The sequence below is a fragment of the Mastigoproctus giganteus genome, chromosome 1 (assembly GCF_048544385.1).
Source record: "Mastigoproctus giganteus isolate SK-2022 chromosome 1, ASM4854438v1, whole genome shotgun sequence".
Classification (NCBI taxonomy): Eukaryota; Metazoa; Arthropoda; class Arachnida; order Uropygi; family Thelyphonidae; genus Mastigoproctus; species Mastigoproctus giganteus.
Window position 1 is genome coordinate 2853242 of NC_143575.1, and position 136635 is coordinate 2989876.

General features: G+C 37.1%; 1 protein-coding gene across 1 annotated transcript; it reads right to left on the minus strand.

The window, feature by feature from the left end:
• Positions 1-9634: 9634 nt before the first annotated feature.
• On the minus strand, positions 9635-100720 carry LOC150090495 (pyroglutamyl-peptidase 1). Its single transcript, XM_090378186.1, has 5 exons — positions 100559-100720; positions 85836-85880; positions 62342-62508; positions 40602-40834; positions 9635-9812 (listed from the first exon to the last, which is right to left on the minus strand). The coding sequence occupies exons 1-5, from the start codon at positions 100638-100640 to the stop codon at positions 9635-9637; spliced, it is 705 nt and encodes a 234-aa protein (XP_090234312.1). The 5' UTR covers positions 100641-100720.
• Positions 100721-136635: the final 35915 nt, after the last annotated feature.

The window sequence follows — 136635 nt, forward strand, 5'->3', positions numbered from 1 at the left end:
TATATAAACTCTAGAAGGAAGGGGATGAATCAGATTGGTCCATTTGATATTGATGGGTCAACTGTTGATGACCCTGCTCAGGTAGCTAACAAACTAAATGAATATTTTGCATCGACATTCACACATGAGGAGTTATTCAGCGAGGGGAATGCCAGAGGTGTATTCAACTCTAGCAGTAAGCTACAGAATCTTGAAATAACTGGGAGTAAAGTGGAGGAGAAACTGTTGAAGATAAACACAAGAAAGGCACCTGGGGTGGATGGGATCTATCCAGTTATATTAAAGGAGGCAGCAAAGGAAGTAAGCCAACCCTTAGCCATAATTATGAGAGCTTCCTTGGACTCAGGGGAGGTACCCATAGACTGGAAATGTGCAAATGTGACCCCAATTCACAAAGGAGGATCAAAGGCTGACACAAGTAATTATAGACCTGTGAGCTTAACTTCTGTTCCAGGAAACTTAATGGAGGCACTGGTTAAAGAAGCACTGCAGGATCATTTAGACAAGACTTCAGTTATAGCTCGGACACAGCATGGTTTTGTTAAGGGGAAGTCTTGCCTGACCAATTTGATTGGATATTATGATGCAGTCACAAAAGAACTGGATGCAGGGAATAGCTTTGATATTATATACTTGGATCTTAGAAAGGCTTTTGATACTGTTGCACATGGAAGACTCCTACACAAATTGGAGCAGTGTGACATTGGAGGCAAATTGCTGCTATGGATAAAGGGGTGGTTGAGGGGGAGAAGACAGAGAGTGGTAATCAATGGACACTGCTCATCGTGGACTAATGTTATTAGTGGAGTCCCTCAGGGCTCAGTGTTGGGTCCATTATTGTTTTCTGTATTTATAAATGATATTGATGATGGTATATCAAGCTTAATGTCCAAGTTTGCAGACGATACAAAGGTTGGCAGGGTTGTCAAGGACACTACTGACACTATGCTGCTGCAACAGGATCTGGAAAGGTTGAGCAGATGGGCTGAGAGGCGGCAAATGAAGTTTTACATTGACAAATGTAAAGTACTACACATGGGAAACAGCAACCCCAGAGCAACGTATCAACTCTGTGGTACTACACTGACAGTGGTAGAGAATGAAAGGGACTTGGGGGTGGTTGGGCAGGCAGATATGAAGTTCTCTGAGCAGTGCAGACGGGCTGCAAGAGTAGCTCATGGAGTATTGTCAATGATATACAGGAATTTTTCCAGCAGGGATAAGGAGGTGATTATTCTCTTGTATAAGGCAATGGTCAGGCCACACCTAGAGTACTGTATACAGGTCTGGAGGCCTCATTTCAAGAAGGATGTAGAGCTGCTGGAACGAGTACAGAGAAGGGCAACAAGATTAGTGAATGGAACAAAGGGGTGCTCTTATGAAGAAAGGCTTAAGTTTTGCAAATTACAGTGTCTGGAGACTAGGCACCAGCGAGGTGATCTGATAGAGGTGTATAAAGCCTTGAATGGTTTGAGCATACTGAATGCTGATGAGATTCTTCCTCTAGCTCAGAATAATCACCTGAGAGGGCATAAATTCAAATTGAGGAAAGACAGATGTAGGATAGATGTGAGGAAATTTGCCCTTAGCCAGCGGGTGGTTGGTTGGTGGAACAGACTTCCATCCCTTGTAGTGGAGGTTGATAGCCTAAATAAGTTTAAGGCTCAGCTGGACAGGTATTTTGAACGAACAGAGGGGTGAAGTGGAAGTGGTTTTTTTTTTTTTTTTGGCTGATGCTGCATAAGCTTGCTTTCTTGCATCAAATGTCTCTACTAATGCTAATGCTAACAATTTTAAAGTAATAATTTTAAGCAATAATTTGACTTTTAAGTTAAAACAGTATTGTTAACAAAAATCAGGCACAAAAACTAGAGCAACCCCTCCCCCCATTAAACTGGTCCATCTGATGCAGTGTCCATTTATAACCACTCTTTTTCTTCAACAAGTTAACCATCTGCTGATTAACTTGTCTGCTGGAATGGGCACAGAGAAGGGCAATGAAATTGGTGAAGAGAATGAAAGGGTGATCTCACCAAGAAAGGCTTCAGTTTTGCAAATTGCAACATCTGGAGACTAAGAACCTGCAATGTAATCTGATTGAGGTGTTTAAGGCTTTAAATGGATTGAGCAAGCTCAATGCTGATGGCATTCTTCCTCTCACTCAGACTACTTACATGAGTGGGCATAAATTCAAACTGAGGAAGGATAGTTGCAGGATAAATGTTCAGAAGTTACCCTTCAGCCAGCAGGTGGCTAATTGTTGGAACAAATTTCCATCTGTTTTTGTGGAAATGGGTATTTTAAATAAATTCAAGGAAGAACTAGACAAAGTATTGGAAAGGATAGACAGGTGATGTGGGAGTTTTTTTTTTTCTTGGCTGGTTTATAAGCTTGCTTTCTTGCATCATATGCCACTAATACTACTACTAATAATAACAACAATAATGATAATGACTATTACCATTAATCGTATTTTAGTCATGTGAAGTGGAACATGTTAAATTCAAACATGTATATACTACTGTACTTCTGCATCAACCACTCAGCTACATCAGGTCCTAACAGTAACCTAAATTCCTTAGTTCACAGAAGTTAAGCATCGATTACTGGCAACATCATCACTGCATATTAGTTTTCAGTATTTGTAGAATTCACCTCCAAAATCATCTTGAAATGGACTATAGAATACAGGTTTCATTTCAATTTGCCTGAGTAATCTAATTCATCACATTTAATTTATTTTTAATCAACTAATATCTGTTACCTATGACAACAAAAATGTGCACCAATGTTAGTGTTGAAATTTATAGTATTTGTACCATGAAGTTATTGAAGATAATAAAATAAGGTATATTATTTTACTTCCTTATATACAAATACAGTATATAACAATTTTTTTCACACACTGCAACCACCTATAAAGCACTGAAGAAGATAAACTCAATTCAGCAGACTGCTATGAGCATCTTGAAAAAATATGTGCAGTAACAATGAATCATTCGATGAATGTACATTCTTCAGCCAAAGAAATGCTCTGTAGCAATGAAGAAGACCCTCTCACAACTAGAACTACACTAAGAGAATTAGGTAAAATGTGATGCCCATTCCTACTTTTATGCTAATGGAAATGAGCATTATAATGAAAGTTCATTTTTGTCACACCTTGATCCCTTCACTCAGGAAATTAGAGGCCACTTCATAGGCCATAAAAAATTAACAGCTAAGGTGCAGAAGAAACCTTTCACCAATAAATTCAATGATGTCGCTTCTGGAGAAAAAACAAATATTAATATGCACATGGGAATGGTTCCAAACTCAGTAATTTCAAGGAAAAGTTTTAAATGTGGTATAATGAGTAGGACTCATTAAGTGACAACAATAAACCAAACCAATTGATATTCTCCAACAGAATTCACTCCAGTTTTGACCTCAAAGCTTTTAAAGGCTGTTTTCTATCTAGAAATGGTTAAAAAAAACAAGAGAACTCAACGTGGAACTCATATCATGATTCACTAAAACAACAAGAAATAAAAACTTTGTTTTGTGAACTATACTGAACTCTAGGAGAGAGATTATAGCTGACAGCTAATAATAATCACTTGCCTGATATCTCATAGATTTTTCCCATATGGACAAGTCTATTTTCAATTATATGCACTGATTTAAAATTAATTTGTCCATATGTGGTACATACACTATATGTTTTAATATCTTGGTTTTGTTTTGTATGCAAGTATTCACAAAATTACCATAGCATTATGTGATTTTTCCATAAAATGTCATTTTTTTTATACAATCATAATTTGGCTACTGCAGATGAGATGGTTCTACTTTCTCCATTGTGAAGAATTCTTTGAAAATATTAAAAATTATTAGTATATTATATTAATACTACTATTAGTATTGGCAAATGATGCAAGGAAGTAAACTTATAGTGCATCAGCCAATAATAAATAAATAAATAAAAACCAAAAAATCAATCAATAAATAAAAATAATGAAATGCAAAAATTAAAAAAATAAACAAAAAAAATGAAAGACATCTAGCAATGGAATGTTTGCTTTTTGTCATTTCATTTTGGTCAAATATAATACAAAATATAATACAAATATAATATAATATAATACAGAGGTAAAGGGAAGGGTTTTTGCTTTCGTAAAGGCGACTATGATGGTCTGAGACAGTATTTAAATTCTATACAGTGGGACCAACTGATGATGTTACCAACAGCAAATTCAAAATGGGAAGCATTCAAGGAACTAATCTTGGAAGCTACCAGGCTTTACATACCAACCAAGAAATATTGTTCAAGGTTCAGGCCTAAATGGTTGTCAGATGAACTAATGAGACATATGGCAGAGAAGAAAAATGCATGGGATACATACAAATTAATGGGTGACGTGGAAGCCTATGATAGATATAAGTTGGTCTGTAACCAAGTCACAAAGGAGATTAGGCAGGCAAAGGCAGATTATGAGAAATCCTTGGCAAAGGATGCAAAGAAAAACAGAAAAGAGTTCTTTACCTATTTAAACTCAAGAAGGAAAGGGATGAATCAGATTGGTCCACTGGATGTTGATGGTTCAACAGTTGAGGATCCAGCTCAGGTGGCTAACAATCTAAACGAGTATTTTGCATCTACATTCACACATGAGGAGTTATTCAGGAAGGGGAATGTCGTAGGTGAAGTAAACATTGGCAGTGAGCTAGATGATTTTCTAATAACTGAGAGGAAAGTGGAGGAGAAATTGTTGAGGATAAACATAAAAAAGGCACCCGGGGTGGATGGGATCTATCCAGTTATATTAAAGGAGGCAGCAAAGGAAGTAAGCAAACCCCTAGCCATAATTATGAGAGCTTCATTGGACTCAGGGGAGGTACCCATGGACTGGAGATGTGCAAATGTAACCCCAATTCACAAAGGAGGATCAAAGGCTGACACAAGTAATTATAGACCTGTTAGTTTAACTTCGGTTCCAGGAAAATTAATGGAGGCACTGGTTAAAGAAGCACTGCAGGATCATCTGGACAAGAATTCAGTTATAGCTCAGACACAGCATGGGCTTGTTAAGGGCAGGTCTTGTCTGACCAATTTGATTGGATACTATGATGTAGTCACAAAAGAACTGGATGCAGGGAATAACTTTGATATTATATATTTGGATCTTAGAAAGGCTTTTGATACTGTTGCGCATGGAAGACTGCTGCACAAATTGGAGAAGTGTGGCATTCGAGGCAAATTGCTGCTATGGATAAAGGGATGGTTGAGTGGCAGAAGACAGAGAGTGGTAATCAATGGACACTGCTCAACGTGGACTAATGTTATTAGTGGAGTTCCTCAGGGTTCAGTGTTGGGTCCATTGTTGTTTTCTGTATTTATAAATGATATTGATGATGGTGTATCAGGCTTAATGTCCAAGTTTGCAGACGATACAAAGGTTGGCAGGGTTGTTAAGGACACTACTGATACTATGCTGCTGCAACAGGATCTGGAAAGGTTGAGCAGATGGGCTGAGAGGTGGCAAATGAAGTTTAACATTGACAAATGTAAAGTACTACATATGGGAAACAGTAACCCCAGATCAACGTATCAACTCTGTGGTACTACGCTGACAGTGGTAGAGAATGAAAAGGACCTGGGGGTAATTGTGCAGGCAGATATGAAGTTCTCTGAGCAGTGCAGACGAGCTGCAAGAGTAGCTCATGGTGTCTTGTCAATGATATACAGGAATTTTTCTAGCAGGGACAGGGATGTGATTATTCCCTTGTATAAGGCATTGGTCAGGCCACACCTTGAGTACTGTATACAGGTCTGGAGGCCTCATTTCAAGAAGAATGTAGAGCTGCTGGAACGAGTACAGAGAAGGGCAACAAGATTAGTGAATGGAACAAAGGGTTGCTCTTACGAAGAAAGGCTTAAGTTTTGCAAATTACAGAGCCTGGAGACTAGACATCGCCGAGGTGATCTGATAGAGGTGTACAAGGCTTTGAATGGCTTGAGCATGCTCAATGCCGATGGGATTCTTCCTCTTGCTCAGAATAATCACCTGAGAGGGCATAAATTCAAATTGAGGAAGGACGGATGTCGGATAGATGTGCGGAAATTCGCCTTTAGCCAGCGGGCAGTTGGTTTGTGGAATAGACTTCCATCGCTTGTTGTTGAAGTTGATAGCCTAAACAAATTTAAGGCTCAGCTGGACAGGTATTTCGAACGAATTGAGGGGTGAAATGGGAGTAGTGGTTGTTTTTTTTTTTTTTTTTTTTGGCTGATGCTGAATAAGCTTGCTTTCTTGCATCATATGCATCTACTAATGCTAATGCTAATGCTAACAACAATAATGTATTTTAGCTTTTCTTATGAGTTGGTATTGTAATTACTTTTATGTTATGTAATGAAACACCAGAAATTTCTCTTAGCAAATCATGTTCTGGATGAACAAATATTCCCAATTTACTGTATAATACTAGTTCCAAAGCTAATCATGATGATGATGATTTTAGTGTGACTAGACAATAGTAAATGTTGACTTTTCATTTAGACTGTGAACAGAAGTTTCAAATTCGTTTAAAATTCAAATTTCAATTTGTTTCAAACAAATTGGACCTGACTTTTGACTGGCAGTCATCTTGGTTCCTAAGAGAGCAGCTTGAAATACTTTCGGAGAGGAAGTAAAAGAACACCCTATGAGGATGTGCTTCTTTCCCCTTCAAGAGTAATTTAAACTCCAGAGCAAAGTTTCTGTTATCACTCCCACTTCCTTCAACTCATGCACAGTAATACTACTACTAATAATAACCAGTACCACTATTAATACTAACACTAGGTGGTAGATGACTCTCATCAACTGGTGCAATTCCACTACTTTGCTTGAAGGGATGAAACCCATGTTTAATCTCCAGAGCAAATTTTCCGTAATCCCCTCCCACTCCCTCCCCATATCCACATATGGTACTAAGTACTAAAGGTTTTGATATCTTTCATGTTTGTGGTTTTCAAAAAAATAAATAAATAAATCAGTAAACAAATGAGTTACAAACAACTGAGGCTTCAATCAAATGGTTACTGTCTGGTTTCAAAATAATGGATAAAATAACCAATCCCTGTTGAAATCTTAAGCACCCTGATGGGGGAGTTCCATGTATGTATGTGTGTGAAAAATTTGGATTCAATTGTACTATAAATAAAAATGTAATTAGGGAGGAGGACACAGACACACATGACAATCTCCTAAACCAACCAATGTTTGGAGAGTAGACTTTGGAACATTTTCTTGGGAAAAAAAAAAATTCCTGACTAAGTTAAATTCATAGGATTTTTCATTAAAATTAATTGCATCATATTTTCTTTGATAAACTTTATTACACTTTAGCATCAATAATATATAAGATAGCATCTGTTAGGGTTTTTATTTCCAAATTTTCTGTGAAAGATATTTTTGACATTCATTGACCCTCCCTATCTAGTCACAGTGTTTAATGTGTAATTTCACATATCACACCAAGGATCTCCTGATGGCCCCATAGTCCACTCTTTTACTATAATAATTACTTTCAGCAACTTAACAGGGCAGCTATAAATTTAGAATATCTGAGACTGTAGTGAGAAGAAAACTTTGTGTGCTTTATAGAACCATATGGTATAAAATAACAACAAGAGACCAGAAAAACACACACGCTCTCTCTCTCTCTCTCTCTCTCTCTCTCTCTCTCTCTCTCAACTGATTATAATAAATGTTTACTCAGTGAAAGTTTTAATGATGATTTTTACAAGAGGCAAATAGAATATTTTTTAAAGTTTATTATTATAATATTCATTCAATTATAATACAAATCACATAAAATTAGTCCATAAAATATACTCTAAAAGCAATCAGTATTATTCTTTCATTACTATTAATAGGAAAATATATTTTTCCATTATCTATACATAGAAATCATATGGCACACTTAGTGTTTACTAACTGTTAAGCCAATTTCCCCATATTATAACTTGATTCTTAAAACAGTCTGTGAATAAAATAATGCTTCATTTAATGCAGCAGTCCATCAGCGCAATGTGTTATTTATGCAAATGGTTAGGGGTAAAAGATAGTTTCAATCTGTGAGCATGATAGTCCAAGTTAATAAAATAATCTCCTCTAGATATATTTCAAATATACTCATTCACTCAATAAATTAAAATATACAATTGGTCATGAATATGGAACATGTACTTGGCCAAAAAAAAAAAAAAAAAAAAGTATTTACAGAAACAGGTCCAGGTTCTTTATGTGATTTATTAGATGAAGAAGTTAGTCTTTTCTGAAATAATATCAAAAGAATCTTTTTACAAAAATGAAAAAAAAAAAAAAAAATTGATGGGCAGATTTGGCAAAACGGCCATTGCAACATGAAGATAAAGCTGGAAACTCTTGGGGTGTCAAAAGTAATACTGTTCAAAAGAAAGCTAAAGATATTGATATTTAATAAAAGACAAACTCTTTTTATCCACAAAGGATCAGACCTAGAAAGAACTGTAAGTATTATGGATGTTATAAATATTTAAAATAATTAACTGAAAGTCTATAATTATCAACTTAAATTACAATATGACACACAAAGATTTTTCAATCACACTATAGTTTAAGTTCTCAAACCAATATGAAATCACATATTTTGTATACTTAATGTTAAATATTAAAGTGGATTTAAAAAAAAAAAAAAAACCTTTGCTATTTAAACAAGTAAATATGTGAAAACAAGATACAGGGTCTCTAAAGGTCAAAATGTTTCATCATTTGTGTGCAACTATGCTGAAATGCAAACTTCTAAGACAGTGTCTATCTTATAGATATGTGTTAACATACTGAAGAACAATTCATTCAAGGCTGCTAAGACTTTGTGACTCAGGACTTCACCTGAGGTGGGGAGATGTTGTTGTTTTTTTGTTTTGGTTTTTAGGAGCATTAGCAACTAAGGCCATATTGCTCCGGGATATGCGATGGTCATTCACTGACCTTTCCGCATTCGGTGGTGACGGGCTCGAACCCTGGTCTAATCAAGAAGCGTGTGCTACGCACTGCTGCTCCTTCCCACCTGGCTACGGAGGCGCCTGAGGTGGAGAGATCTGGAAGGGCAAAGTATGGGAAAACTGATAGAAAGTCAACAGCATTTTTAGCTGACGTGTACCACGCATTCACATCTAGGAAGATTACATTGCATATTTGCATGCAAATGGCAGCTATTTCAAATATCTAACATAAGATAACCATTGGTTGGTTTCATATGTTCTCCTACATATGTACAATAAATTCAGTACTTTTAAGTTTTTCTACAATTAAGTTTTGTACATTAAATTCAGTACTTCTATAATTTCAAAGCATGTATATTTTTTAAGAATCAACCTATATATTCTTAATAAAATTTAATATACACTAAAATTATAAAGTCTAATTTATAATAAAAAAACATTAGTGGGGAAGAAACTGAAAGCCCTAATATTTAATAAAAGCTAAACCTTTTTACCCACTAAAGATCAGACTTAGAGTAGTTTATAAGAATTTAACCATTTCTTTGGAAGCCCACGATTACCAGCTTAAACTATGCTTTTAATAAATTTAAATTGATAAACAAAAAAATATTGTGTATAACCAGTTCATTTACATATATTTGTATTTATTTCATCAGCTTGTTTCAACATTGCACAAATAGCTGCACGCAGACTTTCTGCTAACTGATGAGCACTATAAGGCTGGTCCAGTGGAGGAAGATGGATGAAGGCTGCAAGTCCACTGAGATTTAGTGAAGTGTAATAAATGAATTCACAAAGATATCTATGTAAAGAGATTAATTATAATTAGTGAAGATGAATTTTGAATTTCTCTTCTAAGAAATATTACCCAATTGAATTATTTTACCTGCCATAAAATGTCATGTTTATTTACAGTTACAAAAAAAATTTACAAAAAAATTGCATCACCTAATTTTTTAGGTTGTTAGTTCTTATACTGACAGCTAATCTTTTAGGAATAGCTGAAAGAACATAAATAAGTAATAATAATACACATATGAAACTATTAATTGTCAGAAAATTTTTTTTTTTTTTATATTTTATTAGTAAAATAATAAGAGGAGTTTACCTCAATATAGTACGTAGAACACTTCCGTATGATACCCTCCAGAAATTAAAACGAAAAAACGAAAAAATCGACAACTTACCGGTACATTAGAGTAAATTTTAAATAATTAAATAATCAATTTAACACAATTCAAATAAATTTAAAACAATTAAAAATCAAATTAATGCAATTAAAAGAATCTAACGAAAATATTCAAAACGATTTTCCTTCCTAGGAAAGAGAGGAATGAAAATCGTTTTGAATATTTTCATTAGATTCTTTTAATTGCGTTAATTTGATTTTTAATTGTTTTAAATTTATTTGAATTGTGTCAAATTGATTATTTAATTATTTAAAATTTACTCTAATGTACCGGTAAGTTGTCGATTTTTTCGTTTTTTCCGTTTTAATTTCTGGAGGGTATCATACGGAAGTGTTCTACGTATTATATTGAGGTAAACTCCTCTTATTATTTTACTAATATTATTATCAACGTAGAACATATTGAGTATTACAACTCTGATTCATACTATCTGATTTATATTTTATAGGAAAATATACAAAGAAACAAGTACTTTTCTCCAAAATAATGGCATGTTACTCATGGATCATATAATAACAAAAGTTCTATGAAAGCAGTGATTTTTTTCATTACGTTGTTCATACTAGGGCAACAGACAGCTACAAAATCAAAAAACACAACAAAATGCATACTAATATTTCATTAGCCCACCCCTTGCTTTGATGGCTGCACACTGTCATTGCACTGACTGGATAAGGTTCTGAATATATTCCTGGGAAATCTCATGGTACCAAACATGGATTAATAAGTTCTACAGCTCTTTAAGTATTTTTTGTTTCTTTTGCATTACTGAAACACACATTTTGTTCCAACAATTTTCAATTGGATTGACGTCTGGACTGTTATTGTGCAAACTGATTTATCCTTCAACCATTTTTGCAACTGTGGACAGTAAAAGATAGCAAAATAAATTACATTTATTGAAGCAAGAGTACAATGTTTCATAAATTTAAAACTTTTGCTAATTATACAAAGTAGTACTTATGGTTTGGCTCTATGACATGGAGCAAAGTCATCCTGAAAAATGCAGTTCACAACATCCCCACAGTGAACTCTAATTGTGAGAAATAATTTTGTCTCAAGAATGTCCTTGTGCACCTTAGCATTCACTGTACCCTTCAAAATTCAAGTTGACCAACTCCTCTATGTAGAGTACAGAGTATTTTTGGGTCTAATGGCACCAGGGATTTACCCCATCTCCGTGTATGTTCTTTGTATCGAGGACAGTACGCTGTCAAGGCCAGAGGTTTAAAAGTGTGTGGATCATGTATTGTGTAATATGTTGGGCCCCTTGTTCCTCTCAGTTGTTAGTTGCCAGGCCACAGATGAGACCTGTCGTTTACGTACTCTGCCACGTGGAGGCCGGCCGGGTGTTCCCTTAAAGTTTGCTCTGGCAGATCCTACCACCTATTTTCCTGAGATTTTCAGTGGCTAGCACCTAAAAAAAAAAATAATAAAATAAAAAAATAATTAAAATAAAAATTCTTCTTTTCTTTTGGGCACAGATGGTACATTATATGCTGCTTAGAGGGGCTATAAGGGATAAGCGCTGGAGGTGATAAGATTTCCTAATAGGTCGGGCATGAATTTTGATATTTTAATTTTTGTACGTGTGGGGCATGCGCTGTTGTAAGGAGAAAGAGATGGGAGGGGAGGTGGAACACTGGGGGGTTGGAAATTGGGAAGATGACCCCTGTTGAAATAGGGATATGTGAAATACAGTAAATGTGTGAAATATAGTAAACAAAAAAATATGTGAAATACAGTAAACCCCCGCTATTCGCGGTCGCTGATTTAATATAAAATGAAACCTAAAAAAATGTGAAATTTAAAGCGCCGTGACCATTTTCCCCCATAAAAAAACTTGGGCGTGGCTAATAAAAAAAACTTGGGTGTGGCTATCTTTCCCGGTCAAAACAGCACTCAGTAGGTGGGGGGGGAGAGGGTTGACAAAATCGCGAGCGTGGATGTTTCTCACTAATCCTTGTTCATATGTTTTATGCGCTTGTCATGGAAGGTTTCGTCATTTTCTTTTAATTTATATGCTTCTAAATTGAATAAATTTATCAATTTATAAATTGATATGCTTACAAAAGTGATAAATCTACCGTTTTGCAACACACTCGAAAAACAGACTTTTTCGAGTGTGTTAACAGAAGAAAGTGACTTTATCGTGGACAAGTTCTTTCTAACCCGTACAAAAATATGGCTACGAATAACAAGGAAAATGTGAAAAGATCAAAGAAGGTGATGACATTAGTGAATACAATTGAGTTATTAGATAAAATTTCTAATGGTGAAAGTGTCTCCTCAGTGGCAAAACATTATAAAAATCAATGAGTCGATGGTACGATCAATCAAGAAATCGGAAGAAAAAATCTGCCATAGTGTCCGTGAAAACGCGCTAATTGCTTCAAAAATTTGCTCTGTAACTCATGATGTTAAATTAGAAAAAATGGAAAAAGCTTTAAATCTGTGGACAAAAGACTGAACTCAAAATAAAATTCCGTTAAGTTCACTCATCATTCGTGAAAATGCAAAACACCTTTATCAACACTTTAGCGAAACTGGTGATAGCACTGGCAGGATAAGTTTTCTAGCTAGCAAAGGCATTTGAAAGATTTGTTTGAAATTTCTAATAAATATTACATTTAATATTAAATTGTTTCTTATTTTCATTTCGATGCCATATGCTTGCATTTCACTATGTACTGTCTATGTACATAGTCATATTATGAAGGTACATATAATACATACATAGACAAAATTTTAGACTAGTTTTTCTTATATATTTCATACTTTGGAACGGAACCCCTTTATTACTATGGGAGCCATAACTCAGTATTCGCGGCATTTCTCAGGAATGTAATCCCCACGAATATCGGGGGTTTACTGTACAGCCATTAAAATACACCATTTGAAATACAGCATTTGAGGTGCAAATTGTTTCACCAAGGAGACAATACAGTCAAGATGAAATTCTCCTCCTCTTCTTTGTCTAACAGTCTGCTGGCTGTCCAAACCATGCAAGTTGTATTTTGATTCATCAGATAAAATAACACATTTCCATAATCATCAGACCAACTAGCATGCGCTTTTGCCCAGTTTGGATGCTGCACTTTCATTTTTTCATCAAAAGTTGCTTTTTTCTTGGGTAGACATGCCACTAATCCCGATGATAAATGGCATCTACATACTGTAGCAGTACTTGCCTTTACTCTTGTATCCTCCTCCCAGCAGCAGAATCAAAAAAAAAAAAAAAAAAAATGACAGTAGGGTTGCTATTTATGATGGGGGGGGGCACCATTTTGTGCCTTGTTTGTGCACAAACACAGAACAAAACAAATAGGACACTCAAAAGTAATGTGACTGGCAGACACAGGCACACTGCTAAACTCTGAATTACACATTATGCGTGACAAACTGCACGATACCTCGAACTAGAATGGTGATCACATCAGTATCAGTGTTGCCAACTGATACAAAAGTTGGCGGGGTTGTTAGCATTAGCATTAGCATTAGCAGAGGCATATGATGCAAGAAAGCAAGCTTATTCAGCATCAGCCAAAAAAAAAAAAAAAAAAACCCACTCCCATTTCACCCCTCCGTTCGTTCGAAATACCTGTCCAGTTGAGCTTTAAATTTGTTTAGGCTATCAACTTCAACAACAAGTGATGGAAGTCAGTTCCACCAACCAACCACCCGCTGGCCAAAGGCAAATTTCCGCACATCTATCCGACATCCGTCCTTCCTCAATTTGAATTTATGCCCTCTGAGGTGATTATTCTGAGAAAGATGAAGAATCCCATTGGCATTGAGCATGCTCAAACCATTCAAAGCCTTATACACCTCTATCAGATCACCTCGCCGGTGCCTAGTCTCCAGACTCTGTAATTTGCAAAACGTAAGCCTTTCTTCGTAAGAGCAACCCTTTGTTCCATTTACTAATCTTGTTGCCCTTCTCTGTACCCGTTCCAGCAGCTCTACATCCTTCTTGAAATGAGGCCTCCAGACCTGTATACAGTACTCAAGATGTGGCCTTACCATTGCCTTATACAAGGGAATAATCACCTCCTTATCCCTGCTAGAAAAATTCCTCTTTATCATTGACAAGACACCATGAGCTACTCTTGCAGCTCGTCTGCACTGCTCAGAGAACTTCATATCTGCCTGCACAATTACCCCCAGGTCCTTTTCATTCTCCACCACTGTCAGTGTAGTACCGCAGAGTTGATACGTTGCTCTGGGGTTACTGTTTCCCATATGCAGCACTTTACATTTGTCGATGTTAAACCTCATTTGCCACCTCTCAGCCCATCTGTTCAACCTTTCCAGATCCTGTTGCAGCAGCATAGCGTCAGTATTGTCCTTAACGACCCTGCCAACCTTTGTATCATCTGCAAACTTGGACATTAAACTTGATATCCCATCATCAATATCATTCATAAACACCAAAAACAACAACGGACCCAACACTGAACCTTGAGGAACTCCACTAATAACATTAGTCCACGTTGAGCAGTGTCCATTGATTACCACTCTCTGTCTTCTGCCACTCAACCATCCCCTTATCCATAGCAGCAATTTGCCTCCAATGCCACACTGCTCCAATTTGTGCAGCAGTCTTCCATGTGCAACAGTATCAAAAGCCTTTCTAAGATCCAAATATATAATATCAAAGTTATTCCCTGCATCCAGTTCTTTTGTGACTACATCATAGTATCCAATCAAATTGGTCAGGCAAGACCTGCCCTTAACAAAACCATGCTGCGTCTGAGCTATAACTGAATTCTTGTCTAGATGATCCTGCAGTGCTTCTTTAACCAGTGCCTCCATTAATTTACCTGGAACAGAAGTTAAACTAACAGGTCTATAATTACTTGTGTCAGCCTTTGAACCTCCTTTGTGAATTGGGGTCACATTTGCACATCTCCAGTCCATAGGTACCTCCCCTGAGTCCAAGGAAGCTCTCATAATTATGGCTAAGGGTTTGCTTACTTCCTTTGCTGCCTCCTTTAATATAACTGGATAGATCCCATCCACCCCAGGTGCCTTTTTTATGTTTGTCCTCAACAATCTCTCCTCCACTTTCCTCTCAGTTATTACAAAATCATCCAGCTCACTGCCAATGTTTACTTTACCTACATCATTCTCCTTCCTGAATAACTCCTCATGCGTGAATATAGATGCAAAATACTCGTTTAGATTGTTAGCCACCTGAGCATGATCCTCAACTGTTGAACCATCAATATCCAGTGGACCAATCTGATTCATCCCTTTCCTTTTCGAGTTCAAGTATGTAAAGAACTCTTTTCTGTTTTTCTTTGCATCCTTTGCCAAGGATTTTTCGTAGTCTGCCTTTGCCTGCCTAATCTCCTTTGTGACTTGGTTACAGACCAACTTATATCTATCATAGGCTTCCATGTCACCCATTAATTTGTATGTATCCCATGCATTTTTCTTCTCTGTCACATGTCTCATTAGTTCATCTGACAACCATTTAGGCCTAAACCTTGAACAATATTTCTTAGTTGGTATGTAAAGCCTGGTAGCCTCCAAGATTAGTTCCTTGAATGCTTCCCATTTTGAGTTTGCTGTTGGTAACATCATCAGTTGGTCCCACTGTATAGAATTTAAATACTGTCTCAGACCATCATAGTCGCCTTTACGAAAACAAAAACCCTTCCCTTTACCTCTGATGGTAGTTACCTCCTTGAGTAAATCCCACTTCAACACACTGTGATCACTGCCACCTAGTGGTTCATTTATCTGCAGGTTCTTAATGCATGAAGAATCACTACTGATAATCAGATCAAGAGTATTGCTCCCTCTTGTTGCCTCACGAACATGCTGATGTAGAAAACAATCATCCAATAAATCCACAAAAGCCTTGCTAGTGTGCGAGTGACCAACCCACAAATTCCAGTCAATATCTGGGAAATTAAAGTCCCCCATTATAAGACTCTCTGATTTACTGGCCCACTCTATTTCCCTGTACAATATCTTATTATACTCATCAGAGTCATTAGGCCTATAGCACACTCCTACTCTCAATTTTGATTTCCCTATGCTTATGTCACACCAAACTGACTCGACGCTGCCCTGTCCATCGATGTCGACTGGCTTCACTTCCTTGGACTTTATGTGTTTCTTAATTAATAGCATAACCCCTCCTCCCCTCCTGTCCTGTCTATCCTTTCTATACACATTGTATTCCCCAAATTCCAGTTCCGCATTACTTATATCTGTGTGACACCACGTCTCTGATATCCCAACAATATCTGCCTTTGATGTTTTGAGCAATACCTCAAATTCATCAAATTTATTTACCAAACTCCTAGTATTGGTGTACACACAGGTATACATGCACCTGTTTCTATTCTTAGCTACCCTAACACAACCCATGTGTTTACTTGTACCGCAATGACTACCAGCAGTCTCTGAAATATCCTGCATCTTGTTTTTCAGACTTCTGCTCATTTCAATAGAAGCAGTGCAAGAATCACTTCCACCTCTGCCACTGGCTACTGTTAATCTATTAGTCCTTGTATCCCCCCCAAGGACACTTGGGGGGATACAAGGACACTTGTTAAGGACTTGTTAAGGACACTACTAATGCTATGCTGCTGCAACAGGATCTGGAAAGGTTGAGCAGATGGGCTGAGAGGTAGCAAATGAAGTTTAACATTGACAAATGTAAAGTACTACATATGGGAAACAGTAACCGTAGAGCAACGTATCAACTCTGTGGTACTACACTGACAATGGTAGCGAATGAAAAGGACCTGGGGGTAATTGTGCAGGCAGATATGAAGTTCTCTGAGCAGTGCAGACGGGCTGCAAGAGTAGCTCATGGTGTCTTATCAATGAAATACAGGAATTTTTCTAGCAGGGATAAGGAGGTGATTATTCCCTTGTATAAGGCAATGGTCAGGCCACACCTAGAGTACTGTATACAGGTCTGGAGGCCTCATTTCAAGAAGGATGTAGAGCTGCTGGAACGAGTACAGAGAAGGGCAACAAGATTAATGAATGGAACAAAGGGTTCCTCTTATGAAGAAAGGCTTAAGTTTTGCAAATTACCTTTTGTGCTCTTATACACCTCTATCAGATCACCGGCCGAGGTGTTCTGATAGAGGTATATAAAGTGTTGAATGGTTTGAGCATGCTCAATGCCGATGGAACCCTTCCTCTTGCTCAGAATAATCACCCGAGAGGGCATAAATTCAAATTCAGGAAAGACAGATGTGTGGAAATTTGCCTTTAGCCAGCGAGCAATTGGTTGGTGGAACAGACATCCATCCCTTGTTGTGGAAGTTGATAGCCTAAATAAATTTAAGGCTCAGCTGGACAGGTATTTTGAACGAAAGGAGGGGTGAAATGGGAGTTGGTTTTTTTTTTTTTTTTTTGGCTGATGCTGCATAAGCTTGCTTTCTTGCATCATACGCCTCAACTAATGCTAATGCTAACTGTAGTCAGTTGAAAATAGCTGAGCCACAATGTAAAAATAGATAAAATCGTATGTTAACAATGAAAAAAAAAAAATTTTTTTTTGTAGCTAAACAGAATTTGAATGATTGGTATATATTCTCCAAAAAATGACAGGGAAGGTCGGAATGTGTCCCAGTACCCCTACCCTGAATCCACCTATGCCTCCTCCTGCGCTGTTTTGAGATCTGTCAATGAGAATCTATTTTGAAAATGCAGATGGACTAGAAATTTGTCCTGCACTGTAGAAGATGCTCATGGACATACATTTTCTTTCTTTCTTTTTAGACTGCCAGTTTTTGATAATTTTCGTGATAGATGTTTCACTGTTGACTGATTAGAGTGAATCCTTTTAGCTATTTCATGCACAGAATGTCCCTCTGCATTCAATATAGCAGCAACATATTTCCTATGTGGTGTTAATTGTGAAAACTTAGTGATTACAATAGCACAGAATACTGAGCTCATGGCATATGCATTGTATTTATACTACCACTAGGATGATGCAATCGTATATAAGGCGCATTATAGCCATAGTAGCTTATGTGCCTTTAAACTCCCATAACAACAACAATCATATATAGCACTTGACATCATCTAAGGTAGCTTGCTAGAGATGGATGATGCAATAGGATAATGCTATTACAAAATATATATGATGTATTGCCAAATTTCACAGAAATTCAGTGAATTTTGCAAGTGATGCAAATTTTTTTTTGAGCAGCAGTGTATGTATCAACAAAAGCAACTTACTTGGATAAAAATATATTATTTACATTGAATATACAGCCGGGTTATAAAATATAATGAAGTATGAGCATTAAAATTATATGTGAAAAAATTCTGCTTAAAAACTAAACTTTAAGTTCTTAAATAAATGAACACAGTATTGAACTGAAACAATTGATTTTAACTAAAATTATTTACATGGCCAGATATTTCATAACACCTTTTGCGCTCTTCAGTGGCTACACAAAAAATACAAGATTTAACATGTCACTATATGCACACATCTATTTTGTAATACAAATGATTATGTGGATCATCAAATAGTCCTACTTTTAAAAATGCATAGCATGCAAATTTATATATATATATTTCTTACTTGTTTTCTATTATGGAAACAAAAAACATCATATTTATAATGGCAGTAGTTATTATTATTTTTTAATTTCATCACTTAAGTGATGGCATGAAATATTTCCCACACCACAACCTTTTCTGTATTGGGGCAACAAATTTCTCATTCACACTTTTCTTCTGCTCAATAATATTTATAGTACCATAAAAATAAAACCCATTCATAATGGTAGTAATTATTAAAATATCACAACCTTAAAGGTGAAATGGCTGTCACTTCTCCTGATGTATGGTTGGCTTTCCAACTTTATGAATGTAGGTGCTCCACACTTCTTTGAAAAATGTTATTTTGTCATCAAAGATAACTTCATGTAGTGTTTTTTTTTTTAAGGTGATTTCAAACATTTGAAGAGTTTAAGCCAAATAAAATTAACTGAAACCAAACTTGAATATCTCTAAATTAATTATAAGGAGGAACAGAACATTATTCTAAAGGAGGGTTCTTGTTCTTTTTATGATGCATCAACACCTTAGGCTACATTACACTGGCATATTATGTTTATGTCAGTACAACTGTGTGTTCACAGGTTGATTTTTATGTTCTGCAGGATAATAAGCTCATGGGAAAAACCAAAAGGAAAGACGCAGAGGAAATAAATTAAAAAGAATATACAGTCTGATATGTTGGCTAGTTGGTGTACATGTTCAGACTGATTTAAAAAAATAAGGTGGAATTACAGTGCCAATTCAAAAGAACAGTGCCATGAAAATATCAGAAGAAAAGAAATGCATTATAAAGTATACACCTGACTGATTTTCTTTCTTTTTTCATAGAAACCTCTTTTTCTCCCTCAAAAAAAGGTATTAGAACTTAGAGTACTTAGTACCAGTGGTGAGCTGTGAATATTTTAACAATGGGCTCACAGTTTTTCCGACTTTCTACCCGGTAAATTTGACAGTCACGGAAGTGACGTCATCCGCAGATTCCACCAGAGGCACTTCCCACGCTCACACTACTAGTAGTGTGATTAGAGTTCATGACACATTTTTCGTTACCAGTATGTTATCTCAAGTCAGGAGCGGATTCGGAGGGTGGACAGATGGGGCTTATTACCCTCTTAACCATGCTTTTAGTGAATGTATAAAATGTTCCTAGATCTAGCTGAAAAAAAAAAAAAAAAAAGCTTAAAAACCTGTTCATCATGCCTCCCCTTACGATGATAACCAGATACAATAGTGTCTGGAGTTCTAACTTTTCAGAATTCTTGAATAGTATGACATCACAATCATACTTCCTGCAGTTACTACTGCAGTAAGTATGATTGCAACAATACAAGTATTTATCATATGACTGCAACAATACAAGTAATTGTCATATGACTGCGACAATACAAATATTTGTCAACAATTTATTTTTTTTGTCTCGCATTTTCATTACATTCCATTGTTAGGTTCCCCTAACAGCTGCATATGTTGCTTCAACTACAAAGATCAGTACTTCAATCAATGCTGTTTTCCAGAGATATTTAGATACATTGCAATTGCAAGTATACATCTCTTACTTTAGTTATCATAAATCCATTGTATCTTGTCTTCCAGAAATTACGTAAATTTGTGAATGATCAATAAAATATTTAGAATAAAAAAGCTCTTTTATTTCGTAATCAATATATACAAATCAAAATACATAAAAGAAACGAGAAGGATGTTTCACATAAACCATCTACCGTGCGTCTTGGCACACACGCAACTTTTTTATTTGTCTTTTTTTTAACAATTAGAGAAATATAATGGATACATTTTTATCATGATAAAATTTTAATACTGTGAATAAAAAATAATATGAAATATTTCCCACATCACAAATAACATAAAAACTATCACAAAACATTCCACAATATAAAAACAAATATTACATAAAAAACAAACTTTCTAGAAAAAGTACACAAAAATCACAGATTAGATTAGTGGTTTTCAACCGGGGTGTTGCGGCACCCTAAGGTGCCGCAGGGTGCCACAACAACATTCCAGGGGTGCCATGTAATTTCGTTTTTTTTTTTAAATTTACATGTTTATTTCATTATAAAAAGGTGTACAGTATCTTTTTAATTTTGTGGTGATCTACAATTGATGTTTGCTGACTACCTCTATATAAAGAATAAAATTATATACTGTATGTTATTTTTTTTTGTTATTTTGGTTTTTCAGGAGCATTAGCAACTAAGGCCACATTGCTCCGGGATATGCGGTGGTCATTCCCTGACCTTTCCACTTCCTCCGTATTTGGTGGTGATGGGCTCGAACCCCGGTCTAATCAAGAAGCGTGTGCTACGCACTGCTGCTCCTTCCCACCTGGCTACGGAGGCACCCTATATACTGTATATATATATAATTTGTATTATATTGTATATATTGTATTATACTGTATATCTAACAGGCAGAAAATTGAGTAGGGGTGCCGCAAAACAAAATAAATTACTTAGGGGTGCCATTATTAAAAAAAGGTTGAAAACCACTGGATTAGATGAAAAAAAATTATTACACAGATATTCAAGAAAAATTTATTCTAAAAACCGCCACATGCAATTTACTTCTTTATTAATATTTGTTGTTGATCTTCTGCTTTGCTCAATAGTTGAGCAATGATTACAGAGGAATGATTTGACGTAACGATCCGGATAAACTGAAGCAATGGTTTTCCATTTAGATGTATGGTCATCATAATCTGCAAATTGTTAAATTGTCAACATTAGTCATTCACTCAATATTATTCATTACGCTGAAAGCTTGCTCAGCTTTAGCAGTGCTAATTGCAATGGTTTCAAAGATATTTCTGGCTTCCTTAATTGAAAAGGGAATTTCACTCGATTTTAAAGACAAACTGTCCTCGACAAAAATCTCTAAAATCATTAATTTTTATTTCATATTTTACCAGAGAACAAATTTCTTATTCGGTTTTCACTGCCTGGCCACCAAGATGAAAGTTCTTTCATATTCCAAGATTTCCGGTAGCATATGTTTAAAATTTCTTTCAATGGTATCATTATTTTCTTTATTTAATTTAAAATTGCTCTCTGTTGCATTAATAACTTATCCTTTAAAGATAAAACTATGCATTTAATAACTTGTCACGAGGTAATTTTTTAAATGTGTTCTTACTTTCAAATTTGATTCCTTTAAATTCTTTTCACTTCAACATGCTCTCAATTTCAGCTTCAGAATTTTTCAAATTAGCAATAGCATTGATAGTTCGAATAATTAATTTATCTGCTTTTGCTATAGTGATTCTGTAAAGCTTCTAAAAGGTAAGAGCTCCTGCAGGATGTCGATCATTAGTGCTAAATTGTTACGAAATTCTAGATTAAAAGTTGATTTAATAATCCAGAATATTTAACTTCTGATTCAAAATGTTTGCACAAAGCGGGATAATTCCTCCAACCCGCAATTGCCATCCGCAAGCTACACCGTGGCCCGAACACACGACTGATCTTTATAGTTTCCACATCAAGTTCTTTAGCAATCATCCTTAATTCGCACTGGTTTTTTGGAGATCAGTGAGATGCATACAGTCTTTTTTTTTTTAATTATTACCTGTATGCCATTAAAGTTTAGAACATTTTTTACACAGTGAAAGTCTCGACGAAGTTTCAAAATCTGCCAACATTTCATCTTCGTAAAGTTTATATAATATCTTAATCGCCTCAATTCCTCCCCCCTACATTGCTACTTTCACTAGTTCTTTGAATACTGTGAAAATGTCAGAATCACTTGGACATTCAGCTACTGTGACCATGTAAACATAGATGGAGAAATTTACTGGAAGGCATGGATTATTCACTTCTCCGAAAAACATATGTCTGTTTGTTGGAGTAAAGGGGAACCACAACATAGGTTGACCAGGGGCTATTATCCCTGTTGGGAATCTTCTTAATCCACTGACTGCCTATGGAAAGCATATTGACTAGTGTGACTTCTCGGTATGCGACTAAATAGGTTTTACAGACACCACTAACGTTGTGAAACGGTAATCCCTTTCACCATTAATTCACACTTTCTAATTACCTAAATTGCCTAAAGGCCAAAGGTGAGAACAATGCATACAAAGTTGTCTCTCCTAATCCATTCGTTACATGGAAATTTTCTTCGTTCAACGGAAACCATTTTAAATGTAATTACCAAGAGGAATTCAAAAAAATTTGCTATAAAGAAGTTGGTTAAACAGAGGTCCGACTGTAATTAAATCAAAAATGAAGCAATTTTAAAATACATAACTGATTGATTGCACCATTAAAATGCTGGGGATGGTTCCCTGCTCGCCCCGCTGTAGTTTCGGCTCTGGATACTCAATAATTGCATTCAGGATTTCATTTGTAAAATAAATGATCATTTCAACAATGGGCTCTCGCGAGCCCACTATAGCTCACCACTGCTTAGTACCATACAAAGGGTTGAAGGCTGAGAAGGTAGAAAATACTTGTTTACATTATTCTAGAATTTCTGTAGATATAATTTATGAGAAATACATGTGAAGGAAGGTTGTTCCAGAAAACAGAAGTAGAAGGAATAATTGAGAAAGAGGAAAAGTTAGTTCTGTAACTTTTTGGAGTTGGACAATGAATAGTTGTTGACTAATTGCAGCACATGTTCATAATGGTTTGGAAGAGAGTGTTGGTGCTACAGATACCAATTAAGAACAGTACCTGTGGAAGTGCCTACAGAAAACAACTGTAGCAGAATATGAGTGAGAGAGAGAGAGAGAGAGAGAGAGAGAGAGAGAGAGAGATACTCTGTAAGAGGAAGGTCATTAATTAATCTGACTGTCCTCCTTTGAATGGAATCTAGAAGCTTGAGAGAGGTAATTGGAAACTACCTCGAGGTGAGATTGAAAATTTTAATATTTGAAAAGTAAGATGTTTAAGAGAAAAATAACACCAAGTGAAAAATGAAAACCCCGTCTTTTTGATACAGAGGATGTGTGTGTGTGTGTGTGTGTGTGTGTGTGTGTGTGTGTGTGTGTGTGTGTGTGTGTGTGTGTGTGTGTGTGTGTGTGTGTGTGAGAAAGAGAGAGAGAGTTTGTTTGTTATTTTTGTTTTTAGGAGCATTGGCAACTAAGGCCATATTGCTCCAGGGATATGCGGTGGTCATTCCCTGACCTTTCCGCATCCTCCGTATTTGGTGGTCACAGGCTCGAATCCCGGTCTAATCAAGAAGCATGTGCTACGCACTGCTGCTCCTGCCCACCTGGCTATGGAGGTGCAGTGAGAGAGAGAGAGACTAGAAGTCAAGGTAATCCCTAATAGTGATATTATGTGATCTTGTCTAAAAATCTGGATTTAATTGAAGATGAGCATAAAAGCAGTAGGCTCATTTTTGCAAGAAATAAGACAACTGAATTTTAGAATAAGTGAAATTAACTAAGTTTTCTTTGTCCCAATGGAGAATTACCTGCAGATTGGCATTTTAAGGAATTGGTGGTGGATAAATGAGAAGTTAAGGCAGTTTATGCAGGGCAATATTTCTCAAACAGGAAGGTGGAATACAGAGTGCTATTATCAGCAAAACTATGCCTAGGATTTCCAGTCAGTGCAAGAAGTTCATTAAATATACAAAGGGAAAGAAGTGGAAGAAAGAACTGAACTTTGGGGAAGACCAGCATTAATGGAGAAGTTAGAAGACAGGCAATCCACTACCATCATCTGCTGTGAGTGGTGAGAGAGAGAACTGCCAATTGCACAATCCATAAGATGGGAACTTGTTTAGAAGACCTTTAATGCCAAACACAAACAAAAGCCTTAGAAATATCAACAGCAACTGCTTGAGTTTCAAACTTTTCCATTGAATTAGTCCTCATATGAGTTAATGTTGTTGGTGGTGGTGATTAGCATTAGCATTAGTAGAGGCATATGATGCAAGAAAGCAAGCTTATGCAGCATCAGCCAAAAAAAAAAAAAAAAAAAAACTTCCACTTCATTCCCCTCCGTTCATTTGAAATACCTGTCCAGCTGAGCCTTAAATTTATTTAGGCTATCAACTTCCACAACAAGGGATGGAAGTCTATTCCACCAACCAACTACCCGCTGGCTAAAGGCAAATTTCCGCACATCTATCCTACATCTGTCTTTCCTCAATTTGAATTTATGCCCTCTCAGGTGATTATTCTGAGCAAGAGGAAGAATCCCATCAGCACTGAGCCTGCTCAAACCATTCAAGGCTTTATACACCTCTATCAGATCACCTCGCTGGTGCCTAGTCTCCAGACACTGTAATTTGCAAAACTTAAGCCTTTCTTTGTAAGAGCAACCCTTTGTTCCATTCACTAATCTTGTTGCCCGTCTCTGTACTCGTGATGGTGGTGGTATGGCTTAGCAGCTCTTGTGCTGTTAAGCACAAGAGCTGCTAAGGCCAAGATGTGCCCAATAAGTAATGTAAGCCAATATATCACCAGTGGATCAAAACTGATGGAATGTATATTGGAAATCACTGATTAAATAAAAGGTTTCAATATAGTTTAAGAGCTAGCAGTTGATGGCTTTCTCCAATACTTTGGAAGAGAGATATTTGTTGCCATTTTAAGAACTGGTTAGATATCGGAAAATTTACAAGAAAAAGGAAAAACACAGTGCATTAAGAAAGTATAAAAATGCAACACAGAACAGGAACACAGGTTTTGGGAACAAGTGGAGATATACCAGGAGAAATTATTAGAACTTTGTACTTTGTTGGCATTGAGATTGTTCAGAATTCTTACTCAATAAAAAAGTTAGAAGAAAAGCAGGATGCTAGTAAGTTGGCTTTATCTTTAGTTGAGCATGCAAAATAAAACCACAGGGTTGTAATAGAGATGGAAATATAGATGAATAGAAGTTGCAGCTAACAGCTTTGTCAATAGACCAGATAGTGTGATAATTAATTAATAATTATGATTGATTGGTTTAATGATGATTAATTAATCACTGTAGGCAGTTTAAGAGAGCATATGTTTTAAGTTGGCTCTGGTAGATTAACTGAAGAGGATTAAGATCAAGTGGCTGGTAAACAAAGTTTTGTTTAAAAATGTTCAATTTCTGCAATTTTTAAATCTCATTTTAGTAAATGTGTGAAATATTTTGTAAATTTAATTCTTAACTTTCTAATGTATTTTGGAAAGTCTAATTCTCTTCAATTTAATATCACCAGTGGATAAAGTTTTGGTAATGGTTTAATTTCAGTAATGCTTTGTTAATTTAAATGCTGTAATACATTATAAATTTAAATTTTGTCTTTCTTAAGTTCAAATTTTATCTAAATAATGGTTGTTAAAAGATCCACTTTCAATAAATCGTCCAAGGACACATTTACTCTGAGTCATTGTGTCCAAGGACACAATGCCTCAGAGTAAAATGCCGGCAGAATTTCCTGTGTGAGTCATTAATATATATAGCCTGCATAGCCTGTAGCAGGTATTCTAATGTCAGTCTAGTAAACAAACAAGCTCAACTGATCATTCTTTTCTTTGCATCTGATGTAAGGAATGTACTGATCTCATATTAAAATGCATTACTAGAAGACTCTGAGTCACTGAAAAAATGGGTGCCTGCCCTAGAAACAAATACGACTGTGAGCTGGTCAGATACACAAATATCTTGTGTTCTGCCAAGTAATGCACCCCTGATTCAGGTCCCAGAACAGTCAAGTGCATACTGCTCTGATTGAAGGATATTTAGTTTTATTGGGAGACTCTATTGTCAGGGAAAGGGATAACATTTTTGTAATAAAGATAGGTAGAGCAGAACCAGTGTGTATTTGCTGGGAGTAACAACTGATGTTACCAACAAATTGTCAGATTTTAAGGGGACCATGCTGAAAAAATGCCATAAGTTAGATCAGAATGTGTATGTATCTGAAATTCTGCACAGACATGATAGAAGGGATTATATGCTAAAAGCATTATGGATTAACTCAAGAATTGAGGAACTCAGCAAGACTTTGGGTGGAAAGTTTTTATCAGCATGGCTTGACTCGTAGGTAGAAGGAATCAACTTTGTACAGATAGTATTCATTTGAACAAAGGTGATACAAGTATTTTACTTTTTACTTTTATTATTAGCCATATGGTGCAAGGAAGCCTGAGGCTTATGCTGCAAAAGCCAAAAAAAAAAAAAAAAAAAAAAAAATTTCCTAGTTACCCTGAGAGATAGACAGAGAGAGAGAGAGAGAGAGAGAGAGAGAGAGAGAAAGAGAGAGAGAGAGTGAGAGTGAGAGAGAGAGAGAGAGAGAGAGAAAGAGAAGTAGAAGGGAATCACCAAGAAAGAGAAGAATGATGATATCCAGCTCAGGACCCTGGGTGTGCCAAGCCCATACTCACCAGATGTGAGCCCCCAGGGTTATTTTTACCAGTATCGTTGAAGATACATTAGGGGTTGAGGAAAACTGCTATTTAGGAGGGGGAAGGTAATATAAACGTGTTTATCTGATGATATGTGTCAAAGTAATGCTTGCATACATCCCAAGAAATCTTGTATGTTGCTGCAACAGCCAATGTTAGCAAAATGTTCTGAGGATGGCAACATTTCAAATGAGGAAGATGATAAAGCTAGGGAAACAAGCTTAAATAACTTCAAGGGGTGAGCCAAGGTAATAAGCTATAGAAGAATACTCAGTCTTATCTGCGCTTATAGTAATGTCAGAAGTGTTGTCAATAAAATAGGTGAACTTAAACTCTTGGTTAAGACAACTAATGCTCACATAATAGAGCTAACAGAAACATGGTGCCACACAAATATTGGGAATGAGAAGTTCCACTATGGTATGTATAATGTATTTAGAAAAGACAGAGAAGAGAGATTTGGTGGGGTCATGCTTCTTATCAAAGGCAGCATGAGCACAAAAAGGGCTTTTGCTGAGTCTGAAGTTACACCTGCCAGCATAGACTCTGTGTAGTGTGAGTTAGTTGTTGTTGTTGTTATTTGGTTTTTTAGGAGCATTAGCAACTAAGGCCATATTGCTCCGGTGCGGTGGTCATTCCCTGACCTTTCCGCATGTTCCGTATTTGGTGGTGACGGGCTCGAACCCCGGTCTAATCAAGAAGGGTGTGCTATGCACTGCTGCTCCTTCCCACCTGGCTACGGAGGCGCCTACATGTGTGAGTTAGTGGAAGCAATGGTATAATGAGAGTAAAGTAAAGTAATCTAAAGACCAGAAGACTGTAAAGAGTGTAACAAGAGTCTTTACATGCAGATGGAATGGGCAAACAAGTGTGAATTTCTTATTATTGGTAACTGCCCCTAACTGAATGAAATAAGTGGGATGGAAACTCACCATGGGGGAAAAATTTTTTAAATAATCAAGATTATTATTATTTGTACCAACATGTTAGAGAAAACAATAAGGGTAAGAATATTCTAGACTTCATTGTTACTCAAGAATCAGATGACATCATAGGGCTCACAGTACAGGAACCACTGGCAGGTAGTGATTATGCAGTCATTAGTTAGAAAATGAAAGATGTTGCAGTAATTAAGATTGAAGATGCAGGTTTTAATTTCAGAAAAGAGGACTATGGCAGTTTATGGCAGGGGTTCTCAAACTTTGTGATACCACGATGACCCGCCCCTATAAAATTCTAAATGAATTCTTGCAACCCCCATCCCTACCTACATTAGTATGTTTCAGTACATAATTCTTAAGGGGTGCTCTTACAAAGAAAGGCTTAAGTTTTGCAAATTACAGTGTCTGGAGACTAGGCACCAGCGAGGTGATCTGATATCAAGAGGAGTATAAACCCTTGAATGGTTTGAGCATGCTCAATGCTGATGGGATTCTTCCTTTTGCTCAGAATAATCACCTGAGAGGGCATAAATTCAAATTGAAGAAAGAAATTTCGTGTGGAAATTTGCCTTTAGCCAGCGGGTGGTTAGTTGGTAGAACAGACTTCCATCCCTTGTCATGGAAGTTGATAGCCTAAATAAGTTTAAGGCTCAGCTGGACAGGTATTTCGAATGAACAGAGGGGTGAAGTGGAAGTGGTTATTTTTTATTTATTATTTTTTTTTTTGGCTGATGCTGCATAAGCTTGCTTTCTTGCATCAAATGCCTCTACTAATGCTAATGCTAATGCTAAATGGCAAAATATGAAAAAGCTGGAAGATTTAACAGCTGAAACTCTTGTTCGTTCCTTAACTCTCAAAGGGCTTGACGAAGCTTTTAAACATGCACAAAAACCAATTTAGACTTTCAAGTCACACTGTTATTTGTTATTTGTTATTTGGTTTTTAGGAGCATTAGCAACTAAGGCCATATTGCTCCGGGATATGCGGTGGTCATTCCCTGACCTTTCCGCATTCTCCGTATTTGGTGGTGACGGGCTCGAACCCCGGTCTAATCAAGAAGCGTGTGCTATGCACTGCTGCTCCTTCCCACCTGGCTACGGAGGCGCCCTCAAGTCACACGACTGAAATTTCTAGTGTACTAAAAAAGTTGCTACAGATTTAAAAAATGCTTATGCAGGGTAGTGTGAAATTTATAATGAAAAAAAGACTGTCTTGGAAACAAATGACTCTTAAAGCATTTCTGTAGAAGAAGATGACTTCTTGTGCTTGAGCAGATATCATGTTTTAAGGGCACAAAACGTGATATTGTTGTACACATTGGCACTAATGATATTAAGAGCAGGAGACTGGCGGAATTACTAAACAAGTACAGGTCACTGTTGAAAAAAAGCCATGAATTAGGGCTGAATTTGAAAGTGTCTGCAATTCTGCCTAGACATGATAGGAGGGAGTATACGATGAGAGCCCTGTGGATCAATTCGGCCCTGGAAAGATTGTGCAAGGCTCAAGGGGTAGAATTTTTTTCAGCCAGGTCTGTACATGTTAAGAGGAGAGACTGCTTCAACAGGGATGGGATACACTTAAATAGAAAGGGTGCAAGAATATTTGCTGATGCTATCGAAGCAGTGTTAGGTGAGTCGGAAAACTGCTAGCTTGGGGGAATACACGGACTAATAGATCAGCAGTAGCCACTGGCAAAGGAGAAAGTGATTCTTGCACTGCTTCTATTGGAATGAGCAGCAGCCTGGAAAATAAGATGCAGGATATTTCAGAGACTGCTGGGAGTCATTGCGGTACAAGTAAACACATGGATTGTGTTAGGGTAGCTAAGAACAGGAACAGGTGTATTTACACTTGTGTGTACACCAATGCTAGGAGTTTGGTAAATAAATTTGATGAATTTGAGGTGTTGCTCAAAACATCAGACAGATATTGTTGGGATATCAGAGACATGGTGTCACACAGGTATAAGGAATGCAGAACTGGAATTTGAGGAGTACAATGTGTACAGGAAAAATGGACAGGATAGGAAGGGAGGAGGGGTTATGCTATTATTTAAGAAACACAAAATCTAAGGAAGTCCAGCCAGTTGATATCGCTGGACAGTGCAGTGTCGAGTCAGTTTGGTGTGGCATAAGCATTGGGAGATCAAAATTGAGAGTAGGAGTGTGTTATAGGCCTAATGACTCTGATGAGTATAATAAGAAATTGTACAGGGAAATAAAGTGGGCCAGCAAATTAGAGAGTCTTATAAGAGTAGGAGACCAGCGGAATTACTTAACAAGTACAGGTCACTGTTGAAAAAAAGCCGTGAAGTAGGGTTGAATTTGAAAGTGTCTGCAATTCTGCCCAGACACGATAGGAGGGAGTATATGATGAGAGCCTTGTCGATCAATTCGGCCCTGGAAAGATTGTGCAAGGCTGAAGGGGTAGAATTTTTTTCAGCCTGGACTGTACTTGTTAACAGGAGAGATTGCTTCTACAGGGATGGGATACACTTAAATAGAAAGGGTGCAAGAATATTTGCTGATGCTATCGAGGCAGTGTTAGGTGGGTCGGAAAACTGCTAGCTTGGGGGGAGACAAAGACTAATGGATTAACAGTAGCCACGGGCAGAGGTGAAAGAGATTCTTGCACTGCTTCTATTGGAATGAGCAGAAGCCTGAAAAACAAGATGCAGGATATTTCAGAGACTGCTGGAAGTCATTGCGGTACAAGTAAACACATGGGTTGTGTTAGGGTAGCTAAGAATAGAAACAGGTGCATGTATACTTGCGTGTACACTAATGCTAGGAGTTTAGTAAATAAATTTGATGAATTTGAGGTATTACTCAAAACATCAAAGGCAGATATTGTTGGGATATCAGAGACGTGGTGTCACACAGATATAAGGAATGCAGAACTGGAATTTGGGGAGTACAACGTCTACAGAAAGGATAGACAGGATAGGAAGGGAGGAGGGGTTATGCTGTTAGTTAAAAAACACATAAAATCCAAGGAAGTGAAGCCAGTTGACATCGCTGGACAGTGCAGTGTTGAGTCAGTTTGGTGTGACATAAGCATAGGTAAATCAAAATTGAGAGTAGGAGTGTGCTATAGGCCTAATGACTCTGATGAGTATAATAAGATACTGTACAGGGAAATAGAGTGGGCCAGTAAATCAGAGAGTCTTATAATGGGGGATTTTAATTTCCCAGATATTGACTGGAATTTGTGGGTTGGTCACTCACACACTAGCAAGGCTTTTGTGGATTTATTGGATGATTGTTTTCTACACCAGCATGTTCGGGAGGCAACTAGAGGGAGTAATACTCTTGATCTGATTATCAGTAGTGATTCTTCATGCATTAGGAATCTGCAGATAAATGAACCACTGGGTGGCAGTGATCACAGTGTGCTGAAGTGGGATTTACTCAAGAAGGTAACTACCATCAGAGGTAAAGGGAAGGGTTTTTGCTTTCGTAAAGGAGACTATGCTGGTCTGAGACAGTATTTAAATTCTATACAGTGGGACCAACTGATGATGTTACCAACAGCAAATTCAAAATGGGAAGCATTCAAGGAACTAATCTTGGAAGCTACCAGGCTTTACATACCAACCAAGAAATATTGTTCAAGGTTCAGGCCTAAATGGTTGTCAGATGAACTAATGAGACATATGGCAGAGAAGAAAAATGCATGGGATACATACAAATTAATGGGTGACGTGGAAGCCTATGATAGATATAAGTTGGTCTGTAACCAAGTCACAAAGGAGATTAGGCAGGCAAAGGCAGATTATGAGACATCCTTGGCAAAGGATGCAAAGAAAAACAGAAAAGAGTTCTTTACCTATTTAAACTCAAGAAGGAAAGGGATGAATCAGATTGGTCCACTGGATGTTGATGGTTCAACAGTTGAGGATCCAGCTCAGGTGGCTAACAATCTAAACGAGTATTTTGCATCTACATTCACACATGAGGAGTTATTCAGGAAGGGGAATGTCGTGGGTGAAGTAAACATTGGCAGTGAGCTAGATGATTTTCTAATAACTGAGAGGAAAGTGGAGGAGAAATGTTGAGGATAAACATAAAAAAGGCACCCGGGGTGGATGGGATCTATCCAGTTATATTAAAGGAGGCAGCAAAGGAAGTAAGCAAACCCCTAGCCATAATTATGAGAGCTTCTTTGGACTCAGGGGAGGTACCCATGGACTGGAGATGTGCAAATGTAACCCCAATTCACAAAGGAGGATCAAAGGCTGACACAAGTAATTATAGACCTGTTAGTTTAACTTCGGTTCCAGGAAAATTAATGGAGGCACTGGTTAAAGAAGCACTGCAGGATCATCTGGACAAGAATTCAGTTATAGCTCAGACACAGCATGGGTTTGTTAAATGCAGGTCTTGTCTGACCAATTTGATTGGATACTATGATGTAGTCACAAAAAAACTGGATGCAGGGAATAACTTTGATATTATATATTTGGATCTTAGAAAGGCTTTTGATACTGTTGCGCATGGAAGACTGCTGCACAAATTGGAGAAGTGTGGCATTCGAGGCAAATTGCTGCTATGGATAAAGGGATGGTTGAGTGGCAGAAGACAGAGAGTGGTAATCAATGGACACTGCTCAACGTGGACTAATGTTATTAGTGGAGTTCCTCAGGGTTCAGTGTTGGGTCCATTGTTGTTTTCTGTATTTATAAATGATATTGATGATGGTGTATCAGGCTTAATGTCCAAGTTTGCAGACGATACAAAGGTTGGCAGGGTTGTTAAGGACACTACTGATACTATGCTGCTGCAACAGGATCTGGAAAGGTTGAGCAGATGGGCTGAGAGCTGGCAAATGAAGTTTAACATTGACAAATGTAAAGTACTACATATGGGAAACAGTAACCCCAGATCAACGTATCAACTCTGTGGTACTACGCTGACAGTGGTAGAGAATGAAAAGGACCTGGGGGTAATTGTGCAGGCAGATATGAAGTTCTCTGAGCAGTGCAGACGAGCTGCAAGAGTAGCTCATGGTGCCTTGTCAATGATATACAGGAATTTTTCTAGCAGGGACAGGGATGTGATTATTCCCTTGTATAAGGCATTGGTCAGGCCACACCTTGAGTACTGTATACAGGTCTGGAGGCCTCATTTCAAGAAGGATGTAGAGCTGCTGGAACGGGTACAGAGAAGGGCAACAAGATTAGTGAATGGAACAAAGGGTTGCTCTTACGAAGAAAGGCTTAAGTTTTGCAAATTACAGAGCCTGGAGACTAGGCATCGCCGAGGTGATCTGATAGAGGTGTACAAGGCTTTGAATGGCTTGAGCATGCTCAATGCCGATGGAATTCTTCCTCTTGCTCAGAATAATCACCTGAGAGGGCATAAATTCAAATTGAGGAAGGACGGATGTCGGATAGATGTGCGGAAATTCGCCTTTAGCCAGCGGGCAGTTGGTTTGTGGAATAGACTTCCATCGCTTGTTGTTGAAGTTGATAGCCTAAACAAATTTAAGGCTCAGCTGGACAGGTATTTCGAACGAATTGAGGGGTGAAATGGGAGTAGTGGTTGTTTTTTTTTTTTTTTTTTTTTGGCTGATGCTGAATAAGCTTGCTTTCTTGCATCATATGCCTCTACTAATGCTAATGCTAATGCTAATGGGGGATTTTAATTTCCCAGATATTGACTGGAATTTGTGGGTTGGTCACTCACACACTATCCAGGCTTTTGTTCGAGCCCGTCACCACCAAATACGAAGGATGCGGAAAGGTCAGGAATGACCACCGCATATTCCCGGAGCAATATGGCCTTAGTTGTTAATGCTCCTAAAAACCAAATAACAAACAACAAACAATAAGAAGGCTTTTGTGGATTTATTGGATGATTGTTTTCTACATCAACATGTTCGAGAGGCAACTAGAGGGAGTAATACTCTTGATCTGATTATCAGTATTGATTTTTCATGCATTAAGAATCTGCAGATAAAGTAACCAGCAGGTGGCAGTGATCACAGTGTGCTGAAATCGGATTTATTCAAAGAGGTAACTACCATCAGGGGTAAAGGGAAGGTTTTTTGCTTTCGTAAAGGCGACTACAATGGTCTGAGACAGTATTTAAATTCTATACGATGGGACCAACTGATGATTTTACCAACAGCAAATTCAAAACGGGAGGCATTCAAAGAATTTATCTTGGAATTTACTAGGCTTTACATACCGACTAAGAAATATTGTTCAAGGTTAGGCTTAAATGGATGTCAGATGAACTAATGAGACATGTGGCAGAGAAGAAAAATGCATGGGACACATAAATTAATGGGTGACATGGAAGCCTATGATAGATATAAGCAGTTCTGTAACCAAGTCACAAAGGAGATTAGGCAGGCAAAGGCAGATTATGAGAAATATTTGGCAAAGGATGCAAAGAAAAAGCAGCAGAGCTCTTTACCTATGTAAACTCTAAAACAATTGAACATTTGTCAATGTTAAAGAATCTCTTTATGTTTTTTTTTTTTTTTTTTTTTGTTGTTTGGTTTTTAGGAGCATTAGCAACTAAGGCCATATTGCTCCGGGATATGCGGTGGTCAAGGAATGACCACCGCATATCCCGGAGCAATATGGCCTTAGTTGCTAATGCTCCTAAAAACCAAACAACAAAAAAAAAAAAAAAAAAAAAACATAAAGAGATTCTTTAACATTGACAAATTTTTTTTTTTTTTTTTTTTTTTTTGATTTGGTAGTTGTTGGCGCATCGGCTTCTGTGGCCATATTGCACCTCCCAAGGTTTTTGCAGTACTTTGATCCAAGCCCGAGGCGGGAATCGAACCCGCGACCTTTGGGTTGCCGGGCAGGTACTTTACCCACTCGGCTAGCCCGGTCGGCCACATTGACAAATGTAAAGTACTACATATGGGAAACAGTAACCCCAGAGCAACGTATCAACTCTGCGGTACTACACTGACAGTGGTGGAGAATGAAAAGGACCTGGGGGTAATTGTGCAGGCAGATATGAAGTTCTCTGAACAGCGCAGACGAGCTGCAAGAGTAGCTCATGGTGTCTAGTCAATGATATACAGGAATTTTTCTAGCAGGGATAAGGAGGTGATTATTCCCTTGTATAAGGCAATGGTTAGGCCATATCTTGAGTACTGTATACAGGTCTGGAGGCCTCATTTCAAGAAGGATGTAGAACTGCTGGAACGGGTACAGAGAAGGGCAACAAGATTAGTGAATGGAACAATGGGTTGCTCTTACGAAGAAAGGCTTAAGTTTTGCAAATTACAGAGTCTGGAGACTAGGCACCGGCGAGGTGATCTGATAGAGGTGTATAAAGCTTTGAATGGTTTGAGCATGCTCAATGCCAATGGGATTCTTCATCTTGCTCAGAATAATCACCTCAGAGGGCATAAATTCAAATTGAGGAAGGACGGATGTCGGATAGATGTGCGGAAATTTGCCTCTGGCCAGCGGGTGGTTGGTTGGTGGAACCGACTTCCATCACTTGTTGTAGAAGTTGATAGCCTAAACAAATTTAAAGCTCAACTGGACAGGTATTTCGAACGAACAGATGGGTGAAATGGGAGTGGGTTTTTTTTTTTTTTTTTTTTTTGGCTGATGCTGAATAAGCTTGCTTTCTTGCATCATATGCCTCTACTAATGCTAATGCTAATGCTAACAAAAGGGATGAATCAAATTGGTCCACTTGATATTGATGGTTCAACTGTTATAATATAATGTTGATGATCCTGCTCAGGTGGCTAACAAACTAAATCAGTATTTTGCATCTACATTCACGCATAAGGCGTTATTCAGGGAGGGAAATGCCAGAAGTTAATTAAACTCTGGCAGAGAGCAAGATGATTTTGTAATAACTGAGAGGAAAGTGGAGGAGAAATTGTTGAAGATAAACATAAAAAAGGCACCTAGGGTGGATGAGATCTATCCAGTTATATTAAAGGAGGCAGCAAAGGAAGTAAGTAAACACTTAGCCATAACTATTAGCATTAGCATTAGTAGAGGCATATGATGCAAGAGAGCAAGCTCATGCAGCATCTGACAAAAAAAAAAAAAAAAACGGCTCCCATTTCACCCATCCATTAATTCCAGGTACCTGTCCAGCTTAGCCTTAAATTGATTTAGGCTATCAATTTCCACAACAAGGGATGGAAGTCTGTTCCACCACCCAATTACCCGCTGGCTAAAGGCAAACTTTTGCACATTTATCCTACATCTGTCTTTCCCCAATTTGAATTTATGCCCTCTCAGATGATTATTCTGAGCAAGATAAAAAATACCATCAGCATTGAGCATGCTCAAACCATTCAAGGCATTATACACCTCAATCAGATCACCTCACAGGTGCCTAGTCTCCAGACATTGCAATTTGCAAACTTTAAGCCTTTCTTCGGGAGAGCAACTGTTTGTTCCATTCACTAATCTTGTTGCCCTTCTCTGTAATCGTTCGAACAGCTCTACATCCTTCTTAAAATGAGGCCTCCATACCTGTATAGAGTACTCAAGGTGTGGCCTGATCATTTCCTTATACAAGGGGATACTCACCTCCTGATCCCTGCTAGAAAAATTCCTGTATATCATTGACAAGACACTATGAGCTACTCTTGCAGACCGTCTGCACTGATCAGAAAACTTCATATGTTGTATTTGGTTTTTAGGAGCATTAGCAACTAAGGCCATATTGCTTCGGGGATATGCAGTGGTCATTCTCTGATCTTTCCGCATCCTCCTTATTTAGTGGTCATGGGCTCGAACCCCGGTCTAATCAAGAAGCATGTGCTACGCACTGCTGCTCCTGCCCACCTGACTACGGAGGCACCATAAAACTTCGTATCTGCCTGCAGAAGTACCCCCAGGTCCTTTTTGTTCTCTACCACTATCGGTGTAGTACCACAGAGTTGAAACGTCACTCTGGGGTTCCTGCTTCCCATATGTAGTACTTTACATTTGTCAATGTTAAACTTCAGTTGCCATCTCTCAGCCCATCTGCTCAACTTTTCTAGATCCAGTTGCAGCAGCGTACTGTCATTAGTGTCCATAACAACCCTGCCAACCTTCGTATCATCTGCAAACTTGGACATTAAGCTTGATATACCATCATCAATATCATTTATAAATACAGAAAACAACAATGGATCCAACACTGAACCCTGAGGGACTCCACTAATTACATTAGTCCACGATGAGCAGTGTCCATTGATTACCACTCTCTGTCTTCTCCCACTCACCATGCCTTTATCCTTAGCAGCAATTTTCCTCCAATGCCACACTGCTCCAATTTATGCAGCAATCTTCCATGTGCAACAGTATCAAAAGCCTTTCTAAGATTCAAATATATGATATCAAAGTTATTCCCTGCATCCAGTTTCTTAGTGACCACCTCATAGTATCCAATCAAATTGGTCAGGCAAGACTTTCCCTTAACAAAACCATGCTGTGTCCGAGCTATAACTGAAATCCTGTCTAGATAATCCTGCAGTGCTTCCTTATGAGAGTTTCCTTGGACTCAGGGGAGATACCCATGGCCTGGAGATGTTGAAATGTGACCCCAATTCACAAAGGAGGATCAAAGGGCAAAACAAGTAATTATAGACCTGTTAGTTTAACTTCTGTTCCAAGAAAATTAATGGAGGCACTGGTTAAAGAAGCACTGCAGGATCATCTAGACAAGACTTCAGTTATAGCTTGGACACAGCATGGTTTTATTAAGGGAAAATCTTGCCTGACTAATTTGATTGGATACTATGATGTAGTCACAAAGGAACTGAATGCAGGGAATAACTTCGATATTATATATTTGGATCTTAGAAAGGCTTTTGATACTGTTGCACATGGAAGACTGCTGCACAAATTGGAGCAGTGTGGCATTGGAGGCAAACTGCTGCTATGGATAAATGGATGGTTGAGTGGGAAAAGACAGAGAGTGGTAATCAATGGACACTGCTCATCGTGGACTAATGTTATTAGTGGAGTCCCTCAGGGTTCAGTGTTGGGGTCCACTGTTGTTTTCTGTATTTATAAATGATATTGATGATGGTACATCAGGCTTAATGTCCAAGTTTTCAGACAATACAAAGGTTGTATTGTTAAGGACACTAATGACAGTATGCTGCTGCAACAATATCTAGAAAAGTTGAGCAGATGGGCTGAGAGGTGGCAACTGAAGTTTAACATTGACCAATGTAAAGTATTACATATTGGAAGCAGTAATCTCAGAGTAACGTATCAACTGTGTGGTACTACATTGACAGTGGTAGAGAATGAAAAGGACCTGGGGGTAATTGTGCAGGCAGATATGAAGTTTTTTGAGCAGTGCAGATGGTCTGCAAGAGTAGCTCAATGTGTCTTGTCAATGATATACAGAAATTTTTCTAGTAGGAATAAGGAAGTGATTATCCCCTTGTACAAGGCAATGGTCAGGCCACACCTTGAGTACTGTATACAGGTCTGGAGGCCTCATTTTAAGAAGGATGTACAGCTGTTGGAACAAGTACAGAGAAGGGCTACAAGATTAGTGAACAGAACGAAGGGTTGCTCTTATGAAGAAAGGCTTAAATTTTGCAAATTGCAGTGTCTGGAGACTAGGCACCTGCGAGGTGATCTGACTGAGGTGTATAAGGCCTTGAATAGGTTGAACAAGCTGAATGCTGATGGGATTCTTGCTCAGAATAATCGCCTGAGAGGGCATAAATTCAAATTGAGGAAAGACAGTTGTAGGATAGATGTGCAGAAGTTTGCATTTAGCCAGGTGGTAGTTGGTTGGTGGAACAGACTTCCATCTTTTGTTGTGGAGGTTGATAGCCCAAATAAATTTAAGGCTGAGCTGGACAGGTATTTGGAACGAATGGAGGGGTGAAATGGGAGTGGGTTTTTTTTTTTTTTTTTTTTCTTTTGGCTGATGCTGCATAAGCTTGCTTTCTTGCATCATATGCCTCTACTAATGTTAATGGTCAAATTTTATTGTTGTGAACATAACCCCTATTTTGAACATTACATCTTTGGGAAATAAATTTTTGCTTTAACAGTTTTTGCTTTATGAGCACACGCTTGGAATGAATTAACTTGTAAAGTTGGAAACTAACTGTATTTATATATATATATTTTTTTTTGGGTAGTGCAGAAAAAGCCTGTTGCTCCCTTGCACTATATAGCTAATACTAATTCTAATCCAGGAGCTCACCTTTAGATGGATTAAGTCATGGAATTTTATAAACCATTTGGGTCAATATCTAAATATCTAAAATGTAGCTTGGGCTAGTTTACGATTGTGTGTGTGTGTGTGTGTGTGTGTGTGTGTGTGTGTGTGTGTGTGTGTGTGTGTGTGTGTGTGTGTCAAAGCATGCGAAACTATGAGGCAGCATTAAGAGCTTCACGGTGCTATTCCTTCAAGAACCCAAGTTTCTATTGGAGCAACTTTCACCCAAGACCAAACTCTAGCTACAGTGTTAAAAAGGCACCTAAAAATTTATTCCCCTCATCATGATACCTAATGTGTGGTTTTTGAGACAATCTGGCATTTGAGCTTACTTTCCAGAAAACAAATCATCAAATACCAACCAGACATGCCTGGTATTTGATCAATCAATTTGTCTGTGTAAATTTTACAATACATTGTTAATATTTAGGTAAAACTACATAACCTTCATTATTCTCGCATGTCGAAAATCATAAAATTTCAGCTGGTTCAATGAAATTTCAATTTCTGGGTATAGATGAGCATAAATTTCTGCATTGAACCTGTACAAAGTAACTTTTTTTTAATATACCTCTCAATTGTTTAGATGAGAAAGATATTTTTTCTAGAAAATTGTTAAAAACTGTACAATTAAATTTAAATTATAACTTATAGAATAATAATTCTGAGAGCATTATAACTAATGCTCTCTGCATTATTATTTTGAATAAAGTTTCAATTTAGTTTTCTTATATTTAAATCAGCATTTCTTACTAAAATCTATCCCCCCCCCACCTCTAATGAGAATTTTTTTTTTTTGGTGCCTAAATTCCTTCATGTGTATGTCCATCATTTTTATGGAACCATCCAGCAAGCCTCTTCCCATCCAGAAGGAATTCAAACACAGTTTTACCATAAGGTGTAAATACTATGCTGCCTAAAAGGTTTCAATTTCTACAGAATTATTTGCTGTTTAAAAGAAAAGTAATGCTAAGAGCAAAAGCTTAGTTTATTCAATGCTGAGAAAGCAACATTTATTGTATGGTATATGTCAAGAAACAAGCCAGAAGTTGGAGATAATCCATGATGAACGACTGAAGTTAACCAAGTTCACCCCTTCACCCACTGGAGAAGTACCTGATATTCAACATTTAAGGAACTGATAAAAGGCAATTAAAAAGTAATGGCTATTTGTGCAAAGGTCATTCTGTAAAACTGGAAATTAGAATGTAGTAAGCATTAGCTGAACATATTCTATAACATTTCCCTATGGTTACAGATTTATGATACTAAGAAAGAAAGAAATAAAAATATTAATATATATAAATATACTAAACAAAACATCAACATATAAATCATATTAGTTAACTAAATGATGGTACCTTCCAGCATCTCGAGAAACAACTGCAGGAACATCAACTCCAGATGAGTTCACCTCATGTGAAACCTGAGACATGTTTAACTTGCTACATAGGACCTTAGGACCACAGTGGACACAACAGTTTTCTGAAGGTAGCTTTCCTCGAATATCAGATGCTGTATATCCATTGTTATTAGCTATCTGTTCTAGTTGTAGTGTGTTTGAAAGTGCAGACATTCCACAGTGGACAATTAACTGTAACAAAATATAATAATAAATTATTATTACAAATCTGTAAAAACAAAAATTGATCACTGCAATTTATATACCATTCCATGGAGTAAAATATGTAAACATGGTTTCCTTTTTGCACAGGGTGACTGTAAAGTTTGTTTAACCTAGTTTTTGGTTTTAACCTAGTAATCTGGAGACCAAATAAATAGGTTTAACATGTACGTATCTTTTTGACAGAGGGCTTATAGCTTATACAAATAAGCACAATCCATCCTCGGTTATGCACATGATATTTGAAACCACTTCAGTGATGTTTTATATTAACTCCTGCAGTGAGCTGAAATTTTTCACAAAAACTTACTCTTTCAGACATTCCTATAGGAAGAAAATTTTTATTATTATTTTTATTATCATCTGTTTATTAACCTTAGGTTCACCCCCTGAACAGTCAGTGGGCTAGGAGGGTGTACAAATATATATTTTAAAAATACGTGCACAATTTTATACGAATTTTTGATATTTAAAATAATGACATTGTTTAGAAATTATATTCACATAATAGCAGTAACTTTAAAATAAAATTGATATTAAATTAATATTGTAATTACAAATACAGGTTGTCCTACATATCATTTTTTCTGTCATTACAATTTGCTTTGCTTTTACAATATATTTTTGCATTAAATTATTTACATTTCTCATATAAATAAAGCTCACATTTTATAGTAGTTCAGGTGATTCGGTCCAGATTTCATCCATAATTTGGCTTCTGTATCTTCTATTTTCTCCAAACTTATTTGGATCTATGGAGGTGTTGAAGCATTGAATCATGTTATACGGGAACATTCCTTTTAGGGAGTCTAGGATAGTGAGCTCCATCCTAAGTGGACGTTGCCCACTCTGGTGGTTTCTATTGCTTGCTTTGGGAAGTGAGATAATATCCTCTATCAATGGGGCATCAATCTGACGGGTTAGCAGCTTAGAGGATGTGGACAGATTTTTTTTTTAAGAACAGTGAGCTTCCAGGGGGTCATGCCTAGATTGATTAGAAGAATAGATTTGGAGATGATAAACGGGCTTCCTCCCAGACGGGTCAGCCACCGCAGAATCCAGTATTCCATTGCCAAGAATCTGTTATGCAGAGAGGCAGGTGCTGAGGACCAGATTTCAGATGCATATAAAGGTATAGGAGTGAGACACCGATCAATGTATTGACAAAGCAAATTGATGTTGTGGCAGCCTACAAGCTCCTAGAGGATAGCCCAGAATGCAGCATAGGTCTTTTTCTTTGTCTTGAGGATGTGATCTTCGAAATTTAAATCTTCATCCCACGTTAACCCTAGGTCAGTATGCAATGATACTTTTGGAATCGTCTTGCCATTAACTACAACTCGGATGTCATTTCTGAAATTCCTCTTCATAATTGTCATGTGGGCTGACTTTGCATTGTTTAGTTGGAGTCGAGCTAGCTGTAAATAATCTATTAATTGTTGAATTTGATTGGAGGTTTGATTATTAATTTCTTGAATCTGTTTGGGGTCTTTTGAAATAATAAAAAATTTTAAATCATCGGCGAAGGAGCAGAAATTTGGATATGCAGCATTGTTCACGTAGAATTGCAAAGAGGGTGGTCGACCACCTCACCCTTGTTGCATAGATAGTTTTTTGGTGAGATCCGTTTTCTATAATTAGCTCTCTCCGGTGTAGTAAAGAATCCAGAATGCTGACTATTTGGTTTGATGCCTTGAAATATTCTTTTAGGATGTATAAAAGGGTTGGGATTGACACAGTATCATAAGCACATTTAATAAAAAAAAAATAATAATGTCCAGTTCAGCTCTCTCGTTCAGGGCCTTTTGTGCTATGAAGAGAGTATCGAGGAGATTTGAGGTCGTGGACCTGTGGTGTAGGACTGTGTGGAGGTAAGGTGGTCAGTGAGAAAAACAGTGCTGGATAATTACTGGTTGTATTAGTTTTTCAAAATTTTTAATAAAGTACATCCTATGGCAATTGGACGGAAGTCTTTAGCAGTCTTGGGGTTTCCAATTTTAGGGACTGGTTTGACATAATAATTTGATAAGGTCATGTCTGGAAATTGTGGTGGCCAAAGTCTGTTCAAGTTTTCAACCTGTTATGTGGAGACTCTTGAAGTGTGTAATCTGCATCCAGAGCCGCGCCAACCCAGTGGTGCAAGTGGTGTACTGCACCAGGGCAGCAATGACTAAGGGGTGGCAGAGTCCGAGAGGTTGGTAAAGACCAATTGTAAACTAAAAGAGACGGCAAAGACTAAGGAGACTAAAAGTTCAATGTATCGAACAATGTGTTTTGTGGTATTTTATATTAACAAATAATGAATTTTAAATTAAAAACTTTTTTTTTTTTCAATATTTCCCAGATGTCTGATAGAAGGAAACAACTCTCTGGTTATGAATACAGAAAAAGGAAAAAAATGAAAAGCAACCAAACAAAATAAACACCGTGTGTACCGTGTACGCACAAAAGATATTTTATTTTATGTGAAAACATCCTTGGCTTGGACGAGGTTAAAGGGGTTTAGTATGAAAAGAAACCAAACATGTTTAACATTTTAAAGCAATTATTTTTTTTTCGACAATTTCATGAATTTGAGGTTGCAGTACGTGTTCAGTAAGTAATTTACTTACAATGGCTTTGTGGTAGCTAAAGTATGATACATACACTTGAGATTGTAAAAAGTGTAAATGTCTTTGAAACACCAAATCAATTATAGTTCCATGATTACAGATCTAGAAGTATTTAACATTAGTCCAAGTTTATTTTCTAAGATATCAGTCAAAAGGTTTGGATTGAATATCTGCAAAATTAATGTTGAAATCTCCACTATCATTGGTATTCGGTCGCATTTCTTGTGAGAAAACTGTTGTAGCAATGCAGCTCCTTCAATCATGTCAGGAAGTAAAACGAAATGGATGAATTCAATGATGTGTTCGATCTTTTGGTTAGGTGAAATGTAAATGACTACCGACAATATTGTTTGACCATCAGGAAGAAGGCATTCAGCTGCACAAATGTCTCCAACAGGTCTAACACTCAGATTTTCCAACAGTTTGTTGATAAATCACTTCTATATGAGAAGTAACAACATGAGTACAATTTTCTCTCTTATAATAAACTGTTAAACCACCAACTTGTTGATCTTTTAGTTTGAATTGAATGACACAAATGAACTTAGGTCTGCTTACTTCTTTGTTATTTAACCACGTTTCAGAAAGTAGAAGTAAATCGGATTGTTGTGTGACTGCATCAGTGAGATCGTCACTGTGAGCACGTAAACTTTGACAATTTACCGTTAGAATGGAAAGATCTTGTTGTTTACTGATTAAGTAAACAACAAGATCGTATAAAGTATCTTGCACAGTAAACAGAGGATTACTCGACAACTTGATCATTTCAGCTTGAAATGCAAAAGTGGATGTAACATGTAGCTTTTCTCAGTCCATGATAAAATTTCTTTTCTCCATTTGCAGAAATAATGTAAAGATCATTGATATCAGTAACTCGAGATAATGCAACATAAACTAGTTGTTCGTGACATTTCTAATATTCATAAACTATGGAATAGAAAGTACCTCCCTGAGATTAATGGATGGTAATAGCACAAGCTGTTATTAGTTGAAAATGATTTCATTTAGCCGAGATCATTCTGTTGTTATTCAACAAAACACTCATACTACTTCTTTCGATCAGGACGGCTTCTAAATCGATTTCTATAGCCACAGCAAACGGATAGCCTTCATTCTAGCAAGTTTACCCACAGCAGATGATCCTGGAAATCCTTCAAAGATGATCTTTCAAAGCCTGTATGGCTTTGAAGAAGCTTGTCAATGAGAAGTCAATGTAGAAGGTTGATGTTGATCAAAATCTTGAGAAGCAGAATTTATTAAACTCTGCATTTTTTTTTTTTTTTTTTTGTTCTCTATGTTTTTGAACTTGTTCTTTTATCAATGTGGGAAGCTTCTTCGGTGGCTCTGAAGCTTTTATTCTTGCATACTTCTCTTGATTTCCCTCAGCTGGAGTTTTAGCCATCTTTGAAATGCTTTTATAGATATTTTTTCAATTCAATAGTTAGCGAAATACATTTGTAGACTAGTATGATGTCATAACCACAAACTTCTCCAAGAAGTTACTGTTTGTTGAAGTGATTGTTTTATTGTTGTGTTCTTGAATCAAAGTCATTTAAATTTTAAGCAAAGAAATGGTTTTGTGTGAAAGAATATTCTTTAATAAAATCTGTAGATTTTATTAAAGTCTGAATTTTTTTCATTCTCCATGTTTTTGAACTCATTCCTTTTTGACACGAGAGGCTTCTTTAGTTCTTCAAAGCTTTTATGGTTGCATAATATTACTACCCGCTGCTTGCTCTACAGCGGTGTTTCCCAACGTGGGTCCCACGCCCCACATGGGGGAAATTTGATTGTTCAGGGGGGCAATTCAAAAATTGCTCGTCTAGAGTTTGAAACAACCGCCTACTATGACTTAACTTGTACAAAAGAACAATTGTTGGTAAAGTCTCTGTTTATTGCTCATACTGCAACTGTCAATCATACTCTTGAGGCTAGTTATAAAATTTCTTTACTCATTGCTAAATCTGGGAAAAATCATACTATAGGAGAGAATTTAATCAAACCATCAATATCAGCATTTCTTAAAACAGTTCTGGAAAAAGATGACAAAGACGTGAAAGCTAAGCCACTCAATAACAATACTGTTAGCGGAAGAACAGATGAAATGAGTGAAGATATTGAAATACAACTTGTTGGAAAGCTGAAAACAAGAAAATTCTCAGTGCAAATGGATGACTCAACTTTGAGAGACAGTGAAGCCGTACTGATAACTTATGTAAGATATATTGATAAAGGTAATTTTGCTGAAGAAATGTTATTCTGTAAATCGTTAGAGAGCACCATTACCTCCAAAGATATATATAATAAGCTAAAAAATTACTTAGATGACAATAATATATCAATGAAAAATATAACATCTTGCGCTGCAGATGGTGCTCCTAATAATTTAAATTCTATACAGTGGGACCAACTGATGATGTTACCAACAGCAAATTCAAAATGGGAAGCATTCAAAGAACTTATCTTGGAAGCTACTAGGCTTTACATACCAATTAAGAAATATTGTTCAAGGTTTAGGCCTAAGTGGACGTCAGATGAACTAATGAGACATATGGCAGAGAAGAAAAATGCATGGGATACTTACAAATTAACACATGACACAGAAGCCTATGATAGATACAAGTTGATATGCAACCAAGTTACAAAGGAGGTTAGGCAGGCGAAGGCAGATTACGAGAAATCCTGGCAAGGGATGCAAAGAAAAACAGCAAAGAGTTCTTTACTTATGTAAACTCTAGAAGGAAGGGGATGAATCAGATTGGTCCACTTGATATTGATGGGTCAACTGTTGATGATCCTGCTCAGGCAGCTAACAAACTAAATGAATATTTTGCATCGACATTCACACATGAGGAGTTATTCAGCGAGGGGAATGCCAGAGGTGTATTCAACTCTAGCAGTAAGCTACAGAATCTTGAAATAACTGGGAGTAAAGTGGAGGAGAAACTGTTGAAGATAAACACAAGAAAGGCACCCGGGGTGGATGGGATCTATCCAGTTATATTAAAGGAGGCAGCAAAGAAGTAAGCAAACCCTTAGCCATAATTATGAGAGCTTCCTTGGACTCAGGGGAGGTACCCATAGACTGGAAATGTGCAAATGTGACCCCAATTCACAAAGGAGGATCAAAGGCTGACACAAGTAATTATAGACCTGTGAGCTTAACTTCTGTTCCAGGAAAATTAATGGAGGCACTGGTTAAAGAAGCACTGCAGGATCATTTAGACAAGACTTCAGTTATAGCTCGGACACGGCATGGTTTTGTTAAGGGGAAGTCTTGCCTGACCAATTTGATTGGATACTATGATGCAGTCACAAAATAACTGGATGCAGGGAATAGCTTTGATATTATATACTTGGATCTTAGAAAGGCTTTTGATACTGTTGCACATGGAAGACTGCTACACAAATTGGAGCAGTGTGACATTGGAGGCAAATTGCTGCTATGGATAAAGGGGTGGTTGAGGGGGAGAAGACAGAGAGTGGTAATCAATGGACACTGCTCATCGTGGACTAATGTTATTAGTGGAGTTCCTCAGGGTTCAGTGTTGGGTCCGTTGTTGTTTTCGGTGTTTATGAATGATATTGATGATGGGATATCAAGTTTAATGTCCAAGTTTGCAGACGATACAAAGGTTGGCAGGGTTGTTAAGGACACTACTGACACTATGCTGCTGCAACAGGATCTGGAAAGGTTGAACAGATGGGCTGAGAGGTGGCAAATGAAGTTTAACATTGACAAATGTAAAGTACTACATATGGGAAACAGCAACCCCAGAGCAACGTATCAACTCTGTGGTACTACACCGACAGTGGTAGAGAATGAAAGGGACCTGGGGGTGGTCGTGCAGGCAGATATGAAGTTCTCCGAGCAGTGCAGACGGGCTGCAAGAGTAGCTCTTGGTGTATTGTCAATGATATATAGGAATTTTTCTAGCAGTGATAAGGAGGTGATTATTCCCTTGTATAAGGCAATGGTCAGGCCACACCTAGAGTACTGTATACAGGTCTGGAGGCCTCATTTCAAGAAGGATGTAGAGCTGCTGGAATGAGTACAGAGAAGGGCAACAAGATTAGTGAATGGAACAAAGGGGTGCTCTTACGAAGAAAGGCTTAAGTTTTGCAAATTACAGTGTCTGGAGACTAGGCACCAGCGAGGTGATCTGATAGAGGTGTATAAAGCCTTGAATGGTTTGAGCATGCTCAACGCTGATGGGATTCTTCCTCTAGCTCCGAATAATCACCTGAGAGGGCATAAATTCAAATTGAGGAAAGACAGATGTAGGATAGACGTGCGGAAATTTGCCTTTAGCCAGTGGGTGGTTGGTTGGTGGAACAGACTTCCAACCCTTGTCGTGGAGGTTGATAGCCTAAATAAGTTTAAGGCTCAGCTGGACAGGTATTTTGAACGGAAGTGGAAGTGGTTTTTTTTTTTTTTTTTGGCTGATGCTGCATAATCTTGCTTTCTTGCATCAAATGCCTCTACTAATGCTAATATGATGGGCAAGAAAAATGGCTGCTTAAAATTGATGAAAGATGAGAATCCAGAAATGCTTCTTGTGCATTGTGTTATTCATAGGGAAAACTTGTGTCTCTTCAAGCTTTTTTGTGAAGAACAAAATGAAGACTATGTGAGACTTTTACTTCACACTGAAGTAAGGTGGCTCTCGAAAGGGAACTGCTTGAAAAGATTTATGGAACTATTAGTGACTTTTTAAGTGATAAACCTAAAATGAAGCATCTGTTAACGGTCGATGGTAAAGCATTTGTGAGTTATTTAGCCGATATCTTTGAAAAACTAAATATATTAAATAAACTACTTCAAGGAACAAATAAAACTCTCGTCGGTGCAAAAGCGAAGACATTTGGTTTCATTACATTTATTAAATTATGTCAAAAATATATTTTTTAAAAAAATTTGAACAGTTTCGTTGTCTGCAAAAATGTGAAGTGACTGATACCGCTGTATTTGTTATTGTTGATCATCTGAAAATTCTGTCCGATGATTTAAAAGAAAGGTTTTTTGATTTAAAACAAATTGATTTTCCAACCTGGATGATGCAACCAATGTTAGTGGATTTGTCTGATGTATCAATGCAGTACCAAGAGGAATTCTCAGAAATGCAAAATGATGAGTCAGTTAAAACTTTATTCAATATAAAAGAAGCGATGGCATGGCTTTGTGATGAAACAGAAATTAAATACCCAAATTCAACCAACTTTGCAAGAGAGCTATTGTTACCGTTTCCATCTTCATATTTAGCTGAATGTGGATTTAGTGCCATAAATGATTTGTTACTAAAGAAAAGAAATCGACTGGATATCACAATGTCTATTATATGTTTTGAAAATTTACTTACTATTTTTTTATTAATAATTTCCTAATGATTTCTTCCTAAAATCTAAGTCTCGTGTCCTGAACAAGTTGTAATTAGGCTTCATTTAGGGAATAATTCAATTTTTGAATATAAAAAATATGTATATCGGTGTTTCCCAACGTTACATAGGGGGCATCAGAATTTTAGAAAGACTTAGGTGGGGCATGGTAAAGAAAAGGTTGGGAAACACCGCTCTACAGAATCAATATTACTGACTGAGTTAGCGGTCTTTAGGAAGTGACATCATTTCTGTATCTTAGTATGAACTTACTATTTACCCTACCAAATCAATGTTAGTAACTGAGTTAGCATCGTTAGCACCATATAGGAAGTGATGTCACTTGCGTCATTTAAAATCTAAATGGTCAGCTTTCTTCATTACCAATCAATTCCATCATTTCTGTTACAAAAAAATTTTGTTACCAATCAATTGCATCGACATTCACACATGAGGAGTTATTCAGAGAGAGGGGAATACCAGAGGCGTATTCAACTCTGACAGTAAGCTAGAGAATCTTGTAATAACTGAGAGTAAAGTGGAGGAGAAATTGTTGAAGATAAACACAAGAAAGGCACTGACGTGGATGGGATCTATCCAGTTATATTAAGGGAGGCAGCAAAGGAAGTAAGCAAACCCTTAGCCATAATTATGAGAGCTTCCTTGGACTCAGGGGAGGTACCCACAGACTAGAGATGTGCAAATGTGACCCCAATTCACAAAGGAGGATCAAAGGCTGACACAAGTAATTATAGACCTGTGAGTTTAACTTCTGTTCCAGGAAAATTAATGGAGGCACTGGTTAAAGAAGCACTGCAGGATCATCTAGACAAGACTTCAGTTACAGCTCGGACACAGCATGGTTTTGTTAAGGGGAAGTCTTGCCTGACCAATCTGATTGTATACTATGATGCAGTCACTAAAGAACTGGATGCAGGGAATAGCTTTGATATTATATACTTGGATCTTAGAAAGGCTTTTGATACTGTTGCACATGGAAGACTCCTACACAAATTGGAGCAGTGTGACATTGGAGGCAAATTGCTGCTATGGATAAAGGGGTGGTTGAGGGGGAGAAGACAGAGAGTGGTAATCAATGGACACTGCTCATCGTGGACTAATGTTATTAGTGGAGTCCCTCAGGGCTCAGTGTTGGGTCCATTATTGTTTTCTGTATTTATAAATGATATTGATGATGGTATATCAAGCTTAATGTCCAAGTTTGCAGATGATACAAAAGTTGGCAGGGTTGTCAAGGACACTACTGACACTATGCTGCTGCAACAGGATCTGGAAAGGTTGAGCAGATGGGCTGAGAGGTGGCAAATGAAGTTTTACATTGACAAATGTAAAGTACTACACATGGGAAACAGCAACCCCAGAGCAACGTATCAACTCTGTGGTACTACACTGACAGTGGTAAAGAATGAAAGGGACTTGTGGGTGGTTGTGCAGGCAGATATGAAGTTCTCTGAGCAGTGCAGACGGGCTGCAAGAGTTGACAATACTCATTGACAATACTCATGGAGTATTGTCAATGATATACAGGAATTTTTCCAGCAGGGATAAGGAGGTGATTATTCTCTTGTATAAGGCAATGGTCAGGCCACACCTAGAGTACTGTATACAGGTCTGGAGGCCTCATTTCAAGAAGGATGTAGAGCTGCTGGAACGAGTACAGGGAAGGGCAACGAGATTAGTGATGGAACAAAGGGGTCCTCTTATGAAGAAAGGCTTAAGTTTTACAAATTACGGTGTCTGGAGGCTAGGCACCAGCGAGGTGATCTGATAGAGGTGTATAAAGCCTTGAATGGTTTAAGCATGCTCAATGCTGATGGAATTCTTCCTCTTGCTCAGAATAATCACCTGAGAGGGCATAAATTCAAATTGAGGAAAGACAAATGTAGGATAGACGTGCGGAAATTTTCCTTTAGCCAGTGGGTAGTTGGTTGGTGGAACAGACTTCCATCCCTTGTCGTGGAAGTTGATAGCCTAAATAAATTTAAAGCTCAGCTGGACAGGTATTTCGAACGAATGGAGGGGTGAAGTGGAAGTGTTTTTTTTTTTTTTTTTTTTGGTGATGCTGCATAAGCTTGCTTTCTTGCATCATATGCCTCTACTAATACTAATACTAATTGCAATGATACAAAGGTTGGCAAGGTTGTTAATGACAGTAATGATAGTACGCTACTGCAACAGGATCTGGAAAAGTTGAGCAGATGAGTTGAGGGGTAGCAACTGAAGTTTAACACAGACAAATGTAAAGTATTGCATATGGGTAGGAGCAGTGCTTTTTTTGTAAAAAAAAAAGTAGGTGCCGGTACTGATTCTTTGCTATCAGAAAAAATTTTAAATTAAAAGAATATAAAAAGTACTGTAAAATTTTTTTTTCCTGATATTGTTACTTTAGTAATAATGTTTTTAGAATAAGAACAACAAATTAAGTATATTAACACAGTTTATTAAGCATAAATTCATGTATGTAAAAAAATAAGTAAAATGTGAGTAAAATAAAAAATAATAACATAAGTAAAAATAATTTCATAATAAAGTGTTTTTAGAATATTCCAAATTTTCATTAAATTCTCATCGGACACCTTATGCTGACTTCTTTTCTTCCTCTTTGTGTGTCAGTTGAATGACGTTTCCAAAGAAGCCATGAATCGACATATTTTGCTGGATCGAAACGGGTTAGAGATGATCCTAGAGTTTTAAGAAACAGTAGTGAAGAAACTTTTTTTGTCATCAACAAAGCGCTGGTTGGGTTGGCGATCAGATTCACTTATGAAAATCCTCGTTCACATTCACTCGATGAAATTGGTATCGTACTCAGGGCATTCCTCAAATGCTTCAATTCTTCCGAAACCTTCTTATCAATTAGGTATCCCTGAAATCCCCAAATTGCATTTAACTGTGACCTAATTGACAATTTTCTAACTTAATTTTCACCAAATGCCGACAATCCATGTTTAGAAGAATTAATACGTTCATTGTCCTTGTTTTCCTTCTCTCGTCATCAGTATTGTCACTAGCTCTTAAATTTGAATTTTTTCTTTTCTTTTTTTTGAAACTGTCCAAAATGACGGTGTCATTCGGATATTCAGGTACTGTGACCATGTAAACAGAGATAGGGAAAATTTATTGAAAAATGTGGATAACGCACTTCCGCGAAACAACAGATGATTATTTGTCGGGGTAAAAGAAAATCACTTTTATAATTCTCAAATGGGGCATTTACAGTTGATTCACTAGGTGTCCAACCTAAGGCCCGCGAGGAAAGTGAATTAAACAGCATTCTAAATTTTTTTAATTATCAAAACAATTTTCTCATTAAATATTTTGTTCAGTAAATGTAATTGTCTATTGTACTTAATAAAAGTTTTGAATATTTTCAATTTTACTTTTACATACAACAAGATATGGAAAATGTAACACACTAAATAAATCTAACTTTGAATTTTTTTGAATATGAACATGTACAGAGACAGAAACCCCATGACCTGCCTTGGCAGCCTGTCTGCATTGCTCAGAAAACTTCATATCTGACTGCACAATTACTCCCAGGTCTTTTTCATTTTCTACCACCTTAAGTGTAGTACCACACAGTTGGTACGTTTCTCTGGGGTTACTTCTAACCACGTGTTAATTTGTATGTATCCCATGCATTTTTCTTCTCTGCCATATGCCTCATTAGTTCATCTGACATCCATTTAGGCCTAAACCTTGAACAATATTTCTCAGTTGGTATGTAAAGCCTAGTAGCTTCCAAGATAAGTTCTTTGAATGCTTCCCATTTTGAATTTGCTGTTGGTAACATCATCAGTTGATTCCACTGTATAGAATTTAAATAGTCTCAGTCCATCGTAGTCGCCTTTACGAAAGCAATATCCCTTCCCTTTACCCCTAACGGTAGTTACCTCTTTGAGTAAATCCCACTTCAGAACACTGTGATCACTGCCACCTAGTGGTTCATTTATCTACAGATTCTTAATGCATGAAGAATCACTACTGATAATTAAATCAAGAGTATTACTCCCTCTAGTTGCCTCCCGAACATGCTCATGTAGAAAACAATCATCCAATAAATCCACAAAAGCCTTGCTAGTGTGTGAGTGACCAGCCTCCAAATTCCAGTCAATATATGGGAAATTAAAATCCCCCATTATAAGACTCTCTGATTTATTGGCCCACTCTATTTCTCTGTACAGTTTCTTATTATACTCATCAGAGTCATTAGACCTATAGCACACTCCTACTCTCAATTTTGATCTCCCAATGCTTATGTCACACCAAACTGACTCGACACTGCACTGTCCAGCGATGTCGACTGGCTTCACTTCCTTGGATTTTATGTGTTTCTTAACTAATAGCATAACTCCTCCTCCCTTCCTATCCTGTCTATCCTTTCTGTAGACATTGTACTCCCCAAATTCCAGTTCTGCATTCCTTATATCTGTGTGACACCACGTCTCTGAAATCCCAACAATATCTGTCTTTGATATTTTGAGCAATACCTCAAATTCATCAAATTTATTTACTAAACTCCTGGCATTGGTGTACACGCAAGTATACATGCACCTGCTCTTCCTCTTAGCCACCCTAACACAACCCATGTGTTTACTTGTACCCCCATGATTCCCAGCAGTCTCTGAAATATCCTGCATCTTATTTTCCAGACTGCTGCTCATTCCAATAGAAGCAGTGCAAGAATCACTTTCTCCTCTGCCAGTGGCTACTGTTAATCTATTAGTCCTTGTATCCTTCCAATCTAGCAGTTTTCCGACCCACCTAACACTGCCTCGATAGCATCAGCAAACATTCTTGCACCCTTTCTATTTAAGTGTATCCCATCCCTGTAGAAGCAGTCTCTCCTGTTAACAAGTACAGACCAGGCTGAAAAAAATTCTACCACTCAAGCCCCGCACAATCTTTCCAGGGCCGAATTGATCGACAGGGCTCTCATCATATACTCCCTCCTATCGTGTCTGGGCAGAATTGCAGACACTTTCAAATTCAACCCTAATTCACGGCTTTTTTTCATCAGTGACCTGTACTTGTTAAGTAATTCTACTGGTCTCCTACTCTTAATATCATTAGTGCCAACGTGTACAACTATATCACCTTTTTTGCCCTTAAAAGATGATATCCGCTCTACAACGTCATCAACCTTTGCCCCTGGCAGACATACCCTGGTCCTGTTCCACCTATCCTTTTTACAAAGCATGTTTCCCGTTTCCCTGACAATAGCATTAGCATTAGTAGAGGCATATGATGCAAGAAAGCAAGCTTATTCAGCATCAGCCAAAAAAAAACAAAAAAAAAAAAAAAAACCAACCACTACTCCCATTTCACCCCTCCGTTCGTTCGAAATACCTGTCCAGCTGAGCCTTAAATTTGTTTAGGCTATCAACTTCAACAACAAGCGATGGGAGTCTATTCCACAAACCAACTGCCCGCTGGCTAAAGGAAAATTTCCGCACATCTATCCGACATCCGTCCTTCCTCAATTTGAATTTATGCCCTCTCAGGTGATTATTCTGAGCCAGAGGAAGAATCCCATCGGCATTGAGCATGCTCAAGCCATTCAAAGCCTTATACACCTCTATCAGATCACCTCGCCGATGCCTAGTCTCCAGGCTCTGTAATTTGCAAAACTTAAGCCTTTCTTCGTAAGAGCAACCCTTTGTTCCATTCACTAATCTTGTTGCCCTTCTCTGTACTCGTTCCAGCAGCTCTACATCCTTCTTGAAATGAGGCCTCCAGACCTGTATACAGTACTCAAGGTGTGGCCTGACCAATGCCTTATACAAGGGAATAATCACATCCCTGTCCCTGCTAGAAAAATTCCTGCATATCATTGACAAGACACCATGAGCTACTCTTGCAGCTCGTCTGCACTGCTCAGAGAACTTCATATCTGCCTGCACAATTACCCCCAGGTCCTTTTCATTCTCTACCACTGTCAGCGTAGTCCCACAGAGTTGATACGGTGATCTGGGGTTACTGTTTCCCATATGTAGTACTTTACATTTGTCAATGTTAAACTTCATTTGCCACCTCTCAGCCCATCTGCTCAACCTTTCCAGATCCTGTTGCAGCAGCATAGTATCAGTAGTGTCCTTAACAACCCTGCCAACCTTGGTATCGTCTGCAAACTTGGACATTAAGCCTGATACACCATCATCAATATCATTTATAAATACAGAAAACAATAATGGACCCAACACTGAACCCTGAGGAACTCCACTAATAACATTAGTCCACGTTGAGCAGTGTCCATTGATTACCACTCTCTGTCTTCTGCCACTCAACCATCCCTTTATCCATAGCAGCAGTTTGCCTCCAATGCCGCACTTCTCCAATTTGTGCAGCAGTCTTCCATGCGCAACAGTATCAAAAGCCTTTCTAAGATCCAAATATATAATATCAAAGTTATTCCCTGCATCCAGTTCTTTTGTGACTACATCATAGTATCCAATCAAATTGGTCAGACAAGACCTGCCCTTAACAAAACCATGCTGTGTCTGAGCTATAACTGAATTCTTGTCCAGATGATCCTGCAGTGCTTCTTTAACCAGTGTCTCCATTAATTTTCCTGGAACCGAAGTTAAACTAACAGGTCTATAATTACTTGTGTCAGCCTTTGATCCTCCTTTGTGAATTGGGGTTACATTTGCACATCTCCAGTCCGTGGGTACCTCCCCTGAGTCCAAAGAAGCTCTCATAATTATGGCTAGGGGTTTGCTTACTTCCTTTGCTGCCTCCTTTAATATAACTGGATAGATCCCATCCACCCCGGGTGCCTTTTTTATGTTTATCCTCAACAATTTCTCCTCCACTTTCCTCTCAGTTATTAGAAAATCATCTAGCTCACTGCCAATGTTTACTTCACCTTCGACATTCCCCTTCCTGAATAACTCCTCATGTGTGAATGTAGATGCAAAATACTCGTTTAGATTGTTAGCCACCTGAGCTGGATCCTCAACTATTAAACCATCAACATCCAGTGGACCAATCTGATTCATCCCTTTCCTTCTTGAGTTTAAATAGGTAAAGAACTCTTTTCTGTTTTTCTTTGCATCCTTTGCCAAGGATTTCTCATAAATTCTCAAGGATTTCTCATAGAGTCACCAACAACTACTAGTTCCTTTGGGACCAGCGCATTCTGCCTTGGGGGTTGCCGCTGTGTTGCGCGATGACGAAGTGCAATCTCTGGCATTGGTGTGGGCAGCTGAGAGCTTGATGGGCCCCCTCACTTGTAATCCTTCGAGGGCATCCACCGTGTCCTTCAAGCTCTCATATAGGCCCATAACAACGCTGAGTTGTCGCCTGATTTCCTTACACTCCTTGCATCGCGCACATACAAAGACATCCCCCATGGCAGTATCATGTCCCATATCTGACTGCTCCATAAACATCAAGCAAATAGTGCATCTTAAAAGGCTGTGATTCAGAGGGCAACTGCCCCCCTCAGTTCTCCCCTGAGCCACAGCATTCCCATTAGCTTCAGCCTTTTGCTTTGCTGCTCTGGTTTGAGTCATGATTTCGATTTACTTTCAATAAAATTTCAATTTCAGTACAAAATTAAATCCTAAACTTGTATCCGAACACAGTTAAAACACTATATTTATGTTTCAGTAACGAGTGTTATCTACGAAATCTACGAGTGTTATCTACGAAATATTTATGTTTCAGTAACGAGTGTTATCTACGAAATATTTATGTTTCAGTAACGAGTGTTATCTACGAAATCCCTATATATAACTTCCGTATCAAGTTATGTATTAATTATTTATTTTTACTAATTATTTATGTTACGTAACGTAAGTGGTTATATGTATAGTTAAAAGTACAATTTAATTGCCAATGAAGTTCGACAAGATTAATAGATTTTACTGATTAATTTTCGCATAACAATGGCGGCTATTTATGAACGGTAAACACATGGATTTGATACCCTTTCCGATACTAAGTAATAGCTACAAAATCTCTATCTAAGTTACTTTAAACTTAAGTACCGTAAATAGGAATATAAAGCTACTCTAGAAAATAAGTTAATATGTCAATTTAAACTAATAAAGCAGAAAATAAATCAGAAAAAACTTCTCTGTTCCAAGAGCGGTAGAAATTTTCTGTCTACCGGATGAAAAATCCAAGTTACTAGGAGAGAAAAACCATGTTAACCTCGGCTGAGACTGACTAACTCAGCCACATTGTGGAAAAGGTCCATAAAAATTCCTCTCATCAACGGGATCTTTTCCACCCGTTGTGAGGAGGATAGTTATTCCACCAACTGTGCTACCCACGAGGGCTCTATAATCTGGAAAGTACAGTAGATCACCACTACAGTGCTAAGTTCCCAGAGACTGCAATTTATAGAATCACAGTTTTTTCTTAGTATAAATATCATTTTGTGCCAACAGCTAACCTTGTTGTTCTTCTCTGCACTCTTTCTAGCAGATCTGTGTCCTTCCTAAAACGAAGTTTCCAAATCTGTATGCAGTATTCCTAACCAAGGCTTCATACAATAGGATGATCATCTCTTTGTTCCTGCCTGGAAAAGTTCCTGTATAACACTGATAGAAGCTCATGAGTTATTCTACTAGCCTGTTTGCATTGCTCAGAGAATTTCTTTTTCATACTCCACTGCTCTGAGTTCGGTAGCACCCTAACGTGCAAGTTATTCTGGGACAGAAATTAAGTACCTTCCATTTATCACTTTAAGCCTCAACTGTCATTTTACAGCCCATTTTCTTAGTTTGTCTAGATCCTTCCGGAGTTGCATGTCCTAATTACTGTCATTAACCACTGTGTACTAACCTTCATATAATCAACAAATGTAGCCATTAAGCTTGAAATGCCTACATCAATATCATTAAAGATATTAAAAACAGTGACCCAACACTGACCCCTGTGGAACTCCACTCATTACATTAATCCAAAGGGCAAAGAGCAGAGGCCATTTATAACCACTCTTTATCTCCTACTACTTAAGCATTCCTTTATCTATAGTAACAACTTCTCCTTCACATTGCTCCAATCTATAAAACAATCATACATGTGATATAGTATCAAAGGCTGTATTGAAATGTAAGTGTATGATGTCAAAATTATTCTTTGCATTCAGTTCCTTATGGACAACTTCATTATTACTAATCAGACTGGTATGGAACGATCTCCCTTTAACAAACAAAAGATGTAATTGCCTTATCGCTCTACTTCCATCAAGATAATCTTGCATTATTTCTTTTACTACTGACTCTATTACTTTTCCTGGCAGAGAGGTCAAATTTACCTATTTCACCCTTTGAACATCCTTGTGAACAGGATATATACTTGCACATCTCCAATCTGCAGATACACCACATGAATCTAAGGATGCTCTCATTATGATAGCTAATGGTTTAACTATCTCTTTTTAAGCTTCTTTTATTATAATTCGATAAATTTTATCTGCCCCAGGTGCTCTTTGTTCACTTTTAGCTGCAGCAATTTCTCTTCCATTTTATTTTCTGTTATTATAAAATGATTTAACTCCAAATCAGGATATTAGATAGACTTCTGCTAACCTCATTTCTAATATTCATGTGTGAATGTAGATGCAAAACATTCATATTCAGTTTATCACCAACCTGTACAAGATAATAGCTATACCATTCACATTCAGTGGACCAATGTGATTCAGACCTTTCCTTCTAACGTTAAAATATGCAAATAATTCCTTGCTGCTTTTCTTTATACTCTTAACAAAAAACTTCTTGTAATCCGCCTTAGCCTGTCTACCCCCACAACTAAATTGATTATACACTAGTTTGTAATTATTGTACAACTCTGTATACTGTAATAATTTATATTTATCCCATACATTTTTCTTCTCTTCCACTAAGCTCATCAAGTTCACTTAACATCCATTTTGATTAAATTTTGACTATCTTTTAGTTGGTATAAAACACTTAATGGCATCTCTGAACCCATTCAATATTTCTTTGAATAAATCCCAAATTAATATGTTACGATCACTGCCACCTAAGAGTTCTTTTGTGTGGGGTTTTTTTTTTTGGCTGATTCTGTATTAGCTTGCTTTCTTGCATCATTTGCTCCTAGTAATCCAATAATAACAATAATAATAAAAGGATGCTTCAGGAGTAAGCAACAAAAAGTAATTATAAATGGTCATTGCTCTTCTTAGACTAATATTCTGAGCGGGGTTCCACAGTGTTGGGCCCCTAGTGTTTTTAATATTTATTAATTATACTAATTTAAGTATTTCAAAATGAATGTCAATAGTTCTGACATTAATCTTGATTAACAAAAAAATTATTCAAGAATATTTCTGTGCATATGCAGTATATATATATATTTTTTAGGTTCTATTAATTTGATAAAATATTTCAAAACTCATATTGAAAACTATCACTAAAATTCATTTTTTTAGATATACTAAATAGTTTAAATTCAAACTAATAGAAGTTTTAAAATTATATTTCATTGCAAGAAGTGAAATAATTTTAAAATTGCATTAATTTCTATACATATATAGTGCAGGTACGTGTTATTTTATTATAATGCTGATTTAGCTGACTTAATATGTACAATGAAATCTCTATTATCACTGATAATGAGAGGGAGGACTACATAAATTGGACAATCAAAAAACGCAGTTAAGAGAATTTTATTTGAATTAAAATATTGGTAGAGCACAAAAAATTTAGAACTATTTGCAAAGTGTATTTATTGAATCATAAATTCAGAAGACATAAAAAATTAAGTCAAAATGTATAAAGATTTTATACAAAACAATGAAATACACCATAGTGCAACTGAAACACTATTGTATGCAGATTTATTGCAGTAACTTTATCAGGTTTCTGTGCTGTAACAAATAAGGGAACAAAAAAAATGCCTATTATACAGAAAAATAGCCAGCCATCAAACACTGCATTTTCTTCCTATTATTTTATTTTATTTATTTTGTCTTTTTAAATGAAGTTAAGTATTTTATTCACGTGGACTATTTCAATGCAGTCAGTACTCTCGTGTTCAAGAAATGTCAACATTAAATCTGTCATTTACCTAAGAAAATGAAAATTTTTCCTTTGAAATCAATAATTCATTCTCTTTATTTATTTCAGGAGTTTCTTGGTTTCTGTAACTTCCCATGATAGCATAATCATCTCTGGTTTTATAGCCCAGCTCTGTTTAGTTGATATGATGCCATTCTTCCGTATCACTTCATCCAATTCCTGAAATCATATTTTTTCACAAATAAGACAGTTTACGGCACTGTTTTCATTAATAATTTATTCTGAATTTGATGCATACTGAAAATCTTCTTGCCTGTTCGTTGGATTGCTACTGGCAGAATTTTGGCCTATGCATCTGTAGCACAAAAAATTGTATCTTTTTTAGTCCAAATCTTTAAAAATTGCATCACTTTCCTTTCCCCTCTATAATGAAGCAAAGAAAACGTTAGCAGTATTGGTGCTTTAAATTTTCAATCACTAACTGGTCCACAGGTTGGATTAAAACAAGCACTTGTTCATTACCCAATTGGAATGCTGGCTCATATGGATAAGATGGCACATTGTCAATCAATTGCAACCCTTGATTTCAAATGTCCATTTATAAGTGGAATGAAATAATTAAAAAAACGTTTTCAGAGATTTCATGATTTATCCAAGCTTTAGGTTCATTATAATAGATACATGGTAAGAACTTTCTCTTCCCCTGAAAGATATTATTATTATTAGCTATATGGTACAAGGAAGCCTGAGGCTTATGCTGCACCAGCCAAAAAAAAAAAAAAAAAATCCGAGTTATCCAGAGAAAGAGAGAGAGAGTCAAAAGTAGAAGGGAATCACCAAGAAAGAGAAGAATGATGATATCCAGATCAGGACCCTGGGTGTGCCAAGCCCATACTCGCCAGATGTGAGTCCATCTTGCCTGCTTACTAATTAGAGCAATTTTTAACTTATAGGTGTACCAGTGCCATTAAAGTATGTCATTATAATTATGTGCTTCTTGCTACTTTTACATTCAGGTGCTGTTCTTTCAGTGTGGATGGTGAGCATTTCTGATGGAAGACCTTCAAAACATACCAGTTTCATCAGCATTGTATATTTTCTCATGCAATAGATTATGTCTTTTAACCAAATGAGAAAATTCCTGTTCAAACAACATGACTGCTAATTGATAATCACTCAGCTTTTCAACTTGCATCTCGATTTTTCGGATCCATGACTTTTGATGTGAAAACATCTTTGGCAGCACCTACTACATTTTCGGATTGAAGCAAAACCAATTGGTAACAAAAACATCAGACGGAAATGATGCAAATGACGTCACTTCCTAAATGAAGCTCATGCAGTCACTAATGTTGATTTGGTAGAGTTAGTAGGTTTAAAGTAAAGGTGTAAAGACGCTACTTACTTAGAATTTGTCATGAATGTCACAAAAATTATGCAAATTACGTCACTTTCTAAATGACAATAATACAGTTGCTCTACCGAATCAACATTAGTGACTGCATTAGTGTCATTTAGGAAATGACGTAATTTGCATAATTTCTGTTTCACATTTTTGTCAAAGATGTTTTCACATAAACATCTTTTGTGTGTACAGGATACGCACACAATTTTTTCTTTTTTTTTTTTAATTTTCCAGCCATCCTTGGGATGAATGAAAATATTCAGTGGTTTTTAACTTCTCATTAGACCATTTGACTTTTCCAAAAACAAAAGTCCAGAAAACAGAGGGCACATTTCTTCAGCACATTTCTGCTGGACCCAAACATAACCTGAATCCAAGTGCTTGAGTAATTGAGCGTTAATTGAATAAATTTATAAGCTAATTGAATTGAATTGAATTGAGCGTTGCATGTTTTTATGTATATCATCAGGATAACAGTCGTGATGACATAAATTTAATTTTTAAAAATATCCTTAACTGTCTGCATGCCTACATTATATTCAAAACACTCTCCATTTTGCACTTGATCAATGATTATAAGTTTATGTTATTTATCATGTCAAAGCATTGTTTTCTTTTTGGCAGAATTTATTATTTACATATATACAGTTTTTGTAAAATCATTTTATAACAGTAACAACCACAAAATCTCACTATGAAATATTATTATTATTAGCGGTAGTAGTAGTAGTGCCATATGATACAAGAAAGCAAGATTATGAAACAACAGCCAAAAAAAAAAAAAAAAAACAGAAAAGCCACTTACAGTTTTACTGTAATAAAAGTTTAAACATGTCTTCAAGGTCAAGGATCCCCAGCACTGCTGGATGACCCAGTAATGTCACACAATATTGAAGAAGCATGGAAAACAGAAATTTCACTGTAATGCAATTCACAGTACTAACTCCTGTATGTTGTATATAATCATCCATTAATTTACATTTAATTTGGTTTAATTTTCTTATATAAACTCAACTAGTTTAATTTAGATATGACAGCAACTAATTTGAAAAATATAAACCTTTGGTTTGTATTTCTCCCATAGTTTAGGAACCATTTTTGACACACTCTCGTACTCAACAGGAATCTCTTGAATAACGAGTTTCACATCTTTTATGCCCATCTTGGCTAATTCCTGTACAGCAACCCAACTGGAATTTACCTTATATGTGCGAAATGGTCCAAATCCTAAAAATAATAATGCACGTATAATTAGTCATTCAAACGAAATTACTTCAGCCAAAACACAGCACTTGTTTCTATGAATAGTAAATAAGAATATAACATTGCATATCACAATCATTATTATTCATACAATTAAAAAGAATGCTACATGACTTTCAGTCTTGTGTAATTAATGGGAAACAAAAAAAATACAGTAATGTAATGCTTTTTTTTCTTTCATTCTGATGAAAGATTTTTAGTATTAGTATGATTGTGTGTAACAGCAGGCGGCTTGCAATAATTCGCACCTTTAATTGCTTTGACCAAATCACCGCACAATATAATAAAATCTATTCCACTTAGCAATGATACAGTTCAGAGACGGATAGACGAAATGGCCAAAGACACGGAAAATACCCTATGCAACATTTTACGAACAACAGAATTTGCCTTACAAATAGACGAATCAACTCTGCCAGGTAACAAATCTTTACTACTAACATACATACGTTTTATAAAAGATGAAAAGTTAAATGAAGAATCATTATTTAGAAGATATCTAGAAGCGTATACCAAAGACAAGTCTATATTTCAGGTTACTGAAAAGTTTTTTAAAGACAGGGAAATTCCACTTACAAATGTACTTGCTTGTGCAACGGATGGAGAACAGTCAATGATTGGCCGTTACAAGGGTTTTATGGCTTATTTAAAAAATGCTGTGCCAAATATTATTACTGTTCGTTGTGTCATTCACCGTCAGAATTTAGTTGTGAAAAAACTTGGTGATCAACTGCACAATTCTCTACGAACTGTTATTACTGCTACAAACAAAATTAAAGCACATTCTTTGAATGATCGCATATTTCAAAAGATTTGTGATCAAAACAGTGAAGATTTTGAATGATTGCTACTTCACTCCGAGGTTCGGTGGCAGTCAAAAGGCAACTGTCTCAACAGATTTTATGAACTCTTTGATACTGTTGTCGAGTTTTTTGAAGATAGGAACAACGACCTTAGTAATGACCTCAAGAAAATGAAAACTGATATTGCTTATCTTGCAGATTTATTTACTAGATTTAACTCAATGAATTTACATTTACAAGGACAAGATGTAACTCTTATTAAGGCAAAAACTCAAATTTCAGCATTTATTTCAAAATTAAAGCTTTTTATACTAGAAACATTGCACAGAGATATGCAGGAAAGGTTCGAAGATCTCCTTTGAAAACTCCAGATTGGATTATAAATCCTTTTTTAAATAATGACGATGGTGAATGTTTTGTAGAAGAAGAATTGATTGAGTTACAAAATGAAGTTGAACTGAAGCCAAAATTTCAAAATTCATATCAGGAATTTTGGTTACAAAAGAAAATCCCTGACAATTATCCTGCACTGTGGGGAATTGTAAAAAAAATTACTTATTTCTTTTCCAACATCTTTTCCATCATATCTAGTCGAAACCGGTTTCAGTGCTGTACCTCAATTGCTGACAAAATAAAGAAATTGTCTGGATGTTGTTAAACATTAAACGTGGAAATTTACGACTTCTACTTACAGATATTAAACCTAATATTGATAAGCTAATAAATCTTCACCAAGCTCATCCATCGCATTAAATATTAAAATATAATTAACTATTTCCAATAATATCATGACTTATGTAATTAACTTTAATTTTTAATGACTTAATTTAAGTGACTACAACCGACTTTATTTATGTAGTTGTAATTTTTTACGAAGAAGGAATAAAGTGCAGTAAATAGTTTTCTATACAATTCACACACATACATGCAGGGCTGCATTTACGTTTTTGGAGGCAAACAGACAAATATTCATTTCAGTTATTTAGCTTCACTTTATATTGGTTGGCTAAAAAAAAGCCCTGGTGAGGGCTTTTTTTTAGGCGGGTGGTGATCCAAAAAAGTTTGAGAAGCACTGCTCTAGAAGGAAGGGATGAATCAGATTGGTCCATTTGATATGGTTCAACTGTTGATGATCCTGCTCAGGCAGCTAACAAACTAAATGAATATTTTGCATCTACATTCACACATGAGGAGTTATTCAGGGAGGGGAATGCCAGAGGTGTATTAAACTCTGGCAGTAATCTAAATTATCTTGTAATAACTGAGAATAAACTGGAGGAGAAATTGCTGAAGATACACATAAGAAAGGCACACCTGGGGTGGATGGAATCTATCCAGTTATATTAAAGGAGGCAGCAAAGGAAGCAAATAAGAGAGCTTCCTTGGACTCAGGGGAGGTACCCATGGACTGGAGATGTGCAAATGTGATCTAATCCACAAAGGAGGATTAAAGGAAGACAGGTAATTACAGATCTGTTAGTTTAACTTTTGTTCCAGGGAAATTAATGGAGGCACTGGTTAAAGAAGCATTGCAGGATTATCTAGACAAGACTTCAGTTATAGCTCGGACATAGCATGGGGAAATCTGTTAAGGGGAAATCTTGTCTGACCAATTTGATTGGATACTATGATGTAGTCACAAAGGAACTGGATGCAAAGAATAATTTTGATATCATATATTGGTATCACATCTGGTATGGGCTTGACACACCCAGGGTCCTGAGCTGGATATCATCTTGATGATTCCCTTCGACTTCTCTTTCTCTCTCTCAGGGTAACTCAGAATTTTTTTTTTTTTTTTTGCTGGTGCAGCATAAGCCTTGGGCTTCCCTGCACCATGTGGCTAATAATGATAATAATAATAAAAAATAATAATAATTTCAATCTTAGAAAGGCTTTTGATACTGTTGCACATGGAAGCCTTCTGCACAAATTTGAGCAGTGTGCATTGGAGGCAAATTTGCTGCTATGGATAAAGGGATGGTTGAGTGGGAGAAGACAGAGAGTGGTAATCAATGGACACTGTTCTTCGTGGACTAATGTTATTAGGGGAGTTCCCCAGGGTTCGGTGTTGGGTCCATTGTTGTTTTCTGTATTCATTAATGATATTGATGATGGTATATCAGGCTTAATAGTAGTAGTAGTAGTGGCATGTGATGCAAGAAAGCAAGTGTATAAGCTTATGCATCATCAGCCAAAAAGAAAAATCACACCATTCCCTCCAAATGCCTGTCCACTTCCTCCTTAAATTTATTCAACCTATCAACTTCCACAACGACAGATGGAAGTTTGTTCCAGCAATTAACCACCCGCTGGCTAAAGGCAAATTTCCGCACATCTATTCTACATCTGTCTTTTCTTAATTTGAATTTATGCCCCCTTAGGTTCGTAGTCTGAACAAGTGGAAGGATCCTATCAGAATTCAGTGTGCTGAACCCATTCAAGGACTTATACACCTCAATGAGATCACCGTGCAGGTGCCTAGTCTCAAGTCACTGCAATTTGCAGAACTTAAGCCTTTCTTGGTAAGAGGATCCCTTCATTCCCCTCACCAATCTTGTTGCCCTTCTCTGTACACGCTCAAGCAAATCGACATCCTTCCTAAAATGAGGCCTCCAGACCTGTACGCAGTACTCAAGGCATGGCCTGACCATTGCCTTATACAGAGGGACAATCACCTCCTTTTCCCTGCTAGCAAAATTCCTATATATCATTGGCAAAACCCCATGACCTACCCTGGCAGCTTGTCTGTATTGCTCAGAAAACTTCATATATGACTGCTCAATTACTCCCAAGTATTTTTCGTTTTCTACCACCTTAAGTGTAGTACCACACAGTTGGTACTTTTCTTTCGGGTTACTTCTACCCATATGCAGTACTTTGAATTTGTCAAGGTTAAACTTCAGTTGCCACTTCTTAGCCCATCTACCCAAATTATCTAGATCCTGTTGCAGTACCATACTGCCATCGCTGTTATTAACAACCCTGCCAACCTTTGTATCATTTGCAAACTTCAACACTAAGCCTGATATACCTTCATCAATATCATTGATAAATATACAAAACAACAGTGGACCCAACACCGAACCCTGTGGGACTCGACTAATAACATTAGTCCACGAAGAGCAGTGTTCATTGATTACCACCCTCTGTCTTCTCCTACTTAACCATCCTTTTATCCATTGTAGCAACTTACCCTTAATACCATTCTGCTCCTATTTGTACAATAGTCTTCCATGCGCAACAGTGTCAAAAGCTTTCCTGAAATCCAAGTATATGATATCAAAATTATTTTTTGCATCCAGTTCCTTTGTAACCACATCATAATAACCAATCAAATTTGACAGACAAAACTTTCCCTTAACAAACCCACACTGTGTCTGAATTATTGCTGCAGTCTTGTCTAGATGATCCTGCAATGCATCTTTAACCAGCGACTCCATTATTTTATCCGGAAAAAAGTTAAACTAACTGGTCTGTAATTACTCGTGTCACTCTTCGATCCCCCTTTGTGAATTGGGGATACATTTGCACATCTCCAGTTCATGGGAACCTCCCCTGAGTCCAAGGGTGCTTCATAATTATGGCTAAGGGTTTGCTTAGTTGCTCTGCCACCTTGTTTAATATAAACGGATAGATCCCATCCACCCCAGGTGCTTTTCTTATGTTTAACTTCAACAATTTCTCCTCCACTTTGCTCTCAGTTATTACAAAATCATTAAGTACCCTGCTACAATTTGATAACCTTCTGCCATTTTTAAACCTTAATAATTCCTCATGTGTGAATGTAGATGCAAAATACTCATTCAGTTTGTTTGCTATCTGAGCAGGATCATCAACAGTTGAACCATCGATGTCAAGTGGACCAATCAGATTCATCCCCTTCCTTTTAGAGTTTATATAAGTAAAGAAATTCTTGCTGTTTTTCTTAGCATCTTTTGCCAAGGATTTCTCGTAATCTGCCTTCGCCTGCCTAACCTCCTTTGTGACCTGATTACAGACTAGCTTATATCTGCCATAGGCTTCTGAGTCGCTTGATAATTTATATGCATCCCATGCATTTTTCTTCTCTATTACGAGTCATAAGTTCATTTGATAACCATTTAGGCCTAAACCTTGAACAATAATGTCCAAGTTTGCAGATGATATAAAAATTGGCAGGGTTGTTAATGACACTAATGACAGTACGCTACTGCAACAGAATCTAGAAAAGTTGAGCAGATTTTCTGAGAGGTGGCAACTGAAGTTTAACATTGACAAATGTAAAGTACTGCATATGGGAAGCTGTTGTTGTTATTTTGGTTTTTAGGAGCATTAGCAACTAAGGCCATATTGCTCCGGAATATGCGTTGGTCATTCCCTGACCTTTCCGCATCCTCCATATTTGGTGGTGACGGGCTCGAACCCCGGTCTAATCAAGAAACGTGTGCTACGCACTGCTGCTCCTTCCCACCTGGCTATGGAGGCGCCGCATATGGGAAGCAGTAATCCCAAAGTAATGTATCAACTGTGTGGTACCACGCTCACAGTGGAAGAGAGTGAAAAGGACGTGGTGGTAATTGTGCAGGTGGATATGAAGTTTTCTGAGCAGTGCAGACGGTCTGCAAGAGTAGCTCATTGTGTCTTGTCAATGATATACAGGAATTTATCCAGCAGGGATAAGGAGGTGATTATCCCTTTGTATAAGGCAAATGTCAGGCCACACCTTGAGTACTGTATACAGGCCTGGAGGTCTCATTTTAAAAAAGGATATAGAGCTGTTGGAAAGAGTACAGAGAAGGGCAACAAGATTAGTGAATGGAACAAAGGGTTGCTCTCACAAAGAAAGACTTATGTTCTGAAAATTAAAGTTTCTGGAGACTAGGCACTGCAAGGTGTGCTGATTGAGGTATAAAAAGCCTTGAATGGTTTGAGCATGCTCAATGCTGATGAGATTCTTCCTCTTGCTCAGAATAATCGCCTGAGAGGGCATAAATTCAAATTGAGGAAAGAGTTGTAGGATAGATGTGTGTATGTTTTCCTTTAGCCAGCGGGTGGTTGATTGGTGGAACAAACTTCCATCTGTCATTGCAGAAAGTGATAGCTTAAACAGATTCAAGGCCGAACTAGGCAAACATTTGGAGCAAGTGGATTGGTGAAATGAGAATGGTGTGTGTGTGTGTATATGTGTGTTTTTGGCTGGTGCTATAATATAAGCTTGCTTTCTTGCATCATGTGTCCTTGCTAATGCTAATCTTTGCTGTTTTTCTTTGTGTCCTTTGTCAAAGATTTCTTGTAATCTCCTTTCACCTGCTAACCTCCTTTGTGACTTGATTACAAACTAGCTTATATCTGTCATAGGCTTCTGTGTCACCTGATAATTTATATGCATCACATGCATTTTTTTTCTCTGCCACGAGCCTCAGTGATTCATCTGACAATCATTTAGGCATAAACCTTGAACAGTATTTCTTAGTTGGTATGAAAAGCCTAGTAGCCTCCAAGATTAAGTCCCCGAAGGCTTCCCAATTGAATTAGCATTAGCATTAGTAGAGGCATTTGATGCAAGAAAGCAAGCTTATGCAGCATCAGCCAAAAAAAAAAAAAAAACCCACTTCCACTTCACCCCTCTGTTCGTTCAAAATACCTGTCCAGATGAGCCTTAAACTTATTTAGGCTATCAACCTCCACCACAAGGGATGGCAGTCTGTTCCACCAACCAACCACCCGCTGGCTAAAGGCAAATTTCCGCACGTCTATCCTACATCTGTCTTTCCTCAATTTGAATTTATTCCCTCTCAGGTGATTTTTCTGAGCTGGAGGAAGAATCCCATCAGCATTGAGCATGCTTAAACCATTCAAGGCTTTATACACCTCTATCAGATCACCTCGCTGGTGCCTAGTCTCCAGACACTGTAATTTGCAAAACTTAAGCCTTTCTTTGTAAGAGCACCCCTTTGTTCCATTCACTAATCTTGTTGCCCTTCTCTGTACTCGTTCCAGCAGCTCTACATCCTTCTTGAAATGAGGCCTCCAGACCTGTATACAGTACTCTAGGTGTGGCCTGACCATTGCCTTATACAATGGAATAATCACCTCCTTATCCCTGCTGGAAAAATTCCTGTATATCATTGACAATACTCCATGAGCTACTCTTGCAGCCCGTCTGCACTGCTCAGAGAACTTCATATCAGAGAAATTCACTGTTGGTAACATCATCAGTTGATCCCACTCTATAGAATTTAAAAACAGTCTGAGATCTCTGTAGTCACCTTTACAAAAACAAAAACCCTTCCCTTTACCCTTAATCATAGTTACATCTTTAAGTAAATCCCACATCAGTACACTGATAACAGTCACCTAGTGGTTCCTTTATCTGCAACGTGTCATCACTGCTGATAATCAGATCAAGGGTTTTTTCCTTCTAGTTGCCTCTCATACATGTTGCTGTAGAAAACAATCCTCCAATAAATCCACAAAAGCCTTGCTAGCGTGCGAGGGACCAACCCATAAGTTCCAATCAGTATATGGAAAGTTAAAATCCCCCATTACAAGACATTCTGATTTACTGGCCCATTCTATTTTTTTGCAGAACTTTTCATTGTACACATCAGTGTCATTAGGCCTATAACATACTCATTATAGATTTATATCACACCAAACAGACTCAACATTGCACTGTCCACTAGTTTCAACTGGACGCACTTCCTTAGATTTTATGTGTTTCTTAACTAACAGCATAATTCCTCCTCCCTTCCTGCCCTGTCTGTCCTTTCTGTACACATTGTACTCTCCAAATTTCAATTCTGCACTGCTTATATCTGTGTGACACCACGTCTTTGATATCACAACAACATCTGCTTCTGATGTCTTGATCAGCACTTCAAATTCATAAATTTTATTTACTATACTTCTAGCATTAGTATACATGCACTTGTTTTTACTCTTAGTTACCCTAACACAGCCCATGTATTTACTTGTTCCATGATGACTCCCAGCAGCTCTTGAAATCCCCAGAAACTTGATTTCTAGGCTGCTGCTGCTCATTATAATAAAAGCAGTGCAAGAATCACTTTCGCTTCTGCCTGCGTCTACCATTAATCTTTTAGTCTGCGAATCCCCCAAACTACCAGTTTTCCAACCCACCTAACACTGCCTCGATAACATCAGTAAATATTCTTGCACCCTTTCCATTTAAGTGTATCTCATCCCTGTAAAAGCAGTCTCTCCTGTTAGCAAGCACAGACCACGCTGAAAAAAATTATACCCCGTGAATTTTTTTCAGCTGATCGTGTGAGCCTTGCACAATCTCTCCAGGGCCGAATTGATTGACAAGGCTCTCATCATATACTCCCTCCTATCGTGTCTGGGCAGAATTGCAGACACTTTCATATTTAACCCTAACACGCAACTTTTGTTTCATCATTGACCTGTACTTGTTAAATAAATCTGCAGATCTCTTACTCTTAAGGTCATTAGTGCTAACGTGTATAACAATATCATCTTTTGTGCCCTTAAAAGATGATATCTACTCTACAATGTCATCAACTTTTGTCTCTGGCAGACATACCCTGGTCCTGTTCCATCTCCCTGACAATAGTCACCGACAATAACTAGTTCCTTTGGGACCTGCGCATTCTGCCTTGGAGATTGCCACAGGAGTGAGCTCTGGCATTGAGTTGGGCCTCATAATAATTTTTTCGAAGACATTTACCCTACAGCTCAAACTCTCATAGACGCCCATCAGAACGCTGAGTTGGCACCTAATTTCTTCATAGTCTCTGCACCTAGCACACACACACACACACACACGAAGACATCCTCCTTGGCTAGATCATGTCCTGTTCTAGACAGGTCTGCAAACATTTCACATTTCACGCATTGTTTTAAATGTGTGAGAAAATCATCCCTTTAGCTTCTCCCACGAGCCACAATACTGGCTATTCTGTGAACACTGCTTTGCTGCTGTAGTCTGGGTCATGATTCTGTTTAAGTATAATTTAATTAACAATGAAATTCAATAAGATTAATAAATTTTATTGATAATACTATACTAATCTAACAGATTTCTAATACACTGCTACGTATTTCGCTATTTAGTTTTATGTTAAACCTTATGATATTCTGTATCGTATCACAATGTGGCAAGTTATGGAAATAAAATCTACAGATACTAAGTATTAACTTTCAAAATCGCTATCTAAATTCAAAATAAACCACAGAGCTTGGCTAGAACTATAAAGCTACTTATGGAAAATAATTTAGTATAAAAAATGACTAAATATATATGAAAACAGCATTCACCAGAGCTGCAAAAATGTTGACCAACGTGGTAGTAACCACGTACCCAAAACCCATATTTCCCCTAGCTCTGGAATTCATTATAAGAGTGATAATTCTGCATTCACTCATTCTTCTAACCCCGTCAGAGCCTTATAAACCTCGTAGAATTTAAAAGATTAATAAAATAATCACCCCTCTAAGGTGCTTGGTTGCCAAGCTCTGTAGCCCACAAGAGGTAAAGCTTGTTTTATCTCTTTTGCTACCTGCTTTAATACAACTGGATAGATCCCATCCAACCCAGGTACTTATTCTTACATTTAGCTTCAACAATTGCTCTTTTACTTTCATCTCAGTTATCACAAAAGCATTCAGCTCCCTATTAGAATTTGACCCAAAACTTCGATTCAACGCCCACATGGATATGCTCCTCACACGTGCTTCAAGACTCCGGTGGATAGCAAAACAACATCTCCTTCATATCACAGATAAAAAGATAACCGTGAGGTACATAAGAACAGTTATCTTTCCACCTTTACTCTATGCTGCTGAAATTTGGGCGTCAGCGGCACCGTCAATAAAGAAACCACTCTTTGCCACAGAATTCTGGCTCCTAAAGTGGGCCAACAGGAAACACAATCTTCCAGCTCTGATTCGGACCACACAGCTTGCCAACTCTCTCGGAATTCCACGGCTTCCCACCTTAGTCGACGACCAACGCCTCCTAGCAACAGTCAAGATGTTAACAGGCATAATGGCAACACCTTCATTCTGGGATGCTGGAGGATCCCCCCTGCTGCCCTTAGGGGCCAATCCCGAGCTCCACTCGCTTTCAGCACGACTCCATCTCTCGGACAGGTTCCTTCCTCAGCAGATGCTCAAGCAAACCCAGGCACTGGACGCCGACCTGAACAAATTCGCTGCTGACCGGACTTACCGAAAAAAAATTATGACGAGTAGGACTAATCAGCAATGACTGATGTATACTTTGCATCTGTTCCTGTCTGATTGAGCTGGTTCTCTTATCTCGATGTTAAGCCAGCTCAAGCAGATTTAACTCTCGTAAGGAGTTCTCTCCTTTGTATTATAATATGTTTTCTGTTTAAAATTACCTTTTTGTAAATTTTTAATTGTTCAATTTTCCCGGAAGTTTGGGAAACTGTAAGCCCCTGGCTTTATGGCCGTGAAGGGTAATAAAGATTATCTCTCTCTCTCTCTCTCTCCCTCTCTCTCTCTCTCTCTCTCTCTCTCTCTCTCTCTCTCTCTCTCTCACTTCTAGCATCCTCATCCCTAAAAATTCCTTGTGTGCGTGTGTGAATGTAGACACAAAATTACCTTAGCATCATCATCAACCTTTCGTTAAGCCATTCATATCTAGTGAACTGATAAAATTCATTACATTCTGATGTTTACATAAGTAAAGAAGTCTTTGTATTCTATTTTATTTTCTTTGCATTGTTTACAAGAGATTTCTTGTAATCTACCTTAGCTTGTCTAATCTCCTTTTTTTTTACCTGATTGCACACTAGGTTATATCTATTGTAGGCATCTGTATCACCTGATAATTTAAAAACATTTTTCTTCACTACCACAAGTGTCATCAGTTCATCTAACCTCAAATTTAGGTCTAAGCTTCGAAGAGTATGTCTTAGTTGTTATAAAAATTCTAGTAGCTTCTGCAATACCAATCATCAATGCTTTGGTCCACAAGATGCACTGCCTTTGATTGTATGTGCTTTTAATTAAGAGCTTAACCCCTTCCACCCCTCCTTCTGTCCTTTCTATACACATTGTGCTATATTGAAATTCTGAATCCTTTATATTTGTATGGAATCATGTCTCTGATATCCTCACAATGTCTGCATTTGATGACTTAACATGCTGCATTTGATGACTTAAAAAAAACAAAAAAAAAAACCTTTATTTCACCCATTAACTCACTCCAAATGTTTGTCAAGTTCTGCCTTGAATCTATTTAAGCTATCAACTTCTACAACGACAGATGGAAGTTTGTTCCAGCAATCAACCACCCGCTGGCTAAAGGCAAACTTCCACACATCTATCCTACACCAGTCTTTCCTCAATTTGAATTTATGCCCTCTCGGGTGATTATTCTGAGCAAGAGGACGAATCCCATCAGCATTGAGCATGTTCAAACCATTCAAGGCTTTATACATCTCAATCAGACCACCTCGCAGGTGCCAAGTCTCCAGACACTGTAATTTGCAAAACTTAAACCTTTCTTCGTAAGAGCAACCCTTTGTTCCATTCACTAATCTTGTTGCCCTTCTCTGTACTCGTTCCAACAGTTCTACATCCTTCTTAAAATGAGGCCTACAGACCTGTATACAGTACTCAAGGTGTGGTCTGACCATTGCCTTATACAAGGGACTCCACTAATAACATTAGTCCACGAAGAGCAGTGTCCACTGATTACCACTCTCTGTCTTCTCCTGCTTAACCAACCCTTTATCCATAGCAGCAATTTGCCTCCAATGCCACACTGCTCCAATTAGTGCAGCAATCTTCCATGTGCAACAGTATCAAAGGCTTTTCTAAGATCCAAATATATGATATCAAAGTTATTCTTTGCATCCAGTTCCTTTGTGACTACATCATAGTATCCAATCAAATTAGTCAGACAAGACTTCCCCTTAACAAACCCATGCTGTGACCGAGCTATAACTGAAGTCTTGTCTAGATGATCCGCAATGCTTCTTTAACCAGTGCCTCCATTAATTTCCCTGGACCAGAAGTTAAACTAACAGGTCTGTAATTACCTATGTCTCCCTTTGATCCTCCTTTGTGGATTGGGGTCACATTTGCACATCTCCAGTCCATAGGTACCTCCCCCGAGTCCAGGGAAACTCTCATAATTATGGCTAAGGGTTTGCTTACTTCCTTTGCTGCCTCCTTTAATATAACTGGATAGATCCCATCCACCCCAGGTGCCTTTCTTGTCATTATCTTCAACAATTTCTCCTCCACTTTACTCTCAGTTATTACAAGATTATCTAGCTTACTGCCAGAGTTGAATACACCTCTGGCATTCCCCTCCCTGAATAACTCCTCATGTGTGAATGTCAATGCAAAATATTCATTTAGTTTGTTAGCTACCTGAGCAGGATCATCAACAGTTGAACCATCAATATCAAGTGGACCAATCTGATTCATCCCCTTTCTTTTAGAGTTTACATAAGTAAAGAACTCTTTACTGTTTTTTTTTTGCATCCTTTGCCAAAGATTTCTCGTAATCTGCCTTCACCTGCCTAACCTCCTTTGTAACTTGGTTACATACCAGCTTATATATATATATCATAGGCTTCTGTGTCACATGTTAATTTATATGTATCCCATGCATTTTTCTTCTCTGTTACATGTCTAATTAGTTCATCTGACATCCATTTAGGCCTAAATCTTGAACAATATTTCTTTATTGGTATGAAAAGCCTAGTAGCTTCCAAGATTAATTCTTTGAATGCGTCCCATTTTGAATTTGCTGTTGGTAACATCATCAGTTGGTTGCACCATATAGAATTTAAATACTGTCTCAAACCACCGTAGTCACCTTTACGAAAGCAAAAACCCTTTCCTTTACCCTTGATGGTAGTTACCTCTTTGAGTAAATCCCACTTCAGCACACTGAGATCACTGCCATCTAGTGGTTCCTTTATCTGCAGATTCTTGATGCATGAAGAATCATTACTGATAATCAGATCAAGAGTATTACTCCCTCTAGTTGCCTTCTGAACGTGCTGTTGTATTTTATTATTATTATTATTATTATTATTATGAGCCATATGGTACAAAGAAGCCTGAGGCTTATGCTGCATCAGCAAAAAAAAAAAAAAAACTGTAGAAAACAATCATCCAATAAATACACAAAAGCCTTGCTAGTGTGTGAGTGTCCAACCCACAAATTCCAGTCAATATCTGGGAAATTAATATCCTCCATTATAAGACACTCAAATTTACTGACCCACTGCATTTCTCTGCACAACTGCTCATTATACTCAACCAATTCATTAGGCCTATAACACACACCTACTCTCATTTTTCCTTTCCCAGTGCTTATGTCACACCAAACAGACTCAACATTGCATTGTCCACCAACATCAATTGGATGCACTTCCTTATATTTTATGTGTTTCTTAACTAACAGCATAACCCCTCCTTCCTTCCTGTCCTGTCTGTACACATTGTACTCCCCAAATTCCAGTACTGCACTGCTTATGTCTGTGTGACACCATGTCTCTGATATCCCAACAATATCTGCCTTTGATGTCTTGTCTAGCACTTCAAGCTCAAATTTATTTACTATGGTCACAGCATTAGTGTACATGCAAGTATACATACAACTGTTTTTATTTTTACTAACACTAACACAGCGCATGTCTCAAAATCCCTGAAACATTGCTTTCCAAGCAATGTTCCAATAGAATTTGCTGAATGTAGTAGTAGTAGCAGTAGTAGCAGTGGCATTTTATGCAAGAAAGCAAGTGTATGAGCTTATGCAGCATCAGCCAAAAAAAAAAAATCATACCATTCCCTCCAAATGCCCATCCAGTTCCTCCTTAAATTTTTTCAACCTATCAACTTCCACAATGACAGATGGAAGTTTGTTCCAGCAATTAACCACCCGCTGGCTAAAGGCAAATTTCCGCACATCTAATCTACATCTGTCTTTTCTTAATTTGAATTTATGCCCCCTTAGGTTCGTAATCTGAACAAGTGGAAGGATCCCATCAGAATTCAGCGTGCTCAACCCATTCAAGGCCTTATAGACCTCAATCAGGTCACCGCGCAGGTGCATAGTCTCCAGCCACTGCAATTTGCAGAACTTAAGAAGCCTCTCTTGGTAAGAGGATCCCTTCATTCCCCTCACCAATCTTGTTGCCCTTCTCTGTACACGCTCAAGTAAATCTACATCCTTCCTAAAATGAGGCCTCCAGACCTGTACGCAGTACTCAAGGCGTGGCCTGACCATTGCCTTATACAGAGGGATAATCACCTCCTTTTCCCTGCTAGCAAAATTCCTATATATCATTGACAAAACGCCATGACCTGCCCTGGCAGCCTGTCTGCATTGCTCAGAAAACTTCATATCTGTCTGCACAATTACTCCCAGGTCTTTTTCATTTTCTACCACCTTAAGTTTAGTACACACAGTTGGTACATTTCTCTGGGGTTACTTCTACCCATATGTAGAACTTTGCATTTGTCAAGGTTAAACTTCAGTTGCCACTTCTTAGCCCATCTGCTCAAATTATCTAGATCCTGTTGCAGTAGCACACTGCCATTACTGTCATTATGTTCCAATAGAAGGCAGTGCAAGAATCATTTTTACCTGTGCCTGTAGCTTACATTCTTGTTCTTGAAGGGATGAAATACTTTATTCCACACTGCACCTTAAAATTTCATCCTTTATTTAAACTTTGGTCTTCCAATAAATGTGCTAAGTCTGTTCAAGAGAAGAATGTCGCATATCGTAATTGGCCTATTTCCAATTCTCCAGTTTCATTTTCTGCCAACACCAAAGCTCACAACAATTGTAAAGCAGTTATTAATCAGTCTAAACTAGATTTTGAACAGGCTAAGAGTGGAAAACTTGCTTCTTGTCCAAACAGCAGTTAAGCATTCTGGTCTCTTGGTAGAGCTATTGTCCACAAATTTAGCCCATCTCTACTCCCACTTCTCATAAAACTTGATGGTTCTATAGCCTCTCAGCTAAAGATAAATCTCACCTGCTTGCATCCCACTTTTCTTCTAACTCTTATATTGATAATTTTGGTAAACCACCATCTCCCACCATTCCCAGTACACTCTACTCAATGCCTCATGTAGTCTTCCATCAAAAGGCCAGAAGGATTTTGAACATCTTTGTGCAAGAAAGCTCCAAGTCCCGATGGCATTTCTCCACTTGTTCTCAAAACCTGTGTTCATGAGCTTACTCCTATTCTGCATCATATTTTTACATTTTCTTATTCTACTGATGTTTTTAATTCTGCTTGGAAATTGCTCATATCCAGCCAGTTCTTAAAAGAGGGTGGCTCCCATCCAATTATAGTCCTACTGCACTTACTTCTACTCTTTCTAAAATAATGGAGAAATCTATTAACCACCAATGCCTAAACTATCTGGAAACCTTTCGTCCAATCATTGATTGCAAATATAGATTCCATCAGTGTCGATCCACTGGTCAGATTCAGGCATATGTTACCCATTATGAATATCAGTGGAAAAGCTTGGTGAAACTCAAGCAGTTGCTCTTAACATTTCAAAGGCTTTTCACTGTGTTTGGCATAAAGGTCTTCTAAATAAGCTTCCATCTTATGAGTTGCTGACTGCATTTTGTAACTGGGTATCTATTTTTCTCTCTGATTGCTCACTGCAGGTGATGGTAGATGGGTCTCTGTCTTCTAATTTCTCCACATATATTGGTTTTTCCCAAAGTTCACTTCTTTCTTCCACTTGTATATTAATAACCTTCTTCTATTCATAGTGAGGATAGCACACTGCATTCCATCTTCCAATTTGAGAAACCTTGCGCTGCACAAACTGCTTCAATTTCTTGAATATCACAACCAATTCTTAAATTCTGATCTCCAGGTAATTCTCCAATGAAGCAAAGATAACTAAGTTAATTTCAATACTTCTACAACTGAGTCCTATCTTATAGTTTGCAAAAAGGATTCTTCTGCCCCTATGCTTATCTTCAATGACAATCAAATTTCTAAATAAGATCACATATCTCTATTAGTGATTACCCTGACTTCTATCTCTTGGCAGGCATAAGCACATCGCAAATATTGCTTCCTCTGTATCTAAAAAACTGGATTTTCTCTTTCGCTCTCAGTATTACTTTTTTTTCCAAATGTCTGTTCACTCTGTACAAATTACAAATCCGCCCTACCATGGAATATTGTTCCCACATGTGTGGCTGTGCCTGCCCGAAAACCTCTCTCGAGCTTCTAGATTCCATTCAAAAGAATGCGGTTAGTTTAAGTAACAACTCACCTCTAACAAAGTCTCTTTACTCTCTGTCTCATAGGAATTCTGTTTCTGTTACGTGCATTTTTTATAGATACTTCCATGGACGCTATTCTTCTGAATTGGCTTCTATAATTCCCCCTCCACCTCTCCCTTCCAAATTACTTCAAACACATGCCACAACCAGTCAGCATCCTTTTACTGTCCAACTTCAAACTCACAGAACCAACTTTTCTTCTTCCTCATTTATTCCTTCAACCTCCATTTTAGAAAAACCTCCCTTCACACATTTCCTGAAAATTACAATCCTCCACAAACATTCAAGTCTAATGTCAACAAGTATCTTCTTCAGTCTCCTCTCGACCTTCAACTAATGCACAATACTAAGTACTATATGTCCTAACACCTTTCATGTCTGGGGTTTTCATTAAAAATAACCTACTGTTAATTAGTCTGTGTATTCACCCAGGCTAGCAGTTTTCTGACTTACCTAACACTGCCTCAATTACCAAATATTTTTGCACCCCCTTTTATTTGAGTGTATCCCATCTCTGTAGAAATAATCTTTAATGTTAATAAGCACAGATCACACTGAGAAAAATTCTATCCTAATGAGCCTTGCACAGTCTCTCCAGGGTCGAAATGATTGTCAACAAAACTCTCATCATGTACTCTCTCCTATCGTGTGTCTGATCAGAATTGCAGAAACTCGCAACTTTATCTCACATTGCTCTGTACTTGTTAATGAAAACTTGTGATCTCCTACTGTTGATATCAACACGTAAAACAATATCACCTTTTGTGCCCTTAAAAGATGATAGCTATTCTACCTTAGCTCCTGGCAGACACACCCCGTCCTGTTCCTTCTGTCTCTTTTACATAATACATTTCCTGTTTCCCTGACAACTGAGTCGCCAACTATAGCTACTTCCTGTGGATCAAGGATCTCTGATGTGGAGGATGTCATGTTGTTGCCTGATCATGGGGCACGGGTTCAAGCACTGGACTGAGTGGCTGAGTGCTTTTTGAAATTAAAATAACATTGTGGAAATGGTAGCTCCACAAATGATAGATCATTCTGGCACCCACTGAAATAAAGCACTTTAAGATGCTCCATAGGAAACAGAGGGTGATTATAAAATTTTCCCAATAATTTAGAAAGGATATAACTGAACATCCTTTGATTGGACCCAAGAGCTTATTTATTTCTGTTTAGTCAATGGTATCAAAATTCCTAAGATATGATAATTCTTTACATGATTTTTTAGTTTCTGTAGACATTATATACAAGAACCTATGTTCAACAACAAGCAAATGTAAAACTAAATTGCAGAAAAGGTTGGAGAAGGTCATTCCACCAGTGCAGTCCTGCTGGAAAAGGTAAAGAAAGAGACTATGAAAACTATCTACAACTTTCCCACTATATGTTCAGTACATGGAAAATGTTATACTTAGCAGTTTATCAACAAAGTTTCCTTCTACATGCTTGGTAAATGGGGAGCATGTCTGCATGGTTAGCAGTGTTAAAGTACCTGTGACGACAAAGTGCAAATGGAGATAAAAGGAAGAACTCATAGATGGTTAATAGCATAATGTTCTAGAAACAATGAAGGGCTATTTATTACAAGCAGTCCTGCAATGAGTATGAACATTACAACATCAGCAACGAAAATATTCTATTCATACAAAATGAAAATGTATTCTACTAACTAGCTATTTTGCAAATTTGTCTAAATTATCTTAACTTAATGTTTTATTTTTAAATTTAGAAACATTATGCATAGAAACAGTTGCTGATAGTCAGAGCCGGAACTAGGCAATCCTACGCCTTGGGCAAAAGTGTTATAAGTATGCCCTCATTATATGCAGGTAGTCAATCTTTCAGTAGCGTAGCTAGGGGAAATTCCCCCCCCTCTGCACCTCCCTTGCTACGCCCCTGCAATCTTTATGAATTTATAAAAATTACTATTGTAACGGTCTACGATTTGCACATATTTTTTAATAAAATAATGAAATAATACAATGAATATAACAAAACAAAAATATCAAAGAAAAAGAAACTTACAAATATTCGTTTATATCTACAGAGAATTTAATTCTTTATAAACTACAAAGAAAGTACATATAATTACAAAAAAATTAGAAAACCAGATAGTTTATGTTTATGTATCTAGTATAAAATCATAGAAACAAAATATTGTGAAACATAGTACTTTTAACCTTATAACATGAGCAGAAGTCTGAAAAACAAGATGCAGGATATTTCAGAGACTGCTGGTAGTCATTGCGTTACAAGTAAACACATGGGTTGTGTTAGGGTAGCTAAGAATAGAAACAGGTGCATGTATACCTGCGTGTACACCAATGCTAGGAGTTTGGTAAATAAATTTGATGAATTTGAGGTATTGCTCAAAACATCAAAGGCAGATATTGTTGGGATATCAGAGACGTGGTGTCACACAGATATAAGTAATGCGGAACTGGAATTTGGGGAATACAATGTATATAGAAAGGATAGACAGGACAGGAGGGGAGGAGGGGTTATGCTATTAATTAAGAAACACATAAAGTCAAAGGAAGTGAAGCCAGTTGACATCGATGGACAGGGCAGTGTCGAGTCAGTTTGGTGTGACATAAGCATAGGGAAATCAAAATTGAGAGTAGGAGTGTGCTATAGGCCTAATGACTCTGATGAGTATAATAATATATTGTACAGGGAAATAGAGTGGGCCAGTAAATCAGAGAGTCTTATAATGGGGGATTTTAATTTCCCAGATATTGACTGGAATTTGTGGGTTGGTCACTCGCACACTAGCAAGGCTTTTGTGGATTTATTGGATGATTGTTTTCTACATCAGCATGCTCGTGAGGCAACAAGAGGGAGCAATACTCTTGATCTGATTATCAGTAGTGATTCTTCATGCATTAAGAACCTGCAGATAAATGAACCACTAGGTGGCAGTGATCACAGTGTGTTGAAGTGGGATTTACTCAAGGAGGTAACTACCATCAGAGGTAAAGGGAAGGGTTTTTGTTTTCGTAAAGGCGACTATGATGGTCTGAGACAGTATTTAAATTCTATACAGTGGGACCAACTGATGATGTTACCAACAGCAAACTCAAAATGGGAAGCATTCAAGGAACTAATCTTGGTGGCTACCAGGCTTTACATACCAACTAAGAAATATTGTTCAAGGTTTAGGCCTAAATGGTTGTCAGATGGACTAATGAGACATGTGGCAGAGAAGAAAAATGCATGGGATACATACAAATTAATGGGTGACATGGAAGCCTATGATAGATATAAGTTGGTCTGTAACCAAGTCACAAAGGAGATTAGGCAGGCAAAGGCAGACTACGAAAAATCCTTGGCAAAGGATGCAAAGAAAAACAGAAAGGAGTTCTTTACATACTTGAACTCGAGAAGGAAAGGGATGAATCAGATTGGTCCACTGGATATTGATGGTTCAACAGTTGAGGATCCTGCTCAGGTGGCTAACAATCTAAACGAGTATTTTGTATCTACATTCACGCATGAGAGGAGAATGATGTAGGTAAAGTAAACATTGGCAGTGAGCTGGATGATTTTGTAATAACTGAGAGGAAAGTGGAGGAGAGATTGTTGAGGATAAACATAAAAAAGGCACCTGGGGTGGATGGGATCTATCCAGTTATATTAAAGGAGGCAGCAAAGGAAGTATGCAAACCCCTAGCCATAATTATGAGAGCTTCTTTGGACACAGGGGAGGTACCCATAGACTGGAGATGTGCAAATGTAACCCCAATTCACAAAGGAGGATCAAAGGCTGACACAAGTAATTATAGACCTGTTAGTTTAACTTCTGTTCCAGGTAAATTAATGGAGGCACTGGTTAAAGAAGCACTGCAGGATCATCTAGACGAGAATTCAGTTATAGCTCAGACGCAGCATGGTTTTGTTAAGGACAGGTCTTGCCTGACCAATTTGATTGGATACTATGATGTAGTCACAAAAGAACTGGATGCAGGGAATAACTTTGATATTATATATTTGGATCTTAGAAAGGCTTTTGATATGTTGCACATGGTAGACTGCTGCACAAATTGGAGCAGTGTGGCATTGGAGGCAAATTGCTGCTATGGATAAGGGGATGGTTGAGTGGCAGAAGACAGAGAGTGGTAATCAATGGACACTGCTCAACGTGGACTAATGTTATTAGTGGAGTTCCTCAAGGTTCAGTGTTGGGTCCATTGTTGTTTTCGGTGTTTATGAATGATATTGATGATGGGATATCAAGTTTAATGTCTAAGTTTGCAGATGATACAAAGGTTGGCAGGGTCGTTCAGGACACTACTGACGCTATGCTGCTGCAACAGGATCTGGAAAGGTTGAACAGATGGGCTGAGAGGTGGCAAATGAAGTTTAACACTGACAAATGTAAAGTACTACATATGGGTAACAGTAACCCCAGAGCAATGTATCAACTCTGCGGTACTACACTGACAGTGGTGGAGAATGAAAAGGACCTGGAGGTAATTGTGCAGGCAGATATGAAGTTCTCTGAGCAGTGCAGACGAGCTGCAAGAGTAGCTCATGGTGTCTTGTCAATGATAAAGAGGAATTTTTCTAGCAGGGATAAGGAGGTGATTATTCCCTTGTATAAGGCAATGGTTAGGCCACATCTTGAGTACTGTATACAGGTCTGGAGGCCTCATTTCAAGAAGGATGTAGAGCTGCTGGAACGGGTACAGAGAAGGGCAACAAGATTAGTAAATGGAACAAAGGGTTGTTCTTACGAAGAAAGGCTTAAGTTTTGCAAATTACAGAGTCTGGAGACTAGGCACCGGCGAGGTGATCTGATAGAGGTGTATAAGGCTTTGAATGGTTTGAGCATGCTCAATGCCAATGGGATTCTTCATCTTTCTCAGAATAATCACCTCAGAGGGCATAAATTCAAATTGAGGAAGGACGGATGTCGGATAGATGTGCGGAAATTTGCCTTTGGCCAGCGGGTGGTTGGTTGGTGGAACCGACTTCCATCACCTGTTGTTGAAGTTGATAGCCTAAACAAATTTAAAGCTCAACTGGACAGGTATTTCGAACGAACGGAGGGGTGAAATGGGAGAGGGTTTTTTTTTTTTTTTTTTTGGCTGATGCTGAATAAGCTTGCTTTCTTGCATCATATGCCTCTACTAATGCTAATGCTAATGCTAATACTAAAAATAAGCAATGAAGGTGTATTATTTTAATTGAATAGTGCTATTTCTATATTTAGATAAGATTCTATTAGACAATACTCATGAATGAATTGGTAAAGGTGTAAAGGGGTTACAGATTTTATATCCTGCAGAATTGACAAAACATGATTTTTCAAATATCTGTTGAAATATCATCAGATATTTGAAAAACTTTATTTGACCTCCAGTGGTTAGAGCTAGAGGACAAAAGACTGGGGGGGGCACCCCACACACCCCACCCTAGTTCCGGCTCTGCTGATAGCCAATATAACTAGCTGATGAGCAGAAATATTTTTAGTTCCATTTGAAGACTTACACTAAATTAAGAAAACGTTTTGCTAGTATATAAACATGGTTTCTCTTAGTAATTTAAATATCTAAGCATAAAATTACAGCTTCATATTTTATAATAGCTAGGCAGTGCCGTCATGGTATGGTAGGATTCAGGCAAATGCCTAAGGCACCATTTGGGTAGGGACACTTAGCCATTGTGCATATTATTTAATTTTATTGGTAATCCATATGCTCTACACAAATGCTTAATTTGCTTAGGGTGCAAAAATATCTCACAAGGGCACTGTAGCTAGGCATCTTCTTATGGTGTTAATATGCAGAAATTGCCACAGTGGCAGTGTGATTATATCATCCACCAGAAACGTGCAAGACTTGCACATATAAAAGAGTTCTGATGGAAATTAGAAAATCTCAATACCACTTGGAAATTTTTAATGATGGACTCAGAATATCCTGCATAGAGGAACAAAAGATAATTTGATATTCTCTATACAGTTGGTTAAAATTTTACAGAAATACAGTCAACTTTCACATGTAAAACAGCTCTGATTGAAATCAGAAAGTCACATACTCCTAGGGATTTTTTTTTAACAATGGCATAAAATGGCATAAAAATGGCATAAAAATCACAAGAAGTAACAAAAATTATAACTCAATGTATACAATATGTGTGGTTTGATAAACTAATGATGTCTAAATTAAAAAACACTCTTATACCATGTATAAACATTGCTGCTGAATAAAAGTAATGAATAGCCCCAATGTCAAACCAAACATGGCTTGTTTCAGTAATTAACATAATTCAGAGGTTGGATGCATAAAATTAATATTGTATATTGTAATAGTTGTATACCGTTTTCTGGAACAACCTCTCTTCACATGTATTTCCTGAAAATTACAACTACAGAAATTCAAGTTTAACTTCAACAAATATCTACTTTCGTCTTCTTAACCTTCAACCCATGCACGATATTAATTTCTACAGGATTCAATCCCTTTCACTTTTGGAGTTTTCATAAAATAAAATAACCATTTTGTTTATACTGTATTTAACTTGAAGGCATTTGTCACTTGGAAGAATGGAGCAATTATAAAATATGAATATATTGCTTAATAGCTAGAAGCATGACAGAGACAATAAAAAAACATGATATCAAACATAATATAATATTAGGCAAACAATCACACATATCAAAAAAATCTTTCTTCCATCATGCCTCTTCTGAGCCAGCAATGGGTACAAGTTTAAACATAACTCTGTATGTTTAAACTGCCTTCAACAACACTTTCATATTCATTATAAATTCTTCTCTTTAGAGTTAAGTAATCAACATATTAATTACTAAACTCTCCAGATATCAGAGCAATACCCAGCCATGAATCTAATCAAGAATATGAATACATACTGTAATTGGTCACATCTTGAAACATTTTCCAAAAACCTCATTTTCAAACTTTTCCTAATCTGGTGTCTGCACGAGGAGTAAACTGCAATCTACAATTTCCCCGTCGAGGTAGATTTCCAGAAGCAATCATTCATCTATCTTTCACTGTCTTCAGATAAATTAACCATGTAATGAATTGCCTCATAATCACCATATATATCTATGTAAACAGAATATGAATAAACAAGCTTCCTCCTTCTATAATATCAAGTACTCATTTAATGATCGGATCACTTTTTGTGCATATATGTATGAAAAAGCAAAAAACTTAAAAATAACATACCAGTTACTACTACCACAGATTCTTGATGGGATATTAAATCCAGATCTAATAAAAAAAAAGAAAAAAAAAAGAGAGAAATAGAAATATAATTAGAAATGAACATAACTTTATTTCTTATTTTGGTAATCTTTTGTTACTAATATGATCCCAAAAGGTTATTAGGTGATAAATATATACATGTACATAAAATATATGAGTACATAATTCACACTTTTCCACATGAAGATTTATATTACTGCAATGTTACAATAAGAAAAGACAAAATGTTTGATAAGTCACAAAATTGATATGCTAATATTTCTGAATTAAATTATGGAATTCTATCATAAGAATTTAGGAGGATAAGGCACCTCAAACTTGAAATACACTAAGAAAATTATATACTTACAAAATATCTTTGGCAAAGGATGCTAAAGAAAACAGCAAGGATTTCTTTATTTATATAAACTCTAAAAGGAAGGGGATGAATCTGATTGGTCCACTTGACATCGTGTTTCGACTGTTGATGATCCTGCTCAGATAGCAAACAAACTGAATGAGTATTTTGCATCTACATTCATGAGGAATTATTAAGGTTTGAAAATCGCAGAAGGTTATCAAATTGTAGCAGGATACTTAATGATTTTGTATCCTGCTACAATGAGGAGAAATTGTTGAAGTTAAACATAAGAAAGGCACCTGGGGTGGATGGGATCTATCCAGTTATATTAAAGAAGGGGGCAAAGGAACTAAGCAAACTCTTAGTCATAATTAGAGAGCATCCTTGGACTCAGCGGAAGTTCCCACGGATTGGAGATGTGCAAATATATCCCCAATTCACAAAGGGGAATTGAAAGGTGACACTAGTAATTACAGACCAGTTAGTTTAACTTCTGTTCTGGGTAAAATAATGGAGTCACTGGTTAAAGATGCATTGCAGGATTATCTACACAAGACTGCAGCAATAATTCAAACACAGCATGGGAAATTCCTGTCTGACAAATTTGATTGGATACTATGATGTGGTTACAAAGGAACTGGATGCAAAAAATAATTTTTATATCATATACTTGGATTTCAGGAAAGCTTTTGACACTGTTTCTCGTGGAAGACTACTGTACAAATTGGAGCAGAATGGTAATAAGGGTAAGTTGCTATAATGGATAAAAGGGTGGTTGAGTGGGAGAAGACAGGGGTGGTAATCAATGAACGCTGCTCTTCGTGGACTAATATTATTAGTGGAGTCCCACAGGGTTCAGTGTTGGGCCCAGTGTTGTTTTGTATATTTATCAATGATATTGATAAAGGTATATCAGGCTTAGTGTCAAAGTTTGCATGTGATACAATGGTTGGCAGGGTTGTTAATGACAGTAATGGCAGTATGCTACTGCAACAGGATCTAGAAAATTTGGACAGATGGGCTGAGAAGTGGCAACTAAAGTTTAACTTTGACAAATGAAAAGTACTGCATACGGGTAGAAGTAACCCCAGAGAAACATACCAACTGTGTGGTCCTACAATTAGGGTGGTAGAAAATGAAAAAGATTTGGGAGTAATTGTGCAGTCAGATATGAAATTTTCTGAGCAATGCAAGCAGCCTGCAAGAGCAGGTCATGGGGTTTTGTCAATGATATACAGGAATTTTGTTAGCAGGGAAAAAGAGGTGATTATCCCTTTGTATAAGGCAATGGTCAGGCCATGCCTTGAGTACTGCATATAGGTCTGGAGGCCTCATTTTAGGAAGGATGTAGATTTGCTGGAGCATGTACAGAGAAGAGCAACAAGATTGGTGAAGGGAATGAAGGGATCCTCTTACCAAGAGAGGCTTAAGTTCTGCAAATTGCAGCAGCTGGAGACTAGGCACCTGTGAGGTGATCTGATTGAGGTGTATAAGGCCTTGAATGGGTTGAGCATGCTGAATTCTGATTGAATTCTTCCACTTGCTCAGATTACGAACCTAAGGGGGCATAAATTCAAATTGAGGAAAGATAGTTGTAGAATAGATGTGCAGAAATTTGCCTTTAGCCAGTGGGTAGTTAATTGCTGGAACAATTTTCCATCTGTCATTGTGGAAGTTGATAGCTTAAATAAATTCAAGGAGGAAGTGGACAAATTTTAGAGGGAATGGTTGTGTGAATTTTTTATTTATTTTTTTAATTAATTTATTTTTTATTTTTTTTTATTTTTTGGCTGATAAGCTCATGCGCTTGCTTTCTTGGATCACATGCTTTATTACTATTACTATATGAAATTACAAAATATAACTGCTTATCTCAAGTGTATTATTTTGTTAGAGTGTATGTCAAGTTTGGGATGTCTTATCCTAGTCCAATGACAAAACTACTCAGTTTAACTCAGAAATAAGGACATGCTAATTTTAGTATCTTCATTAGTATTAGTAGTGGCAAATGATGCAAGAAAACGAGCATATAGAGCATCAGATGGATGTTTGCCTCAACAATTAACTATCTGCTGGCTGAAATGATGTCATTAACTGAAATTGCTAGTGGGTGGAAATAATGCATTTTCTTATTGTAACATTCCAATAAACAAATTTTTCATTAGGAAAAGTGCTCTATTTTACCCAGGTTAATCTTTTGATAATGCAGTACCCTGATTTGTTTTGCATTGTTTCAAAACTGCATCATATACAAAATATGACAAATTCTATCTGGCATTGTTAAACATTACATTGTCTTTTTTCCTGGGAATCCCCAACCATTTTTCTACTCTTCAAATTAGCGTGCATGTCTCATTAAGAGTTTTAAAAAAAGTAATGTTTGTGTCATTTTGCCAGATTTAAGATAATACTGACTTGCATGTAACATGTCCTGTATGCACAAAATATAAATAAATCTTTAAAACTGTCACTGCTAAAGGCTTCCTGCTTGAAATACAATAACTACACTCTTAAAAACTCTCTGGTGTGTTTATCTCACACAACAGACTGTCTATGACGAGGACACTACTATTAGCATCAGTGCTTGTTCCCCTTTTCCCACATGCATATTTTGACTGCAAAAGCATGTGCCATGGACTGATGTGCATGCTGAGCAAGCTGAAAATTCCAGAAAAATTCAAAGAGAGAGCCCTAATCCCTCTACTTGAGAACAGCAATATATCATGACAACTAAGCTTTCACAGAGGGCACATATTTCAAGCAATGCACTTAACTGATATGGCTATGGAGATCTTTTCTAAAGATGCTCCAGCCACAGAGTGAAGCTTAAAGATGGTACAAGAACTATCTGATGCTACAAATTTTTATGAATAATTTTAAGTGGAGAAAATAAAGCTAGCCTCCCGATGACTTTGACCTTTTCATGGTCAAAGTAAATTAAGTTTTTGATGTTTTTTGTTTTGTTTATAGTTGTTCAGTTATGGATTCATTCTTTTTGTTTTGAAATAAAATGTTTCTTTCCATATAATGATGTGTTTTATTTACTTCAATTGTTGTTAAAATAATACACAGTATAAGGTGTTTCAATGTCCCTGCAAGAAGTAATCTCTGGTATTTACAACTTTTAACATGGGAAAATGGTATCCCAACATGTGTTATTTCACTTTTAGTCTCATTTTTTTAAAACCCAATCCCGATAAAATCAGGGTACCAGTGTAATCATAATATCTAAATACATTTATTTTTTCTGATTATATTTATTTTTTTTTTATGTATTATTTTCTAATGATACAGTATTAGTTTTAGAAGAAAGAAAATGGACTTTTTTTTTCTATTGTCAAAAAGTGAGCATCCTTTTCCACCTTGATCTTTACCAACTCCTCTGCCTTATCCAACTTGGAAGGTAACTTATTCCAATAATCTACAATCTGATTCCAGAAGCTGCTACAAATAGACCTAATATATTCCCTTCTAAAGTATACTTTGTTTAACAGTGACTTAATTTCATTGCTTTTAAACACTCAAATACATCCTTTATAGTTACTTAAGTTTTTTCCAAGGACAAGTTGAATATTGGGAGAATGAATACTATAAGGGATGTTCATTAAATAACTTTCAGGAGCCATAAATCCACACCAGTTTATTTACAAAAATGACAACTGCAATGAAAATAGTAACATCTTTCTATTTCTCCTGGTGCCTGTCATAGTGCTGAGAACCGTTGGTCATGTGGAGCAGCATTATCCAAACATGATGCAACACCAAGAGTATCAGTGTGAGTTCAGACATGAGGTGAACATTTGCATTGGAAATGTAGAACAAAGAGAAGGTGCAGGATGTCAACTGATATGAGTGGGTCAGGGCTTGTCAAGAAGTACCATCAACAGTAAGCTGGTAGAAGTGTATGGAGAAGATGGCTGGACAATCAAACTGGCTGGCTGTCCCTCTACTTTTTTTTTTTTTTTTAATGAAACCCCCAAACACAAGAGGTATTAGAACCTATAGTACTTAGTACCATGCATGGGATGGAGATTGAGATGATGAAAGAAGATATTCGTTGACATTAGATTTAAACTTCTGTAAACTGAAATTTTCATGAAAAACATAAGAAGGAATGTTGTTTCATAAAACAAAAGTTGAATGAATAAATGAGGAAGAAGAAAAGTTGGTTCTGTGAGCTTGAAGTTGGACAATAAAAGGATGTTGACTGGTTACATCAAGTGTTCAGATTGCTTTGAAAGAGAGAGTGGGAATTACAGAAGACAATCCAGAACAGGGAGTATCTATAGAAAAGATACTGCTCATGGAAGTATCTATAGTAAAGGCATGCAGCAGAAACAGAACATCAATGAGACAGAGAGTGGAGAGACTGTTTGGGATGAGTCATTAATTAACCTAACTATCCTCTTTTGCATGAAATCAGAAGACTGAGAGAGATTTTGGGGGCACCACCCCAGATGTGTTAACAATATTCCATGGTAGATAAGGCAGATATGCAATTTGTACAGAGTGAACAGCTGTTTAGAAGAAATAGTATGAGAGCAAAAGAAAAAACCAAGTTTTTAGATGCAGAGGAAGCAATATTTCTAATGTGCTTATACTAGATGAGATTAGAAGTGGGGGTTATCCACAATAGCGATACATGATCTTGTAGTGTCATAATTGTAGTGTCATCGAATATAAGCATAGGAGCAGACGAATCCTTTTTTGAGAGATATAAGACAGGACTGAGTTTTATAGGATTGAAATCAACTAAGGTTTTCTTTTCCCGACTGTATAATTAACTGGAGATCAGCATTTAAAGGATTGCTAGCAGATATTCAAGAAATTGAAGCTGTTTGAGCAGGGCAAGGTTTCTCAAATTGGAAGGTGGAATGCAATGTGCTATCATCAACAAAACTATGCATAGGATTTCCAGTCAATGTAAGAAGGTCATTACTATACAAATGGAAAAGAGTGAGAAAAAGAACTGAACCGTGAGGAATACCAGCATTAGTGGAGAAGTTAGAAGACAGAGAGCCAACTACCATCACAGCAGTCAGTGGTCAGAGATAAAACTGAACACCCAATTACAAAGAACTAGCAAACCATAAGATCAAAACTTATTAAAAAGATCTTTATGCTAAACACAATCAAAAGATTGCATGGGGAGTACCAGAAATTTACCAAATTCTAACTGGGAGCTAAGTGATTTTGTAATAACTGAGAGCAAAGTTGAGGAGAAATTGTTGAAGTTAAACATAAAAAAGGCACCTGGGGCGGTTGGGATCTATCCAGTTATATTAAAGGCAGCAAAGGAAGTAAGCAAACCATTAGCCATAATTATGAGAGCTTCGTTGGACTCAGGGGAGGTCCAGATGGACTGGAGGTGTGCAAATGTATCCAATTCACAAAGGGGGGTTCAAAAGGTGACAAAAGTAACTATAGACCTGTCAGTTTAACTTGTGTTCCAGGGAAAATAATGGAATCACTGGTTTTTAAAGAAGCATTGCAGGATCATTAAGACAAGACTACAGTAATAGTTAAGACACAGCATGGGCTTGTTAAAGGGAGGTCTTGCCTGACCAATTTAATTGGATACTATGATGTGGTCACAAAGGAACTGAATGCCAAAAATAATTTTGATATCATATACTTGGATTTCAAGAAAGCTTTTGATACTGTTGCACATGGAAGACTGCTGTACAAATTGGAGAGATAGCATTTTTTAGCATTAGCATTAGTAGAGGCATTTGATGCAAGAAAGCAAGCTTATGCAGCATCAGCCAAAAAAAAAAAAAAAAAAAAAACCACTTCCACTTCACCCCTCTGTTCGTTCAAAATACCTGTCCAGCTGAGCCTTAAACTTATTTAGGCTATCACTTCCACGACAAGGGATGGAAGTCCGTTCCACCAACCAACCACTCGCTGGCTAAAGGCAAATTTCTGCACGTCTATCCTACATCTGTCTTTCCTCAATTTGAATTTATGCCCTCTCACGTGATTATTCTGAGCGAGAGGAAGAATCCCATCAGCATTGAGCATGCTCAAAACCATTCAATGCTTTATACACCTCTATCAGATCACCTCGCTGGTGTCTAGTCTCCAGACACTGTAATTTGCAAAACTTAAGCCTTTCTTCGTAAGAGCACCCCTTTGTTCCATTCACTAATCTTGTTGCCCTTCTCTGTACTCGTTCCAGCAGCTCTACATCCTTCTTGAAATGAGGCCTCCAGACCTGTATACAGTACTCTAGTTGTGGCCTGACCATTGCCTTATACAAGGGAATAATCACCTCCTTATCCCTGCTAGAAAAATTCCTATATATCATTGACAATACACCATGAGCTACTCTTGCAGCCCGTCTGCACTGCTCAGAGAACTTCATATCTGCCTGCACAACCACCCCAGGTCCCTTTCATTCTCTACCACTGTCAGTGTAGTACCACAGAGTTGATACGTTGCTCTGGGGTTGCTGTTTCCCATGTGTAGTACTTTACTTTTGTCAATGTTAAACTTCATTTGCCACCTCTCAGCCCATCTGCTCAACCTTTCCAGATCCTGTTGCAGCAGGGTAGTGTCAGTAGTGTCCTTGACAACCCTGCCTACCTTTGTATCGTCTGCAAACTTCGACATTAAGCTTGATATACCATCATCAATATCATTTATGAATACAGAAAACAATAATGGACCCAACACTGAGCCCTGAGGGACTCCACAAATAACATTAGTCCACGACGAGCAGTGTCCATTGATTACCACTCTCTGTCTTCTCCCCCTCAGCCACCCCTTTATCCACAGCAGCAATTTGCCTCCAATGTCACACTGCTCCAATTTGTGCAGCAGTCTTCCATGTGCAACAGTATCAAAAGTCTTTCTAAGATCCAAGTATATAATATCAAAGTTATTCCCTGCATCCAGTTCCTTTGTGACTGCATCATAGTATCCAATCAAATTGGTCAGGCAAGACTTCCCTTTAACAAAACCATGCTGTGTCCGAGCTATAACTGAAGTCTTGTCTAAATGATCCTGCAGTGCTTCTTTAACTAGTGCCTCCATTAATTTTCCTGGAACAGAAGTTAAACTCACAGGTCTATAATTGCTTGTGTCAGCCTTTGATCCTCCTTTGTGAATTGGGGTCACATTTGCACATCTCCAGTCTGTGGGTACCTTCCCTGAGTCCAAGGAAGCTCTCATAATTATGGCTAAGGGTTTGCTTACTTCCTCTGCTGCCTCCTTTAATATAACTGGATAGATCCCATCCACCCCGGGTGCCTTTCTTGTGTTTATCTTCAACAATTTCTCCTCCACTTTACTCTCAGTTATTACAAGATTCTCTAGCTTACTGCTAGAGTTGAATACACCTCTGGCTTTCCCCTCGCTAAATAACTCCTCATGTGTGAATGTCGATGCAAAATATTCATTTAGTTTGTTAGCTACCTGAGCAGGATCATCAACAGTTCACCCATCGATATCAAGTGGACCAATCTCATTCATCCCCTTCCTTCTAGAGTTTACATAAGTAAAGAACTCTTTGCTGTTTTTCTTTGCATCCCTTGCCAAAGATTTCTCATAATCTACCTTCGCCTGCCTAACCTCCTTTGTAACTTGGTTACAGATCAACTTGTATCTATCATAGGCTTCTGTGTCATGTGTTAATTTGTATGTATCTCATGCATGTTTCTTCTCTGCCAATATGCCTCATCAGTTCATCTGACATCCATTTAGGCCTAAACCTTGAACAATATTTCTTAGTTGGTATGTAAAGCCTAGTAGCTTCCAAGATAAGTTCTTTGAATGCTTCCCATTATGCATTTGCTGTTGGTAACATCATCAGTTGGACCCACTGTATAGAATTTAAATACTGTCTCACTCCATCATAGTCGCCTTTACGAAAGCAATAACCCTTCCCTTTACCCCTAATGGTAGTTACCTCTTTGAGTAAATCCCACTTCAGCACATTGTGATCACTGCCACCTAGTGGTTCATTTATCTGCAGATTCTTAATGCATGAAGAATCACTGCTGATAATCAAATCAAGAGTATTCCTCCCTCTAGTTGGCTCCCGAACATGCTGATGTAGAAAACAATCATCCAATAAATCCACAAAAGCCTTGCTAGTGTGTGAGTGACCAGCCCCCAAATTCCGGTCAATATCTGGGAAATTAAAATCTCCCATTATAAGACACTCTGATTTACTGGCCCACACTATTTCCCTGTACAGTTTCTTATTATACTCATCAGAGTCATTAGGCCTATAGCACACTCCTACTCTCAATTTTGATCTCCCAATGCTTATGTCACACCAAACTGACTCGACACTGCACTGTCCAGCGATGTCCACTGGCTTCACTTCCTTGGATTTTATGTATTTCTTAACTAATAGCATAACCCCTCCTCCCTTCCCATCCAGTCTATCCTTTCTGTAGACGTTGTACACCCCAAATTCCAGTTCTGCATTCCTTATATCTGTGTGACACCAAGTCTCTGATATCCCAACAATATCTGCCTTTGATGTTTTGAGCAATACCTCAAATCCATCAAATTTATTTACTAAACTCCTAGCACTGGTGTACACGCAAGTATACATGCACCTATTTATATTTTTAGCTACCCTAACACAACCCGTGTGTTTACTTGTACCGCAATGACTCCCAGCAATCTCAGAAATATCCTGAATCTTGTTTTTCAGGCTTCTGCTCATTCCAATAGAAGCAGTGCAAGAATCTCTTTCACCTCTGCCAGTGGCTATTGTTAACCTATTCTTCTTTGTATCCCCCCAAGCTAGCAGTTTTCCGACCCACAATAGATATTGCATTAAGGGTAAGTTGCTACAATGGATAAAGGGATGGTTGAGTGGTAATTGATGACCACTGCTCTTCGTGGACAAATGTTGTTAGTGGAGTTCCCCAGGCATTGGGACCATTGTTGTTTTGTATATTTATCAATGATATTGATGAAGATATATCAGGTTTAATGTCCAAGTTTGCAGATGATACAAAGGTTGGCAGGGTTGTTAACGACGGTAAAGACAGTATGTTACTCTCCAATTGGATCTAGATAAATTGGGCAAATGGGCTGAGAAGTGGCAACTGAAGTTTAACATTGACAAATGCAAAGTACTGCATATGAGTAGCAGTAACCCAAGAGAAACATACCAACTCTGTGGTACTACACTCAGGGAGGTGGAGAATGAAAAAGACCTGGGAGAGTAATTGTGTAGTCAGATATGAAGTTCTCTGAGCAGTGCAGATGGGCTGCCAGAGCAGGTCATGGAGTTTTGTTAATGATATATATTAATTTTGCTAACAGAGACAAGGGGATGATTATCCCTTTGTATAAAGTAATGGTCAGACCACACTTTCAGAGGTCTGGCGGCCTCATTTTAGCAAGGATGTAGATTTGCTCGAACGAGTACAAGAGAAGGGCAACAAGATTGGTGAGAGGAACAAAGGGGTGTGCTTATGAAGAAAGGCTTAAATTCTGCAAGTTGCAGCATCTGGAGACTAGGCACCTGCGAGGCGATCTGATTGAGGTGTATAAGGCCTTGAATAGCTTGAGCAAGCTGAATGCTGATAGGATTCTTCCTCTTGCTCAGATGAAGAACCTGAGGGTGCACACATTCAAATTGAGGAATAGATGTTTTGTTTTGTTTGTTTTGTTATTTGGTTTTTAGGAGCATTAGCAACTAAGACCATATTGCTCCAGGAATATGCAGTGGTCATTCCCTGCCCTTTCCGCATCCTCCGTATTTGGTGGTGATGGGCTCGAACCCCGGTCTAATCAAGAGGCATGTGTTACGCACTGCTGCTCCTTCCCACCTGGCTACGGAGGCATGGGAATAGATGTGTAGAAATTTGCCTTTAGCCAGCGAGTGGTTGGTTGGTGGAACGGACTTCCATCCCTTGTCGTGGAAGTGATAGCCTAAATAAGTTTAAGGCTCAGCTGGACAGGCATTTGGAACAAATGGAGGGGTGAAATGGGAGCATTTTTTTTTTTTTGGCTGATGCTGCATAAGCTTGCTTTCTTGCATCGTATGCCTCTACTAATGCTAATGCTAAATTAGTGATTTCGAAATTACAGATGAGTGTTAATTAGAAAATCATTCAAGCATAAAGGCAAGGTAAGGCTCCTGGAGCTGATGGCACATACTCAATAATTTTCAGAGGCAGCATATTGAACCACTGAAGTTAATTGGCCAGGCATCTTTGGACTCAGGGGAGATTCCTTTGGATTGGAGAAGTGCCAAAATATCACCAATACATAAATGTGGTTTAAAAAGCGAAGTTGGTAACTATAGACCAGTTAGTCTGACTTCAGTGGTAGGGAAAATCATAGAAGCAATGATTAAGAGTGCAATCCAGTGACATTTAGATATATATGGCATTCTGAATAACACACAACATGGTTTTGTTAAAGAAAAATCATGTTTAACTACCTTAGTAAGCTATTTTGACACAGTTACTAATGAGCTGAACGTAGGGAATAACTTCGACATAGTTTATTTGGATTTTAGCAAGGCATTTGACTCAGTTTCCCACGAAAGGTTATTGTATAAGCTGGAACATGTTAGTATTACTGTAAAAATTGTCAGATGTATTGCTGGGTTGCTGCAGAGCAGAAGGCAGAGGGTTGTGATTAATGGATATTCTTCAGATTGGTGTAAAGTCCTAAGTTGGGTTCCCCCAAGATTCAGTTCTCGAACCATTGTTGTTTCTGATTTTCATAAACGACATCGATGAAATAGAAGGCTTGATGTCAAAATTTGCATGCGACATAAAGATTGGTAGAGTAGTTAATGATCAGTACCATGCAGCACTCCTTCAGGATGACTTGAACAATCTGAAAGAAGTGTCAGAAAAGTGGCAGCTATGTTTTAATGCACCAAAATGAAAACTCTTACACTTGGGCAATAGCAAACCATAAATAAATTATACACTTAGTGGGGTTGAATTAAAAACAGAAAAAAAGAAAGAAAGGGATCTTTCTTTCTTTACTGTTTTGAATATGAATATAAGATGGATATGAAGATTTCTGAGCATTCAAATCAATATCAATAGAATACACAGGCAGCAAGGAAAGGCTGTGGTGTCCTATTGATAATTTAGTGAACATTATTCTCTAGAGGAAAGGTACAGGGAGATGCAAGTAGAGTTGCACATGGTGTTCATAGACCTGGAAAAAGCATATGATAGAGTGCCCAGACAAAAGGTATGGAGATGCATGAGGGAGAAGGGTGCATCACAGGACTTTCTCGTATGAAAATTGATGCAAAATATTAATTTGGCCCACCAATGATTATTATTATTATTAATAGCCATATGGTGCAAGGAAGCCTGAGGCTTATGCTGCACCGGCTAAAAAAAAAAAAAAAATTCCTATTACCCTGAGAGAGAGAGAAGTAGAAAGGAATCACCAAGAAAGAGAAGAATGATGATATCCAGCTCAGGACCCTGGGTGTGCCAAGCCCATACTCACCAGATGTGAACCCCTGGGGTTTATCTCCTGGATTACCTAAGATTGTGCCTTTGAGCTCAATGCCAGATCTAATGACATTGATTTCTTGAAAGGGTCTACATATGGGTGACTTGGCTGGCGAGAAGAGCAATGGGTATTCATAAGAGGAAAGACTATGAAAATGTGTATTCATACAACTTACTGGACAAAAACCTTACTGAGCTGGTAATATTTAGGGGTTGGGAACACTGCGATCCAGCACTGGCTCCAGGTTAGGCAACCTAATTAGGTCCACCTTTCTCCTCTAATTCCATCTTTCTATAACTTATGGCACTGGTCTGGATCCAGAACAGCTGACCCACCTGTCTCTTCCTCCACAACTTGATGCCAATGGGGAGGAATGGGAGAATTTTTCACACTGAAATCTGACAAAAATACCAGGGAACATAAATGCAGGTTACTACAGAAAACTAATAGATTAGTCCTCAGGATGTTTATGTTTGGTAAAGAATTTTGCTTGACCTCCCTTGGCAAAGGTTAACACTCTGACAAAATTTAATGGGGGACAGCTCAGTCAGTATCTTCTGACAGTGGAAAGGGTAAGGTAGGTGTATATATACATTTAAATGAGAATTTTGGTGATGCAGCAAAACCTCCCTGCATCTTCTGGCATTTACTAATACTAATAACCGAATAATAATTGCAATCCAAAAGAAAACCAAAATTCTCTTGTTGGGTATTTAACCCCAGGGGCTCACATCTGGTGAGTATGGGTTTGGCACACCCAGGGTCCTGAGCTGGATATCATCATTCTTCTCTTTCTTGGTGATTCCCTTTTACTTTTCTCTTTCTCTCTCTCTCTCTCTCTCTCTTTCTCTTAGGGTAACTGGGGAAATTTTTTTTTTTGGCGGTGCAGCATAAGCCTCAGGCTTCCTTGCACCATATAGCTAATAATAATAATAATAATAGTATGAGTCAAGGAATTTTAGAGAACTTTCCCTGATGTGCAAACAGCATTACATAGTACAACAGATAAGTAAATAAATTTTCTGTTTACACACCAAGATGACTATATAGGGTCTAAGGAGTTCACAACATACAGATAACAAAAAGACATCACAGAACTTAGCAGTCAAGTAGGCTTGAACTATGGATGATGTGTATAAATGTACCCTTGCATTTAACTGGTTGTCTATGATGACCTAAATTTATTGAAAACTGCTCTGATGAAGTTTGACCAAATCTATACAAGACTGTTTGTTTTTTTAAATGTGTTACCAAAATCATTCATTATCAAGGGACAAATTATTTCATTCTGAGTTATTAATTTGGTTTATTTTCATTAAAAGCCACAAATTTTTTGTTGTCATTTACAGTAGATTTCAGTATATACTCTGTATATATGTATTTCAATATATAGTTTATACTCTGTAATATCATTGTCAAAACTGCTTGATTAATTTTTTCTGATTTTTGAACACGTTCACTGCTTCCTCGCAAAAATATGCGGCACTTGATTTTTAATCCGCTTGGGGGAAAGCTACCCTACTTTTAGAACTTTTTCTTCCAATTTGACAGAATAAATAAATCCAGATATTTTTGTCAAGCAACCTTCACTAGAGACTGATTAATTCAGTCATAGTCATAGTGTTATTACCATTAGCCATATGGTGCAAGGAAGACTGAGGCTTTTGCTGCAGCAGCCAAAAAAAAAAAAATTTTCTGAGTTACCCTGAGAGAGAGAGAGAAGTAGAAGGGAATCACCAAGAAAGAGATGAATGATGATATCCAGCTCAGGACCCTGGGTGTACCAAGCACATACTCACCAGGTGTGAGAAAAAAGTCCAAAAATGTCTCTGTGCTTTTCAATCCAGATTGATTCAATCCTGGGTCAAAAACATCATCAGAAACGCCAGCAGCAAAAGTGTTAACCTTCCTGGCCTTGACGTTTTTTCTCTCCACAGAATGTAATCATCTAATCAGAATAACATTTTCAGATATCATAAAGTCTTAAATTAGTAACATGTAGGGCTGCCAGATGTCCTGGTTTTTTCAGGACTGTTCTGATTTTCAGTGTTCTGTCCTGGCATCCCACTACAGTTTTTGGAACTATTATACTATCACATATCCTGTCATATATATTTAAAAAAAACAAAAAAAAAACTATCATATATTCCACTTTCTCTCACACACAAACACAGGTAAAAAACAAGATGAATTTTTCAATATGCCATATCTAATGGAAAGAACAAGTAAATATGTTTCTTGTGTATTTTTAGTTATTTGTTTTTAAAAACGAAACTATTTAATTATTTGCTTGAAGGAAAATGTTTATTTACTTTTGGGAAATAAATCCATTTTATTTTTAATTAAAATTATGTATAAATTTTTGTATAGAGACGTAAAAATAACACTTTATCCCAATTTTTGCTTCAAAACATACAGCAATCCAGTCTTGTGTGTGCGTGTTTTTTTAGTGGACTTACATCAAACCATCTGAATTTGTATGATCACTTTGATAAATCGTTGTATATATATTTAGGTTTTTTTTTGGTTTTTTTTCTAAACAGCAAAAAATCATGACATATTTATAAGAATTGACCTGATAATAAATTGTTGGCTATCCATGAAAAAAAAAAAAAAAAAAAAAAAAATGCTTAAAACAATAAAATACGCAAAACAAGTTCTGAAATAAATTTATGATTAAACTACATTTTATTTAATTCTTGGCAACAGGAGATTTACACTGAGATGGGGATTAAAATTGGAATTTTCTCGTGTCACGCGCATTCACGCCCCTCCAGGCACATAGTAACATACATTACTTCTATGTGCCTCCACATACAAACACTAGGTATATAATACTAGCAGTATTATAAGCTACTGCTAAAGAATTAGAGGTTCATACCTGGTCGAACGTCAGAAATTTCATTCTCGTTTATTTGTGCCATCATTGGAATATTCGGAAACCCACACTGCTCAAAATCCATATAGTAGCAAAAATGCAAAAACTACTTATACATTTCAATGCTAAACTTATGAGTCTTTATTAAAAGTTTATGTATTTGTATATTCCTCGTTGGCGAGCATACAGTGATTTTCGTAACATAATTTGATTGATTGGAAAATTTTTCTTGTACTACTCAACTCCAAATTACATAAACGATGGCGACTTCACCAGTATTTTAAGGTCGTTACTAAAATTCTCAAACTTCGGGTTTTTTTTTTTTTTTTTAACAAATAATTTGCAGTTCTTATCTTTACTAAACCTGGAAGTAATTTAAAAAAAACCCATATATTTCAAATACATGGACTACTTCACGTGTAAATATTACAGGATCACTTTTTTTTTTGTCCATCTATCGAATTATATTTTAAAACATTTTATATATTGTCATTTTTATTCAGTTATTTCTTTATTACTTGACTTTTTAAATTTACAAACAGAATTCGTTCCATTCTGCTGTGATTTGCTCCTCTAACAGGATATGCAAGGCTGATAGACCTCACTTAAAAAATCAATAAAATAATCCCAGCTGACTTTTAAAAATAAGTACTCTATAACAACACGTGTTACAATGGGTTCTGTATGCTCATTTAATTGACTCTAGAGCTCTATGGCAAGGTTCTTCAAACTGTGTCCTACGGCAGGGTTTTTCAAACTATGCTCCGCCATAGTTATCTGGGGCTCCGCAAGGAAATTTTAAAATGTTAATATTTTTTTCTAAAATTATAAAATAGAATCAGAATACCCTGTGCATAAAAGTAAATTTGGCCTTTTCTGAGTGACCTTGAACTGTCAATGTGCGTGTGTATACAGGGCCGGATTTAAACTTGTTGTGGCACTAAGCTATAACATGGTATGAGCCACTTCTCTCTTACAGTTCACCTGTGACAATATTAAAAATGGATTTTTTTTTTAAGATGAAGCTAGGCCTTTGTAATGTGAGGCCCTCAGCTGTAGCTTGTTTAGCTTATGTGTAAATCTGGCCCTTGTGTTATATATGTAAATATCTGGCGCTAGTGACCGACTGTTTCTATTTTTAGTGTATTTTTTATTTTTTAAATCCAGAATGTTTTTTCTTTCTGATGTGGGGCTCCGAATGTCTAAAAAGTTGGGAATCCTTTCTTTATGGTATAATTTTATCTAAGTCGTGCATAGGAGTTATATGTTCAAAGGCCAATTTGTCTGTCTGCGGAATGAAACTAAAAACTGGATAGGTGCTATCCTTTCATTATCGATAGGTTAACTCGCGTCCACTTGAAAAGGATTCACAGGAATTCAAACTAGAACCTCTCCATAAATGTCATGGGTGATCAATTAAATTATCCATGGTCAAGACCTACATGACCCATGTTAAAAGGAAAGGCAGTTGTATACACAACAGCTTACAGACGGGGGTAGAAGCGATTTTGAAATAAAAAGGGAAAGAATTAATTTTGTATCATTAACAAAAATATCGCAAGAATTGGCCAGACATGAGAGGCATTAAATCATGTTCACCTGCCGGTTCCGAATTTAGATAATAGTTTGCTGGACCAGGTGTGTTCCAAAATGTTTTGATAAGATAACGCATTAAAAAAAGAAAGGGAAAAAAAATCCTGAGGTACCCTCCTCGATCCTACAATATTGTGATTCCAGGTGGACACTGCTGTGCTGCTCTAAGTAGCATACACAATACAGAAATCATTTAAAGAAAAATAATAATAATAATAATAAATAATAATAATAATAAAATAAATAATACTGCATACAACTCTCCATCAGCAGCTGAATACCCAATAACAGGCATTTTTCTTGAAAGGAAAATCTACAACTATAAACCTAGTAGCTACCATTATAAGAATACAAAACTTAAACTTTGAGAAAGTTCCAGTTTCTTTTTTTAAATCTAGGTTGAACAAAACAAAAAGTTCAATTTCCTGGTGAAATTTTGGCCGAAAATGAAGTTTCCATAGGAACAAAATGTCTTTGTTCTTAGACTAATTAAACAGATACTTTTCATTGTACTTTAAATAAGAAATTGAAACAGTTCAAAATAATCCAATGAGCCAACATATGGTAATTAATTTTAGATAACAAAATTGAGGCAGAAATACCTTTCCATCTGGTGTTTACCTGGACGCTTTAGATAAACATGCATATTCCTTCTGTCATTCATTACCTTGTTATTTAAAATCCATATATTCAAACTGTAATTTTTCAATCTGAAAGTCTATAATCTTTATTATTTATTTATTTATTATTTTTTTTCCATTGTTACTTTTTTTAAAACATTTTTCGTATATATTTTAAGGTTTTAAACATTGCATATTACATTGCATTGCAATCTCCCTCGATAAAAACGTCATTTATAGTAGGCGTATATTATTCATACATACAAGTGCCTAATGAGGTGTCGTACATGATTTTGCAACGTCATCCAAATTAATAAAATGTAGGTGTTTTATTTTTGCCTTGATGACGACAGCAGAAAATTCATGCATGTCAGTTGACTATTGCAGCTACATAGTGGTCTTATGTTATAACTCTATTTTAATTAATGATTGGATTTCATTAAGATGCTCTTGTTCATAAAGCAAAACGGAAGAATTAAAAAATAAATAGATATGGCCCAAAAATAAATTGACTCGTAAATTAGTTCCTCCTCAGTGCTAGAACCAGGACGAATGCTAAGGCGCATCAACAAGGACTAAAAGTCCCAAGGACGTTTTGTATGTAAGCACTGTTATGTGCTGTCATTTATAAAAGCTGCTAATGTGGCACGTGTAGCAGCTCAGTCCCTACCCATATGCTCCCACAACACAAAAGTTCTTGAGTGCACCACACGGAAATGCCAACCAGTTGATATTTCATTTAAAATTTAAACCGAAAGCATCCACTATGTTGAAATTTCTAAATCAAATTTAAAAAATACTCAGATGGGCATGGCCGCTTACATAATGGCATATACATGTATTCATAATTAGTCATGGTGTCTGAAAACGTTTACTAATATTTCTAGGCGTGTGTGTGTTCCATATGCACTTTTATGGGCGTCAGTATATCGCTTACTGGCTGCAATAATGGCATAACTCAAAAATCGTAATTCTGATATAATCGATGAAAAAAATTTGGCTTTTAAAATTAATTTCTTTAGAATTAAAGAAATTATGTGATTCTTCAAATATATTGTGATTCATCTCATCATACCCAGTGGTACCCAAAATTAAACTGGCTTCATCAACATTCCATTATGGGTAACCAGAATTTCACCTCCCCCCTTTTGAGTTGTGCCACTATTGCACAAACAAACACCCAAAATTTGTGACGTGACTCTCCTAGAGATCGAAGGTAATTAGGATGAAGAACAAAAAACCGTTAAAAACAAGAACTTTAATTATATTCATAAACTCAGGACATGTATGAACTACATTTTAATCTTTGAGAACATAATTGTGGAAAAGCATAAATAAGAAAAAGAAGTTAGTACAAAATATTCCTGTACAAACAAGCAAAAATTTGGAAGAATTTAGTCATTCTTAGAAAAATTTAATCCTTCCGTAAATCAACTTTTAAACTGCTATAAGAATCGGTATGGCATTTGGGAATTGCGCTATTGTTCAACAAACATTGGAGGTAACTGTGCTCCCTTTTCGAAATCGAACTCTTGTAAGCTTTTTTCAATTCGAAATCTACAAATTACTCCAAAGGTTTTCTTGTTTTACTAGCTTTAATATTAAGCACATGTCAGTGCTTAAACACAAAACGTATATTAGACACTAAGCCTAATATACTCGATGAGACTGGTGTCAGGCAATGGGTTCATGTTTTTTTTTTTTTTCCTGGAAACTTGGGTTTTTCGTAGATAAAATAGGAACCTGACGACGAATACATTTACAAGCACTTATGGGCACAATATACCAACGCGTCAACCCTTGGTTGCTTAACTATTATATCGCTCACTGGTTGCAATAGTGGCACCACTAAAAATTCTTAATTTTTCAGTTAATACAACTAATGAAGTTGGGACAGTGGATTCTACATCTATGCAAAAACAGTACAGTGCGAGTTCAATATTTCCTCGCTAGTTGGCACAAGTGTCTTTATACCATCTTAGTTTTTACTGCATCGAGAAGCGTCAACAGGGCACTTCAGTGTATTTCCGACCTTGGAACTGAATGCAGCACATTCTGTGTGCAAAAGTAACCCTTTTTGAGTCGTGCCAGTATTGCAGTGTAATAGAACCTTCTTGCTTATGATATTTGGCATTATTTTAGTTGAGCCATTATTGTGCTCAAAATAGTTTACATTGTTTTGTGCCACTTAGTGTTTCTTTTTTCTCTCTTGTAACAGTTTATTATTGATTGTTCTGTTATAGAAGGCAAAACTTCCAGCCGTGGCGAATTTATGCTTTAAAAAAAAAAGACTAGACGTTATAATTACTATATATGGCGTGAAGGTGAAAAAGGTTCCACTGAAATAGGATCTTGCCTACTAAAATATTTAGTAGATACAGCAGCTTCTTGCGAATTCGATGATCTTGAAATTACCTTTTATTCAGACAACTGTGAGGGTCAATAGAAGAACAAATTTATTATAACAACCTATTTGTATGTTGTGGCTAACTTTTGAATCAAAGCATTACACACAAATTTATTGTTGATCACATGCAAAATGAGGGTGACTGAGCACACTCATTAAACACAAAACAGAACAAACGATGAATAAACTGTTACAAGAAGAAAAAAATGTAAACTATTTTGACTACATTAGTGGCTCAACTAAAATAATGCCAACTGATAGAAGCAAGGAGCTTCTATTTAACCCCAGGGGCTCACATCTGGTGAGTATGCGCTTGGCACACCCAGGGTCCTAAGCTGGATATTATCATTCTCTCTTTCTTGGTGATTCTCTGCTACTTTTGACTCCCTCTCAGGGTAACTCGGGAATTTTTTTTTTTTTTTTTTTTTTGGTGTAGCATAAGCCTCAGGCTTCCTTACACCATACGGTTAATAATAATAATAATTGCACTACAATACTGACACAACTCAAAAAGGGTTACTGTTGCACACAGAACGTACGCCATCCAATCCCACGGTCGGAGGTACATTGAAGTGCCACTGTTGACGCTTCTCGATGCAATAAAAACTAGAATGGCATAATGACACTTTTGCCAATTAGCAAGAAAATACTGAACTCGCACTGTACTGTTAATGCATAAATGTAAGAGTCCACTGTCCCAACTTCATTAGTTGTATTAACTCAAAAATTGAAAATTTTTAATGGTGCCACTATTGCAACCAGTGACCGATATAATGGTTAAGCAACTATGGATATGACGCGTTGGTATATTGTGTAAATATATTCATTGCCGGGTTCCTGTTTTATCTACAAAAAACCCAAGTTTCCAGTGGAAAAACAAAACAAAACACATGAATCTATCGCCTCACACCAGTCTCTTATCGATTAATGGAAGTATATTAAAGCTTAGTGGCTAATATACGTTTTGTGCTTAAGCACTGATATGTGCCGGCGTTTGTAAAAGCTGTCATGCTGCATGTACGGCAGCTCCAACACATTAGACTTAATGTCTAAGTTTGCAGATGATTCGAAGGTTGAAAGGTTTGTTAATGATGACAGTAATAAGGGTAAACTATTTCAATCAGATCTAGAAAAATTAGGTAAATTTGTTGAGAAATGGCAGTTGAAGTTTAGGGTAACATGAAAATGTCTTTCAGGGTAACACGGGAATTTTTTTTTTTTGGCTGGTGCAGCATAAGCCTCAGGCTTCCTTGCACCATACGGCTAACAATAATAATAATAAGGGATGAATCAGATTGGACCACTTAACATAGATGAGCTGAATATTGATGATCATGCTCAGGTAGCTGATAAACTGAATGTGTATTTTGCATCTACATTCACTCATAGAAGTTATTCAATTAGCGGAGTGCCAGAAGATTATCAAACGTTAACAGGGAGCTAATAACTGAGAGCAAAGTGGAGGAGAAATTTTTGAAGTTAAACATAAGGAAGGCACCTGGGATGGATGGGATCTATCCAGTTATATTAAAGGAGGCAGCAAAGGAAGTAAGCAAACCTTTGCCCTAATTATGAGAGCTACCTTGGACACAGGGGAGGTCCCGATGGACTGGAGTTGTGCAATTGTATCACCAATTCACAAAGGAGGTTCAAAAGGTGACACAAGTAACTACATATCTGTTAGTTTCACTTGTGTTCCGGGAAAAATAACGGGAACACTGGTCAAAGAAGCATTGCAGGATCATCTAGACAAGACTGCAGTAATAGTTAAGCCACATCATGGGTTTCTCAAAGGGAGGTCTTGTCTGACCAGTTTGATTGGTTACTATGATGTGGTCACAATGGAATTGAATGCCAAAAATAATTTTGAAATCATACACTTGGTTTTCAGGAAAGCTTGTGATAATGTTGCACATGGAAGACTGCTATACAAAGTGGAGAGGTATGGCATCAAGGATATGCTGCTAAAATGGATAAAGGGATGGTTGAGTATGGACATTCCATTTCAACCTCCATTTGAAACCCCACTCCCTAGGCCGGAGCCTATCCGTGGATTGGTCTTAAATGGGAATATTTTCGGAATCTTTTAGAACAAAAAACACGGGTTAATCAAACAAATAACAATTTAGAAAAGAAAAACTCAAAACAACTTGTACTTGTGCCACTTAGCCTCGTGCGAGAGAATTTAGCTTTGAACTTTTTATTCCGCCAAACTCAATCCATCGAGTTGACGTCCCTGCCGCTTGGAGGCGTGGCTCTACTATCTTGAGCTTCACATCTTCTTATAAAAACTTTATTTACAAATTTATTAAAGTAAGCAAATAGTCGCTTGTCGATAAACATGACATAGAGTCTCTCCTTCTCCAAGAGGCCAATTGAGAGTTCTAACTCAGTTCTTATATCCACATAATTTATGCAAGCCAGCATGACGTGCTCAGAAGTCTCCGGCAGCCCACAACTACAAAAAATCTGAATTCCGTAATCCTAACTGATAGAGTCTAGAAGCCAGACCATGTCCAGTTACAAGAAACATGGCATGCAGACCAAACTGCAACCAACTTTTCTTTTTCACATCAATAATGTCAATTCTAGGAATAAACATATAAGTTTGCCGTCCTTTTACGGTACTTTCCCAGTCGGTTTGCCATAAGTTTTTAATCTCACCCAGAATTCTTGTCTTTTCATTTTTAACATCATTTTTAGAATATACCTTATCCAACTGAGGGCAAATATTAACACCCAAAACAGTTTTCCTGATGTTTCTCTTAGTTAGATATGCTGCTCCAGCAAGCAAGACTTCATATTGTGCCGGGACTCTACCAGAGACCACCTGTAAGGCGTCAGAGGACACTATCCGACATGCCCGAGTTATACCAAGCAAGGCAAATCTTTGTGCTTGAGTTAAATATTTTTGGATTACTTTATTACAAATTCTATGTACCCAAGCCCCGGCCCCATAACATACTATTGGGGTAAACAAACATTGATATAAGAGATTCAAGGCACGGCCTTTAATCCCCCAATCTCTTCTAATTACTCTTCGGAGCTTGGCGTACAATATTTGATTTTTTTCCTTTACATATTTAACATGCTCCGTAAAGAATAAACGTTCTTCGAGCATAATACCCAGATATTTTGTTACTCTGGCATATCGAACAGCACTCCCCATCAGCCGTACGGTAGGAGCCCTATTCATGCTTAGCTTGCCCTTAATTAGCATTTGAACTGTCTTACTTTGTGAAATTTGTAATTTATTTTTAAGTGTCCAAACTTCTAACTTCTTCAACTGTTCATCTGCTTTACTCTCAATCATTGACCTAGAAATACCCTGTATTAGAATGACTAGGTCATCAACATATGCGATTTTTGTAGCACCAGTTTCTTCCATATTTAAGTACTCATCGAACACCATATTCCAGGCATAGGGGCCAATCACCGAGCCTTGTGGACATCCCATTGATACTCATTTACTTACTTGTGAATATTTGGTCTTAACTATAACATCCCTTCCAGAAAAATAACTTTTAAAAACATAATATAGCTTCGTAGTACATGCTTCCTTAATTCTAGACAGAATACCTCCCCACCAGAGATGGTCAAATGCTCCTTTAAAATCGATGAATATACTAAGAACATATCGCTCCTCACTTCTTTCCACTGTATCTACCAACTTATATATCGCGTCTTCAGTCGATAATCCTGCTTTAAAACCATATTGATATTTTGATGACATGTTTTTTAAGTCATACTGCATCATGAGACGCTTTATACACAACCTCTCATAGGTTTTTCCCAATACAGATAAGAGCGCCATTGGACGATATGAACTTGTCTCATTCATCATTCTATCTACATCCTTAACTAAAAGCTTAATTTGAGCAATCTTCCATTCTGCCGGGAAGGCACCCTCCTCCAAACATTTGTTATACAAATTAAGCTATATCTCTGGTATCAATTTGAAAGACCTTTTCAACACAGAAACTTCTATTTTAGCATTAGCATTAGTAGAGGCATATGATGCAAGAAAGCAAGCTTATTCAGCATCAGCCAAAAAAAAAAAAAAAAAACCAACCACTACTCCCATTTCACCCCTCCGTTCGTTCGAAATATTTTGTCTAGGCCCGGCGATTTACCATCCTTTGCCTGGCTTATGGCTTGTTCTACTTCTTCCATAGAGAAACGTACTTCTGCCACCACAAGATCGCTACAGTCTTGACCTGATAACATTCCACTTTGGTCATCATCCTCTGGAAAGAGATCGTCTAATATCCGGCTTACCGACTCATCCCAATTTTTTGTTTGTTCTTCGTCCCCAGGTTGAGTATGGACAGCAATAACCGAAGAGAAACGTACCAACTGGGTGGTACTACACTCAGGGAAGTGGAAAGTGAAAGAGACCTGGGGGTAATTGTGCAGCCAAATAAGAAGTTCGCTGAGCAGTACAGACGGGCTGAGAGGGCAGGTCATGGAGCCTTGTCAATGATATATAGGAATTTTGCTAGCAGGGACAGGAAGGTGATAATCCCGTTATACAAGGCAATGGTCAGGCCACACCTACAGTACTGGGTACAGGTCTGGAGGTCTCATTTTAGGATGTAGAGTTGCTAGAACGAGTATAAAGAAGGCCAATAAGATTGGTGAGGGGAACAAAGGGGTGCTCTTACCAAGAAAGGCTTAAGTTCTGCAAATTGCAGCGGCTGGAGAGCTGGAACTCAGACTAAGAACCTGAGAGGACGCAGTTCCAAATTGAGGAAATATAGTTATAGAATAGATGTGCGGAAATTTGCCTTTAACCAGCGGGTAGTTGATTGGTGAAACAGGCTTTCATCTTTTTTTGTGGAAGCTAATAGCCTAAATAAATTTAAGGCTGAGCTGGACAGGAATTTGGAACGAATAGAGGAATGAAATGGGAGGGTTTTTTTTTTTTTTTTTTTGGCTGATGCTACATAAGCTTGCTTTCTTGCATCGTATGCATCTACTAATGTTAATGCTAATAATAATAATAAAGACGTTTGCTGAGATAAGAATATGATTATCCCATTAAAAAGGCAATAGTTAGGCCAGATCTTTAGTACTTTATACAGGTCGGGAAGGCTCATTTTACGAAGCATGTTGATCTGTTGGAGCAGATGCAGAGAATGGCAACAAGATTGATGAAAGAAACAAAAGGGTGGTCTTACTAAGAAAGGCTTTAGTTCTGCAAATTGCAGCGTCTGGTGATTAACAGCCTACGAGGTGATCTGATTGAAGTGTTTCAGGCTTTGAATGGATTGAACAAGCTCAATACTGATGGCGTTCTTCCTCTTTCTTAAAGTACACACAAAAGGGGGGGGGCATAAATATAAATTTGAAATTTAAGGAAGGAGGTTGGCGGATAAATATGCGGAGATTTCCCTTCATACAGTGGGTGATTATTCGAACTGACTTTCATTTGGTGAAAGTCACCAAATGAAAGTCAGTTTCATAAAATTAAAAGATTAAGGAGAGAAATTATTGGATGGTATAAAAAGTCATTTTTTTTTTCTTTTCGGCAGATGCTCTTTAAGCTTGGTTTTTTGCATCATACACAACTACTACTAATAATAGTAATAATAAACTCAGCCACTTTGTGGAAAAAAGCTAAAATAAAAAAAAATACTTCACATCATTGATGGAATAAGAATTCAAGCCTTTTTCCAGCTAGCTCAGAAGGAGGGTGATTATAACTACTGTGCTGTCCCAAGGGCGTCTGTTGCTTCTCCTTGTTCTAAGAAAAGTGTTGTGTTGTATAATGTTTCACTGTTTTCAATAACCCCCAGGGGCTCACATCTGGTGAGTATTGGCTTGGCACACCCAGGGTCCTGAGCTGGATATCATCATTCTTCTCTTTCTTGCTGATTCCCTTCTATTTCTGACCCCCTCCCTCTTCTCTCTCTCTCTCTCTCTCTCTCTCTCTCTCTCTCTCTCTCTCTCTCTCTCTCTCTCTCTCTCTCTCTCTCAGGGGTAACTCAGAATTTTTTTTTTTTTTTTTTGGCTGGTGCAGCAAAAGCCTCAGGCTTCCTTGCACCATATGGCTAATAATAATAATAATAATAATAATAATAAGCCTTTGACAAAAATGTTATATTTCATAATCTTTATCTTTCCAAATATAAGCACTAAACAAAAAAAAAAAAAAATAAAATAAAATAAAATAAGAACCTTTATTCAATGCGAAACGGGTCGCCAGTGTATTAATAACAGCAAGAGTGCGATGTGACATGGAATGGATTCTAAGAGGTGTCTTAGAGCTCTTTGGGATAACTGTAATTAATCTTCCAGCAAAATATGACGCAGCTACAACACAGTTGTACGAAGAAGAAGACTTCGTTGCTTAACAGCTCTCTCCAGCAAGTTCCCCACTTTCTCAACAGAATTATTAAGAATGATAAGGCGCCCAACAGAATAATAAGGCACCCAGAGACAATCCCGAAGTTTCTTACTCAAGGAATCATATATCTGAAGCCTGAAGACGAAGATGCAAGAAACCCTGCGAAATATAGGCCAATCACTTGCCTCCGAACAATGTACAAGATCCTGTCCAGCTGTATAACCAGAAAGATATCAGACCACTTGGAGAGTCAGAAATTAATGGCCGAACAGCAAAAAGGATGCAAGCGGATGAGCAAAGGATGCAAGGAGCAATTATCCATAGATGCCGCAGTTATGGAGCAAGACTACAAGAAGCACCGCAACCTATGCACGGCCTATATCGATTACTGCAAGGCCTGCGACTCCGTACCCCATAGCTCGCTAATGTAGACTCTGAAGATCCACAAAGTCAATTCGATAGTGACAAACTTCCTAGGAGCAACAATAGCGAAACGGAGTAGCACCATTATGGTCAAAAACATCACAACCAGGCCAATTCCCATCAGGAGAGGAACCTTTCAGGACGATACCTTGAGCCCATTGTGGTTCTGTTTAGCCCTTAACCCGCTATCCATCATGCTCAACAGTAGCAAGTACGGAGATAACCTCAAAGAAGGAAGGAATAACTTGTACACCCTCACTCACCTGATGTACATGGATGACATCAAGCTCTACGCGGGAACCGAGTAACTACTCCAGATCACCGAAAAATTCAGCAATGATATTAGGATGGAATTTGGTCTAGACAAATGCAAGACCCACGGATTGCACAAGGGAAAATTAGTCAACCGAAACTACAAGCTGCAACCTGATAAAGAAATCGAAGCCATGGCAGAGGGAGAGGTCTACAAATACTTCGGGATTATGCAGACTCAGCAGTTACACCAAATTGAAATTAAGTCCTGCCTGACCGAAAATTACCATCAGAGACTCAGAAGCCTGATGAAAGCAAAGCTGAACGGAGGGAACACAGTTAAAGCCATAAACACCTATGCAGTCCCAGTGCTAACATACCCCTTTGGGGGTTTTAGATTGAACTCACACAGAGCTGGAGGATATCATGAGAAGACAAGGACCATGATGACCAAGAGGGGCTGACCCCAAACGAATTCTGCCACAGAGAGACTGACAATTGCCCGTAAAGGAGGAGGAGGGGCTCCTGGTAGACCTCGTTGAGAAATAGAAGACAGCGATAGTTAACCTGAAGGGTTACTTCCAGAAACAGACAGCAGTACTCCAGCCATAAGGAAGATAGACAAGCGGTATACCCCACTCAACCTGCGAGGATTTCCCACCCAACCAGGAGACACAAGCGAAGCTAGAAAGATGGGTAGAGAAGACACTACAACGATCTCCATCAAGATCACATAAATAAAATAATAAAATTGCTTCCAACGCACGGCTGACGAGCGGTACGCTCTTCCCCGAGGAAGAATTCATGCTTGCCATCCAAGACCAGGTAATTAACACCGGGAACTATAGAAAATACATCGCCAACAAGCCCGGAGTGTTCGATGATATATCAGAAGCTAGCAAGGAAATACCAGTTGATCGAATAACGTGCACGGTACTACAAGCGAACCCCAAGCAGTCGTGGATCCACAAGCTCTGGATCCATTACTACTCCAATATTGTGGAGCAGTGGATCCACTACTCCACAAGATTGGAGATCCACAAGCTTGTGGATTGGAGATCCCAATCCACAAGCTGTACCGGGACCGCGCCATAATAACGGATAGGACAATCAAGCACAACAGACTGGATATAACCCTTGTGAACAGGAAGGAAAAAAGCTGCCTATCTGATTAACATAGCGGTAACCAACACTGACTGGGAACCTGCAGAAAACCCATGGGGAAAAAATTAGGAAGTACATGAACTCAAGACAGGAGATAAAAAAGTTGTGGCATATGCAACAAGTAACGATCATCGTGTCAACCACAGGTATTATTATTATTATTATTATTATTATTATTATTATTATTATTATTATTATTATTATTATTATTATTATAATACCTGTGGTTGACACGATGATCGTTACTTGTTGCATATGCCACAACTATGGTGCTAAAGACCCTACATAACAGCCTATAGCAGCAATAGGTCTCCCAGCGAACATCTACAAGGAACTCCAGAAAGTCGCAATCCTGAACACCTTTAGGATAGTCAGAGAATGCCTCGACCAACAGTAACACCAGACATAACAACAAACACCCTGTATACTTGGGAGCAATATCCGTCACAATGTGGAAGTCCCAATAAGAGAGAAATAATATAAGAGCAACAATAATAATAATAATAATTTTCTTAACTCTTCTCTTCAGTTTAGTAGGAAATCTCATCTCTTTATATCCATTATTTCAGACAAATTTTTTGCTTCCAGGAAATTTTGTTCGAAACCTGTTTCTCGTAGTCCTTGTAAAGTACCATGTAGTCCATCAATTAATTTTCTTGCATGGTGTATCGATACATATTTTCGTTCTAATACTTTATTTGTTCGTTCATTGCATTGTAGGATTTTAGTCCACAGATAAATCTATGATAAATCTATAATTCATTGGTAACAGCAAACTTATTGCATTTGACACAGCTTCCGGATTTGATAAAACATTTGCAATCGTTTCCAATCCTTTCTTTACTTCGGATAATTGTAAACATAGCGACTTTATTGCATTGGCCTTTGATGACCACCTTGAATCAGAAAAACTTTTAAGTGACAATTATAAAGACTTCATTAAAATTTCCCATTGTGTTGTTGAGAACAAATAAAAATTAAATAATCTCTGCACAGTACCAAAAAAAGTGATCATTTCTGGCATTATAGATGCAGGGTGGACACCAGCTAAATTTAGATTGTGAGCTGCGCAAGGTACAAATAAAGCCAAATTATTAATTTCCAAAATACGTGCTCTTACTCCCTTATATTTGCCAGCCATATTGGCACCGTTGTCATATCCTTGTCCTCTGGCATCATGAATATGCAATTTATGAGCTTCTACTTTATTTAAAATTTCAGCCGTTATACCTTCTCAAGTATTCATGAACAAATCAGTGGTATTATTTCAACATAATTAAAGTAGTTTAACCTATGGTATTTTTTAAAGTATTCATGAGCAAATCAATGGTATTTTTTAAGTATTCATGAGCAAATCAGTGGTTTTTTTTAAGTATTCATGAGCAAATAAAAGGTATTATTTGAATATAATTAAAGTATTCATGAACAATATTTTTAACCAATGGTATTTTTAAGTACTCATAACCAACATGTTATTTTTAGGCAATAAATTAAAGTATTCATGAACAAATCAATGGTATTATTTGAACATAATTAAAGTATTCATGAAGAAATCAATAGTATTTTGCCAGTTGAAAGTGCTTTTAAATATAACTTTTAATGAAGACACAGAATTATAATGAACGAAGTCTTTTATTGAACACTGTTAACAAAATTATTTACAAAGGAATCATTATTCTGATAAAATCTTGACACAGCTCTCTCTTCAATATGCACAATGGAAACTAATAATAAAAATGAGCACGTGCTTGGTCTAACAACATGGATCTCAGTTCAGATAACATTGAATTTACAGCATTGAATATTTGATAAGAATCGAATTGTGAGAAGAGTCCTTTACCTTTCTTTTTCCCATCGAATTCACGAACAACATCATAAGGATATACAGTCTTTAAATATAATTCATAAATATCGATGAAATTTTCATCCTCGGCGCCGTTCAAGAAAGTATTGGTTTGGAAGAGTTTCCTTTTTAGGAACACATCACGAGCTTGATATAAACGTGAAACTATGATATCACCCATAAGTTTGAAGATAGCCGCTTCCTCCTGTAAAAGCTGTAGTCGTTTTTGAATGGATATGGTTTTAATTGATAAAGTTTCCACCTCTAAATCATCGAGTTTAACATCGTGAATATCGTTGTTATCTATATAACGAATAGTCAAAAAACCGTTCCCACACACTGTTGCCAGATTTTCACTTATTCTGCATTCGGTGTCTTCTTTTTGGTTCAAATATTTTGTAAATTCCGGAAGTTTCTTTAGAAACAGCATCCATTCTTCACACTTAATAACAATTACTTGAGAATCGGACTCCAACTGGACACAGGGTTTAAAATTTACAAATCCAACCCGGACAAGCCATTTTGAAGACACAGAGCGATAGAAACTGTAATAGCAAAACTTAGACGCCATGGCTGGAGAGAGAGAGAGAGAGAGAGAGAGAGAGAGAGAGAGAGAGAGAGAGAGATGAAACGAGCACAGATCAAAAACCCTTTTTAAACCAAATATCACACTAGTTTTCAGCCAATCAAAAAACAGATGCGTACAAACATGTTCAATCGTGATTAAAATCCTTTGCATGGCCTAACAAGTCTTATGATGTCATAATCCTTTTGGGGTAATTCTTCGAATTCAAAGAGAAAGGTTTTGTTCACCATGCACGGTATAACAAGTCTTATGACGTCATAGTCCTTTGGGGGACAACACAACTCCTAATTAAATAGTTTATTTTTTACATTATTTTAATTTGTTTTGTAGCCAATAAAAAAATAATTGCACGTTTATATGAGCGCAAAAATAAGTATTGTGATCAAATAAACAAGGGGTCGTTTCAAGCTGAATTTCCTTTCTTTGTGGACAGCCGATTTTTTCTAAATTAATTACAGATGCATTGGTATATTTTGACAAAATGTGTTTCTTTTCTTCTCCTTTCACATAAATTATACTACACTTTGAAGTGACCATATCCAACCACATCCTTAAATCTTTTTGTTGAATGAAACCCGAATTCCATGGTAATTGATGACAGTTTTTAAAAATCCAAATATTTTGTCTCTTAATTGCGTTTGGTAATTCATTCCAACCACATGGCGGGTACATTACATTACTAAATAAATTTTCACCGTCAAAAAACCCAACTTCCTTTATAAAATAATTTCCATCAGAATTTAGAAACATCTGGAAATCGATGACTGCTGATTTTTGACCCATTTCCAGGAACTGTCTGTGCTCAGTTGACGTCGATGTGGTCCCACATTTCAACATAAAATCGTCCATGTCGATAATCATACAGATCTTTGAAACATCATCGACAACAACACGTTCAATTACCTTAAAAGAAAGAGAGTGGTTATTAAAACAATTGTAGATTTTTTCAGTAATTTATTACAAATATAACCTAAAAGATAACGACACCGAATTGTTAAATTTCACATGTACAACTAAGAATATGAAAAAAAACTGTCGAAAGAATAAGATTACCATATTGACAGGCTGTTTAACTTTTTGGAAAGAAAAATAAAATATATATCACAAATGTTCATTGTCCCTGTCCAGCCTTTACACATCGCAATTTTTATGAATTTGGTGTGCATTATACACAATATTCTGCAAAAGGTTACATTAACGATTCGACAGCTAAAGCTTATCGATAAACAATAAAATCGTTGTGCTATCAAAACCGTATCGTTACCATGAAAAAATAATTTCTACTCTATTATTAGTTGAAAAAAAAAAACTAAAAACAAATGCATGCTGTTCAATTACGATAAATCTAAAATTCAATCTAAAACAATGAATCATAAAGATCTTGTATTTATAAAAATATCAGCAAAAATTTCAAAATCAGCAAATTTAATTTCTTATTAGAAGGTTCTCGAAGGTATCAAAAATGCACTAGTCACACCTTTACACGTCCCATTTTTCGTATGAATTTGGTGGACATTATACACAATATCCTATAGATTAATAATTTGACCGTTAAAGAATGCGGAATTTGTAATAAAAATTTATCGATAAACAATAACATCGTTGTGATTTCAAAACCACCTTGTTACCATGGATAAATAGCAATAGAAAACACATTCACCTTATTTCTATTGTTAACAACAACAAAAAAAAAAAATGAATTTTTATTAAACAGGTAAACTAAAGATAAAAATTCAAATATTATAAATAATACTTACAGCATTGGATTCCATATCACCAATTACAACTGACAGCAACCAAATAACAGCAAAAATCATGAAACGCAACAAGAAAAAGTGATCGTCTCTCCAAGAACCATCGGATTTATATTGAGCTTGTAATCACGTGATACAAAACTGACATTCCTGAAAGAGCCATTTCCAAGAAAGCCACATCTACAAAAAGATTTCAGATAAAGACAATTGGAATGGAAAATTATTTTATAAAAGAAACTATTTGATGGAAAAATTTTGTTGAACAGCGTAACACACATCCCCGAATAGCGTAAAACTCAAACAAATACAGCCAAACCTCGGAAAATCTAAGAAAAATTATGTAAAAAATCTTAGTAAAATGTTTTTCAACATTTATTTAAGATTGAGACCCCCATCGTAATCCACACAAGAGGATTACGGTGTCCCAGCAGATTAAAGCCTCATGATTCAAAAATATATAGATCGTCATCACCAACTCAAGGGCATTAATAATGATTATAACGTTCTTGGGTTTTTTCTCAGAATTCCAATAAGCTTACACATTAACATGAAAAAACAACGGAAACTGTGTACAAGTAATTAATGGACCTTTTAAAATTAGACAAAATGATCAGAAAGAGAGAAAATAATCGGCTTTTAAATACAGCCAAACCTCGGAAAATCTAAGAAAAAGTATGTAAAAATTCTTAATAAAATGTTTTTCAACATTTATTTAAGATTGAGACCCCCCACCCACACAAGAGGATTACGGTGTCCCAGCAGATTAACGCCTCATGATTCGAAAATATATAGAGCATCATCACCAACTCATGGGGATTAATAATGATTATAACGTTCTTGGGTTTTTTTTCTCAGAATTCCAATAAGCTTACACATTAACATGAAAAAACAACGGAAACTGTGTACAAGTAATTAATGGATCCTTTAAAATTAGAGAAAATGATCAGAAAGAGAGAAAATAATCGGCTTTTTCTTCCATGTACCCAAGGAATGTGTTTGTGAGATTTTTAATTAAAATTTGCTTACACATCACAACATTTTTGTGCTGTCAAAACATGAAATTCATTCATCACAGTAAAAATCAGGGTGGAAACACACAAAACATTGTCAAGAGACAGAAATATAAGAAAATTAAGTAAAAATATCTTAAATAATACAGCTTCAACATTTATTCAACCCTCAGACCCCAGCCACAACTTCACAAGTTCTTAACAACCCCCCTCAAAACGATTATGGTGTTAAGACACGCCTAAGGTTAAAAAAATATTAACCGTTATCATTGGAATAATCAATGAAATAATCATTGAAATAATCAATTTTAGATCTTTTGTGTTTCCAGGAATTCCATCATCACTCAAAATTTCAGAAATTACACATTTGGAACCAAGGGAACATATTAGAATTAGTGAAAAATAATAGGGTTTTTTTCAAATAAAAAAGCGTTTTTTGTCTTATTTACAATCAAAATTTGAAAATTTGCATGTGTGCGACATATAGACAAATAACTTTGCTGGTTTTTACCTAGCAAAACAGTAAAAAGATTATATTTTTAATAATAAAAAAGACTTTCAAAGTACTCTGAACAGTTGAAATGTTAACAATTTTTGGACCTGTTGTTGCAGCAGAAACATGAAAATACACACACCATACTGTAAAATTAACAATGACAACAGAAACTATACTTTTATGAATCTATCTGTATAACAACTGATGGATTTTCATATGCACATACTCATACAAAAGATGAGCAAAAGTAATTTGAGACAAAAATCTTGATTTAACAAAGCTAGACAAACACAACATACAAGATGAGGGCAAAACGCCATACATGTGTTCAAACAATTCTAAACTACCATATTTAAAGTGCGTGTTACAATAAGAAAAACCAGCAGTGTGTTACAATAGGAAAACTCACCACAATTTTCCAGACACATAAGTAATTTTGAATCTCAAAGCAAACAAGAGATCCGAAACCATTGTAATAGCAGTAATAATCACCCCCCCGTTACAATCATCCTTATTGATGTATCAGCAGATACCGTGTTTATTACATAATTCTTCATTTACCAATGTAACCCCTTATTTATATTTGAAAAAGGAAAAATTCGAAGCAAACGCATGAAAATTTAAGATAATTTTAACTGGAAGCGTATACATTTGAATCGTCACACATTTAATTTCATTATTTCGACTGAAATTAGCCGATTTCTGCCGAAGGCAATTAGGCTAACACACACACTGTGTATGCTATTTTCACATTCACGCTGAACCAAAATAAACCTGAAAAATAAAAAAAAACAGCTGCAGATCACCGGCTATTTTACACACGCTAAGACCGAACAACACCAACCTAAGTCAAAGATGGGGTGCATAAGGAACAAACTTAAAACGGGAAAATTACACCCACTAACAATGCTCCTTTTTCATTTAACCCTGATCACTGTGGGACCACAAAATAGCTCGTTGCAAACGAGCTATTTTATTTAATAAAAACGCTATTTTGTGGTCCCACAGTGATCAGGGTTAAATGAAAAAGGAGCATTGTTAGTGGGTGTAATTTTCCCGTTTTAAGTTTGTTCCTTATGCACCCCATCTTTGACTTAGGTTGGTGTTGTTCGGTCTTAGCGTGTGTAAAATAGCCGGTGATCTGCAGCTGTTTTTTTTTATTTTTCAGGTTTATTTTGGTTCAGCGTGAATGTGAAAATAGCATACACAGTGTGTGTGTTAGCCTAATTGCCTTCGGCAGAAATCGGCTAATTTCAGTCGAAATAATGAAATTAAATGTGTGACGATTCAAATGTATACGCTTCCAGTTAAAATTATCTTAAATTTTCATGCGTTTGCTTCGAATTTTTCCTTTTTCAAATATAAATAAGGGGTTACATTGGTAAATGAAGAATTATGTAATAAACACGGTATCTGCTGATACATCAATAAGGATGATTGTAACGGGGGGGTGATTATTACTGCTATTACAATGGTTTCGGATCTCTTGTTTGCTTTGAGATTCAAAATTACTTATGTGTCTGGAAAATTGTGGTGAGTTTTCCTATTGTAACACACTGCTGGTTTTTCTTATTGTAACACGCACTTTAAATATGGTAGTTTAGAATTGTTTGAACACATGTATGGCGTTTTGCCCTCATCTTGTATGTTGTGTTTGTCTAGCTTTGTTAAATCAAGATTTTTGTCTCAAATTACTTTTGCTCATCTTTTGTATGAGTATGTGCATATGAAAATCCATCAGTTGTTATACAGATAGATTCATAAAAGTATAGTTTCTGTTGTCATTGTTAATTTTACAGTATGGTGTGTGTATTTTCATGTTTCTGCTGCAACAACAGGTCCAAAAATTGTTAACATTTCAACTGTTCAGAGTACTTTGAAAGTCTTTTTTATTATTAAAAATATAATCTTTTTACTGTTTTGCTAGGTAAAAACCAGCAAAGTTATTTGTCTATATGTCGCACACATGCAAATTTTCAAATTTTGATTGTAAATAAGACAAAAAACGCTTTTTTATTTGAAAAAAACCCTATTATTTTTCACTAATTCTAATATGTTCCCTTGGTTCCAAATGTGTAATTTCTGAAATTTTGAGTGATGATGGAATTCCTGGAAACACAAAAGATCTAAAATTGATTATTTCAATGATTATTTCATTGATTATTCCAATGATAACGGTTAATATTTTTTTAACCTTAGGCGTGTCTTAACACCATAATCGTTTTGAGGGGGGTTGTTAAGAACTTGTGAAGTTGTGGCTGGGGTCTGAGGGTTGAATAAATGTTGAAGCTGTATTATTTAAGATATTTTTACTTAATTTTCTTATATTTCTGTCTCTTGACAATGTTTTGTGTGTTTCCACCCTGATTTTTACTGTGATGAATGAATTTCATGTTTTGACAGCACAAAAATGTTGTGATGTGTAAGCAAATTTTAATTAAAAATCTCACAAACACATTCCTTGGGTACATGGAAGAAAAAGCCGATTATTTTCTCTCTTTCTGATCATTTTCTCTAATTTTAAAGGATCCATTAATTACTTGTACACAGTTTCCGTTGTTTTTTCATGTTAATGTGTAAGCTTATTGGAATTCTGAGAAAAAAAACCCAAGAACGTTATAATCATTATTAATCCCCATGAGTTGGTGATGATGCTCTATATATTTTCGAATCATGAGGCGTTAATCTGCTGGGACACCGTAATCCTCTTGTGTGGGTGGGGGGTCTCAATCTTAAATAAATGTTGAAAAACATTTTATTAAGAATTTTTACATACTTTTTCTTAGATTTTCCGAGGTTTGGCTGTATTTAAAAGCCGATTATTTTCTCTCTTTCTGATCATTTTGTCTAATTTTAAAAGGTCCATTAATTACTTGTACACAGTTTCCGTTGTTTTTTCATGTTAATGTGTAAGCTTATTGGAATTCTGAGAAAAAACCCAAGAACGTTATAATCATTATTAATGCCCTTGAGTTGGTGATGACGATCTATATATTTTTGAATCATGAGGCTTTAATCTGCTGGGACACCGTAATCCTCTTGTGTGGATTACGATGGGGGTCTCAATCTTAAATAAATGTTGAAAAACATTTTACTAAGATTTTTTACATAATTTTTCTTAGATTTTCCGAGGTTTGGCTGTATTTGTTTGAGTTTTACGCTATTCGGGGATGTGTGTTACGCTGTTCAACAAAATTTTTCCATCAAATAGTTTCTTTTATAAAATAATTTTCCATTCCAATTGTCTTTATCTGAAATCTTTTTGTAGATGTGGCTTTCTTGGAAATGGCTCTTTCAGGAATGTCAGTTTTGTATCACGTGATTACAAGCTCAATATAAATCCGATGGTTCTTGGAGAGACGATCACTTTTTCTTGTTGCGTTTCATGATTTTTGCTGTTATTTGGTTGCTGTCAGTTGTAATTGGTGATATGGAATCCAATGCTGTAAGTATTATTTATAATATTTGAATTTTTATCTTTAGTTTACCTGTTTAATAAAAATTCATTTTTTTTTTTTTTGTTGTTGTTAACAATAGAAATAAGGTGAATGTGTTTTCTATTGCTATTTATCCATGGTAACAAGGTGGTTTTGAAATCACAACGATGTTATTGTTTATCGATAAGTTTTTATTACAAATTCCGCATTCTTTAACGGTCAAATTGTTAATCTATAGGATATTGTGTATAATGTCCACCAAATTCATACGAAAAATGGGACGTGTAAAGGTGTGACTAGTGCATTTTTGATACCTTCGAGAACCTTCTAATAAGAAATTAAATTTGCTGATTTTGAAATTTTTGCTGATATTTTTATAAATACAAGATCTTTATGATTCATTGTTTTAGATTGAATTTTAGATTTATCGTAATTGAACAGCATGCATTTGTTTTTAGTTTTTTTTTTTTCAACTAATAATAGAGTAGAAATTATTTTTTCATGGTAACGATACGGTTTTGATAGCACAACGATTTTATTGTTTATCGATAAGCTTTAGCTGTCGAATCGTTAATGTAACCTTTTGCAGAATATTGTGTATAATGCACACCAAATTCATAAAAATTGCGATGTGTAAAGGCTGGACAGGGACAATGAACATTTGTGATATATATTTTATTTTTCTTTCCAAAAAGTTAAACAGCCTGTCAATATGGTAATCTTATTTTTTCGACAGTTTTTTTTCATATTCTTAGTTGTACATGTGAAATTTAACAATTCGGTGTCGTTATCTTTTAGGTTATATTTGTAATAAATTACTGAAAAAATCTACAATTGTTTTAATAACCACTCTCTTTCTTTTAAGGTAATTGAACGTGTTGTTGTCGATGATGTTTCAAAGATCTGTATGATTATCGACATGGACGATTTTATGTTGAAATGTGGGACCACATCGACGTCAACTGAGCACAGACAGTTCCTGGAAATGGGTCAAAAATCAGCAGTCATCGATTTCCAGATGTTTCTAAATTCTGATGGAAATTATTTTATAAAGGAAGTTGGGTTTTTTGACGGTGAAAATTTATTTAGTAATGTAATGTACCCGCCATGTGGTTGGAATGAATTACCAAACGCAATTAAGAGACAAAATATTTGGATTTTTAAAAACTGTCATCAATTACCATGGAATTCGGGTTTCATTCAACAAAAAGATTTAAGGATGTGGTTGGATATGGTCACTTCAAAGTGTAGTATAATTTATGTGAAAGGAGAAGAAAAGAAACACATTTTGTCAAAATATACCAATGCATCTGTAATTAATTTAGAAAAAATCGGCTGTCCACAAAGAAAGGAAATTCAGCTTGAAACGACCCCTTGTTTATTTGATCACAATACTTATTTTTGCGCTCATATAAACGTGCAATTATTTTTTTATTGGCTACAAAACAAATTAAAATAATGTAAAAAATAAACTATTTAATTAGGAGTTGTGTTGTCCCCCAAAGGACTATGACGTCATAAGACTTGTTATACCGTGCATGGTGAACAAAACCTTTCTCTTTGAATTCGAAGAATTACCCCAAAAGGATTATGACATCATAAGACTTGTTAGGCCATGCAAAGGATTTTAATCACGATTGAACATGTTTGTACGCATCTGTTTTTTGATTGGCTGAAAACTAGTGTGATATTTGGTTTAAAAAGGGTTTTTGATCTGTGCTCGTTTCATCTCTCTCTCTCTCTCTCTCTCTCTCTCTCTCTCTCTCTCTCTCCAGCCATGGCGTCTAAGTTTTGCTATTACAGTTTCTATCGCTCTGTGTCTTCAAAATGGCTTGTCCGGGTTGGATTTGTAAATTTTAAACCCTGTGTCCAGTTGGAGTCCGATTCTCAAGTAATTGTTATTAAGTGTGAAGAATGGATGCTGTTTCTAAAGAAACTTCCGGAATTTACAAAATATTTGAACCAAAAAGAAGACACCGAATGCAGAATAAGTGAAAATCTGGCAACAGTGTGTGGGAACGGTTTTTTGACTATTCGTTATATAGATAACAACGATATTCACGATGTTAAACTCGATGATTTAGAGGTGGAAACTTTATCAATTAAAACCATATCCATTCAAAAACGACTACAGCTTTTACAGGAGGAAGCGGCTATCTTCAAACTTATGGGTGATATCATAGTTTCACGTTTATATCAAGCTCGTGATGTGTTCCTAAAAAGGAAACTCTTCCAAACCAATACTTTCTTGAACGGCGCCGAGGATGAAAATTTCATCGATATTTATGAATTATATTTAAAGACTGTATATCCTTATGATGTTGTTCGTGAATTCGATGGGAAAAAGAAAGGTAAAGGACTCTTCTCACAATTCGATTCTTATCAAATATTCAATGCTGTAAATTCAATGTTATCTGAACTGAGATCCATGTTGTTAGACCAAGCACGTGCTCATTTTTATTATTAGTTTCCATTGTGCATATTGAAGAGAGAGCTGTGTCAAGATTTTATCAGAATAATGATTCCTTTGTAAATAATTTTGTTAACAGTGTTCAATAAAAGACTTCGTTCATTATAATTCTGTGTCTTCATTAAAAGTTATATTTAAAAGCACTTTCAACTGGCAAAATACTATTGATTTCTTCATGAATACTTTAATTATGTTCAAATAATACCATTGATTTGTTCATGAATACTTTAATTTATTGCCTAAAAATAACATGTTGGTTATGAGTACTTAAAAATACCATTGGTTAAAAATATTGTTCATGAATACTTTAATTATATTCAAATAATACCTTTTATTTGCTCATGAATACTTAAAAAAAACCACTGATTTGCTCATGAATACTTAAAAAATACCATTGATTTGCTCATGAATACTTTAAAAAATACCATAGGTTAAACTAATTTAATTATGTTGAAATAATACCACTGATTTGTTCATGAATACTTTAATTTATTGCCTAAAATTAACATGTTTAAAATATTGGTCATGAATGCTTAAAATAATACCATTGATTTGTTCATGAATAGCACTAATTTATTGCCTAAAAATAACGTTTAAAATAGTCTTCTCATTTAAAATTCTTTTAAAAATTTACCATCCAGCAGCAAAATAAAAAAAAACACTTTCAAATTCATGGGGGAACAAAACCCTCTCTTTGAATTCCAAGAATTACCTCAAAGGACTATGACGTCATAAGACACTATGCGTGTTTTAACAGTGTGCGACGGTGCCGCCGCCTAGCGGCGGGGGTGAGAAGGGGGAGGGTGGAAAACTGCCCATGGTCAGCTAGGTTAAATGGGTTTCTATGGCAGCCCCACCTGGCGGCGTATGTAGGGAGCGGGAGGGTGGAAGACCACCCGCTGACAAAATCGGTTCAAAATGTTTCGGGGGTAGGGGAGGGGGAAGGTCGCCAGACCATCCGCTGGAAATTGTTCAAAGTGTTTCGATGGCAGCGCCACCTAGTGGTGAGGGGTAGGTCGACGGACCACCCGCTGACAAAATTGGTTCAAAGTGTTTCGGGGGTAGGGGAGGGAGGGGGGAAGCAGACCGCGAGCTCGGAGAGGGGAGGGTTGGCGGGGTGGGGGAAGGGAGGATTGACAGACCGCCCCCCCTGGTCAGTTTCGTTCAAAGTGCCCCCACTCCTACTCATTGGTATACATGCAAGCATACATGTATACCAATTGGCATTGTTATGCCAATGGGTTTGTGTCGCATTCCTGCTCCAACTCAATAAATAAATAGGAAGAATAATATAAATTTTACTTACTTACATAAGGAGAATAATTATTCAAATAAAAACACACCAACGTTGCAATACAACTTTATAGCGATGCGTACTGCGCTCAACAGGGCTGCTCAGCCATACAACAGGAGACATACGAAAATACCGGTAATTAATTTTCATACATGTATACCCCACCCATACCTAAAGTGGTGCATAGCACGTGTGAAAATTATTACTATTGATATTTGAAGGGATGTGTAGAAATTGTCCTTGAGATAATTACCTAGACAATGGCCAAAATTCGGACACCTTTATAAATTATACAGACTTTGCTTTTCACATAGTACGATTTAAAAAAAAAAATAATAATAAAAATATTATTTTTGTTTGCGTCCTTTGTAACTCATTAATAAAATGCTAATCACATTCTCTAAACCTATGTAAAAAATGTCATTGTTTTGGGTTTTACAGGAGCCCTTTAACTTAGTTAACATGTCCGCGTGCTGTCCTTTGAAAGATCATTCACTGTTGATGCAGCGAGACTTAATTCCTATGCAACAGATGACAAACTTTGCCCTGCTTCTTACTTCTTAATCAATTTAATCTTCATTTCTATATCAATTTTGTTTGGTTTCCTAGCACTGCCACCACTTGCACTTTCCGTTCATCATTCTAATAGGTAAATAGGAGTGAAGAGAAGACTGTGAAAATTTTTCCTGTATGATTGAATATTACGTTGAAGGGAAACACATTTCATCATAATTACGTAAAAACCCACACAATTCCAGTTATCGGGATTATCGTAAATGCAATAAGATCGAGTTTACTACCCGTTTACAAGTGATTGCACTAACAGAAAAGCCCTACAAACCGGAGAGTTCAAATTGTTTTTGTTGTATGGTAGTGACCACGAGAAATGTTCTTTAGAAAATATCAACAAAGCAGTTCAAAATTGATTCTTATAACGGAACATATATGAAAATATAAAAATGACATTTTTATATTATAAAATGTAAAAATGCTTTTTAGAGAGCTTAGTTATATAGCGCAAATTGCAACTTCCAAGGTCTTGGAACGAATTACCAAAAAAAAAAAAAAAAAAAAAAGTATTATTGGGTCTTCACAATACCATTTATTCCTACGGGATACAAAATACGTTTCCACGATTTTTATTAAGTTTACCAGCCGGAAAAAACTTATATAAAGTCGAATTTACGTAAGTCGGAAGTGCCTGGTAGTTACAAAATTGGCATCATTTAAGCATATCTCACATTGTGATTGCCTTCACGAGTTGCCCTAAACAAATTATGTAATTTTCAATTACTGGGCACCCTCAGCATCTCTCATTTTGTGGAGTTATACTTCACAACTGGGTTGTCATGATTGCAACACCAGGGTACCAGCCCAACACCAATGAAGAGAAATTACGCTCTGAAATGGTGTCCTCTGGGTGGTGGTATCCACAGAGAATAAGTAATAGCAGCCTTCTCTATTAGGGAAGCGTTACTTATTCAAAGTAGTACAATATCATGACAACTTGCGAAGGCATTCGCAATATAAGATATAATGATGCAATTTTGTAACCACTTAGTAGTTGGCTACGTATGAACATGATGCTATAGCACAAACCTATTTATTTGTTTCTTTTAATTGGATAGATCCCAATGGCCGAGAGGTCATGTTTACTTTTAACTTCAACTATTTTTCTTGCACTCACAAAATTATTTAGCTTCCAGTTATAATCTAATTTACTTCTATTAGTATTTCTAAAAATGTATTCATAGGTAAATGTAGATGTAAATATCTAGTTTATAAGCAACCTGAACAGGATCAACAGTTGGGCCATTGATATCTAGTGGTCCAATGTCATTCATCCTCTTCTTTCTAGTGTTTATATAAGCAAAGGCTTCTTTGCATTCTTAGCCTGAATCTTGTCATAAACTGTCTTAGCTTGCCTAACCCCTTTTATGACTTGATTGCAGATAGTTTATATCTACTATAGGCTTTGAACTACCTGACAATTTATATGCATCCCATGCAGTTTTCTTCTTTTCCACTAATCTCATCAGTTCAACTAATATCCATTTGTATCTAAGCCTTGAACAGTATCCCTTAGTTGGTATAAGAGGAATAGAAGTTTCTATTACTTCCTTGAATGCTTCCCATTTAGAATTTGCTACTGGTAACATCCGAAGTTGATACCACTGCACAGAATTTTAAAAAATATCCTTTATTACATTTACGAAAGCAAAAACCCTTTCCTTCTTCCCTGCCAGTAGTTACAAGTCTAAGTAAATCCTACATCGGTCCGTGAAGTTGTCATTCTTTCAACCATGCCATACAAGCTGTACTTGCTATTTGGGAGTCTAAAATGCTGATGGAACTGATAATTGGGTGACACTCAAGTCAAGTGGACTCAATTTCAGAGAAGTCGGCATGGTCTGTACAGCCAAATTCTCTGCTTACACGTTTACAATGGTGGGATTGTTAGTAATCCTGGGTATAACCCCCAAGCAAAAACACACTGTGGATGACCACAAAGGTGTGAAACAATGTAAGCAGGGGTCGAGGTTTGAAGCCCACACCACATGGAGGAATGCCGCCCAAGCTACCAGACAATACTGGGTGGTAGATGACCCTCATCAACGGGTGCAATACCACCACTTTGCTTATTAGAGTCTTGAAGTGACAGAACCTATGTTTAGTCTCCAGAGCTAGGTTCCGGTCAACCCTTCCATCATGCAGTATGACTGTCTTTTGACGTTATGATGGTCATCATGGCGAGATCCAATCTTCCTTACACGACGAGAGTACACCTCTAAAATGGTGTTTGCAGGCCGGCCGCTACTTAGTACACCGAACCGAACCGAACCTATTGGTAACTCTCTAGGGGGCTTCCGGATCTTGCTACTTCTAATCTGCCAGTGACTGGAGGGAGTCCGTGTGTATGCAGGGGGCATTGTCGATCTGGGTATATTTTTACCATGTGTACTCCATATCCAAAAATTTCATTACTATTAAATTGTCAAACTAATAGAGTAAGCTTTTCTGCAAAAAGATCTAAACCTCCCAAACACTTCCTAATTCATTTCACAAATATGTGGTCTCGATGTCCATTTCCACTTGCAGTCTGCCAAACCCCTGTAATTTTTCTAAGAGAATCTCAGTTATCGGTTGATTCAACTACTGCTCATCTCAGATGCTCAAATTATTCGCTGTATGATTCCTTCACGTCAAAGGTGGTACTTGTGCATATGTACCTTCCAATATTCCCCATCAGAGACTTGGTAATTTGGAATCTTCTCTTTTCGGTCTTGTCTGGTTTAAAATCTCTCTACCTCATTGTCAAATTCATCTGTTGTCTCTACTGTTCTCCCGACACTAATCACTTGGAGCTCTTTGACTTCCTCCCTCTTTCCAACTTGACTTTCTCCAGTCGTTTTCCTAACAGTGAGGTAATTTCCCTTGATTTTAATATTCACAACTCCAGCTGGCTTCCATTTTCTAGTCACACAGACCCAGCTGGTCGAGATGCTAAGGCTTTTGCAGATACTAATGACCTGGCACAGATTGTTCATTTACCTACAATACCAGACAATCCTAACCATACAGCCAACACACTTGATCTTTTTCTCATAAACAACCCTTCTAAGTACACAGTCAAAGTAAGTGGTCCTTAGGCAACTCCGATCACAAGTTGGTGATTGTCTCATCTCCAATGGAGCCTTTATCTCATGGCTATACCCATCCTCGTGTTGTTTGGCATTACAAGAATGCAAAATGGGATGACGTGCGAGATTTTTCTTTTCCGTGGCCAGTTTACTGTTTCAAAACTTCCGATGTCAGCATTTACTCAGATCGTGTCAGTGAAATTATTCTTGTAGGAATGGGATCCTTTATTCCACGCTCCACTTTAAAATCTTGTCCTTTATCTAAACCCTGGTTTTCCAATAAATGTGCTGTCTGTTCAAAAGAAGATGTTGCATATCGTAATTGGCATGTTTCCAATTGTTCAGTTTCATTTTCTGCCAACACCAAAGCTCGCAACAATTATAATGCAGTTATTAGTATTAGTAACCGCCGCATGGTGCAAGAAAGGCTATGGCTTATGCTGAACAGCCAAAAAAAAAAAAAAAAAAAACAATGTCGAAATTATTCCCTAAATCCAGCTCGTGAGTGACCCTTTTGAAATACCTAACCAGATTTGTCAAACATGATTTTCCCTTTCAAAACCATGCTGAGTATCCTTGAGAATTTCAATTCGATCCAAATGATCCTGAATTCCACCTTGATCATTGCCTCCATGATTTTCCCTACCACTGAAGTCAGACAGAGAGGTCGATAATTTTCAACTTCACTTTTAGAGCCACCCTTATGTATGGGAGATACATTTGCACTTTTCCAAGGAAATCTCCCCAGAGTCTAGTGATGCTCGCATAATTAGCCTCAATTGCTCAATGCACTCGCTTAAGATTATAGGGTATATTCCATCAACTCCAGGAGCCTTACTGGTCTGTGGGCTCGAAAGTTTTTTCATTAAATAATCTTGCGAAATTTCAATATCATTAATTACATATTTTTTAACTTCGCTCCCATAATTTCCCATTGCCACAAAAGGCTTTTCATTTGTAAATATCGATGCAAAATAACTGTTGAGTTCATCTGCAACGGCAGCTAGTGTATTTATTACTATCCCCTTTCCCTTACGTAAAGGTCCGATCTGGTTTGTCCTGCTCTTCTTGGCATTTATATATGTGAAGAATTCTTTATGCCCCCTCTTTGCTCTGTTTGCTAGTGATTTCTCATAAACTGCCTTTGCCTGTCGAACCTTTTCTGTGGCTCTATTACACATCACCTTGGAGCTGTTATAGGCTTCAGTACTTTTTATTGCTCTTTAACCTTTCCATGCCACCTTTTTCTGCTCAAGTAATGTGCCAACTTCACTATTCATCCAACTTGGAACCCTTCTCGTGGAGTATTTTTTTTAATGGTATATACGCATTCAAAGCATCTGTGATTGCTTTAAAAGCGTACCACAGTTCAATGGTATTCATTCTTTGCGCGATATCTACCCAGTTAATAGAGGCCATGTAGTACCTTAAGGCATCGTAATTTCCTTTTCTGAAATTAAAACCCATTCCTTTGCCTTTTACTTCTGCTACCCCTCTCGTCATCATCCACCGTAGAACTCCGTGATCACTTCCTGCTACTGGTTCCTCTACTGTCAGCCCTGTTATGTCATCTGATTCATGTGTGATGATGAGGTCTAGGATATTCTTTTCTCTAGTACTTTCCCTGACATGTTGATACAAATAACAGTCATCTAGTTGATTTAAAAATTTTGTTCCAAATGTCGAGTTTCCTTCCCATTTACTCCAATCAATTAGAGGCAAATTGAAATCACCCATAATAAGGCATTGACGATTACTTGCCCATTCCATTTGCATGTAGAGGCTTTTGTCATAATCGTCACAATCACCTGGTCTGTAGATTACTCCTACTCGCATTATACCTTTGTTTTCAACTATCTCACACCATACAGACTCTATACTAGCATGTGAAATGTCTGAATCCGGGAAAGCTATCGTCGCACTCAGGCTGCTTCTGATAAGAAGCATTACCCCACCACCCCTTCTATCTACTCTATCTTTCCTAAATACATTATACAAGCCGTACTGGAACTCATCATCCCCAATTTCCGGGTGGCACCACGTCTCTGTAAGCCCTATTATGTCCGCGTTGTTTTAACCAGCAGTTCGAATTCACTCATTTTATTGACGACCCTTCTAACGTTACTGTATAAACAATTAAGATTTACTGTTCTTGTATATTTAACAACCATAACACAACCCTTGAAGTTTTTTAGGCTCCCTTCCCTGATATTAGCTAACCGCTCACGTGAAAAGTTTCTGTCCCCAGAACATCTAGACAATACGTCCAGTTGGGGTTACAGATAAGAACTCTTAAGGTATGTGCAAGAGTTACTTTGACCAATATTATCAAATAAACGAGTCAGTATTACCCACATCCCTCTAACTAGCAGTTTCTCTGAACCTTTAAGCTATCCTCAATAATACTGGCAAAAACTTCTGCACCACCTTTGTTTAAGTGTATCCCGTCTCTACAAAACAAATTCCTTCTACCTACAAGTGTGGGCCATGCTGATAGAAATTTACCCCCTAAAGCCTTGCAGATTCCTTCAAGTCTTGAGTTAATCCACAAGGCTCTTAACATATAATCCCTCCTATCGTGTCTGGGAAGAATTGCAGACACAGACATTATGGCCTAGCTCGCGACATTTCCTCAGCATGGTCCTGTATTTTTCCAACAAATCGTCAGATCGTGTACGTTTAATATCATTTGTCCCCACATGAATAATAATATTTTCTTTACCTCCTTTAAAATCTGACAATCTGTTGGTGACATCATCAATAGTTGCTCCCGGCAGACATACCATGGTTCTGCTCCACCTATCCTTATTACAAAAAATATTCCCCGTTTCCCTGACAATGGAGTCTCCTAATAAAACAATTTCCTTTTTTAACCAGAGTAGTTTGCACTTGGTTTTTCTGTTTTGAGGCTCGAATCGGGTGTGCATCACTTGGTAGATTGCTGGAGTTTTGAGTCCCTGACGAGCTCCCCGATGCATTATTCTCGAGGGCAAGCACTCGTTTTTTCAGGGACTCAAATTGTTCAATCAGTGCACCAAATTGTAATTTAAGATCGGTGCACTCCTTACATCGATCACAAAGAAAAGAATCCCCAGGTGAGGTAGGATTAGTCACCAGGTCGACCTTGGAAAACATTCCACAGGTTCCACAACGGATTAAATCATTACTCACCTGTAAATCACCATCAGCTATTTCCGTGTGAGTCACGATACCCTGTGACGTGTTTAAAGCAGATCTCGTAACTACCATTATAAAATTAAATATCAATAAAAGTAACTTTAAAAAATTATATCTATAATATTATTAAAATCAAACAGTTACAGGAAAACCTATAACAAAATAATCCAACAATATCTAAATAAATCAAATATTTAAATGCACTATCCAAAAGTAAACCACTTAACTGAGGAGCCCTGTCTAAGCATGTCCGCTCACCTCAAATGCCAACTGTGCATGATTATTAATCAATATAAACTAGATTTTGAACAGGCTAAGAGTCACAAACTTGCTTCTTGCCCTAATGGTAGCCGAGCATTCTGATCTCTTGCCAAAGCTATTGGCTGCAACTTTTGCCAATCTCTGCTCCCACATGTCAAAACCAGAAGGTTCTGTTGTTACTTCAGTCAAGGATAAAGCTGACCTGCTAGCATCTCATTTTTCTTTCAACTCATGTATTAATAATCTTGGTAAAACGCCTCCCACCATTCCCAACACGCTCCATTCAATGGCTCCTGTAGTCTTCCGTCAAAAAGGTTTCAGGATTTTGACGAATCTTTATACTAAGAAAGCTCCAGATCCTGATGGTATTTCTCCACTTGTTTTCAAAACCTGTGCTTCTGAACTTACTCCTGTTCTTTGCCTGTTTTTTTTTCACTTTCTTATTCCAAAGTTGTTTTTCCTTATTCTTGGAAATCTGCTGATATCCAGCCAGTTCCTAAAAAGGGTGACAAATCCCCCAATCCAATTATCATCCCATTGCAATTATTTGTACTCTTTCTAAAGTAATGGAGAAATCAATCAACCACCAACTGTTAAAACTACGTAGAAACCTTCGGTGTGATTGGCAGTATGGATTCCGTCAGTGATGATCCACTGGTGATATTCTGACTTACGTTACCCATTTATGGACAAATTCAATAGAAAAGCTTGGTGAAACACAAACAGTTGCTCCTGACATCTCAAATGCTTTCACTCATGTTTGGCTTAAAGGTCTTCTAAACAAGCTTCCATCTTATGGTTTGCCAACTGTGTTTTGTAATTGGTTATCCAGTTTTCTCTCTGATTGCTCACTGAGGGTGATGGTAGATGACTCTGTCTTCTAACTTCTCCACTAATGCTGGTGTCCCCCAAGGTTCAGTTCTTTCCCCCACTCTTTTCCTCTTGTATATTAATGACCTTCCATTGACTGGAAATCCTATCCATAGTTTTGCAGATGATACACATTGCATTCCACTGTCCATTTTGAGAAACCTTGCCATGCTCAATTAGCTTCAACTTCTCAAATATCCACTACCAATTACTTAAATGCCAATCCCCAGGTAATTCTCTAGTGGGACAAAGAGAACCTAGTTGATTTCAATCCTTCTAAAACTCAGTCTTGTCTTATATCTCACAAAAAGGCTTCTCCTGCTCCTATGCTTATCTTTGGTGGCACTCCGATTTCTAGTCAAGATGATATCTCTCTTGGTGATTACCCTGACTTGTAATCTCTCTTAGCACAAGCACATTAGAAATATTGCTTCCTCTGCATCTAAAAAAATTTGGTTTTCTCTTTTGTTCTCAGCATTACTTTTCTTCCAAACAGCTGTTCACTCTGTACAAATCCTCCCTACCATGGAATATTGTTCCCACATCTGGGGCTGAGCCACCAATACCTCTCTCAGGCTTCTAGATTCCATTCAGAAGAGGGCAGTTAGGTTAGTTAATGACTCCTCTCTAACAGAGTCACTGCACTTCCTGTCTCATGTACTGTTTCTGCTGCATGCCTTTTCTACAGATACTTCTATGGGCACTGTTCTTCTGAATTAGCTACAATAATTCCCGCTCTCTTTCAAAACAGTCTGAACACATGCCGTCACCAACCAACATCCATTTACTGTCCAACTTCAAACTCACAGAACCAACTTTCATCTTCCTCATTTATTCATTCAACTGCTGTTTTCTAGAATAACTTTCTTTCATAAGTATTTCCTGAAAATTACAGTCCACAGAAGTTAAAGGTCTAATGTCAACAAATATCTTCTTTCGTCTTCTCAACCTCGAAATGAAGCACGGTACTAAGTACTATAGGTTCTAATACCTCTCATGTTTGGGGTTTTCATAAAAAAAAAAGTACACTGTGATTACTACCACCTGGTGCGTCTTTCCTTTTTATGTTCTTAATGCTTGCAGATTTGCTGCTAACAATCAGATTAAGAGTATTGTCTTTTCAGATTGCCTCTCCAAAATGTTGCTATTGGAAATGGTCATGCAAAAAATTCACCTTTTCTTATATTTTTCTATATAAATACAGCTTACTACGTACTATTGTGTAGCGACCAACCCACAGGTTCCGGTGTAGAAAGTTAAAATCTCCCATTGTAAGACATTCTGATTTTACTGGCCTACTCTATTTGTATTTTCGGCTGATTATTATACTTGTCAGTCTTATAACACACGAAACTGATCAAACATTGCACAGTCCACCTGCTTCAGCCAGGCACACTGGCTTAGATTCTATGTGCTTCTTAACCTAGAACATAGCACCCCCTCTTCTTGTCCTGTCTATCCTTCTTGTACCCATTGTAACTGGTGTGCAGGTAGCAGCACAGTGGTATAGTCGTTCCCACACTGGATGGAAAAAGGCCCAGGTTCGAATCCCGTCGATGACACAAGGATCTTTTATGGGTGTTTCTCACTCCTAGGCTGAGTTAGTTGGTCTCAGGCATAGACAGCAATGTTTTTCCCCCCAGAACATGGGGTATTTTGTCCAGTAAAGAAGGCAAATCAACCAGAGAACACATGTAATTTACAGACACAATACACGAGTAGATGGAACAGCCAGAGGACCAGGTGTCTCCTGTCCCAGGTTGCAAAGTCACCAGGTGCTGGTAAACAAAATCTTACATTCCCATCTCACTGGCTTTGGGAATAGCTCCTTTCTCACACAAATCTGAGGCATATAGAGGAAACTCTGGAGATTCCCAAGAATACAAAGAACACTTTGAACTTAGTACCCATTGTACTTACCATATTCAAATTCCACCTTCCCCAATGCTTAGTGGTACCATGTCTCTGATATCCGTACAATATCCACATTTGATGACTTTTAACCAGTAGTTCAAATTCATCATATTTGTTTACTATATTCCTAGCACTGGTGTACAAGCAAGTATATGTGAAGGACCTCATTTGGCTCTTAGTAACCTTAACAGTTCATGTATTTGCTTTTCTAATGAGGATCCCCAGCAGGCCTTGTAATTCCAGGCTGCTGCATGTCCCAATTTAAGCAGTGTAGAAATTATTTACATTTTTGCCTGTGGCTGTTATTAATCGGTTAGGTCTGGATATCCCACAGGTTTTCAATATTCTATCCTACCTGACAAATATTCTTGCACTATTTTTATTTATGGATATCTCATCACTGTAAAAACAGTCTCTACTGTTTTTATAGGGATACAGTTAAATTGCAGGTGGAGTGAACAAGTAGCCTGTGTAAGTGGATAAGCAATTGTCTCATTGGAAATCAATCTAATTGTTTAC

Excerpts from the sequence above, each read along its gene's own strand:
- LOC150090495 (XM_090378186.1), bottom strand. The coding sequence starts at position 100,640 with ATGGATTTTGAGCAGTGTGGGTTTCCGAATATTCCAATGATGGCACAA. Across the intron at positions 85,881-100,558 it reads AATTTCTGACGTTCGACCAG|ATCTGGATTTAATATCCCAT; the intron begins GTATGAACCTCT and ends TTTTTTTATTAG. Across the intron at positions 40,835-62,341 it reads GGGAGAAATACAAACCAAAG|TTAATTGTCCACTGTGGAAT; the intron begins GTTTATATTTTT and ends ATTTTGTTACAG.